The 144,179-nt window shown below is 44.9% G+C and overlaps 3 protein-coding genes across 5 annotated transcripts in view; 2 read left to right on the plus strand and 1 right to left on the minus strand.

The window, feature by feature from the left end:
- The first annotated feature begins 348 nt into the window (after window positions 1-348).
- Window positions 349-6,085, plus strand: CUNH3orf18 (chromosome unknown C3orf18 homolog). The gene is made up of 4 exons (XM_027700625.1): window positions 349-952; window positions 2,296-2,321; window positions 3,887-4,016; window positions 5,863-6,085. Exons 1-4 carry the CDS (start codon window positions 719-721, stop codon window positions 5,941-5,943), a joined length of 471 nt encoding a protein of 156 aa, XP_027556426.1. The 5' UTR covers window positions 349-718; the 3' UTR covers window positions 5,944-6,085.
- Window positions 6,086-9,422: 3,337 nt separating this feature from the next.
- LOC113976122 (high mobility group protein HMGI-C-like) lies at window positions 9,423-73,484 on the minus strand. Of its 3 annotated transcripts, none has more exons than XM_027700966.1 (6): window positions 73,358-73,484; window positions 17,854-17,961; window positions 17,195-17,281; window positions 16,699-16,746; window positions 15,224-15,314; window positions 9,423-12,202 (listed from the first exon to the last, which is right to left on the minus strand). In XM_027700966.1, exons 1-6 carry the CDS (start codon window positions 73,433-73,435, stop codon window positions 12,117-12,119), a joined length of 498 nt encoding a protein of 165 aa, XP_027556767.1. In that variant the 5' UTR covers window positions 73,436-73,484; the 3' UTR covers window positions 9,423-12,116. The 3 variants fall into 3 exon arrangements, with proteins under 3 accessions (XP_027556767.1, XP_027556766.1, XP_027556768.1); XM_027700965.1 differs by lacking the exon at window positions 73,358-73,484 and adding an exon at window positions 62,604-62,834; XM_027700967.1 differs by lacking the exon at window positions 73,358-73,484 and adding an exon at window positions 26,379-26,413.
- Window positions 73,485-142,368: 68,884 nt separating this feature from the next.
- CACNA2D2 (calcium voltage-gated channel auxiliary subunit alpha2delta 2) overlaps window positions 142,369-144,179 on the plus strand; it is a 238,634-nt gene continuing 236,823 nt past the window's right edge. The window contains exons 1-2 of the mRNA XM_027701077.1: window positions 142,369-142,389; window positions 144,164-144,179. The exon at window positions 144,164-144,179 is cut by the window's right edge and continues 139 nt beyond it. The gene's annotated coding sequence lies outside the window, so the exon portion shown is untranslated. The remainder of the gene's footprint in view (window positions 142,390-144,163) is intronic.

Below are 144,179 nucleotides of genomic sequence, written 5' to 3' on the forward strand. Positions count from 1 at the left end.
CTTGAGTGGGTTCTTTCCTGGGGGATTTGAGAAATACTCAGTGTCTTTAGTAGCATGGGGGGACCAGTGCAACCCACAGTTTCCAGAGCTCATGGGATGTCACCAGTGACTAGCACAACAAGGAGCTCCTACTTTGGAGTCAATAAAAAGCATCCTGAGATATGGATGCCTCACAGCTGAGTGTCATTTTATTGGATATGTTCCCAGTGATATGTGTAACTTTACAGAGATTTCCAAGAGAAGAAGCAGGAAAATGCTGTATCTCCTGGGGCGGATAGAGACCACCTGGTTCAGCCTGGGGCAGACCAAAGACAGGGGTTCTGAAGTTGTCCCCACATGGATCTGCCAAGTGCCTGCAGGGAGGCAGAGCTGAGCAGTGAGGGGAGAGTTATTGCTGACTTCAAGTGAATCAGGCATGGCTTTGGGGCCCTCAGTACCCCCAAAAAATCTTTTGCTTATTTTGAGTCGACATTCAGAAACTGTCCTGGTGAATCGGGGAACTGTGGAAAAGGCTGTGCCCATCTCCAAGAGCTCTGCACTGTTCATCTGTTCTCATTCTGTCCTAGGCAGAATCCAGCGTGGTTCCCATGAAGGAAACCCATCAGTGGTGATGCTCCAGGACAGCTCTCACGTGAGGGTCCTCCATAGGAAGGGCAGCTCTGCACTCTGATGGGTGAGGACACCAGCTCGGTGACAGGAGCTCCCAACAGCGGGCAGGATGAGTTACAGCTCACCCTCTGTGCACGACTTGTATCACAGCACCCCCACCACAGCCAGGCCAGACCCAGGGACAGCTCTGGATGTGACTGTACCAGAAACAGCCACCATAAGCCCTGAGACTACCAGCTTCAACAGCACCAAAATCCCAGATGTGGCCAGCACTGGAGCCGGCATGAGCACGATGCTGCTGTCCTTTGGGATCATTACTGTGATTGGGTTGGCTGTAGCTATGGTAAGAGAGCCCAGCTAAATAATCCTCTGTCTCTTGAGGGTGGAGGGTGGCAAGGGGTTCTAGGACTGATTTGGGTTGAATAATTTATTTGTATTCTACTAAAGACTCACCCAGAACTGCTAAGAATTGATAGTTCCTGAGATCCCTTTCTTTTTAAAGCCTTTATCCAGTGCTCCAGTATTTCTGCAGGTCCTGAAGTCTCCAAACAGGATGCCCAGCAGGCCTAGAAGAAGCCTTATGTAGTATTTGTTTTTCATAGCAATAGGAAGTTCAATTAAAAGAACACAAAGCAGATATTCTGTTCTGACTTGTTACCTGAAACAGTTGCATTGATTTGAACCTTGTCAACACTGGGGACCTGCAAGAAAGTTCATACAAATTAACTTTTACAGCAGACTGTTGAAACCACATTGATCTCCCCTGTGGACATGGGGTAATTGTTTTTGAATTAAAGTGGCCTGAATCCATCCTAGCGAGACTCACTCTGGACTGCACGTCCCAGGCTGTGCTTGCTGGGTATCCGTCCTTGAGGGTTTGCTGTGTCACTAACCTTGCCATTAATGCTGTGGGCAGCAGCTTTCAGAAACCACAGTTTCGGGCCCAAAACAGGCAGTGCAAATGCTGTAGTAGTTGTTCTGATACATAACCAGATCGTTTCCCTGCCAACAGAGAAGAGGAGGGAGCAGCAAGCTCCCGTTCCTCGTACGAGGAAGGGCTTCACTAACACAACCAGCAGAGGAGCCTACTGCAAAATTTCATTGCAGGCCCCGGGAGGAGTTTTTCCAAAAGCCCCTAAGAAAACCTGGAAACGGTCATAAGTTCCCAAGAGCAACCTGCAGCATCCGTAGTTCTCAGCACAAGGCTGTGGAGGCCCAAAGCCTCCCTTTCTTCCCAGCGCAGCCGCTCGTTCCGGCTGACCGAGGCAAGTCCCTGAGCATGCCCTCTTTGCTTCTTCCCTTTCTGCTGGGGAGGGGGTAGCAGCACTTCTACAGATGAAAACCACAAAGGGAAGCTTTTCCATCCACTCTTGAACTGCAACATACGTCCTGCAGCCACAGCAATGTGCTGAGCTACACCTAATAATACACCTAATACTCTTACTCCTACTAACACACCTAATAACAGGCCACTCGAGCACTTAGTGCCAGACATGATGTGCTGCCAAGTTCACACTGATCCACATGGAATTTCATTTCCAGTTGTCACTTCTCCCTTCCCCCTGCTTTGGTGCACAGTGACACCAACCTTCTACACCTCCCTTCTGTGTGCCCTGTGCCCAAAATTTCTGGGCTGCTCCTCATCCTGCCAGGACTGTTGTAATGGTGGTTCTCTTTCTCCTTCAGGTTCTGTATATCAGGAAGAGGAAGAGGTAAGTAATGTCTGTTGTTGGCTGAAGGGAACTCAGTGCTTCAAAATCCAGAGTGGGCTGGGAAGGACACAGGGAGATGGGGAGGGCATAAACGAGGGCTGTCTGAGAACAAGGCTGCAGGAATCAGCTGTGTGGGACAGGCAGGGACACTGCACTCCTGGCACTGGCCCATCCTCTGACACCAGAGCTTCAAAGACTCCTCCGCAGCTTTGGAAGGAAAATCAGGTTGAGCAGGAGGAGGTTGGGGATCCTGCAGACTTCACTCTTCATCTGTGAGATGCACCAAAACACAGCAAAGAGTTATGGGTGTATAAAGGAGCTGGGAACTCTGTCATGAAAGGTGTGAATCTCAGGTTTCTGCCATTCCCAGATCCCTGTTTTCCAACAGCCCAGACAGTGACAGCAGCTGGCAGCAGCACAGTGCAGAGATGCAGCTCTCTAGCCCAAGACTTGCTAAGCTCCTAGCTGAAAATAGAGAGGAGAGCAGCATGCAGGGAGACAAATTACTTGTTTCTCCTGTCTCTGACAGCAGGACCAGTGAAGATCCATTGGCTGTGGTACCTCCTCCCTACCTGATTCCTTGGGGCAGGCCTGGCCTGGCCACAGACTTCCAAGAAGAGCTGCTGCCCACTGTAAAATTTCCAAGCCTGACCCTGCAGCCCAGGCCTGGATACTGCCACAGGAGCAGCTAATGCTTGGCCTGTGAAAGTAGCACTGCTGGAGATAATGGTTGTGCTGGCAAACCCATCTAGAAGCAAGGAAAGAATGTGTCATCCTCACACTTGCCAAAATAGATATTTGTGGTGATACTGCCAGTAACTGCTTGTGTGTTTCCCTCTGCCACCCCCCAAAACTCGGCTACAGCCCGAGGCAGGGCTCAGTGCTTTCCCAGGACCATGCCCATCCATCGTCCATCTCTGAGCTGCCCAGTACTTAGGGAGACTCCTTGGGGTAACACTTCATAGCTCTGTCTCTTGGAGCAATGATACAAGAGCAGGAACAGTCTGCAGGCATCAGCCTCCTGTGAGAATCTCCTCTTTCCTGTTCTCTATTCATTGTTTATTATTTTCTATTTATTTTTATGTACTTCAGCCCTGGAGTTAAAGTACTGTTAGGTCACTGGAGCAAGAAGTGTCCTGCTGCTGGCAGACAGTGGGACATGGCAGGACAGGCTCTTGTGGGCACAGGGACGGGGGGAGAAGTCACAAGATGCCCAGCCAGTATGTTCCACTGGCTCTTTTGTGCTTGATCTTTTAAGGTCTGTGGGAACTTAAATCTCTGTCTGATTCCTCCGTGTGTAATGCCTGCCAACACTGATTAGTGATGGCAATTAATCCCTGTAACTGCACTCTGGGTGTCTTCCACTCCTGCCCGCTGAGTGTAGTAGGTTCTTCTCCTCATCCCTGCAGGACAGGACACAGCCCTTACGCAGCAGGAGCCACAGGAGCAGAATCCCTGGGCAGCAGGAGCAGCAGCCTGGAGAAAGCCTCAGCAGTGGGGTGGGGAAGGCAGCCTGAGCATCTGTTCTTCTCAACCAACCCTTTTCCCTCCCCTCCCATGGGCAGGTTGGAGAAGCTACGGCACCAGCTGATGCCCATGTACAACTTTGATCCCACTGAGGAACAGGATGAACTGGAGCAGGAGCTGTTGGAACATGGGCGAGATGCAGCATCTTCCCAGGCATCACAGAGCAAGGTAGGAAAGACCAGTGAATCTCTTAGTACAGCCACAGGTACCTGCACTGCTTTTCTTACAGACACAGAGGGGGCTTGTGAACTAAGACCTCAGGAGGACTTCCTCACCTCTGCCAGCCCCGGAGACTTGAGCATTTTGGAGTGCTTAGGATGGACTGAGGAGTCAGGCAACTAGGACAAAGTGTCTGGGGAGACAAAGTGCTGGTTCTACTCGAGTAGGAGAGAGAAAAGGGCAACTTGAGTAATTAAGGATGAGTTTACTACAGTTTACCACCCAGAGCACCACAAGGGAGCAGTAGGATGAATGTAGTTTTCTGGGAGACAGGACTTCAGTGCCCACAAAGCACTAAGGCTCCTTTGCCCTTGCCCTGAAAAGCAAGTAATTTCCACCCAATTCCAAGCTATCCCCACTTTGCCTAAGGATTCAAGTGTGGAACGAGGCCTTGCTGAGGGAAAGCCTGTAATCATAAGAGCTAACTGTGCTGGAAGCCCTAAGAACACAGACAGAGCCTGCACTGCTGGGGCACAGCACAGCTGGGCTTGTCTGCACCTCCAGGCCAGCCCTGCTGGGCACAGAGCACACCTGGCTCAGACACACAGAAGAGAGCAGGGTTTTCTATTTGAGTTTGGGGTTAGAGAAGAAGCAGCTCTGACCCCTTCTGAGTGCTCCAAGGTGTGCAGTGTGCTGAGAAATTACCAGGCCCTCAGAGACCACTGACTTATTACATCTGTGAGTTAGAAAGAGCTTGATACTTTGGCCTGTAATTTTTGACTAATGGTCCAGGTGGGTCTTTGACGAGAGGATATCTCCTTCCCAGTGTAGCAGGAGGTAGGAGAAATAGGGAAGAAGGGCTACTCACCATCATTTGAAGCCAGCTTCAGAGTGTTTTCTGTTTCCTCTGTCACCTCCACCACACAAAAAGCCTTTCTGAAAGAGCCAGCAGGGATGGTTGGAACAGGTACATCTCAGCCAGTGATACAACCTCTCCTTTCTTGAATGCCTCACCAGTTGCTCTGTGCTGCCCATGTCTTCCCCTGGTTTTCCTGTCCAGGAGCAGGAATTCTCCCAAACAATTCTCAGTCTTTACACCTTCAGATAATCTGTAGCAAGCTTGGTGTGGGCAGAAAGGGAAAGAGGAGATACTAAATAGAAACGTAATTATAAAATATTTACCTTGACCTTACCCAGCCTGCTGAAGAGCACAAAGGAGATGTGTGTGTTTGAATATAAAAGACAGTCAATCTATGGAATATGCTGGTTTGGGAAAGCAAGAAACGTGTTGTATAAAAGCAAAAGATCTTGTCCTTAGAGTAGCACATACTGGGAAAACATCAGATCCCTCTATTAGTCCACACAGGGGACTTCCCTGCAGGTAGTAGAGAGGAGGAATTATAAGGGCAGAAGTAACCTTAGTACAGTAAAAGCAGATCCTTCCTATACAGGGACTGGCCAGCAGGATACCTCAGATCCCTCCAGAGCTTGCTAAGGCAGATACCTGTGCTTGGAAAGTAAAAGAGTTTAAAGGCTTAACATAATAAGAGAGGGAGAGTCTAAAACAACAGCCCGAGTTCAGGCAGTGGCATGGTTCCAGGCCTCCTTGATGTCTCAAGTCCTTTCATGCTGCCTTGTATATATAAATAGGGAGACCCAGTAATCCAATGATGTGGGGATTTTCACCTGGCACGATGTGCTGCCTTACTCCCCAGCCTGTTGTATTTTCATGTCACAGCCTCGCTAACGCCGTTAGCCAGGCAGCCCCCCCGGGAGGGATGAGCCCGGGTCCAGCAGTGCAGCCCGTGCCGAGGCAGGGCAGCCGTGCTGGCTCTCACTGTGCCTGTCCCTGCAGGTGCTGCTGGCCGGGCAGGGAGCCGTGCAGAGACCCAGCCGCCTCGTGTTCACCGACGTGGCCAACGCCATCCACGCGTGACAGCAGCTGCCCCGCCGGGCCCACCGAGGACGAGGCAGCAGAGCAGCGACTTCCCGCCCGCACGGCCGATCCACTGAGCCCCGCTGGGCACCCCGGGGGTTTGTGTTACCACCCCTCTGGGAAGCAAACCCTTTGTGAGGGCAGTGGTGATTTTTTGGTGCGTCTGTTCCCACTGAAAGGTCCCGAGCTCCCGTTTCTGGGCTGGCGCTGGCTGATTCCACCTGCCAGGCTTTGTGCTTCGGAACAGCGCCTGCTTTGTGTAGATTACCCTGTCAGAGCACACGTGTGGGCTCTCTGGGCCAGGGAAGGAGGACAGGTGCACGTTTCAGGCACCTTCCCCCTTGGCTTTGTGTCACCAGGCCCCAAGGAAAGCGATGAATGAGCCTCTCTGTGCAGTGACCACAGCTCTGGCAGGTCCTGGGAGTGGTGGGGGGGTGACTGGTGGCAAAGCCCCTTTGAGCAAGGAGAGCTGAGTGGTAACTGGGGCACACCAGGGAAAACACACACCAGGGGTTTATCCCCACTGTGGTGATAAATGAGCACCCAGAGTGACGTTGAAGCGTGGGGAATTCAGTAGCTTTAAAAAGTGAAACAGAGAACATTTGGCCAATTACATCTTAACTGAGGAAGTGGCTGAATATCCCAAATCAGGGCTATTCCACAGAGAGAGTGGAACTCACACAGCCAGAGGCAGGGGCTGTCAGGGTCTGGCTGTGTGACTCTATGCTGCTGAACTAACAGTGCTTGGGCCACAAAGAGGAGTTGAGTTGGGGTTCCAATATCTCGTATCCCCTCCTGCTTTGGCTCAGGGAAGTTTCTACAGGGCAGAGTGTTATCCAGAAAAAAAGATTAAGCTTTGCAATATTTTCTTTTAAATAAAGAAAAACGTGTTGGCTCAAACATTACAACAGCTCCATGGCTGCCCCCAGAGGTGACTAACATCTGGTTTGTACTTCCTTACCTGCCAGGACCTGCAGTCAGAGCTTTCTCTTCTTCCCACTGAAGGGAACACAGAGCTTTGTGTTAGCCTCTGCTCATGTCACCTGCTAGGAACAGGTAGGTGGGACTAGACAGGTAAGCCAGGAGTTTCCCTTAGCCCTGAAGCATCTCTCTGCCTGTGCATCCTTCAGAGCTGCAGGAGGAAGAGAGTGCAAAGGAATCTCTGGCCACCTTGGCATGTGGCAGTGCAGTGTGGGGTCTGTTCTCTGCCAGTGGGCACCAGCCCCAAGGGCTGCAGACCAGCACAGCAGTGCCCAGCACCAGTGCCCAGCCCTGCCCTGAGCCCTCCTGATCTTTTTCTGGTACGTGCATTTGTCAGTCAGATCATATTCCATCCACAGTCAAAGCAGAATCAGGGCAAGCCAAAATTTGAACGCAGATCCAAAGCTTTATACAAGGGGATGTTTCAGAATGGCAATTCAGGTATCATGTGCTTTGCTGCAAGTCTGGACCTGCCAGTTAGTTTTAGTTCTCCCAAATATTTTTTTTCCTTCCCCACTGTTTTTTCCATATTCATCAAATGCAGGCTCTTTCCTGGGCATGTGCCACTGACCCCTGCAGGGCACAGCTCCTTACCAGCCCTCCCTCCTTCACTGACACAGCTGCCCTCGTGGCAGCTTTGCAGGGCTAAGTTGCTTCAACTTTTCACTATCCTGCTGTCTTTGTAAAAACTAGGGAGTACATTAGGACTGGGAGTGTGGAAAACAGCCCATCCTTCAAAGCCAGGAGACCTGGCAGGACGCATTCCTGGGCTGCTGCTGTTTGCCTCCAGGGATGCTGTTGGAAGGAAGGTGCCTGGGTACAAATACTCAGTTTAATCCAGATTAGCCCTTAGAATTTGGGCTCTGTCTGTGGGTCTTCCCAGAGGTCATGACCAGCTGAGAAACAAGCACCCCTACACACACACACACGCACTTACCATCTCCAGGTGCTCCCTGGGAGTGGACAGCCCCAGTTCTGCAGCAGGACAGGGATGCAAGGGGCAGGGGGGGTGCACGGCCATCCTAAATCGCAGAGCTTACCCCAGAAATCTGAGGATCAGAACTTAATTGGTTGTTTTAAACTCAATAAAAGGCAAGTGTAAGCTGAGCTGTTTCCTCAGTCCCACAGCCCACCTAGTGCTCCTCCCCCAGCTCCGTGTGCTGCCCTGGGAGCTGCCCAGCAGTGCATGTGCCAGCTCAGGTGCAAAGACTGCACCCTGTTCCAGCTAATACCGAGATAAATCTTGTACAACAAACACACCTGCAGAGGAATTCTCTCCAGCCATTCTTCCTGTGATGGTAGGCTTTGTGTCCTGTGATGACTGCCCTTAGATTAAAGTACAGATAATAAGGCTAAAAGAATATTAGAGGTATTTGCTGGGCTCGTACTGGAGTATTCTTTTAGTTCCATAGCACCTCCTCACAGTTCTTGGGAGTGTATGTATAATTTAGCAGAAGCATTATGATGTAATTTAATTCAAGTGTTTCTGTGTTTTAAGCATTGAAATATAATTAAACTATTTACATGAAAATCTAGTGTGATTGTCTTTTTTCCCCCACATCATTTGCATTTTCTGCAGAAAACTGCTGAAGTGGATCCTCGGTATCTGTTGGTAATTTGTGTGCAGTGAATTCCCCTGCTCTTTCAAAAACTGAACTGAGTGTGAAAAACATGGAAGGGGAAGCTGTGCAGGGGTCAGGGTTTAGTGTCCTACAGAATGGAAACTCAGACATCTTCAGGAAGGCTTGGTGGAGAAGTCGGGAGAGCAGAAGCTTCCAGCTGAGCCAGTCCTGGGCATCCAGAGCACAAAAAGACAAATTCAAACTTGTCTGTTTGCCATATTATCCTTTACCCAGCTGAGCTCTGCACAAACTAGGGGGTCATCAGCACTGGGGTGAGCAGAGCCGGCAGCAGTGGGAGCTCCATGATGGCACTGGGATGATGACAAGGAGCTCCATGATGGCACTGGGATGATGACAGGGAGCTCCATGATGGCACCAAACACAACTGTCCATGTGTTTTGGATTTGCTGCTGCCTCACCTTCTGGCCAACAGCCCCCAGGCTGGGCACTAGTTAGGAGAGCTGTCAGATTAACTGAAGAGGTGATGCATAGCAACAGAATTAACTGTATGAAAAGCTAAATACCTGTATAGCCCACAGAACAATGGGGGGGGAAACGGACTTGACTGTTGAGCCTTCTGGATGTGCACATGAAGCAGAAGTGGCTTGTGTTCCAATCAAACCTCCAAGATAGACAAGAGGATGGAATTAGGTACCCACATTTGGGCACAGGGGCCTTTCTGTTCTCCTCCATGTCTGATTCCTCATGCTCATTTCTTGTTTTCACATTGATCTGTGGGTGCTCCTGAATGACCAAATCTTGTTTTATAACCCCCTAAACTCCAGTTCTGATCAAGAGCCACTCACCTTGTCTGGTGATGTGCATGTGTGCTGAGGGTGTTGCACAAGGAGGAGGCAAAGCAGAAGTCCAAGGGGCTTGTGTTTCATACCTTTATTTCAAACAAACTTCAAGGCTAATTTTCAAGTTGCCAACGCTCTTTATGCCTTCACCAAAACCATTTATGAGAAACTTCCCAACTTTGCTAGATAACAAACCTCATTTATCTTCTGTGTTCTGACCAACTGTAATGACCTCTTAGTTTTGGCCAAGTGAGACTAAAACTGCCTGAGTTTAAAAACCACTTGAAATGCATTTGCTTAGAGGTAGGATTTGGCTACACAGAGAAGGTAACTAACAATATGAAAAATAAGAAGTGATTAACATTTCAAAAAAGACAATCCAAGTAATCCAGTGTGAGATCCTAGCTCTCTGAAGATGGCTGGAATTCTGCCCACCTTTCATAGGCATTTGCTTCTGTTCTAAGACTGCATAAACATGGCAGCTGAAGCTATGGATTGGGATTTCAACTACACACAGTAGCTCCTAACAGTGTGGAATTCTGCTTCTTCTCCTCAAGCACCTGCATTTTTATGGAGATGTGTTTTCTACTGTGGTTTTCCAACAAAATGTTAAGAGGTAGCAAAGACTAGATTTTTATCAAACATTTTAAGAAAAGTACTTTGTATGCATTCCCAGAGGAATACTGCTGACCTAAAGAAAATGGATTTACTATCTAGCCAAGGCAGTTTCCACCCCTATTCCATGCCACCAGCTGAGAATGGTCTGACTGATGGCACAGGAAAAGCTCGAGTCTCTCACAGATGTAATCCCCAATCCATTTAGGAGAAGCTCAAGTTCCAGTCTCACACTGTGACAGGTGTTGCTCTCAGGTAACAGTGATTAATTAAACAGGCAGTACAGCCTTGCAAGCAGAGTACTGAACCTGCCAATTCACCTGAAAATCACGTACAGAAGTTGGTACAATATTTTGGTCTGCCATTGGAGTGGCTTTTGAATGCAGACAGAAACAGCAGCTGAACTCGTGTGTCCACTGAAGAGCAGCAGCTCCCTCACCCGATTTCAGGGAAACACCAGTTGCATCTTTCTCGTGTAAACATCAACAGTTACAGATTTACATGTGTCATGTCCCACCTGGATTTATCCACACAGCAGGAGTCAAACTCTTCCCACGTCTGGCAGCAGAGCTTATCCCACAGCATAGGATTTAGGTCAGTCCCTGTGATCTAATCCAGTCAGTCCTTGATTTCTTTGCTATTTGGTAGCACAGGCACAAAAGTTATCCCTGATGCAGTTTTCTGCTGTGACCATCAAGCTCGCAGAATTAGGACCAGGACTCTGATCACTACTAAGCAGAATTAATGGGATCAGGACTCTCATCACTGCTGAACTGGATGGACTGGACAAAATGACTTAGAAAAAAAAAAAGGCACTTTTCCTCCCTCTTATCTCTTAATCAGCCCTTCCTCTTAATTCTGCATACATTTTCTTGTGTTAAATAAATACTTGCCAAGGGAACAGAACTCTGATGAAAGGATAATAAATGAGCTCAATATATACTGCCATTTCATGGGTGTCTGCTATGCACCACCATAAATTTAAAGCCAATTATGTTCTGTTTAAATATTTAACACTGTAAAGCTAGCCAATTTTACATCCTGTCAGATATAATTGAAATACCCACTTTGTCCCTTTAATAGGCAGGCAGAGAGACGGAAAATACCACCGGGATTTCACTGTTTGCAACTGGATACTGGAAATACCCTCAACTCCTAAGAATTTAACAAGTTCAGCTCTGACACCAAAAAGCACAAATCTGCAAACAGCGTGAGACTGAGAGCAGCCAGCACCAATCTCGAACTGCCTGGCTACTGCTGCCTCCCAAACCCAAACTATCACAAGGTTTTATTTGCATGGCTGACACTAGAGGACCCCCCACACGCACGCTATGGACTGAAGACACAGCTAATTTAAATTGAATCCTGAGGCTCTGCAAGGAAGTAACTTTTGTGTAACTGGTTCTTTACAGACACTCCTTTGAAGGGATGAAATCCAGTGGCTGTGACTAAGCTTGTGAGCACTGTGCACTCGGAGTTGCTATCAAATTTGAGGGGGGCACCGCCAGGCTGAAAGCAAGTTATAAGAGATGGCCCTGAGCTGATCATGTTGAGATACAAATTTCAGAATCAATCCCACAAGACATCGGGGTGTGAGTTTTGCCCTAAAGCATCCAAGTTACTGACCACTGGAGCAACAGCACTGGGAATGGCGTGAAGGTTTTTCTTTCTGATATAGCCAAGAAAGGACTCAAAGGCTGTCTTGGAGATGCAACCCCTATGGGTAACTGAGCAAAATGTAACTCTTGGCACTGCTCCATCAGTCTGCCAGAGGTGGGATGATATACAAGTTGAGCAATTAGCTGTGTAAATAGATTTCCCTTCCTGTATCTGCACTGCTGAGTCAACATCACCTTTCTGTTGAACTATTGCAGTCTGTGGCAGGGTAAGGCACCAGGTTATCCAAGTATTTTTTAAGAAACATCAATATCCTCACAAAAGGTACACTAAAAAAACGTGAAAGGCATCTCTCCAACAAGGCATTTGCTGTTTCTCCCCCTAAATCCCTGTTTGGGTGTTTGGGGTAAGCAAGCCAGCAGACAACAGGAGAGAGAGCTTGGCCAAAATTATCACAAAGGAAAAATCTGAAATACAACATTAAAAATCCTGTTTGCTTTCCAGTTCTCTGGCTTCAGTAAGACATGAACAGGTGGCACTACTGAGCTGTGGCAGGGATGGTACTCTGAGATCTCTTAAGACCAGCAGTTTTGCCGGGCCTGGAACCACGTTTTCGAGTGATGCCTAAAGGGAAAGATCATGGGAGAGAGAGGGTTAGAGCTCTGGGTCCAGGAGCCTTGCTGCCCAAGTGCCCCTTACAGAGCCAGTGCAAGGTTAAAAGGTGACAAGAATCCACTCCCAAACAACCAAAAGTCTTCAAAATGACATTCCCATTGCTCTTGTATCAGCTCCAGGCTAAATGGAGCTCCTGACACAAATGGCTTCCCTGGCAGCAGGGCTCAGCATGAGGCTGCTGAGAACCCAGAAGTGACAGTCTGCTTTCTGCTGTGCAAACTCATGATCAACCTCTGCTGAGAGCAGCTATGTATTTCCCTGGATCCTCATTGGACACAAAGTACCAGAAGTGCCCCACCCAACATCAAACACCAGGAAAGCAGAGGCACAGAAGGGCTGAAAACTGTCTGAGAACGGGGAATGTTTCTGGCTACACAGGCTTGCTGTGACTTGTGGGTAACCCTGGCTTTCAGGAGAGCTGAGGGGACCACTGGGGCAGCAGAGGGAACAGAGAGACTTAGAAGTTTGCAGCTGTTCCATCTCAAGTGCACGGAAAAGAACACAGGGAAGCAAAGACAGACAAAAAGGAGCAAGATCCCGAGGCTGCTTCTGGCTTTGTACTGGGTCTTGGAAATTCTGCCATAAAGCAAACTCTTTCCCTCTCACACTTATACTCAAGCACAGTTATTGGGAAAAACCACAGCTGCTTTTTTTTGGCTTATGAGGCTGTGAAATGAGGTTCATCAATCCTTTGGCAGTGGTACTCATGGAAAAGACAAATGCTTCTTGACTCAGACAAACAGAAAACATGACCACCACAGTTGTGATTGGCAGCATCTGCAGGCAGCAACACAACAGATCCTGATCCATTAACAAACTCCTGCCTGCTCCTGGATAACTTGGAGTCACCCATAACCAATGCCTTGGGAAAAACAGAGCTAGAACCCCAGCCAACAGCCATGGCAAAAAATACAGCTAGCTTTAAAACAGCTCTCTGCCCCATGGCAGGCCTGCAAATCTTGCATATTTCTAATTCAGCTCTTCTTATTTCTTGATTTTCCCCATACCAGTCTGACTGAAAGGCAGGCAGGCAGTGTTTATTTCAGTAATTCATCTCAATGCTGCAGACACAAAGCCCAGGGCAGATCTCCTTCCCACTCAGAGCTGTTCAGTGCACAGCCTGCAGGATGGGCAAGCCTGTGGATGCTCCCCCGCCCTCCCTAGTGCAGCACCTCAAAAACCCTCCCCTAGAAGGAAAAAGCAAACCAACAAACCCCTCAATGACCAAAGCTCTGGCTGTGGCAGAAGATCATTAAGTGAACACAGACTCCCACTAACAAGTCTCAGAGCTGCAGCCTCCTGCCCAAGTAGCACAAAAACTTGCAGGCATGTAACATCTTCGTTAAACCCAGACCCACAGAATGGGTTAATCCAGAAACTACCTCTCTGGAAGTTGCTACAGCTGCATTGTGCTTGCAAACAAGGATCTATAGCTTCCAGTATGTCAGAACAGCAAGCTTCCCCTTTCAGTCAGAAGTTTTAAGCCAGGATTACCACTCCATCTCAAGCTCCCGAGCAAGTAACAACCATTAAGAAGTTTTCCAGAGGATTGCCAGGTTTCATACTCCACATGCTCATTCCCACTGATTTTCTAGCTGTTTTTTTGTTTTCCTACAGAAGTGCACACCTTCCCCAACTGCAAGAGTCCCTTCTCCACCCCCAGCACTGAGCTCACCCAGGGCTCTGGGCTGCGCTATCATGTGCTGCACGGCTGTCTCCCACCGACCGCAGCATCCGCCCATCCTGGCACATCTGGTGCTACCTCAGTGCAGCAGGAGGGAAACAGATTCCTCCTGTCACTGCTCCTGGTCCCACTCGAACTGAAAGGAAGAAGAAAGTCCCCCCAGTGGCTGTGGTTTGGGGCGATGCTCAGAGGGGCCGGAGGTGAGCTCATCACCCGCCAGCCTGTGGCTCCACTGATGTCACCGCCCGGCTCCGTGGCAGGAAGTGATATGGGAGCAGGAGCCCCAGAGGAAACTGAATTGAGCAACTGAGGTTAACTCCCCTGGCATTCAATCATGTGGCATTTCCAGGGACTTTCTAAGAACCCGAGGTTGGGTTTGGCTGCCCGGTGTCCGTTCGCTCGCTTCGCACGCTCAGCGCTAACGGCAGTGGGACCACGTGGCACACCAAGGCAGCATCTGCCTCTCCTGGGCTGCTGCTCCCTTCCCCCTCCCACTCAACGGAGAACACTCAATGAATGGCTTCCTACAAGGCTCACTGAAGGTAGGACTCAGCCACACACAAGTTTTCTGGGAATCTACCTCAGAAACAGCCCTGAATGGTACAGGATGGATTTGGAGCTGTACTTCCCCAGGGCTGAGGTGAGGCTGGGGCCCTGGGTGGTGCATCTGTACATTCCTACAACAGGGATAACAGTTATCTGGGATCTCAGAGAAGCTTAGATAACTTAAACTGGCCAGTGCCATCGTTCTCTGTGCTGCTGATGCACCTCTGCTAGTGCCAGCACTGCCAGAGAGCACTGCCAGAGAGCACTGCCAGAGAGCACAAGCCAGGAAGGAGAGAGCAGGACCATCATGGAGAAATGCTGGAGTTAATCTAGAATGCTATCATGTCCCAAACACCAAGGGATCATCTACTCTCTTTTTCCCAAGTAAGGCAAGACATTCATGACAGACTATTTTCACTTTGCACATAACACAACCAGACAACCTCACTGAGCCACACCTTTAACAGTGGCCAGAACCTCAGATATGTGACTTCTTGGAAAGAAACATATAGATTCTCCTCCCATTTCTCTTTTCTGCCTCCACTTCTGCTGAAGTAGTCAGAACTGAATTAGACGGAAGGAATGTGCTACCCCTCCTGTTGTAATGTGCCTGGAAGCCTTCCAAATCCTCCTGTTTGCAGGATTTACCAGAATGACTGCAGCCAGTGCCAGAGCTCTGGGGGTACGTGCATGGTTTGCACAGTGTAGTCTCATGTAATTATGATTATCTAATTTCAAACCTTGGGTGGCTGGTGCAGAGTTCAAATTCGAGTCACCGCCTCCCTGAAGATCTCCTTCCTGAGACTCTCCTTCTTTGACCACTGCTTGAGGCTACAAAGAAAAAACACCCAAAATAAACAAACTCCCCACATAAAGTTAGGTAGAGAGAGAGAAAATTGCAAATACACAATACAATGAGCAAAAGCCTTTGATCAGTGTTATTTAAATAAGACTGTGCAGCCCTGACAGCACATCCATTTGCCAATTTCTACATTCAAACATAGGCAAGAGCACATGTAGTGTCCACACACATTCACAAGTGTCTCTGAATCCCTGTCAGAATCCATAATAAACCACCATATTACCAGCCTTGGCCCAACACTTGGAAAAAATCTGCCCATTATGCAACTGTGGAGAAATTTTTTCATCCTCGAGAATACTTTCATTGTTTCGGGATATTTCCCTGTCCTGACCAACATTTTTTCTACCAATGATTAAAAACCAAATGGTCGTTCTTTTTCTTCTGCTTTGGTTTTGTCTCGCCCCAAAAAACTCTTCAGCTGTTTAATTTTGAACTGAAACATCAGAATGCTTCACTAACCAAAGTTAGAATGATTTGCTTTGAAACTAAAAATTTTAGATCGTCCTGCTTGTCGTTGAGATTTGCCAGTCCACGAATGACACCAGCAGAACTCCCTGGGTAAGGTTCTGGTCTCTGTCACAGCCATTTCTGCCTCTGATGTTTTTCCACAGAGCTTGAGGATTCTGACTTGGAAAGCTTGTTGATTTAAGTGCTGGTAACACACCAGATTTCCTTACTCAGTGTATTTAAATAAGATAACAAAATTGGGCTTAGGTTTGGGTTTGAGTCTAGCCATTTCTGTGATACACACAAATAATGGTTTGTGGCTGTTGTGGGGTTTTTAATCACTCCTAATGACAGATAACAGATAACAGGACTCAATGTCCTTATTGATGAGAAGCTTTCATCTTGTTTTCACACCTGAAATGTTTTATTTTCAGCTACTGATTCTTACTAATCCTTTGTTTGCTGCATAAAAGAGCCTCCTGCTGGCAGGACTCAAAGTTTCCATATTCATCAAATTTCTCTTTTAGTTTAATTTTAAGTTTCTTCTTTTGAGACAAACTGACTTGCTAAGCAAACACTTCAGTCTTCCACGACTCCTGGGAAGACAATCCCTCAATCTGAGAAAGGATGGAATCTCTGGTCTAACATTCCAAGCCTGGGAAAGTACTATGGAAGTCTAGTATGTCTTGAATTAAGCAGAGCAGCTCTCCTGGGCTTTTAGAATTCTTCGGGAGCTGAATCTTAAAGGAGGTCACGAAGGCAGTCAGGGCTTCCCTAAAGATTTCCAGGCCACCAAGGCTGACAGAATGTCGTGGCAGAGAGAGAGCCTGAGAAGAGCAAACACAACTGGAAGTTCCCCAGAATCTGTGACTGGAGAAGGGGAAAAGGACTGAACACCAAACTCACCCATTTGCGGGGCCTCCCTCTTCGCCTTTTTCCAGCAGGAGGTTCTGCCTTTATTGAAAACAAAGGGGGAAAAATATTTTCAGTTCTTATATTTGCTGGGCACTGTGACTAATGTGCTGAGCTTGGCCAAGGTGACCTTTATTATGAAGGTCTTGTCTCACAAGTAGCAGAAAAAGCAAAAGCTGAGGACAGTTGAGGAGGAAACGCCTGCCAGACTACGCTGGTTGTGATTATTTGGCAGTGGTGGAGGAGAAATGCTGGAAGGAAGCTGCTGAACAGGCAGTGGCAACACAGGAGGGCTGGGAGGTGAGTTAGGACTAAAACCACAATAACTGGTCTGTCCAACGGTGGCAAGTAAAGCTCAGCTGAATTAGGGGCAACTTTCACTATATATTTAAGCAAAGAGAAACCTCCCTGCTTGTCCCTCTAGCAATGCTTCCAGAGGGACAGCCAGCTTCTCTCTCCCCACAAAAGAACATAAGCCATTTACTCTTACAGTTTCCTCAGTTACAGTAGTCTTTTTCTTGCTTCCTTTTGGCCTTCCTCGTGGTTTTGTCTCTGATGGCCGTTCCACAGTGTCCTCCTGGGATAAAAGGAGAAAACCATTTAAGCAGGATGATCCCTGGAACAACTTACAGCTTCTCATTCTGATGTGTCTTGGACCCCAATAATAGCACACAGATCACTAAACAGCTGGTTATCTCTGCTTTTCCAGCTGTGAGGTGCATTAGAAGATGGCCAGCAATACTCCTACCCCTTTGTCTTTTGGGCTGGGGAAATGAGCAAGTTCCAAGAACCCTGGCCAAGGTTCCTGGAATGAGGCCTCCTCTGTTCTGTCTTATTAGTGGTGTGGAAACAGAGGGTGACCTAAAAGTGTCCAGAACAGCACAGAGCCTAGTCTCAGAACAGAGAGCTGGTCAGCTCCCCTCACAAGGTCCCTGGCCTGAACTGTCCCAGCCTGCCACGCCTGGGCAGTGACTGAGAGTCTCCAGGGTGCACATCCTGCCGCTGTCCTGGGCAGCAATAACATTTACCACAGAACACTTTGCTTCCCTTGTTCTTTGTCAGCGAGCTGCTTCCCAGGGCTGCCTGCAAATCCCACCAGGCTAATGCCAGAGCATCCTCAGGCAGCCTCTTCCGATGATGTGCCCTCACCTGTGGCTGCTTCCTTGGTCTTCCTCTCTTTTTCTTCTGGCCCTCGGTCGGTGCAGATAAGACAGGGTTTTCTGGCCTCTCGTTGCTCATGTTAGCACTTCTCACAGTCTGCAGATTAAAATCCAACAGGTTTCTTTCCCAGTCCATAGAAAAATAAAATAGTGTCCTTTTTTCCCTACCTTGTTACAGATTCTCCTCTACCTGCAAGGCTGAAGCGGTGAGAGAGAACCAGGCATGACAGCTTGCTACTGTTTTTATCAGCTGGAAGAGTCTGGGACCCAGCAGACTGTTAGAAGCATAACTGTGCTTTATAAACATTCTAGAACCATTCTCTCACCTGGCATATTCCTCAGTTTTCTGAGGCTTTTGGCCACAGAAGCTGATTGCTCCAGGCACAGAACATGCTGCTACCTGCATCTACCTTTCCCCTCCTTGGCCAGCTTCATCTGAACCAACAAAATCAGTGTCTATAGCTCTCTGAACTCCACTCTTTGGGAGGCTTCTTCTGCCTGAAGAGGAAGGAGGTGGGAGATGAAGTGGTGGTGGCGAGTTCTAAACGCACCATTAAAGGGCAAAGCTTCATTCGGAGCTCCCATATCATCAGATAGCAAAGCTAAGCCTGAGACCAAAGTCCACAGCAAAGAGAGCCTTACATGAGGATGCTTGAGAGAACACATATCAGGGTACAAACTCTAAGAAGTCAGGCTCTGGAGCTGCCACTCAACAGTTTGTTCCTAATCACTGACTGAACAGGTGCTGTCTGGAGAGATGCCTGGCCCCATTCAGAGCACTCAGCCTCTGGTCCTACATGAGGCTCAGTGTTTCCTACATAACACAAGTCCCCGAGATTTGGATTTTGCCTGGGTCCTGAGCACTAGCTTATCTGCTGAATGTTTGTATCAGCAGGATTGTCAGTCAGCCTCTTCCCTGTCCCCAAGCTCCAATGTCTGCTGTGGTTGGAATGAGCCCTGATCCAACCTGCATACTCTCAGAAATAACCAAGATCATGAGCTGTTGAGGGTACACAGGAAACCAGTGACTTTCCTTGCTTCTGCTTGAGATTTCTCCTCTGGCATGTCTGCCAGAGAAGGTACCAGTCTATGAGCCTTGACACTCTCACATCCTGAGTCAGGAAAAAGGATGTGACCTTGACCAGAACCTCAGCAGACACCTGAATTCCAGGCACACTAAGAGAGGTGGGGGTTATTGATCCTGCTTGGGTGTGAATCAAAGCCTACACAAGGCTCTGAGTTCAACTCCCAGTTTGCTGATCTGCTTGGAAAAGGCATTTGCAGCACCCCCAGATCTTGGCTCTCCTTTCTTTCTTGCACAGGAGGGAGGACTCAAGAAGATGAGAGGGGATGAGGAGGTTTGACAAAGGTAGCTGAGTCCTCATTCATCACTATTTCTTACCACAAAATAAATAGCTAAGAATAATACAGTGGAGAAAGCAGCTCCATTTAATGCTTAGGAAAGCAGGAGCATATAAATGAACCCTGCACTTCCACCTTCCCTGCAAAGCCATCGCCTTCCCCTTCTCACCTAGACACTGCAGGCATAACCTGCCTTGCCTATAGAAGCTCTTCTACTTCCACCTGAAGAATGTTTTTTTTGCAGCACTTTGCTTTACCTGTTTTATTTCTCCTTTTCCACCTGCTAAGTGAAAGGTACCAACAGCAAAGCTCAAAGAGTTCTTTGTCCCATGGGCCTTGAGTGCTGCTGTGCCCCCAGGTCCCTCTGGAAGCTCCACCTGGGGCAGTAAAGGCAGTCCTGCAAGCAAGGGCACAGCTGCACCACGTACAAGTGTGACTTTTTTCTTCAAAATACTGCTGGAGGGCAGCAGCCGGGTTCAGTTCCAGTTCATGCATGAGCAGCCCTGCCTAGTGAACTCCCTGGATGCCCCTTTGTGCCCACTGCTGGGCCCCAGCTCACAGGTGCTGTGCACACTTGGCTTTTCTATCAAACCCTCTGATCAGAGGGCGATGGAAAGACTACAGCGCAGGTCTCCGAGTTCAGGCTGCATCTGGAGGGGAGACAGTTAGGGAAAAAAAGTTTCTTTGTACTTGCAAGCCACTCACAGTTGCCACCACATCCCTGAGAGATAAGCATGAAACACTTGCAGTCTCTTTTAGAGAAGAGCTGTGCTTTTACAGACTGTAACCAGAGCTTTGTAGTTTGATCAGATGTTCAAGTTCCAAAGATGAGAGAGCCTTAACTGAAGATGACAACAAATGCACTGCCCTCTGGCCAGCCACTGTTCCCTGTGCCTGCCTTTACTGGTCAGAACTGGGGCTCAGACAGGCTGGTGCTGGCATTTGGGGCCAGCTGAGGCAGGAGAGAGTCACTGAGGTGCACAGCCTCTGGACTGCCCCAGAGAAGCCTTAGTCCCTCTTCCCAGAGGCAGTTCTAAGCCAGCCCCAGCTCATGCTTCACACATCTGGTGCTGGATCAGCCCAGAGTGCTGCAAAGGTGGCTTGAAGCCTCTGGAGCCTGAGCCTTCCCTCAGCCACCCATGGAAAAGGAACAGACATGGCCATAAGAACAGACAAGAGTGCAAGTGCTGTCCAAGCCAGGTCCCTGGGAAGAGATGACAGCTGCTTATCTGGGGCAGGCTGTGCTCACAGGAGGGTGGAGTTAAGTATTTGCATTCTGGTTTTCAGTCTCAGATTGCACTTTTTGCTTGGTCACTACAGGCTGGACATGCAGAATCCGACAATGTCACTGACAGAGGCTGCAAGAAAACTCCCAACTTTCACTCCCTATTCCAACACAATGTTCACAGTCACAACAGACACTGAAGCCACTGCTCTTATTGACACAACCTCTCTCACAAGTTCACTGTAACTGAAACCTGCATTGAATCCAAATTTTGCATGTCAGTATTGGAGTGGGAGCAACCACGATGTACAGAATTCATTTTTCCCCTGATGCAAAGAAAGTCAGTTCTTGCCCAATGACTGTTTGCTAAGCCTTGCTGGGCTGATACACTCTACAATGTCTGTCATGTATCTGGCAAGCTTTCTGCAGGCAGGGCTGCAGACAAATGCAGAGATTGCCAGAAGATAGCAGTGTCTTTGTACATCTCTTCCACCTTCTCATCACCCACTTCTTGAAGCCTCATGTGAAAAGAAAAACACACAAGCAAAGTTACACCAGCACCAGCCCTTAGGGCCTTTGTAAGCTTCACATGACTCAATGCAAGATGCAGGCAAAGCAAAAGCACCCACTGCAATTCGACTTCAAATTTCTCAACAACAGCTTTCCATATACATATAAAACCCCAAACCCATGATGACTCCCACTGTGTACCAAAACCCACATATACCTTCCAGGGTCACTGCACTCCCCGATGGGATTGGAGCCAACAGGGCTGAATCTCAGGCCTACAGACTGTCCACAAGGGCACAAGATCTAAAAAGCCTATCTATTTGCAGGCCTTAAATCACCATTATGTCAGCCATAGACACAGCTTTGCAAATGGGGCAGGTGTGGGATTGCATGTTTCCAGCAGTATTGAGGCCTCTGTGTTGCAAAGACATCACCTAAGATAAAGCACCTCATGTCCCAGATGCATTCCCAGGTACCTGGCAGAGGACAGGGGATCCTCGCAGTCACAAGGCTTCACATCTGGATTGAGGTGCTCAGTTGTACAGAGCCAGTTTTTCTACCATAACAAATTCTCAGGAAAGCAAGGCTTCTCCTGGGGGCTATGGAATTGCAGCCTAATACAGAGTATTGAACAATGTTCTCTAGGGACTTTTCCCTTCCCGCGGGTTACAGAGGAAGCCTTGGGGATGAGCCTGCTGACTCGGGCAGGTATATTAAATGGCAGAACCCCTCCCCGTTTGTTTCCTCAGGGAGGCTAAATTTTAGGCTATGTCCTCAGGAGAAACACAGTGTGGATGCTTGAGACATCCTACTAAAACCCCCAAATCATGTGCACAATTCACAGCAACACTGCCAGAAAACAACTCTCTGGCTGCAGTGCTCACGTACAAAATAAAGGCTCACAAAGCCTTTTTCAAAGGATAATAGGAGTGTGATTATAGGAGACCCTTCATTACAGCCTTAACGCTGTCGCTGTCTCTATAATAACAGGCAAAGCTATCTACCAAGCACAACTCCCACTTACAGCACAGCACCACTGTGCTGCTGTCACGTGAGACAAAGCAAACCCAGGGTAACTTTACTGACATGAACATGGTCACTCTTCACTCCCTCTGGTAAAAGAGGGAGGGAAAAACCTGGCTCAAGCCCTGCATCAAGCAGAGGAGGATAAAAGACTCTGTTTGTCAAGACATCTAAAGAGGAGGACTAAGGAAGCCAGGCAGAGAGAAACTCCTCATTCCAATAACTGCAGCAATAACGAGCTGCACTCGCATTATGAGAAATTACTTTCACCTTCCGAGAAATCAAATGCTCAGATCTTGCCACAGATCAAGAAATAACACAGCTTGTAGCAGTTCCCCATGGACTGTTCCACCAGAAAAGCAGGATAGCCAGGACCTGGAACAGCTCCCTTGGGAAAGAGCAGAGGCAGTAACACTCTGGCAGATGTGCCTCTTCTGCCAGATTTTTCTGCAAAATGAGGAACTTATGGGCTACTAAATCAAGCTTGTGGCAACAGCAGGTTAACTGCCATAGTCTCATAAATCACTTCTCAAAACCAGAACTAACATCTCTAGGTGATTTCCCTGACTACTCTGAGTGGCTAAATCTAAGGCTTCTTTGATCTCATGCTTAAAAGTCTTAGTTCATTGCCTGTTGGTTTTTTTTTCTTAATGAGAAATTTATTGTCACTTGTTTTGCATCACACCAGAGCCCTTCAGCAGCAATGTTCCTCTCTCCTCCATTTTTCAACCCACTCTACCAGATAAACACATCAAGCTGATCACCCTCACTCTGCCCGGGTGAACAAGCCAGTCTGTTTCTTGGATGTGATCATATCTCCTGATCATTTTGATTGTTATTTACACTCTTTTCAGTGTGAACTCAACACTTCCAAGGATCCTGACTCTCAAAACTCTTCAGTGAGGACAGTTTGACTACCTTAACCTCTTGCATACCTGAGAAACATGGGCTAAGCAACAGTTCAGCGGGCAAAATTCAGTTCTTGTGGAACATTAATAGCATCAGCCTCCGAAGTGATTCAACCAGTAAGCTATTCCAGCACCTCCAACGTATCCTGACTGATAAAATACCCAGGCCAGAAGACAGAAACTAAGCTTATAGAGCACAAAAATACAGGGATCCTATGGGTTTCAACTCAGTGCGAGGGACCCGCTCAAAGTCTGAACAGGAACTTCTGTAGCTCTACCAACAGTTACATTTCCAACTTGGTTTTAGGCCTCTCTGTGCAGCCCCAATGAAGGTGCCCTCAAGTGTTTCAGTTCTCCATGCACAAAATGGTGGGTAGCTCCCTGACTGCTGAGCTGTGCTGGGGATGGGGCTGAAGGGACAGAACCTGAGGGAGGCAGGCAGAGGCCATCCCGTCTGGGCCTTTTCTGAGAGACTGCAAGGCAGGCAAGTGCTGATGGCTGGGACAGGAGCTTATGGACTAAAGACCTCTCGACTAAGAAACAGTGCCAGAAGATTTTCTTAACATTAGAGATATTCACAGCTACATGGGAGAAGGGTTGTTGATCTCTGAGTTTCAAGCAACGCTGTGGCCATGAACAGTCTCTGTTTCCTATTTCCCACCTCCTGACTGCCCAGTGTCAGCACAACATCAAGGCACTGCAAGAGCTCTCTTGAACAAACCTTGCTTGATGCAGTGCCTGCCAACTTATTCCCCTCTGTCCAGATACCTCAGCCAGTTACTGCTCTGAGAGGCAACCCTGCCCATCCTAATCCATACAACAAACTAGTTATAGGAATACCACCATGGCTCTGCTGTAGCTAGCCTAAAATCCCATTTTTTCCTCAGAAAGGTGGGGCTTTGCACTTGCCTGTAGAATGAGTCAGGCCACATATGCAGTGCCAGCTGCACTGAGGTCCTGTTCACGTCTGCATATGCAGGACTTTCCCTGAAGGTTGCCACAGATTTCAAGGGCTCAACCTCAATTCTACCTCAGTGTCATCAGCTTCCAAGCCCTGCCAAAGCCCCAGGCTTCTTACAGTCAGAGTCAGCAAAGCAAGGAGGCAGTTAACCATCCCAGGAAGTCATGGAAAAGCACTGCTGGATACCAAGACCAGCGAGGAAGAGAGATCTGGAATCTGTTCCTAACTCTGGACTTGGCCAAGTCATACAATCTTCCTAACTTCATGTTTTCTGTCTAGGAGGTTATGGAATAAAACTGAAGTATGAACACTTTCCTCAGCCTGGGGTGGAGGGACTGAGTAAGTCATCCCTGTTTGTAGAGTGACCCTAAGAACCCCCAGCAGCAGAGAACAGAGCAAGGCATTATCAGAGGAAGGCACCAGCAGCCTCTCCCGTGTCTCGTGCTCGGGAGCACAAAGGAGAGGCCATCACAACTGAAGAAATACAGCTCAGGATCAGCCACATCCTGCTGAGCAGCAAAACACACCCTCAACCTCTTTCCCCAGGAAGCTGAAGGCTTGTGGGACTAGTCTGGCCCAAAGCTGAAAGCTGGAGTTCCCTGCCCTGGGAATCTGGCACAGAGCAGCACTGGAGTGGGAGCTGGGGCTCCCCAGAGCTTCTCGGAACCTCTCCCACTCCCAAACCACAATGGGCAGGGGACGGGGGCCCAGCTCACTGTCTCTATCCAAGGAAACTCATGTACCAAACTCAGGACCTCAAGCCTTGAGGCCACTGCCTGAGGTCTGAGACACTTCTCATTCATTCTCAGGACACTTCCAGCACTTATCACAAAAGTATCAAGCCGTGTCAGTGCGACTTAATGCCTCTGTGCAGATTGTAGACTCCCTAGCATTATGAGCCTGTTAAAATTCTCCCTTAGGGAATCTGCCCTAACATTCAAATGTTTATTCTAAAGGACTCTTTCCTATCTTAAAAGTCTGTCTAGACACTTCCACCAAAAAGCAAGCACCCCAAGCACTGCAGAGATACATCGATGGGAAAAAACCCAACAGGATTTACAGGGAAATCAAGGGAAAAAGGAGAAATCTGTGCTTACTAAAGATTAAAAATCACAGTTCTCATTTCAGATAGCATCAAGCCTTGTTCCTCTGCAGAATGACTATTTTGTTCAGCCCAACTACTGACATCTGCAAAGCACTGTCCACTTGTGCAAGCCCAGGAAATGGCCCTCTGCACTTCCTGGTGAGGACTGGCGTCGTGGCACCTGGCACGGGGACATATGAGGCAGCGAGTCCTGCACCTTAACCTACTTCCAAACAGCCTTTCTCAATTGCCAAGCTGCAATGTATTAATCCCCGTGCCTTAACCTCCAGCACCCTGCGGATGGGCTCTGCACACGCATTTCAAATGCTACGGTAAGAAAGGAACACGATTTACCTGTGGAGCAGTTGGGCAGCGCTGCTTGACCTGAGCTCCGCAGAAGTAGCAGTGAAGGCAGGAGAGACAGACAGAGGTGTCCAGCAGCTGACAGCCCTCCTGCCCTGGCAGAGGCAGCTAACCCAGGCCTCTGCACACATTCATTTCAGGAGCCCTCCAGCGCCGTTTGCTGTGCTCCCGGTTCGCGATATGGAAACAGCGAGCGCTGCCAGCGCTCTCCTTCTGACGGCAGCCCCGAGCACTGACAGCAACTGAAACCAGCTCACCCCAACCCGCCTGGATCCCACACCAAATGCAACGGCCAGAAACCAGAAAAATCCCCAACCACACCACTTGCACCAGCCAGCTCGTACCACTGCCCCGCTTACAGAAAACAAGGCCCGTTTCCAAATGCGAAATGAATTATCTGAATAAAGGGGGCAGACCATTAAGTAAAGACTTCCCTCTTTACAAGTGCTAGAAAGAATCACGCTGACCTTGTTTTATGAAAGAAACCAAACCAAAACAAGAATCCCAAATGGGTAGCCCCAGGAAGGCTTGTGATGACAAAGGGGTTATTAATCTGAGAGCAAAATGCACTCAGGGCACTTACTATAAGCCACAAATAAAAATGGGAAGCTGACTTCAGTTGAGCACAAACGCATTTAGAAAGGAGATGTCGCGTAGCTCTATGTTAGGGATTCTGTATTAATTACGTGAACAACCATTAGAGCCCACAAAAGTCCCTAGAAGTATTTTTACGAAGGAGAATGAAGACTTTTCATATGACTGCCTTGGTGTATTTAAGACATGTATATTGGGATTTTTTGGCACATCACCATTAGCAAAACCAGAGACTTCAAATATCTCAATCTGTACCTATATAAAAGCCATTACATTATCTTAAAGACAATGTCTGAGACTCTTCTTTATTTCAAGTAGTAAATTGCTTACAGTGACAGCACCACTGCATAAACTGAAGACTAATTTTTTTTTCTCAGTCATCCATATAAAAGATTTATATCACTTGAGTTCCTCAGTAACTTCTCTAAATGTCAGTGCAACACCTAAATCATTTACTGCAGTCTGAAAAAATATCAATCCTGACCTTATTCATAGTGGGATGATGATCTCCTGGGGAAACATGGATGTGGGGGCTCTGGAAGTGTGTCCAGTTCTCGGGGCTGCCTCTGTGACCTCAGGAACCTCACCTTCTCTTTTCACCCTGTTTCCCACATGTGAAGTGGGGATAACACACAAAACAAGTAACATCTTGCTTATTTAGACAATATTTTCTTTGGGAAGATATACATTTCCCACCATGTAATTACACAGGTCTTAGGCAAAGTGGCTCAAGATTTTATTTGGAGTTCCTAACAACTAATAAAACAAAATCAACATGAAATATTAAGAGAAGCCTTTGATCACCCCTGCAACAATGTCTAATCCAAAAATTATTAAATAGCATATGAAATTAGGTACCTGAAAATTATTATCTGTTAATCTAAGTGCTTAAATATATCTAGGTTATTTATCAAAAATCCTCCAGCAGCATATCATATGGAAATACATTTTTTTCATTTTTTAACGAAAATACTTTATTTTCCTTTTAAATATCACTAGAGACAAAGCTGTCCACATGCTGTACAAACACAGTGTAATCATAATGACTGAGTCAGAACTTGAATTGTTATACTTTGTATGAAATGAAGAAATCTGCATTTCATGAAAACGCTTCCTAGCAGGGAAGTACTAAACTTGATTCTGCAACACTAAACCAGAGATGGTTGACAGTTCATAAGTGCTAAAGAACATTACTGTTATTCTAGAAATTAAAGTTCTAGTTAGGGAATGTCAAATATAAAATTGGAACATGGAGTCCTATTTAATCTTTATTGGACACATATTTGAGAATAGTGTCTTTAATTTAATATCCACACTTCATAATTTCATTAGTATTTAAGGCCAAGAGGAATGATTTGATCATTCTGTATATAAATGACTGCCACTTCATCATTATCCTTGGACTGAGTCCAAAACTCTCATACTTGACAGAACCATCAGTCCCAGAAAATCTGTTCTTGATTAGAAGACAGAACCATAGAGTCATTAAGGTTGGAAAATACTCCAAGATCAAGTCCAACCTTTGACCAAACATCATGTCAACTAAAGCAGAGCACTGAGTGCCATGTCCAGTTGTTTTCTGAACACCTCCAGGGATGGTGACTCCATCACCTCCCTGGGCAGCCCCTGCCAATGCTTGATCACCCTTTCAGTGATGAAATTTTTTCTGATGTCCAACCTAAATCTCCCCTGGCACAGCTTGAGGCTGTTTCCTCTTGTCTTGTCACTTGTCCCCTGAGAGAAGCGGCCAACCCCTACCTGGCTGCACCCTCTATTCAGATAGTTGGAAGGAATGAGAAGGTCTCATGAGATGGAGAATGTGCCATACCCCTGGACATGTTTTCCAGTGAATAATCCCTTTAAAAAGGGTGCCTCATTTACAGTTTGATTCATGTGCTATCAGACTGCAGGTGCTGGTTCTTGTCATCCTTTTCTCAGAAAAGCACCTCTTCCCACCTCCCCTCCTCAGCGGTACTTCTACACTGTTATCACAAGTCCACTCACACTATTCTTCTAAAAGCTTAAACAGACTGAACTCCTTTAGCCTCACACTGTAAAGCCTTAAAAGAAAAAATTAAAAAATTGTTTTTGTTCTACTCTCCTCATCTCCAAATATTAGCATCTTTTAAGAAGAAGGTGACCAAAGCAATTTGCCCACTTCAGGAGGGGCCTTTACTCTCATTAAACCACTCCCAGGATCACAGGAGCCCTCTGAGAACACAAAATGATTTTTTCATTTCACAAGCTGTCCCTTCCATCCAGTGAGCACTGCTGGTTCTTTTCACCCTTGGCCCAGCTCTCCCTTGCTCTGTGCAGCCCTGTTTCTGCCCCAGAGCACCTCGGAGAAGCTGCTGTGGGGATGAGCAGCTCCTGGCCCAGGGCTGAAGCCTGGTCACAATTGCACACTGGTTAAATGTCTCTCTTGGAGGTCCCACGAAGGAGGAACAAGCCTGACCCAGATCAATCAGCAAAAAAACCAGCAGCAGCCAAATCTAGAGGACAGGAGTGCTCCAAATTCCCTCTCCTTAGATGGAAGGGGGGGTCAAATTAGCAAGGCTTCCCCTCCTGAGTGACCTTGCCAAGACATTTATGTCACAAGAGGGTTTTGTCTGTTTGCAGCAAGACATGACCTACACAAGGGCTGGCTTGTGCCTCTGAGATAGTTACTACTTTCCTTTAGGAAACATCCAGATTTTACCACAATGCAGTGCAATTCTCTGCCTGTATTCCTATTCCTTATCTTCACTCTCCCAGAATCCAGACTGGTCACTGTGGCACAGTGTGATATACGTAGGCTAACACCAAGTATAGATTCATTTGTGTATAATCCCTTTCTGTTAGACAGGTGTGTATAAAAAGCTTCATTCACTGCTATCCTGATCTTGTCAGAACCTCTCAGGTGCACAATCCTGTATCTCCTAAGTGTAATGAAAGCTACAGTCATAGTAATTGTTTCATACGTGCTTATTATTCTGGCTGTATTAATGAATATTTTAACTGGAGATTAGGCTGAGGTGTGATTTCCACAAGATAAGAAATAGATTTGCCATGCTCTATTTTATGATTGTAATGGAAGTGTGCCCCATAATCCTACATTTCTTAATTCTTTCATATTATGTTCATCAGCAATTTCAAACTCTCTGGGTGACATGGGGTTACAAAATCTCACTTTGAGAAAGTTGTGGACTTGCTGGAAGGCCTCCAAAAAATCAGAGGCTTAGAAAACATGGCCTGTGAGGAAAGATTGAGAAACTGGGTTGTTAAACCTAGAGATAGGCGAGCAGAAAGGATATGATAATGGAATAGTGCAGCATCTAGGAAAGTAATAACGTGTGGATAGGATAAAAAGTTAGTTTAAATGCAGAAGGGAAAGTTGAGTTGAACACCAAGGAAAGTCTAATGACTTAATGGTCCAGACAGCAAACCACTGGAATAAGTTATGAGTTTGTGGAGCCTCTTCCCATGGAGAAACTACAAATGGGTCACACGCATGCAGTAGGAGTGGCATGGATGGTAATAAGGTTTCACAAGAGATGAAGTGTTTGGCAGCTCCCTGGGCTGCCTCCCAACTCTCTTTTCTGTGACATGAAGTTTCTATCTAGGTCTAGGTTAAGTATGTTTATGCAGAACTGTATATAGGGTCAGAACAGGTGATTCTTAGGGAACCAGAATTAATTTCTACTTGTACTCCATGGCTGCAAAACCTCCTGAACTGGCTGTGTGTTATTTTAGAGACTTCAGAATCCAGCTGGTTCTACAGCTACAAAGCTTGTGATTCACATTGGGAAAGCTAAAGAATATTTCACTATTACAGGCCCCAAATTCTGTCAATTAATTACCAGATGTGGTAGAATTTGACTCTTGCAACAAGAAGGATAAATCTTGGTAAAGCAATGCCATAAACACTGTCAGCTGGTAAGAAGGGTGACCTTTTTCTACCTTTATAGAAAGAGACAGTAACTGTTCTGACAACATGCAGACAAGGAAGGTGGGACAACTGAGAATGCAAAGTGAAGAGGGAACAGCTTTGCTGCAGGCAAGAAAGGTGCAGCTAGAATTAGAAAGAGCTCACACTTTGCTCAATAAAGCCATGTGGAGACATTGTGAGATGGCCTGGGGATAGCCTTGAAGGACCTTTGTAACACAAAATGAACTTTCCACTAGCAGGTAGCTGAATATGAATGAGGACTAGATCCCAATGGGAAAGTAAAGACTGGGTAATTCTCTGCGACCAGAGGCAACCGAGAGCATCAGCCTAAGGATCCATGGCAAGCAGTCCACATCAGAGGACTATCCCCTGAAACACAGAGCAGCAACCTTATGGCTGGGGAGCACAGACTGGCAGGTGTAGCAGGCAGCCCCCCAAAGGCTGGGGGTAGCTGCACATATGGAGGAAGATGTACATGCCTGAGGGAGACAGCTCAGGCCACGGTTATCCCTCAGGCTGCCATCCAAAGAGCAGCACAGCAGCACCATGTAAAGGTGGGGTGTTTAAAGGACATGCAGTAGCTCCTCGTGAAGACACACAGATACCCAAAGATGCTCTGCTGGCAAGAGGGTATTGCACATCCCAGCTGGGAAGCGTGAATTTCTGGGAGAGAGATGCAGTGTAAGACAAATCTGCCTCTCCTCCACATCTGAACAGGGCCATTCTGAAGATTGCAACACACAAGCTGTGATTGTGTCCTTCTTCCAGTGCTCCTGTAGAGAGTTCTCAGGCAGACCAAAGGCCAGTGTGGCCCAGCAAGAGAATCACTGGCATGTCTTAGGAAATTCATGCTAATGGAGCGACAGTGCAGTGCCTACCGTGTTCCCTTCCCTGATTTAACAACTGGAATCCCACGTGCAACTTCAAGAATCCCTAGTTGAATCCCCCAGACTGAAAGGGGAAGCTCACATGTACTTCTGAATACTACCAAATTGCTTCTGGTTGGGCCAAAGAGCTCATGCATTCAGGTTGTTTTGGGAGGATGTGTGCAGACAGCCCTGAGCACACCGATGGCTCAGCAGCAGAGCCAGCACCGGGCTCACAGCACAGGTAGAGCCCACAGGCTATGCCCCTGGCAAGGTGGCTGCTGTTACTGTTGTTCTCTTTTCTATTCAATCTTACAAACAACTTCAGAAGGAAGCATTCCCTTCCCTGGAGCAGAACCAAAGCAAATTACCCACAGAGTTAACATTTAAGGACCTCAAGCTAAAAGGTACTGAAAAGCAAGAACTAAGGTGCAAGACCTGCTTAGTAAAGGCAAATGACCAAGTTACGAGGATGTCAGGACAAGGGACTAAGATGACTTTAGCCTCAGTATTAGCACTGTGGGTGCAGAATGCACAATATAATTGAGGTATGATCACAGTGCAGCTCCAGCATCACTGGCACAGGTACAAGAAAGCACAGCCCTAATTCCCTGAACTTGTGTTGTCCATACCTGACACCATTTGCAGTGTATGGTCCAGACAAAATTTCACAACTCAATATATTATCTATACATGTCCTGTTCTCATCCCTTTATTTCACTATCCTTTGAGGAAAGACATGATGTTCACATACATGACTGGGAAAAGAACACATTTATCGGGAGAGAGAAGGGAAGGAAAAACAACATATAACCAAAATACAAGGTCCTGAAGTGTTGCTCCCGCTCCTTTACCAAGCACAACCCAAATCCTGTGAAGAAATCAGTCATGCCTCCATTAGCTTCCAGGAGATGCTCTTTCAAACCTCCGGTGCCAAGGACGCCGTGCTCCGTGTCACCACACAGCGGCACTCTGCCCACACATTTCCCAGAGGGAAACCTGCAGGCTTTTTCCCCCCATTACCAAGACACCCACGAGCATTTATGCTCATGGCTGAGCAGGCAGGGTTTTCAGAAACCACACATGCAACTTGGAACCCGCAGAGATGGTCAAACACCTGCTTTGACAGCACAAGCATTAGCTGATTACAAGCTGTTAGAAACCAAACACTAGGAAAACCTGATTTAAAAATTGCTGGTAGGTCTATTCTTTGGATCCTTTTGTTTCCTTCCACCCTCTTCTCTGCTCACTTCACTTGCGCTTCAACATTCTGTCTCTATCATTCTGACATCCCAGGTACTTCACACCACTTTTTTTCTTCCCTAACTCCAGCAGCACCGCCCTGAACTCTGGCAAACCACTCACTCTCCATTGCTTCCTTAGAGGAAAAGCCCCAAGGACTCCCAAGCAATTACACACCCATCAAAACACCCCTCTGCCAGGGGCACGTGGATTTATTAAAGGTGACAATATTGGTGTGTTGAGAGGACTGTGGCAGAGAAACAGGACTCGGTAAGGGGAAGTGATGGAAGTAGGGATTAGCTGGGAAAGAGCCATTCACACAGGCTCTCCTGGTAAGTGTTGATTTTTCTCCTTAAGTGCTAAATGTACAGGGACAAATACAAGCCTTAATCTTTACGACCTAAACATTACACACACCTTGCACAGAGACAAGGGATCAGAGCTCAGCTCTGTAATGATGCACATAAAAGAGAGGGAGCCTACACAATGTGAGAAGTCCTGCTCAACCCTCCCAAGTTCCTTGAGCCACAGATTGACTGGGATTTGCAGACAGCAAATCAGGTGTGTTTAGCCTCCTGTAGGACGGGCTATGTGAGAATATGCAGGTGCTCTGAAGTCCACCTGGAGCCCTGCCCCTTCCAACCTCCACCTTCTCACTTCCCCCCTTCCCCAGCTCTTATGGAAGGGCCCCGTGCTGTGGGGACAGAGGTGACACAGGTGGCTCTATAAGCAATGGTGCCAACACGGCAATGGAGAGTGCAGTACCTTCAAAGCCAAAGGAAGAGGGGGCTCCAGAAAGGGTCCTACCAATTTCCAGCTATTTCTGATCAGTCTCCACCTTTGCAGCTGCCAGCTCCAATGAGCCAGGCTTGCTGCCAGTCAGCCAAGCAGAAGAATTCCAGATGCCTACAGAGATCAAAAGGATTCTCATGCATGTGTGGCATAAATACCAGTGACAGAGATTCATCTGGGCGAGGAAACTCCCTCTGCAGCCAAACCTCTACTTGGAGACTGGGCCAGAACTGTGAATCCATAAATTATTAGACAGGATTTTAACTAGAGGGGCTTTGTCTTCCCTTTTCTGAGGAAAGACACTCAGACAGGAAAGCAGTGTTCCTTAGGAGGGGCAATTCCATTGTACACGAGAAAAATCATCCTAGGATATAACAGGTAAGGAAATTCATGATGGTTCAAGCCAAGGTTTTCTTTGGAATCCCCTTGTTCTTGCATAGAGGAAGACAATGAACAGTCCCTATTTCATGCTCCTCCACCTTTGCTATACTTCCCAGCCATGTCTCCTCCAAGCTCGGGACAATTTCTCATTCAATTCTGTACAGAAGCTATTCTTGGAGTTTTCCCATGTCTAGTAAACTCCTTGAGTATGAAGAAAACAAAACAAGATGTTGTATTCAAGGTGGAAGCACATCAGGCTTTTTTAAATTAAAACAAACAAATGAACCCAGACAACACTAAACCCAAGCACACACACACAGAGAACAGAGCAAGTGTTTTCTGGTTTGTTGTTTCTTTCTTAGCTTCCAGCATTTGATTTATCTTTCTCTTAAGCCTGAGGGTTTCATGGGGCCATGTGACATAACCTCAAGATCCTGGTCAACTCCAAGCCCATGATTTTATATGCACAACAATCACTGTTTTTCTCTGCACTCCTCATTTCACTTTTATTCACGTGAAATTTCATTCACCATTTTACTGGTCAGCCATTCAGTCTCAGGGTTTTTCAACAATTCTTCACTGTTGACCGCTGTCTTTTCTGTCTTGAAAAACTTAATTTTAAACAGCAAAGTTTGAAGTCTCACTGTTGTCCCTATTTTCAGTGGTCATTCCTGAATATGTTCAACATTACAAATCCCAGCATCAACCCATGAAACTCCTCTGGTAGCATTCTTCCACTGGGATCATTTTTCTCCCACTTTCTCCTACCTTGTTTCCTATCTCTTTGCCAATTTTTTATACATCTCAGGACCTTCTCTCCTAGAAAAGGCCTGCACAGGTTCCCAATAAGATATTGTGTAAATGAACTTTTTCAAAAGTCTCCTAGAAATCTAGTACCAGCTGTTTCACTCTTATCTACTTTCTTTTCCAACAACTCCAAGAGGTTTTCAAGACAAACCTCTTGCCTTTACAGAAACCACACTGACTTTTCCAAAACTGATTGTGCTTGTGTCATTGTCAAATATATTTTTTTTCTATTACAGCCCTTACTAGTTTATGTACTACAGATGCCAGGCTTACAAGTCCTTAGTTTCCTGGATCCTCCCAAAACCTTTTTTTACAGACTGATGTTATGTTTACCCACCCTCTGTGCTTCAGGTGCCAAGAAATTTTTAAGGGCAATGTTCCACACTGCCTTTGGCAATACAGCTATTTGATCCTTGAGTTCCTCAGACCTCAGGTGAAGCCTTCCGATCCTGGCAATTTGTTAGGGTTCAAAGCTGCTCAAGGATCCAAATCAGAAACCTGTTTTGCCAACATTTTACGTTCTGTGACAAAGAGGGGGAGCAAGAAGGTGCTGTCAACACCCTCACCAAGCAGCCAGGGAGAGCTGAGAATGAAAGAAGGCCTAGTGAGAGCTGGGTATAAAGCCCCACACACATCCTGAGACACAAACCCGTCTCACACACCCTGTGTGGGAGGGTGAACCTCATTACAAATGGATCAATGTTCACTGTACTCAAGACCTAACAGTGAAACTACAGGCCATCTCCCCAGTACTGACCCACAACAAGCCTCATGCTCACACCCTCACAAAAGGGATATGTTTGCAAGCAATTTGATCCTCCAGCCACTTGACCAAATTAAGTATCTTAGTAAGTGGGTGGTTATCTTGGAACAGATGCAGATCACTCACCTTAGCCCTTTCAGACTGATCAAAACCGCATCAGACAGCAGGGCCCTGGGGTGGTCTTTGCCAGCAACCACACTGAGGTGCTGAGACAAATGGACAAAGGAAACACACTGAATGAAAGAAAAGACAACATAGGTTGTGTTTGTTAAGATTTCACATTATGAAGGGCTGAAAAAGGAGGTGTCACTTCATTGCAGAAATGTGCATGGAAGATGACTTCAACTTGTGTGCCAAGACAGTTGGGGTAAAGTGATGACAGGCAGAACTTCAGTTGCCTTCCCCATCCCTCCCTCACTCCCAGAAATGGCCACAATCAGCACAGACAGCACCACAGTCAAATGGTACAAAGACAGCCAGTCACCTTTAAGCAGACATTTCATAAATTGCATGTGAAAGAGGGTGACAAAATAAATCATCTCCCTGTACTGCAACCCACTGCTGTGAGTGGGATTTCCTGTGGCAGACCAACAAGAGAACCGTTGGCACCCCCAGCCTCACGGATCCCCCGGGAGCACACAGCTGACAGGGGTCCAAGTCCTCTTCCCCTGGGGTCCTTCACACCCTGGGAGTTCCAGGACGAGTCTCCTGGGTTGCATGGAGCAAGAAGCAGGAGAAGGACACAGACCAACTGCAGCACATCTACAGGAGGTGCACAACAGGTTTGAACTCTCATCTCAGAAGAGATGTTGCTTTTGGGTTGTACTCATGAGTGTTGCTTCAGCAACTAACCTGGGGGCTTGAAACAGAACAGAGTTGAGAAGCTGCAGTGTCAGATGAGATTGGGCCCAGGTCTCTGCACTGTGGTTTACTCTGCCATCTGCCCAGGACATCTCCACAGGTTGCTGGCTCTGCCTGGGCACAGGGCTCCAAGGTTTGGTGCCATGTCACCCCTGAAAGAAGGGAACACCTCGTGCTGCAGGAGGTCTCCTCATCCAGCTACTCTGCTTCCACGCCATGTAAGATTTCTCCATCTCCCATCCCTGTCCTCATTCATGGCATATTTTAGAAATTCTCCACAAACCTTCCCCTTTTCACACGAGAGGCTCTGGGAATTCAGCATTCCTCCAAATTTGGCCCATTTCTCTTCTGCACATGCACTTCACGTGTATCCCCCTTGTTCCTTTGTCATTTTGTTTTCTCACAGTTTCTTTACCAGGGCTTTCATTTTCTCTCTTTCCAAGGATTTCACATGCTGTACATTTCATTGTTTTTCATCTCACTGACATGATCACCACTGCTGGGAAAGTCAGGCCTCTTTCCCTCTTCTGATCTTAAACAAAATCAGTGGCTTTCTATCCAGAAATCAGTCCTGAATATTACAGCTGATCAGATCAGCAGTCACTGGCAGCTTGTCACAGGCAGATAATGCAGAGACCGGCAAGTTCTTACTCTTTCACCTTGCTTCTTTAATGGGCAGATCAAAAACACTAACTGTGTGACAGAAATGAAAATAAAGTATCTGGGCTCCTCAAGATGTATTCATTAACCAGGTGCTAGGTTTGCCAGGGATTTCAGTGGCTTGGGGTTTCAGATACAGGCTTTGAATTTTGATAGCAGCGGTGCCATTTCAATCGAGGTAGAATTCAGATTCCACAGATATCAGAAGTGTTCATTAAGAAGAAAAGGAAAGGGAACTAAAAGAACAATCCTGCAGAAAAATCAATCTATTTTGAAACACCAGCTCAGCCAAAGCAGGAAATGAAGCCTTCAGTTTGTTATCCAGCTTTGGACCCTGCTATTCAAGGAAGAAAGGAGAGGCCGAGGCATGAAGCACAAGGACACATGTCAGCTTGAAGTGCCCATGGATTAGCTGCAAGACAGTGCTGAAATTCTGTAGTTCTGGATTTGGAAAGTCTCGTGCTAGCAACAAGATTGAATAAAAGAAACTAGTTTTGCAGACAGCTTAAAAGTTGAAGAAAGCAGGCAAACATGTCTGACAAAGCAATCTGTTCTTCTTGTAATTATCTCCAGTTCCCAGAGAGTTTCCTTGGGTTTATTAGAAAGCTATAGCATCTGGCTCTTTGGAATCAAGTTCATCCCTTCTGCAGTATTTACTTGGCTAATTACAGCAGCTTTGAAAGCCTGAGATCTCGTATTCTGCAGGCCACCAGGAGACAGGAATGGCCTGTTTAAAGGAGAGGTGATCAAACAGGGAGGGGCAGAGCAGAGCTGACAGGCAGCAGGCACACACACAGGAGCCCATCTAGAATTCCAAACTCTCTTCTAAAGGAAATCAAATGGAGAGCAGGCTTGGGATTCATTTGCAGGGGAACAATTTGCTTTTCTTATCTGGCCCTCCAAGCCTATAGCACACCTGTGACGTGATCTCCTCCTCCTCATCTGTCTCTCATTCCAGATCCAAGTCCTCCTCCCTCCTGCACAGTGCTACACCATCCCACCTTCTCCCCCAGCTCCTACCTGTGCCCAGAGAGCCCAGGCACAGGCACTTGCTGTGACTCCTCATTATGGCTCAGAATTTTCCATTGCCCTCTGCAGCCCTCATGGTTATTACACTCCCATCGCCCGGGCAAGTGAGCTCAATCTTCGCTTTTCTGATTTTCTATTGTCTGTTTATTAGATGGGCCCTTTGTGAACTCAGCAGTTCACACTCTCCTGTGGTGCCAAGTGTAAAATTAATATTGACTAAAAAATCTGGGCACTTCTTTCTGGCCAGAGAGGAGACATTTTGGATTAATGGGAATGTTACAGTGTTTCACACCCACTGTCATCCTTCTGAAACCTCCAGCTCTTGCTGCTCATCTCTAATTACCGGCATTAACTCTTAATGGGCCCTGTCTGTTCTGGGTGCCCACATGTCCTGGGCTGGCTGGGCACATCCAGGACTTACTGGTGTCCTCACAGGCAGCCAGCAGAGGTGGTGGTGTATCAAACATTTAACTCCCTCCCTCAGCTGACAGGCAGGCAAAGCCACAGCCTCTGCCTTTAACAAGTGTCCCCACAGCCTATTGCAGGTGAAGGAGGTTTGGCTGAGAGCTCTGCTGGCACCCGAAAGGACACAGCCCAAGCACCACTTTCTACCAAGCTGCCCATGAAGTTGACCTGTTCCTGCAGGCTGAGCTGGCAGAAATGTCTTTTAGCAAGGAGACAGCTCTGTCTCCATCGCCCCAGCTCAGCTCTCTGGCTGAGGGGTCAATTATTGCCAAACCTGGTAGGCCATTTACCCCTCACAGCAGTAGCTACCTGGTTTACAGCTGAAACCACAAGCTTTTTTGCTAAATATCACCAAATAGCCCCTAAAGAGACAGTGTTACCTCTAGCCAGCTCAGCAATTTCTGAGAGGTAAAGTCCTCTATCAGCTGAGCATAGGCTGCAATTCATGGTGAGGAAATCCATGCCAAAAAGCCCAGTTCCTGTCTCTCTCTCCAGACATTGCTCTGTTTTCACAGAGAGGTGACAGGATTTTCCTAACTGGCATCACTGACTCAGGGCCACTGCAGAGCCACTGCTTGAATCAGGCACCTCAGCACTCTTGCACATTTTCAATGCTTGTAACACTGCTGTAAAACCTCTGGAATGGTGTCACATCCACATGCAGAGCAGGACACTGAAGAGTTGAGTCATCCAGTGGTCTTCCCTACTGTGTGCACGTGCTAACATTTGATTTCTTTCAGAGCAAGCCCCAGTCCACGTGGCCTTACACAGGAGCAGAACCACTGCTGGGACAGTGTGTGCTCCTGAGAAAGCAGCTCTGTGCCCTGTGCCTGCAGACAGCTGAGCACTGCAGCCCACGGAGATCACAGCCAGGGCAGAGGGGGAGTGGGAAACAGGCAACATATTAACCCGCTGGAGATGGAGACCTTTCTCTCACCTGGACGGATTTCCAAGGTGTTGGCAATCAAGGTTTACTTCAGTGTTTTCCCACAGGCAGTTATGGCCAAGTGACAGATTTGGGGTTTCTACTGGTGGATCAGAATCCCACAAGGAGGTGAAGAAACACAGTCCAGGAAGGGAAAGAAGATTAGAGAGATGCTGAACATGCTGCTATGATCTCAGGCAAAAGAAATCTCGCTCCTGCATTCCTTGCACACCCTGACCCTTTGCAGCCAAGAGCTCTATGCCAGCCTCTCAAAGCAAACACACAACGTAATTATACCAGTGTAACACCATTACCACTGATACCTCTGTGCACTTGCACGGCAAGTGTAAGAGGGGAGATTTAGACTTTAATATTATTATCAGTCCTTAAAGTAGTGTTGCCAACATGAATCATTTGATAAACACTGAGCTAACAACCATGATTTATTTCCCCCCATTTTCCTCACTTTCATTAACCAGCCCAGCCCTGCTACAGGAGTATCCAGTATCACTGCTTTTACTTTCAAAATGAAGAAAATACTGAAGAAACTTTTGTTCTCCAATGAAACTGAACTAATGGAAGAGGCCAGATGTAAAAGTCTCTCCTGGCCACATGAAGCACACCAGAGATTTCCAGCCCTGTTATAAATGAAGGAGTAGTGCAGCATTACTGCACATGAGAGAACCAAGGCACACAGAAGTGCTGTCACATCACATAACAGTGGATGACCAGGAACTGAGCTCCCACTTCCAGCCATGACAGATAAAAAATTTCCTTTTTTTAAAAGCAAAAGACACATACATGGTCTCTAATGCTTCACCTGTGGATACTTAAAATAATTGGATCTGGACAGATTAAAGGCAAATGGCAGTTGCTCAGATGAATACAGAGGACTACACGGAGCTATGAAAACTGCCAGAAGTACTTGATTTTCAGATTATACCAGCCGTAAAAAAATATGGATCACAGACTGCTGTCAGGGGAGACAGCAAACGCTTTCCAAACGCAGTGTCAGCTCATGGCAGCTCCGGCACTAATAAAACAGTGCACCTGCTCAGCAGGGCCATGTGCAGTGAACCCCCCGGCCCAGCACAGCTGAGCTGCAGGTGCACAACCACACCCCCAGCACGGCCGGCAGGAGGGTCTGCAGCAGCACAGACCCACAGCCGAGTCTGTCCTTCCCTCCCTACAAAGGCGGAACATTCCCAAGCCTGTGACTGACTCAACTTTCCTCACCCCACAAATAACAGTCAAGACCAACAGTGACAGGTTTTGAAATCCTCATCTTCTGGCTCACAGGAAGATCTATAAAAGCAAAGGCACGGAGAGATAAAAGCCTTCCTGCAGTATGCAGAATTTCACTTTGCTAAAGCAGAAATTAAAAACCTTGTCCTTTGAGAAAGATAGCAGGTTTTGCTTTGTCTTGAAAGATCTTAACAAAAAAGGAAAATACACACACTCCAAGCTCTCCATCTCATTAAGATAAATCAACAAAGGGCATATTCTTGTGTAGTCCTGTACAACCTACAAATCATATTAGCAAACGGGTTGCAGATCAAGTGAGGACAGGCTGGCAGCAGTTACCCAGGGTGCAGCCCCAGGCATGACAAGCAAATCAGCCCTGCTGTACACCTGACCAAACCCCTCCTCTGGCCCTTCAGCTCTGTGCTTTACAGTGTAAGGAAAGTGAAGCTTTGAAAAACATTTATGCCAGTCTTCACATTAAATGTGTGAGCAGCCCTCAGGAACATCAACCTAATCAGGAGTGGGTGATTGCAGGGCCAGGCTGAAACATGCCATTTGTACTGAAATGCACCTTAGGATACCCCGATTTTCCCTCTTCAGATGAAGCCAAAAAAGGTAGGGAGCTTCACACCTGTGCTTGGTATGACTGTTTAATAGCACCAGCTGAGACTTCCCATTGTTTCATTTGCTAACTGCTACTTGCCTCAGTCTCTTACAAAATGGCCACAATGACCATCATTACTGTGCTATTTGTCTAATGAAAATGTAACAGGCACATTTTACTTGGCAGTTGTTTATGACTGTGATGAAGGTAAACTTCTTCAATAACCACTCAGTAATGATTAAGGCATGTTAGAGTTTAAAGCTCTAGATTACAATAACCTTTAAAAACAAACTGTTTTCCTTTGCATTGCTGCAGGGCAGAGTAAAGGAGGTTAAGGTACCTTAATTGCATTTCCACTCCTAGCATGTTTTTAAATCACTCTTGGACTACTATTCTCAAGTTTCTAAGGCTTCAGTTGAAAGGATGTCATCTGAACTGCAAAAAAAGGGGAAAAAATAACCCAACCAGGGAAACATAGGTATTTCCTGAAATTAAACCCCAGGCAAGTGGGGTATGTGTGACACTCAGCAATGATGCAGTGCAGAGACAAAGGGGTTAACATCCACACAGCAAAGGACAGAATAGCTCAGCTGATCCAGAAAGCTGTGCCAGAGCATCTTACATCTGAGTGGTCCAGGCCCCAAAATATTTCACCGTGGCAATCCTGCTTCCAGTTGTGACTGGTTCTTCAGTAGCTCAGACACTCCTGCACTGCAACATGCAATGTTGACACTCCTTGCTGTGCACCCGCTCACACTTTTTCCCTACAGATTCACCTACCAGCCAAAATTACAGCCCAAATGTTACAGGCAATGCAGGCAGGGACAAGAAAAGGCAGAGGAAAGTGCTCCTCCAACACTGCAAGCTTGTGCCAGGTATGTTGAGTGCAGCCCCAAGTGAGTCCTTACAAAGTCTGGTGTGTTAATTCAGAGGACAGGAGTTAATCTGGGCACTACTGGCTGGGGGTAGATGACAACATTTTCAGTTTTTGAAATGGGAGTGGTTGCTTCAAGCACAGGGGCACTGTATTGGCAAGTCTGTTTCTCACCACAGCGTTAATAAAACATATGAGAGTGCAGCACTCACTCTCAATTTGTGGGAAGTGGTTTGAAAGCTATTCTCTACCTCCCAGGCTCACGTGTGATATGGCTGGGATTTACAACCTCGGTTAACTTAATGTAGGTTTTCCAATTTGCATCTATTTCCTGAAAGATTCAAGCCTAAGGAAAGTGGATGCTAATGTAGAAGCCTGTATTTGGATTGGTGAAGCAGATAATCCAAGATTAATTTCATCTGACAAAAGAAATCTATTATTACAGTGTCAAACTCCAGTGTGCAGCTCGTAGCTCTCAGCAGGACTGGAAATGCAGCTCAGCACCTGCGTTCTCACACACAGGTGCTACAAAAATGCCCAGGGAGACTGGAGTGATTCTGACAGGGGCAAAAGCCTCTTTGAGAGCAAGGCTGAGAGCATTCCCTCTTATCACCTGGCTTCTGGATGGATGGAGCATTGAGCCTGCGTGGGACACTGTAGCAGTAAGATTATGCTGGGCACTGATGGGCACAACATTCCTTTAGAAAACCACGGAGCAGATCCAGCTCCTCACCAAACACAGAGCTCCATTCAATCCACCACAGATGCTGCAGGTCCATCACTTCTCTGCTGCCCAACATTCACCTCCCCATTACATCTTCAGCTTGACAAAAGATGTTACTGTGACTTTAGCAATTATTACAATAACAGCTGCTCCTCTCACATTCAGAAGTGGTTGCTAGTGCAATCACTATTGCAGTGAAGATGTTTTCTTTCTTGCAAAGCCTAGAGCAATACTGTCCTGGCCCTCAGACCCCCACTCCTGTCTAAGACTCCAATATTAACCCCAAAGCTTCTGCACAGGTGAGAAACCTGTCTGTCTGCACTACCTCAGCTGGAGAAGGAGAGAAGTAGATAAAAGAGCATCTGCACTTCCTGTACACTCACACATGGTTCTGGTAAGATTTCTACAGAAAACCATCACTGCAGAGTCCATGGCACAAAATGCTAAATAATAATCCAACTCCAACGGAGAGAAGCACACACAGAAGCTGCTCTGAGCAGGAGGCTGGCTCTTCCAGCCACAGACTCACCATTCTGAGGGTTGTGTGACACTCTTCCCTACTTCAGGCCTTCAGTTGAGACAGTGGTGCTTCCAAGGCTCCTGAGAGGAGCACTGGGTAGTGCTCACACCATGCTCTCACTGCAGCACACTCAGCTGCTGCAAATTGCAGCCCTTGGGTTCTGACCCATGGGCCTCGTTCATCTGCACAACCTGAGTCTCTGGCTGTGTTTCTTTCCACTATTTGCTAATTGTCACAGCCCTTTAGTTCCCTGTCATCCAGCACTCCCCCCAAGGCTTCAACTTTTTTCTCCCCAACTCCTACCCAGGTGAGAGTTTCCCCTCAAGGAGTCTGCAATGACCCCTTGGCTATGGCAGGAGTCTCTGCTACTCATTTCTGCCTCTTGCTCAGCACAAGCACGTGGGCACACAAAGGCAAAACCCAAACAGCTGGTTGCTACAATAACATATCATAAAACTTATTAATCACTTCTCCTGCATATTAGGGGACTCCTCCTTCCTTTGTCTGCCTGCCAGAACCAGGTTCCCAGTTGCTGACAGCTGTTGACTCTGCTTTGGACAAGGCAATGAGACAAGTGTTGCAGTTCCTGGCTCTGTCCTGCCCAGCAGGGTCAGTGGGATTTCTGCAGCCCTTTCAGTGTAAGTGAGCAGTTTCCAAGTAACCTTTACCTACTAGGCAACACTGGAGCAGCTCTTTACCCTTGAGATCAGCTCCCATGTACCACTGCTGTTTCTCTGCTGCACAGCAGCAGCAACCTTGTTATCCAGAGGAGAGACCTCGGCAGAAAATATCCACAGACCAAAAAAAAAATATCATTAAATATCCAGTGACAGGATGAAATCCTGGCCCAAATGAACTCAGTAATGCTAAATTATGGAACAGGCAAGTCTTACAATTGGCTCTGCAACGCTGGTTACTGGGTTCAGACCACATCTGCCTCCTGGCATCGTGCTGGGAAGGTACCTGGCCATATGCACCCCTCCTTGGGCAAGAGAACTTGGGCAGGCCCAGAGGAACCCCAGGATACACCAATAGGATCCCCTAGTACAGGTGATCAATGGAAAAGCATTAATGTTTTTGTCACAGGGTAGTAGAGTCCATTAACCTTCAGTACCCTGATTCCTACAAGCTCAAATATTTCACCTTTCAGAGTAATGCAAAGCCTCTGTGCAACATTGCAGGGGGTGGACACCACCACCTTTCCAACCTCTGCCATGCAAACAGCTTATACTCTGGAGGCACAGCATTTATTCATACCCATCTCAGCATGAATAAATGCCAGACCTCAAGCAATCCATCTTTCAGATGTGGCAGAACGAGCTGGTTCAATGACCTGCTGGGGTAGCATTTGCCCCTTGATGTTTACAGAAACAGAAAGTCCTGTCTGACCGATGCCCTGAAGATGATTTAAAATCCCCATGCTTGCCTGAGAGAAGACATAGAAGGATTACAGGCCTAAGACATGTGTGTTGGGTCCTCAATCCTCAAATATGCCCCATGGTGCAGAAGAAACACATCATGAGACATGACACTGCCTTCCTCCTGTCGAGCTGAATCTGTCTCCTTGGAATCAACAACTCATGGTGACATGTCCCAATCACATGGAGATGCAACACTACAATACTGTAATGATCCATAAGTCTCAAAATAAATCTTCACCCTTTGTGCTGGAAGCAACAAAGACCAATGGGAAAAAACCAAACAAAACAACAAGAACACCCCAGAACAAAATACAAGGAGTCTCTTTCAGACTGTGGAGAAGGTGGCAGCTCAGAAAATAAGCCCTGTGAAGCTAGGAGTGTGCTGGGGAAAGGATTTTAAAATGACCCACAACAGAAAAAAAAAAAAATCACCAGGGTCTCACAGGGCTCCTCATCTTCCTTGCATTCAGCTTGTGTGTCATGTTAACTCAGCTCCTTGTCAAAACAAGCTCTGTTTTGCTGCTGTCAGCACAGTGGGCTTAATGTAGCTTCAGAAAAGCATCTCACACTATTCTTCATACTTCATATATCATCTCCAACAAGCCAGAGAGCAGAAAACAAGCTGCTACTGTGCAGTTGATTATTGGTGATCATGTAGGCAGGCAGGCCCAACGAGGGAAGAACACCACAGAACTTGGCTAAGATCTGTTTTTAGCTCTGCACAGAGGCAACAAGTAACAACACAGGGGGAGCCTGTGACTCAGGGAAACTTCCAGATGCCTGTGAACTACAGAAACAAAATTCAATGTTTTCAACACTAACAACCTCAAAGAGACCTGTCAGACTGGTGCTCTCTGGTTACATGGTACCCATTGTCAAAAAGCAGCAAAGCTGGTGACCATAAAAGGCATTTTTGCACATAAAGACTGCCAGCAACAGTTGGAAAGAAGAGTCAGAAGAGTTGAGATGGAACAGACATTGAGAAAAAGTACTGCTATTAAAAACATTAAAGCAAAACCTGCCATTTGGTCCTTTCCTTTCTCAAACAGTTTGGCTGCTAGTCTAGTGAAGGCAGTAAGTTATTCCATTCCTTGTAATTATCCTACTTTGGCCAAATCCATTATTCTGGATGGTCTCTGTCTCTGCACATACAGTAATTTAATACAGCTACTGGCTTCAGTCACAGAATGTTAAATAGTTACCTATTTTTGTTTAATTGCAGATATAAGGACATTCTCCTAACAGCATGTTAATAAAAACAGGGATACATCCCTGAAATAACTCAGGTCAACATTCTAAAACATCAGCTATTTAATTTAGGAGAATCCCAGAAGACACGAAGAGGATTCCTGTTACCAAGGTATTCCTGCCAGTGTTTCACTGTGCACCACGTATCTATTTTGCTTTGCATATCCACCCTGTGAAAATATCTCATCATCATTTTCCACTGGTATTCAGGAGGGATCTCGTACTGCTCTCAGCAGCCAGCATTATAGTCTTCATACTCTGCTGAGATTTGATGGTTCATTTCCTCTGCCCAAACTAACTTCAGCTTGTCAATATTGCCCTGCAGTTCTGTAAAAAAAGTACATGCAAAACATACTTATTTGTACTTCGAGCAGATAGTTCCTCATCTTGTAATTTCCTTACACAGCAAGCCAGTGGTGATAAAACAGGTTTAAACTACAGATTATTATTGAACACTTCTTGCTCTTCCAAGCTTCCATGCTGAATTCCTTGACATCCCTGACACTGTGCTCAAAGGGGTCTCACTCCACTCCTTGGTGAGGGACCTGAGTGTAGAAGTGAAGCTTATTTCTCACCGCTTTTCACAGCCTGGGAGCTTAGCATGAAAAATTAAAAAAGCAGGATCCGAGGTCTGGCTCAGAAGGGATGCTCTGTGTTTCCAAGTCCAGTCTCTGCTACTACTGGTACTCATGCCCTGTAATTCATCAGCACTATCTTAGACAATGAGTTTTTTCTCTCCACTTTTCCTATGGGAAGGATGCTTCACAACCTTACTCTGATGGTTGGAAACATTCTTCTCATTTGCAGCCTCAGTTTGAGGAGGACTAACTTACACAGTCTTTTTATGCTCACATTTCCCTTCAGCTTAAATAATGTATCTCCTTCCCCTGAACCTTTTCCTAGGATGCATGAGCAGACAGCTTTCACAGACCTGTCAGACTTTTTTATTGCTAGTTACACTGAGTTAGATTTTTAGCATTCTCTTACCAGACAGGGTCTCTCTTACCCAATCACCTCAGCTGTCTTCATCTCCCAGGCCAAATTCAGAATGTGATGGGGAAGCAGTAGTGGAACAGGGCTCAAACATGAACCTTAAACCTGCTAGATTCACACTCTGGCTCCTCATTTCCATCTCTGTGCAGACATTCAGAACCAGCTGAGGTGTCCCAAGACAAACCTCCTGTTTCCAGATGTTACAGATACCACCAGAACAACTCTTCCCTTTCCCCTCTCAAGAAGAAAAAGTTCACTCTAAGCCAGACCATACCAGAGTTGCAGTTACTGTGTGGTGACAAATAGCCAAGAAGGCAGACATAAGCACTGGTTTCTCCACTGCAAACAACAGGGTGGGCCCCATTCAGATGTACCAACTCTGAGCAGCCAGCTCAGGACAGCACTGATCTACCTGTACAGACAGCACACCACAGCCTGTTGTCAGGGTGTCCTCATTAAACCTTCCCTAGAGAGGTGAAATGAGCCACCTGTCCTTCACACACACTTGCTGCTTCTTTCATCCAGGCCACAGAGTGGAGAAACCACTTCTTGTATCATTCAGCACGTGCACCTCGCTTCCTGTTGCTGATTTTTCACCTTATGTCAGGTCACTGAGAAAAGCTGGCTATGGAATTGTTAAATGCATCACTGTTAACCTGTAAAACCCCACGGGGCAGCTGCTGGACATACCTATCTCTTTGCAGCCAGCTTCTGCCACCTTGCTGGCTTAAAAGAAATGTTAGTTTTCCCAGAGAGAACATGGAGCTGCATCCAATTCCTATTTCTGCCCCTTCCCTTTCACTCTGTCAAAGCTTTCCCCCCCCCTTCCTTAACAGTCACATGCCCTACAGCAGCATCCTGGCAGACCCTTGTGGAAAGCACAAGGCAGTCAACACCTCCAGAGCAATTGCTCCCATTAGGCAGTGGTGATACCTGCACAGACCTTGTAGCAGAGCACTCAAAGAACAGCTTGTTTCCTTCTCCCCTACTTCTCTTTCCAAAAATCCCCATCTCCTCAATGAAATATCCCTGCTTGCTGCTCTTCCTTGTCAACCTCTTCCATCAGAGAGGCATTGAGACAGCAAGATAGGCTGTACTGCAAACCTCAACCCACATTTCAATCCTTCTCTTCATCTGGCGGAAGGGAAGAAGAGGGAATGTGATCTCCTACCTCCTTTAGAAAAAAAAAAAGCTCCCAACACTGTGTGGGTGTCAGGAGAATAGAGCAATAACCAGCCACGCCTAAAGTCACTCATTTTGCATGCAGAATCAGGTCACAGCACACCTCTAGCTACACCAAGTTCTCAAGTGCTTGCAGTCAAGCCTGGACACTTCGAACTTAGCAGTTCCCAATGGGATGGACCCATCCTGAAAAAAGAATTTGGTAGCAGACAGCAGCAGAGCAATGTTTGTATCATCTTGTTGCAGCATGACATCACTGCAATTGACACTGAATGTGACACCAAACAGCAAAGAAACTGCAATTAAGAGCTGCACAACAGGAAGCAAAAAGTTCACACCTGCCCCTGAGCCTTTCAGACCAAACTGAAATAACCCACTTGGATTTAATCTCTTCTTCCTCAAGACAAAGCCACGACTCATATGTTTCCAGTCTGTTGATGACAGACGGGCGATCTTGTCAGGAAGCCAACGACTTAAGCACAAAATTCCCGATTCCTGTTCCTAATTCTGTCTCACATTGTCTTAGTCCAGTCATCTCATCGTTGTTGCTCAGCTTTCCCCCTGTGAAGAGGGGGAGGTTGTACTTCCCCGGGCCCTACTGAGCTTCAGTCATGCGCTCAGGAACTCATCACTGCTACCAGAGAGTAACTTCTCATCTTGTTTCTTAAACACTGGAAGGAAGATACCATATTTATACACATGCACTCAGAGAGACACCATCCAAGTGAGCTCATCCTACTGAAGGAGGCAGGAAAGAGCACATGTACAGCAGGAAAAAAAACCCCAGTCATGTTCTGGATGTCTTCATGCAGATCAGAAATAGAGCATCACCTCTCCCAGGCTTCTCTTTCTCTGTCAGAAGTGGAGTCTACACCCACAACTGGACCAGTCTGCATTTAGGGTCTTTCATTTCCACCCCAGTCTCTTTTTCCATTGCTGGATGTCCCTGCAGAGCTGTTCTGAGCACACACGTTACACACTTTTTGCCAGGTTATACTGAACATAAATACCAATCTGGTCAGTACAGAAAACCAACAACATGGCCACTTCTTCTAAATGCAGCCCTAAAATGACAGTCTTAGCAAAGCTGTGCTGCTAAACAGGGAGACTTGAGTTTTCTTGCTAACTAGAGGATGGTACAGGTGCACTGATTAACAACCACTGTGAGATAAAGGAGGAAAGTGAGTGATGATAATAAGCCATCAGATGGAATAAACTGCCTTGAAGTGAGTATCACCTCCTTTTCTGGGAAGTGGGGCCGAAATCTTGAATTTCAGCTTTGTAAGGTGAAAGACAGATTGTGCACTTTGCAAAGAGAATTGTGTGTATGTACGTATTCTACAAGGAATAAAGGGATGCTGTTTCTGCAAGGAGTGGGAAGAGGAGGAAAGTGGTGGTATTTTTAAAAGCATTAGTGCATAGAAAAGCAGGATGTATAATGGGGAGTTCCTTGTTTCTCAAAGCTGTAAGAGTACCCGTGTTCTTGCTCATTGCAGGGACTATAAAATACCCACACGCAGGGGAGTAATTTTGTCCCTGCTTTTATTATTTTTTTTAATTGCACTGGTACCATCTCCCACCCACCTGCAAATAGCTCCTTCCTCTCCCCTGTTCCTGACAGGGAACAGAGCAGCCTGTCCCCTGCCACACTGTGCTACCAACAAAATCAAGGAGCTTTCAGAGCTGACAATTTCAGTGACACTCTCCATGGCCTAAGAACCAGAAACCCTGTGCCTGCCCAGGCCAACCCCTCGCTACACCATTTTTTTGACAGATGCATGTGGAATCCCTCACTGCAGGGGGTAGGGAAGGGATTTTATTTCTTTTATTTTCCTGCAAGCAAAACTGAGAACTGCTAAACAGCAAAAATAAGAACAGCTGCTATTACAGACAACACTGCTGTCCAGCAGCTGGACTGTATCAGTCACCTCTGTCCAGTGTTTCCTGATCGGTTCCTGCCTGACCCAATAGGACAAAAGTAGCAAACTCTTTGTCTTCTGATGTCAAACACATTTTTAAAGTATGGGTTTGTGTTCTCAGTGCCAGCCCAAATCTGTGCTTCTCCCAATGCTGGCAGTAGTACTAGTTGCTCAGTATCACTGCTCTTGAGAGCTTTTTAGATCCTGACTACTTTCAAATTACACTAAATATAAAATAATGCCCACCTGCAATCAAACATTCATTGCCAAAACTGTACTTTCCAGTGGGCAGGGCTCTAACAGGCAGTGGCCCAGCAAGGCCAGTGTCCTCTAAGCTCTGCCACTGTCCCTATGCCATCCTTTTCCCTCTCAGCTTTCACCCAACACATCCATTTGATGGGAGTCTATATTTTGGTTGGAGACAGTATACGCTTCCATCCTGTAAGGGCAAATGGTTTTACTTCTGTCAACTGCTCTACAACGGCTTCCTGCCACGCTACAGAAATTCCAACAGTCCTGAAGTCACTTTACTGCCTCTTGCAGACTGCAGTTCATTGCCTCAATGGGAAGACAACACTGTTTGGGGTATCCACAACAGACAGATGAGAGTGGGATGCATCTGAGTTCTGCAACACCCTCACTAGACCTTGTTTTCTCTTTCCAGGAGCAGAATAACGCAATGATTTGTATTTCTCCAGATCTGGGGTGTAACTGCATCTTACAGAAACAGGCCATGCCATGAGATGTGGCACCTCTACCGCCAGCTGACCCTTTGCCCACCACGGAACACTTGGGGAACGAAGTCCCAGCAGAGTTTATTGTTGCCATTTCTGATGTAAAAACAAACAGGCAGAAAGGACTCACTCCTGGTAGCTCCACCCAAACACAGGTGGAACTTCAGACCTTCCATTGCAGTCAGGGCTCTAAAGGTGCCTCAGCTCTCCACGAGCTTTTGGATGGTGAATACAAGGATGTCTGTGCCAGCTGTGGAGGGAGAAGTATAACAAAGGGAAAGCTCAATCACAGCTGTAACACAGGAGGCTCTGCCCCTCATAAGCCCTGCAAAACTGTAATACCACAAGGTGCCCTCTGGGTTTTGAGTGGTCTCTGCACTGGATCCAAAAGGCATTGGGTAACAGGATAAAACAGGTATGTACAGAACATTTCTTACAGGAAAAAAGATCCCCACTGTCACCACCAGAACTCTGCCAACCAGAAATATCCAACAGGAATGAATGCCAGGAATTCCTGGCCAACGATCCTACTCCTGCTGCAGAAATCCACTGATCAAGAGCACAAATCCAAGGCACCCTCCTGGTACATCCATGGCATTGGAATGGGCACAGGGTGTTTCGTGGCTGGGAAGCCAATGTGTCTGCACATCCACTTCCTGCAGTCGGGTGTTGAGGTCTGATATGTGCAGACAAATACCAGCACATGCATTTTAAAATCCTTTTTAAAACTCAAGTGTTTATGCAGCTGTGATCAAGTTGCTTTAATTCAACCAGAGGAGAAGCATGGCATGGCCATGTGATTGCAAACAGAGAAGTTTCCTTGGCTTGGCAAATTACTGTGTGTCCACTGGGCTGTGACAACACACCCTTTTAATTCAATCTAATGCCGAACAGAGCATTTTTGGTCTAAATCACTGGGAAGGCAGTAGCTTTTCACTCTGGTGGTTTAAACAAAGGCACTTCACTGCTCAGTGAGGATAACAGGGCACACGGCCATTTACTGCCAGAGCTGAGCTTTGGTTTCTTGACCACTTGCAACTATACAGTCTTGGAATGTAAAATAATCTGTCTAGACTATAGAAAAGTACTTCCTACATATGAAGTTGGGGTTTTTCCTGAGTGCAGCACTGTTAAAAACACCTGTTCCTGAATTTTCAAACCATAGAACTGCCAGGGTTTATCAAAACATTACCACAATGCCTCCTTGCCCAAAACCTGGGTGCAGAGAAGGGGCCTGTAACCCACTCAGGAGCAGGCAATGCTTCAGACACATCCAGCTGATCCTGCTGGATGTCCAAGTGTCAGCATCAGAGCCAAGCCATGGAGCCCTACAGCGCATTAGGACTTTGGCTTGCTCTAGGCTGTTGCAAAAACCACCAGCGGGAACAGCTTTGTCCACTTGAAAGCAAGAAAATCCTGCATTTAACTCAGTGGTCAATGCAACTGCTTGGGAGCAATGCCAAATAACATTCATCAGCCCAGCTGAACATTTTAAAACCCGGATGTTTAAGTTCCCATCATGGAGAACACGCCAATACAACAAGCAGCCAGTCTGGGAGCACTCAACGTGCTCTTACACTATTTCATTTGTCTTAGTTATTGGACACAAGTGAGGCAGTTCTGAGATGTGCTAACTTGTGAACTGATCTGCTCACATGCACATGGCAGACCAAGCCAGCCAGGACAGGATGAGGCAGTACACGTGTCACCAAACTCAGGCAGTTTGCCAGGGCCTGGCTATCGCTGTGCCAGGAGGGATGGTTCGCAAAGGGGGAGAGTGTCACCACATTTACAGCTCTACAGAGGGAGACACTGAAAAGTGAAGAGTTGAGTCTCCACCTTGCCTTCCTCTGTAAGCAGAGCCACACTTAAACTCATGGCCAGCCTACTGTGCTAGTTTTAAATTCAAAGAGTGGTACAGAAGAAAGAGGTGAGGAGTGGTTTTACCCTTCCTCAGAGCAGCAGCTGACCAGGAGAGCTGGGGGGCAGGATGGCTGTGGACTCTTTGTTCTGCACTACAGAACCCAAGTGGCTGCTGCCAAAGCAGGGAGAGGATATATGAGCCAGCTCCTGTTAGGAACGAGCATGTGGAAGGAAGGCCTTTCCCAGAAGCTGTTATAGTTACTATCCCATTTTTTATTTTCGTGCATCTTGCAGCTGATCTCTTTCACTTGGCTCAGTGTCACCAGCTCCTCGCTTCCCTTAGCTCAGCGCTTTTCTTACACCACCCATTGCAAAGAACTACCCTGCACTCCCCTTCTCCTTGGGGCTGCACAACGCAGCTCCAGCTGCACTGCCAACTCATCTTGAACCAAACTGCCAGAAAAGCTGTGTGTGCTGCCCAGACTGCTCTGTTCCAGGCAAGGAAGGCAATTTGGTTTAACTCTATTTCCTCTCACCTCAAGCTAGTGCCCAATTAGAGTAACAGAACTCCAATTACACAGGATGGCTGGACAAGGTAAATGATACCAGCGTGGTTGTAGCCGTGGCAGTCCCTGCTTCCTGATCTCCCATCTGGGCTGTTAGAAGGTGCTAACATGACTGCAGCCCTTCCAGTGGCTCCAGATAGCTGAATCACTGCAGTTAGGACATGACTGAGCCAGAAGGGATGGGGTGGGAATGTTCTTATTCCCACATCCTACTGGTGTTATGTAGCTGGGAGTGAGCTACCTACACCCAGCTGTGCAGATATGGATCTACAGCCTCTTCAGCACCCTGGTAAACTCATTCAAAAGTCACAAAAATTACAATTACAGTTAAAAATTAGCAAGTAATATACTAAGCACAGCAGTTGGTATTTTTACTTCCACTAGAACTGTTTTCAGAACAGGCTGAAATGAACAACACACATGTGGGTCAGTGCTTGCCTAACAAGGCCAAGATCTCACTGGGAACTTTAAGAGCTAAAGCAAAAGCACCAAACCATTACCTTGGCTCTAGCCTATGCTATTGACCCTGCATGTTCCCTGACATCACTTCACAACCTTAAGAAAAAAAAAGAAGGGGATTAAAAATATATATCTTTGAACCTGTAAATCCCAGAGGCCCAGTTCTTCCTTCTAGTCCTCCCAGAAAACCAAGCCACTTGCTCAGGAACATATCACCAACAATGGTCACAGTGAGAAAGCAAAAGGCCCTGACCACAATATCAGTCTCACTTTATAACCCAGCACTGTCCCTGCAGGAACCAATTGCTGCAGCAGGGAAGCTGGAGGCAGCAGATAAGCCTTAGCTGGGTGATAGGATCAGCTGCCCAGTTATCAAGGGAGTACAAAAATCAAATAGATTTTGATTTAGTAGTTACAGCTTTTCATATATCCTGGGAAAAGAGAGGGACCAGGGAGGGAGAAGGGGGAGAGAGGAGTCTTTTCCAGGGTGTTGTGATGTCAGATCTTTTTAGCAATGAATTTCTAGGTTAAGCAGTTACTGAGACATGTGGCTGCAGAGAACTGCAGTCAGTGCAGGCGTTTGTAGGAGGGAACTGAAAGCAGTGGAAGAGGCAAAGGATTGCACATCTGAGGGCTGCAAACCCTGCCTGGACTAAGCAAGACACAGTAGAGCAAAGAGTCTCTCCCAGTGGGCACAGAAACAAAGAATGGCAGCTCTGTACCCTCAGAGAGCCGCTGCTCACAGTGTTACAACTCAGCCAGCTGATTCAGGGTGATGAGTTAACCTACTCCTTCTCTCAGATGTGACCCAAGCTTTGGGCTGCAATGCCAACTACAACATCCAGGGGCCTCCATGCCATGTGTCCAGCTCCACAACTCTTTGACAGGAGCAGATCATCACCAGTGGATTAGATCAAAAACATCAGCTGTGTTGCTGCGTTAAGTCCAGAGGCAGATGAATATAACACACTGGATTTCAGTGCCAGCAAGAGAACAGGCAATGGGTGCCAACAGCCAGGCAGAGATCAGTAGACAGAGCAGCAGGAAGAAGTGAATACATACCTTTGATTACATGAAATCTGACCCAATAAAGCTTGGCATTCAGGTACAATTCTGCTATCAGCTATGACAAGGGCTACATTTGTAAATCTCCATGTATTCATCCAAATATTAGCACTTCTGGCACAAGCTTCTAGACAGAAGTTTTGGAAGCTGCAGCCATTTCAGTCATAAGGAATCTTTCACACAGCATATAAAAAGTACTCTTTAACACATAATGGCTTGGAACAACCAAAACCTAAAGGAATTTAATTCAGATTTTGCCCTGCCATTACAGGATCAAGTGCATAGAGAAGGCCAGGCCACTGATTCCCTTCTCATGGTGTCTTGGCAATGCCAGCAGACCATTCTCACCTCCACACTCAGCCCACAGAGCCTGCACAGCCCCAGGATCAGCATCCAGTCCCAGTGGACAGCTCCAAGCACCAGTGGCACACAGACCTTATGTGACCAAACAGGGAGATGGTGTTTCCACCAGACTGCAAGGGAGACTCATGGAGTGACCTGAAGCACTCTGCATCCTCAGTGAGCTACATGCTGTATTTGTGCTCCTGTAATCTACTTCCCAGCTCCATCTCCATCCCTGTTAATTACTGTCACAGCAGGAGAGTTTCTGGCATTTCAAAGAATGGCCCTTCTTAATTAAGCAGGAAAATAGGAGGAGATAGCAGGCAGCACTACCCACATGGAAACTGCCAGAGATGCTCTATCCTTCCTCCACAGCACTGTTCATTCGTTTCCCTGGGCTGAACCAGGAAGAAAGGCGGAAAAGCTGCTGGAATGGGTAGGAACTCCAAGCCCTTAGGTCTCCACCCAGTCCTCCAGGAGAGGCTGAGGGCCATGGGACTGGTATGCTGGCAGTACTAGCAGTGTCAGGCATCTTGTCTGATCCTTCCTGGCTGGGAACAGGGCAGGGACACCACCTGCAAGGATTTTGGATTGAGCCTGGCCCACCTTCTCCCAGGCAGACCTGCCATGGGGCAGCAGGGCTGGGTCTGGCAGGAGCTCCAAATTATTCTAGGCTCTCCTGCATCTAGTTGTTTCTGTGGGCACCTCCAGTCCAATTTCATGTATATTTGCTATTGAAGCAAACCTTAATTCTGGTGTTGGCTGGGATCTTACATAAATCTGGCTTTTGAAACAACTGGTCCTCCCTAAATCAGCTGAACAAGACCATGACATCCTTATGCAGATGAATCTGCTCTTTTCATTTAGAACCTGCTTCCTGGCAGCCTTACTGGACTCAGATTTTAAGCACTTCCTATTGAACAAAACAGGTTATTTAAATGGGAGAAAAAATGTAAAAGCACAGCTCACTCTCTCCATTTGATTGTCTTTGGAAACAGGACTGGAGGCTGCTGTCCCAGAAGACTGAGCTGCCCTTATCTCAGGCACTCTGTTAAAAGACTTGGAATCACTTATTAATTTAGTGAAAGCTCCTTAATTTTGATCCTTTGTCTGCATTAATTGATTTGCTATCAATAACCTGCATTGATTAGGCCTCCAGACCTGGCAGCAGCTGAAGATGAAGAGACAGATTCTCTTTCAGAGCAGGAGTTCAAAGCCTGAAATGATTAAAAAAAGACAGCACCAAAACGGCTGATAACAAAAAGGTGTCGTTCCTTTTCCATTCCAGGATGAAACTGTGTGCAGTTAACCCTTTGGTGCCTGAAAATGCCCTCAGGTCTAAGGTATTTGTGTAACCTAGAGCTGCTAGACTTACTCCATTATGCCATTTTAATTAAAATATTATGGGTGCACTGAAACACCTGACAGGATGAGAGCAGAGGGAAGATTTTATCTGCTTCAGCCACAAAGAGAGCTCAGGAAAAGCAACCTGATCTGGCTCAGGTAGTGCTCTCAGACCCCTTCCAGCAGACAGTGTTGTAAAGAGCGGTTCAGAAGTCAGATTTAATTTGCAGCAGATCCAAACCAAATGCAACAGTGAAATTTAACAGGCACCAGTTAAAATTTTGACAATAAAATTCTGACAATAAAGTTCTGAGAGCTGAGAATGGCTTGTTTGTCCAAGATGCCAGGAAACCATCAGCAAAACCAGCTCCCTGTCAGAGAGGGCGCTGGCACACAACTCTGGGCTGCTCCCAACTCCAGATCTACATGAGGGGCAAAAGGTATGGATGTCCACATACAATGTTCCTCCACCAAGAAAATCAAAGGTACTGACTAGGGAGAGCTGTGAGGCCACTCGAGAAAGAGTGTTTTGGGTCAGACTCTGGGCACAACAGTTGCAGTAGGAGCACCTCAGCTACCCTGCATGCATCTAGGAAAAAAAAAAAATAAATAAACAAAATCACTGCCAGTGCACACAGACATGGTCTTGGGTGGTTTTGTCTGCTTCAGATTTCACATATCCAATAATGGTTTGCTAAACAATACAAGATCAAGTATTCACTCTAGCCCAGCATCTGAATAAGCCAAGTGGCCGCTGTCCCCCAAAGACACTTAAGTGATCTTAGAGAAGACCTCCAACTATCGTAAGAGCAAGGTGGGTGCTTGTTTCACACAAGCTGTGTCAGCTGCTCCGGCCACCCCTCAGCTGTGACTGTGACAACACAACCCTCAACAGCACACCTTGCTACACCTGCAGATTTTCCTGGCAGCACCCATTTCACTAGAAAAAAAAAAACAATTCCTCTTACAGTTTGTTTGGTGGCAGCAGAGAGCGTGGGTCAGGTATGGCACAAAGAGACAGCTCCTGCCCTGCAGAACAAGCTTATGAGCTGTTGGTCCTGAAGAACCGTGGTGGACACTTCTCAAGCATCCCACCCAAATGTAACATGGATGGAACATAAACTCATGGCTGAATCATGCCCTGTGTGACAGTTCACCACATTGGCACTGCCAGCTCACACAGCAGCACTTCCACCGAAGGAAACACGAACACAAACTGTACTGAGCTTCTGCACTTGTACCTGGACAACAGCACACAGCTACCAGGACTCCAAATCCCTTCCCCTGCATCTTTGCCTCTCCTCCTTATGCGAATGTCTTCAATATCCTTCAGTCCTTTTAGTATATTTTTCTATTTCTTCCTCTCTTTCTCTCTCCTCTCCCTGCATACATTACAGGGAGGTGCTAAATATCCCTGCAGCTGCAGTCACTCCTCACAAGCTGCTGTCCTGCCCTGCTGTGGGTCTCTCATATTTATTTACTGTGTATGTCCTCCACATGTCCAAAAATCCCAGAAAAATGGACCAAACTCCCAAGTCCTGGCTATACAAAATTTCTAGGAGAACAAGGAATGTGTTGGCACTCATGCTCTGGTCTCACACCACAAGGAGGGGTGAGTTCCTGAGCCCTCGGGCTCACAAGCAGCTCTGGACATGGTGATTTAGCAGCTGATTTCTTTCAGGTGCCCAACCCATGCCACACCTCTGTCTGCTGGGAAGGGACCATCTTACACGTGACAGGAGAAACAGCCCACTGAAATTAAAGGTCCTGTACTTTCTAAAAGTCCTTTCCTTTTGTATGGAAGCTATGTCAGCCTTGGCGTCCTCCAAAAATTAAATGTGAATAACGATTAGGACAGCTGAGCACTGGAACAGATTGCCTTGAGGAGTTGTGGAGTCTCCATCAATTGAGTTTTTCTGAGCAGGCTAAACAGTCATCTGTCAAAAAGGGTTTAGGTATCACAAACTCTGCCTTGGGGAGCAGAGAGAAAGGGAGAAGTGACCTCATAAGCTCTAATTTCTGTTTCTGTAATTTGAGTATCACTTCTGAGGACTATAGAAATTCCACTTGCCCCCTCAGCTGGCCACAGCACACCTTTCCTAAGCCCTTGTGCTTCACGTCCACGTGTTACAAAAACTCCCTTCTACAGCAAGGGTGGCCTCCATGCAATGGTTCGAGTGATCCCTTCACGTTATCTTCCCACATTTATAAAACGCTGAGGGCTGGAAAGCACAATGCTGCAAGAGTCTCAAAATCTCCGCATCTAAAAAAGCAACTTTTATTCCTACTTTTAACACATGACTAGTAGATCAAAGTAACTGAAGGCTTTATCTGGTATCTCCCAGATACTAACACTGGGTGTACATACATCACACTGATGTGCACAGGATGAGAAACGAGGGAGCCAAGCTTTCTTTCCACCCACAAGGAACAAAAATAGGCTTTTATTCCGAATGACTTATTTTAGACTAAAAACGAGAAAGAACAAAAGCGAAGGCTCCAGGAAGTGGAGTCTGCACCCGCATCTTATTTTAAGATGCTGCCTTGACTTTTTAGAAATTTAAAGCTGCATTGCACAGAAAGCAAAATCATATCAGTGATGAGCTCGCTATTTCCAAATATCAATCTAGGATCTCAGAAGCAATAAAGATTCAATAACACTCCACAGTCTCCAGCTCTGAAAATCCACAGAGAAAAACTGTAACAATTAAGGACAGATACAGATATGCAATATACATTGCACAGATGTTTTATTTCCCTGCAATTATATATATGTCCTCCAAAATAAAACCCAACCTTCATTAACTCAACATTACAGTGTTGTTGTATATTCCTCATGAAAAAGAATCAGTTAAAGTGAAGGAAAGTATTCATCAAGATATCATCAGCATCCAGACTAATCACATACACATTCCACCACATTAATTTCCAACATGTTCAGGTACTGGCCTTCCATGAATAATTATTACACAAATATTTCCAGTGTTGCCTCTTCAGTCTCAGAAGTTGTATCTAAAGCAAATATTTTTGTGTGGAATGGAAAGCACAGTTTTACACACCTACAGGAACACAACACACACACCCCCTTTGGGGGATACACAAATATAATCATTCATGGAGAACCCACACAAACATGGGCACACCTACTAGAAAACACAAGTTCATCGTCAGTTAACAAGAAAAATCTCTGCTGAGGACACAGCCTTGCGTGCAGCCTGGTGATTTCAACCTCAGCACCTTAAGATTGCTGGCTGAGACCCACAGGCAAAATGGGGACAAACCAGCCAGCTGTACATAAACAGCATTCATGGAATGTGGCTGGAGAAGATGGATATGCATATTCTCCTCTCAACTAATTAATAACATCCAGCACTACCCACTTGCTGGCACACAGCAGTAACTGTGTCTGCAGCAGGTAAAAGGAGATACACAACATTCCCATGTTTTGATGGCAAAGAGCATTCAAGTTCATCTTCAATCATTTTATTTATTGAGTGGTTCTCTCAGCCAATATCCCAGAAATTCACTCAGTTCAGAAGCAAAAGAATGCCAAATTCCCTTTGTTCCTGGAAGTTTTTTCCTAACCCAAGGGAGAAATTGGAGGGAAATAATTTCATTTGATAACAGCTGGTTTCCCTTTCTTGGTATCCCACACTGTGTTTGCAGAATCTCTCACTCCAGACCCAGCCTAACCCTTCACAGCATTCAGCCTTGGTAGTGATTTAGCTGCAGCCTCCCAGGCAGAGCAGTAACACACACTGTGTTTATTCTCCCTCTCCAGTGGGTGTTTAAGACAGCTCACAAAGATATTTAGGTACTTCAGTTTACCTCGAGCTCCATAAAGAAGGCAGTCAGCTAAGTACCATACAGCTCTGAGCCTGAACTTAAAAAAAAAATAAATAAATAGTATGTTTTTTCCAGTTTTGGGAAGTGACAGGAAAACAAGTCTTCCAGTTCTGATGAATAATCTGCTTTGAGTTAAAACCCACTGCTGAACTGCAGCTTTCCTCAGCTTTAATACCAAGGGATAGACCAGCAGAGACTACATTTCAACACACAAATCAGGAGGGGCAAGCACTAGGTAGCAGGTGATGTATTGCTGCTGCATCACCTTTTGTTTGATTAGTTTAGAAATTAATTGCCTCTCTGCACAAGAAAGGAAATCTGGCAGAGTCCTTCTGAAATAAACACAGCATTTACATTCATTCCTCCAAAAGCTATAAAATACTTCAGTCTCCAAGCAATGTAGCCCTAATAGTCTTTGAATATAGTTTGATACAATTCCTGGGCACAGCTCGTTAGGCACTGAAATCTTTGAAATAAGAAACCCCTTTCTGTCATTCATACACAAATCTAACACAGATGCCCCCACTTAGCAGATGCAAAATGCTACTGCAATAAGAAGTGATAATAAAGGAACTTGGTTGGGTTAATGGAGTCGCATATGGTGATGGTGTGGTCCTTGAGAATATTTCCCCTCAGCTTCACTTTCCCCTCCTATCAATCCTCTCCAGGGATTGGAGGAATAGAAGCATGCAAAGGGGAAAATTCAGGTTTGTTGGCAGAGGTGACATTTTTGGATGAAAATACTATCAATCACTGTCACTGAGACAAGATCAATAAAAAATTTATAAAGAATACCTCTTCTAATGTGTACACATTCCAAGAAACACTGACAGCCATACCAGCACCACGAGACTAAAATAAATCCAGTTCTTTTCCTCCCCTGAGTTTTTACTTTTGTCTGTTCATCCCATGTAACTGAGCTTAGAGTGATGTTGCCGAGTGTCTCCTGTGACTGTGTGCACTGATGCCTTTCACCAGCTGCAGTGGGGTGCTGAGGTTTGGGATATGGAAGGTTTGACAGAATAAGCAAAGGAAAAAAAAAAGAAAAAAAAAAGAAGGAAGTCCTTTGCTGTGATCAGTGCTCAGACTTGAGGGAAGGGGGTGGATGCAGTGAGAACACTACAGACTGCACAGAACTACACATTGCCATATTGGCTTTATTTCTTGACCACTCTGCAATTAACTCATGTTCTTGAGTGCTGTAGGTCTTGCATGTGGGGTGAAAAAACTATCTTTTCACTTGGATGCTTATAGCTTTTCTTGCTGAAGGTCCTTTATATCTAGGCCCATCTGTAATGGGGCAAGAACAGTTTCCTTTGCTTGTCAAAAACAGCATAAAATCCCATCCCTCTGGAGCATGAGAGAGGATACTGCTTATGACAGTGGCCTCCAGCCTCTTACTACAGAGCCTGAGCAAACCCCAACCCCATTAAAATACAAGCTCATCTGCTGTCCCCAAAAATCTGCTCCCTCCTGTAGACCAAAGCGCCTGCCAGTCAGAATAATATGTTTCTGCATGTGTTTATTTTTAGGGTACAGCTAAACAGTGACACCAGTCTAACAGTGCACCCACAGCACTAGTTCTTAATTACAATAAATTCACTGGGGAGGACAGGAGCATGAGAAAATAATCCAATGCCCTAAAATGGCACTGTCAAATCTCACCTATTTTATCAGGAACATAACCATATCTGAGCCTTCCACTTAAAGCTCCAGTGTCTGGATTGCGTAATTAAACAGTAATCTAATTTTAAACTAAATTTCTAGAATACCGCATTGAAAAGAAAAGTGTGGGAAAAAAAACCCTGAAATACCTATACTTTTGCAGTTTCTTTAAGTGTTAATAAATATGACAGATTTTAAGTCAGTACCTGGATTTTAGGAGACCTATCTTAAGGTGCTTTGATGCAGACACCTCTTCAGAGTAATATCGCTATGAAACTCTCTGTAAATTGTTTTCTGTTCTCAGTGCTCATTGCTACCTGAAGAACAGCTTAACCTCTCTTGAGAAAATAGTCCCAAGTGGAGCAAAAGAAACCTGTTTACAGATAAATTAAATTTCCGGGGCACACAGAGACACCCAACAGCTAGTCCTCGAGAGTGAAGGTTCAAGATGGAGCCTGAACAAATGGCTTTCCCTGTGCCTCTAAAAAGCCAACGAAGGACATGCTTATTATTTACATCCAAACTGGCTGGCATGCCTAATATTTCAGGGAACAGATTTTGCAGCTGTAATACAACTTGAGGAAAACCCTATATTTCACTGATATGAGGTACCATAATAGCTGAGCAATATAGGTCTTTCTATACATCACATTCAAAGCTGGGAAATACTTTTTTTGTTTGCTGCAGACATGCTTTTTCTTATCCATAAAAATAGCCATAATAATGATGCTTTACACAGCTCAGGAACCCCACAGCCCTTTCAGGGCACTGAGCACCTGTGTTGTAGAGCTGAAGGAGTACGGGCATCTCCACAAATCAAACAGTGAGGAGAAGATGAAACACTTGAGAGGGAGCCAAGACTAGAACTTGGAGCTTTTTCCTGCTGGGGTGCCTGACACTGTAAAAGAGTTATTTTCTATAACTGCAGAGGTGCCAGTTATCACAAATTTAGAAGCTTGGTGATATAAGACAAATATGATACAACCATGGAGAACATTCTGAATTAATACAGAACATTACAAATGCAGCAAGCACTGGGTCTTATGAAAAGTTTTTCCACTTTAACCAGGGTAAGGGGCAGATATATTACCAAAATAACACTTTTAATGTTAACTAGACCTCTCTAGTCCTAGGAGAGGGATTAGAGATTGGGTTAAAGCACACACACGCTCACACGCGGCCTCAGGAGACCACACATCAGCACAGCGCAGGAAACTACAGCCTGGGGAAACTTTGGGGCTTCACCCTCTGCATCCATTTGTTTGTTCCGTATTACTTCTGACGCAAGTCAAAAAGCACAAAACACCGGAGAAAGAAAGCACCAACTCTTTCAGAGCGAGTAGAGGAGGAGTATCAGAGCAGTTAAAACTTCTTACCAGCACAGGAGGGGACACAAAGCAAACAGGAGCCGGGAGGCAAATGGCGCCAAATGGCTCCTTAAGGCCTCCAGCTGCCTTGCACTTGCCACATTTAAAGGGCCAGCACGGGAGGCAGGTGGGGTGGCCTGGCAGTCTTTCCACGGGACAGCCCTGTGGAGGCGGCATCAGAACGGCTCCAGGATGGCTCTGACCATTAAATGACACTGCAAAGAAGTGTATTAGAGATAGATGCTATTAAGAGCTAAATCACACACATCTCCTTAAGATACTAAATCAGAGTCCTGGGCCTTTTAGGCCCAAAGGGGAATCACCTGTGGGTAATATCAGCTGAAGGAGTCTCTCTGAGACATGAGGTCACACCTCTCAGTTACACCTACATCGATTACATTTCTATGCAGTCACTAGGTCTTGGTCTAAGGGCACCAAGTTGTTTAAAGCAGTTAGCACTGAAACCTGCCAGGAAGACAAAAGTGAAAAACTATTGCTTGTTCAGCAACTTGGCCCAGACTCAGCCAGCATCTGGCAAGCCAAAAGTGTGCTGCTCATCCCATAAGAGTGTTCTGGTCTGTGGATTATGCTGCCTTAACCCATACCGTATGCTCCCTAAAAGGCAAATCCCCACATCAAAGCCGTTCTCAATTTGCTCACATGGAGAGATTGGTGCTTACAGTAACAACAATGGGATGCTGAGTTTGTGCTCAAAGCTGTAAATAGAGTACCTGGCTGCAGCAGTGTTTTATCCCTTCCAGAAAAATTACTTCAGCGCATGAAGTGTTTCACATTCCTAGGCAAGAAAACTGATGAGCAACTTGAAACCAGATGGGCAGTTGGAATTGTTAGCAGATAGAACAGCGAGTGAGAAAGCAGGCAAGCAAGACAAATACCTATGGCTTTGGAAGGGGCAGTCAGAGGGAAATCCAATAGGAGCTTCTCCCGCCACCACACAGGCAGCATCTCCCTGTCACGTTCCACAGCAAGCACGTGCAAACAGGGATTTTCTAGTTAGTGACAAGTTTTGTGACAACTGTTGTCATCTGAGGATGTGGGGTTAGTGCCTTGACAACCGTGGTAGACTTCTGACTCAGGCCTGCATTCCACTTCAGAAGTCTCAGGTCAGCCAGCAGTAACACCAGAGATGATGTAGGTCTTGCAGAAGTTTGTAAAGGCCGTGTAGCACTTGTGAACTCCCTTTAGTTGGGGAGCATTGTGAGGTGACAGAGCTGACCCCACATGAGGCAGCTGTCATTGGGTGGATTCAGCACAGCTGGGACATTTCAGACTCAGAGAGAGAGGGAGAGACATGTCTGCAGCATCCCTGCGGCTACATTTCACTGTTCACCTCCACACCTCCTGTCCCCTCTGACTACACCGTGGTTACACTGTCATGTGTGCCGGGCTTCTCTGTGACTGTGGAAAGGTCAGCTGGCTGATTTTCAGTGTAGTGCCTCTGGCAAACACGAACCTCTGACAGTTCTCAATCTTCATTAGATGGTTCAGGCCCTCACATGTCCTTCCTTTGCCTTAGCAGATGAACCTTCAAGGTCTCTGATGTGTTTCTCCTTATCACACCTCCCTGAGATGGGCAGGTCTAACCCTCTCCTTAGAACTTGGAGGTTAGGGCACAGAGACTAAGGCAAGGTTTTAGAGATCCTTACGAAACCTATGGATGCAGAGTTGGCTGATACACTTTTCAAACTCTGAAATGCATAACTGCAATTCAAATTGCTGATCTGAAAAGCCCTGAGGAGTCTATTTCCTTTTGATTGATTTCAATGGGAATTAGATACTGTTTGTTTCTGAAAATTGTCATCTTTAAGAATCTGAAAGCCTCACTTTTAGCACCTTGCCTACAACATAGCAGGAAGTGGGAGTCAGAGTTTTCCAAGCACAGGTCCCCTTCTTAGTCCTTTCTTCCTTTTTTAAAAAACAAGTCACCAGCCAGCCTGCAAAGGAGGCATGTGGTACCATCAGGTTCAAAAGTTATTAGACAAATTCAAGAACAGATCCACAGATCCCTGAAAACAGGGCAGGGATGAATCCACGAGCACCACTGATCCAACATTTCTGAAGGCAGCGCGGAAACAGCAACAAGTGCCACAGCTCTTAGGCTCCCCCTGAAGAGTGTGTCCTTTTGCTGTGGGGGAGACAGAACTCTTGACCAGATGGCCCAGTGCTCTGCTCCAGGAAGGCATTCCTCATGCTCTCATGTTCTCATGTTTTAAGCAGTCTGTGCTGTAGCAGTATAAATGCACCAATAGCCTGCACTGAGCACCAGCTCCTATCCCTCTGCAGTCACTGTTTCCGCTGTAGAAACTAGAACTCTCCTAGCTGGACAGGAACATGTGGGCCTTGAATGATGTAGTTGACATTTTGTTATGTAGACTGCTTTTTGTCCTGATCCCATACATTTTTAAATTGGAGTCTGAGCTGGTTATCTTTGTTTGAGCTATTTCATTGCCACAGTTCCAAACCTGTGAATACACTCTGCTTTCTCTTTCTTCTTCAAACTCTTTTGCATTCCATGTTTTCCTTCAGAGCAGTGTTATTGTGGCAGTGGCTGGCATGATTATTGCTACTTACTCCCAATCCCCCAATGGCAGAGTAATACCTCTTTAATTGGGTATTTCTCCCTCCCGACACTAATCTCCTAACAAATGCTGATGCTGTGTTAGATGCTGTGTGGGGATCTCTCATCACTATCTCTTTAAGCAGGCAGTTGTGTGTGGAACGAATGCACAGTCACTCGGCATGGATGGATTTGTCTGAGTCCCTGTCAGCTCCCTGTTTTTGTCACTGAAATCTTGCATTGCGGATCCGGATTTCTATTGCTTTAACTTTTTGAGGCAGATTTATCTCAGCCCCTGTCAGATCAATGGGTTTTGTCACAGAAATCTATGTGACTTTGTTCCCTGTGGAGATCTGGCTAGTCAAGTTTGTGGAGGCTGATTCAGAAAGCTGAACCCAAGGCCTTGTTTGGGGGGGAACAATAAGAACTGAAAAGAGCAGAGGCCTAACAACCATAAAAAATTAACTAGAAAACACAGCAGCAACATACATACAAATCTCAAGACAACACATACCCCAAGAGAGCACGTTCCTGCTAAAACACATGCACACGTGTATTTTTGCAGGTTCAGGGCTCTCTATCTGCTGGCATCATAAACAGCTGCTCAGTCTGCCCATCACAGTGGCTGAGATCTTACAGGGTTGTAGGCCTGAGGCAGATCAGCCTTTCAAAACAGTCCTTTGTGGTTGCTCAAAACCCCCTGGAGCTATGGAGGCAGGAAGTCCATAGGAGGCACTCCTCCTTCAATGCCTCCAGTATATTAGGACGCACTGTGCCATCAGAGATGATCCTTCTCAAGTGATACAAGCCCAGTTTTCTTTTTGCCTGTAGCCATCAGACTGCATGATTGTCTGACACTGTGACAACAGTCTTCCAGATAAAGCTCAGCTTTAGTGAACTGCTATGTGTCCACCTTGCCTCTTTGGTTGATTAAAACATTTTCAGGAACAGCTTCAGTAAATGGAAGTTTCCTGATGAAAAGTACATTTTTCAAATAATTTTTTTTTGTTGGACTGAGGGATAACATTATTTCCTTTGCTTATTACTATTTGAAGATTTTTTCAAATAATGATTATCACAGTTGAATTTGACCATGATCAAGGTCTGAATGAGCTTTAGGAACAAAGTAGTAGTTGAAATAATAACAGCAATAACAATAATAGGAAAGCAGGTAACATACATTAAAGGAAGAGCCTGGTGTTGACTGATAAAGACTCAGACTTGTCTGGAACAGCCAACTCAACCTGAAAGCTCAGCACAGCAGGGATGGAGTCCCTGTTGGTGAAACTGCCTCAATTTTGTATTTGAAGTGGAACATTTCAAAAATAAAGGGTACCCCAGGAAAGAGGAGGTTTGGAGAAGGTAGCCATTAGCATCTCAGCATTAATGAGAAACAGTGCAAATTGTTGGCCAGGGGTGACCTCATTGTTCTCTTTGCAATATTCTAGTCCTGGGCTTTCTTTACAGCAGATGCTCATTCCTGTGCCTGCCTTGTGATAATTCCCTTCTTTTTTTTTTAATGAAGCTCTCCTTTTGTTGTGTGCTTTTCTATTTCAAGTTTACCTCTGGAAATTCTCCATTCCCATTTTTCACCTTCTAATCCGTCTTCATCCATCTTTCTCTCCCTGCCTCATTTAAACATTCATGCTTCTGTTTTGCTCCTTCCTCTAGGTGATTATCTATTCTCTTTTAAGTGGTACCCCTCCTTAGTTTTTTCCCTTTCCCGTCCTTTCATCTCTCTCTCTCCCGTTTGCTGCTGCTCTCTCAGTCTCCGTGTGCTGCTGAGGAAGTTGTAGTCCTTAGATATTGAAATGACGTTTAGTTCCTGCTTGTGATTCTATGCTAGATACCTTTGCATGTCTGTGCAGCTTCAGACTTCAGCTTCATGTCTGGGTAAATACAGGAAACTGAGGGAAGCAAAGCTGAGTGAAACGTTGCTTACTTGTGGCTGTGATTTGTGGCTGTTTAATAATGGCCTCCTGATTAACACAGACTGCAATTCCAGAAATGCCACAGTGATAGATATCCAGTATATACCTAAATAGAGATACACAATTCCCTTAACATTTAAAGCCAGTGCTGGCAATACAACTATTACCTTGGAAGTTGTTCACGCCGCTGCCTGGGCGCGTATCGCCTGGTAAAACACAACTTTAATTCTGCACGGGTCTCTGAGGACTAACAAGGTGCTCAGTGATCACTATTGCATGGAGCTGTCACCATGCCTGCAGTTTTATCAAACCAGAAGAACGATGTCGTAGCTTTCATGTTTCACTTCAGAACAATGCAAAAAGTATGTCTTCAATAAACGCTGCTGAAACTGTGCTCTCATAAGTCATCTTGTCTGCTACAGCAACTGCTTTTCACAGAGGTCCTCATACTTTATCTGGTTATAGTTAGTTAACAAAGAAGAATTACAAGGCTTGACTACACAAAGAGCAATGAGATACCTGTAACCATCCTATTGCTTTAGTCCATCTCTTTTGGTACATCTTAGTGTGCAGCAAGGTCACTTCAACGAGGAGCTTTGAAATACTTGCTGTTGCTGCTTTTAGACTCATTCCAGAAGCACAGAAGGTTACTTTAGTCAGATTACCTCTCTGTGGTCTCCTTCTGCAGGTGATGTGTCCCAAGCAGGCAGAGAGAAAGGACCAACATCCAATAGTAGGTCACTCATAAGTAAGACAGTCCAAAAGCAAAGGCTGCCTGTTCTGTCCTCAGCTAATTATCTCTCTTGCCTTCACCATAAGTATAAACCAGGCTGCTTAGTTCAGTCTGCCATCCTGGCTCAATAAACCAAGTTAAGAGTTGCTGTTACACACTCTGTTGGGGTTATAACTATCTTTTAGCAAAAGCCCAGGTGTAGGAATGAGGAGGTGCAGAAGTGAATTCCCAAAGATGACTAGTAACCTGGAATGCTCAAGTATTAACTGAGAGTGCCTGTGAGAGCACATCTCAGGTGCTGTCACATGTCAGAACCAAAAAGAAGATGTTTAAAAAACAGTTTGGAAAAGGGACTTTAGCATAAAATGTGTGGGAGGCCACATTTGGAAAAAAAAATAATTAGACTGAGTTGCAGCAGCACTGCTGTGGGAGGAAAACTTGCACAATGCCTTGACTGCAGCCATGGCTGTTTTTCCTCACATTCGTGGGCTCTAATTCTACATAGAATAAGAGAAGGGGGAGTGAGAGACAACACTGCATCATCTTGACAGTCCTTTCCAAGTATATAAAAGATGAGCTGTAAGTTCCTCAGTGTCTTGCTAACACATAAGCCGGCAGCAGCAAATTGCCATCTCTAGAGCCATGCAGGACAATGACAGATTGGGGAAAGCCAGGCTAATTCTGCCAATAGCAGTGTCCAGCCATGTTTTCCAATAGTTGGCTAATTAGCAGAAATAGAGATTTCCAAGACAGCAAAAGACGATTAGGGAGCTCTGTAAAAGCCTCAAGGCTGGCTGTGAGACAAACCCCAGAGGACTGTGGTACCAAGGCTTTGCATGTGTGCCCCCGATTTTAAGCTGACAGAAATGAGTGTTGGACTGAAGGCTTGATAGACATTGATTACCTGAAACTGGCTGATGATCTCAGTCCACTTTCTACTGGATAGCTGCCTACACCACTAAAGAAACAGCTCATACTTCCAAATTTGTGGACATTCAGGCTACTGCTGTAAATTGACCGTGAGGGCTGAGATATCTGAGCTGCCTCCATAGAGATCCATCTGGTTCAGCACTGAGGCAAACTCAGTCCTGTGAGGGGAGAAGGAATTTATGTAGTTTGCTTATACTGTACCTGTCCAGATTAAAGAGAGGCCTCATTTAATTGTCTGTCAGCCTGGTATACTTACCATGCACTACAGGTCTGTAAAACTTAGACTCTGGAACTCTTTAAATAACCAGAGGGACTGGTTAGCAAAAGGTCACTGGGGAAGCAGAAACATTAGGATACAGCCTAAATAACAACTTCAGCAACCATGGAAAGTCAGGTGGATTTACTGGTTGTAATACCCCAAAATTAGCTTTGCAGGGGTTATAATTTAGGATGATATTGTACAGCTGTAAATTCAACTTTAGCAGTTGTGTAGGGCTCCCATCTCAGAATCATTAAGGTTGGAAAAGACCTCCAAGAACTCCCCCTTGGAATGAGTGATAGAAATGAAAGAGGTCACCAAATGGTTATACTCATTGTAAAGCCAAATAAAATTAATTTAATACTTGAAGAGAACTGTGGAATTTTCCAGTGATATCAAAGAGGTTCAGTCCCTTACTCCACTTTGGAACAAAACTACCAATTGTAATTAGCCTCATTTATGAACTATAACTACTTGTATGAATACCCAACTTGTGGGAATTCTAGATATTTGTCCAGAATAGACAAATCTTAGATCAGGAAATTGGGTCAGAAATCAGAATGCCTGGTCAAATCATCGAAATTCTGGTTACAGTGAAAATGCATGGGTTGCTTTTGAGGTTATAAACCATATATATGACTATATTCAGCTTCTTTCTAGTCTAAACCTCCATTAGGTAATCCCAGTGTACCTTATGTCATTCAGACTCCCCTCTAATACAGAGCCTACAGGTGAGTAAAGGTTGCGTTGTTTAAAAATCAAAATTTTATGGTAAAAGTGAGGAGCAGAACTGTGAGGGCTCCAGAAAGATGCTTTGGTAACAGCCTGCTGTCAGTTCTAAGCAGGAGGGAAATGTGAGGCATGAAAGACAGGCTCTGACATAACCTGTCTCTGGTCAGGTGCTGCTGTAGACACTAAATCTATTACTTTGAACTGCTCTCTCAAGGAAAGCAGCAGCTAACACTGCCTACAGAGAACTGGGGTGTCTGAAACTACTGAGTGGTCTTTGAAGGCAGTCCCATACAGAGCCTCCATTACAACAGGTAATCAGAGTAAGAGATTCTTCAGAGAGAAGAGGGGTGAGTTCCTTGGAAAGTACTTGGAAAAGATAATTTCAAGCTATCTGTGGAGGAAAAAGATCAAAAAGAGATGGTAGATTTTTATCCTTGTTAATAAGCACCTCAGCAATGGAAACAATGCTACATGTTCCAGCTGCTTCTCAAAGAAACTGGAATTATGTGTCTTGTCTCCGAGCTCCAGCCCACGTGCACCCCCAGAGAACAGGGATGTCTGCTCACAGAACAACGTGGTACAGCAGCAGAGAGGATGCAGCTACATCACTTCAGGCCTGTTTGGAAAATTTTCCATAGTACTTTGCCTTTGACACAAAATTAAGTGCAACACAGTCCATGTTCCCAGACAACAGGATATGCCTGTAAAAAGAGGAGGGCTGTTCAGCGCTGTGGCAAAATGTGAGAGACTGTGTCGTGGCAAAGGCTCTGCCACAGCTGATCCTTTCTGTAAAAGCAGCAAAGGGCACTAGAGCACAGCTCCATTCTGCAGCCAGGGTAATTCCCCACCTGCCCCCAGTGTGAAGTCCTCCAAATCAGCCAGGCTAATCCTCAGAGAAAGTGGAAATTACAGAGCAGAATCATTACAGGGCATAGAAAATTATGCAGTCCAACTATGAAGGACTACTATTGCTTTTTAAATTGGAAGACTCATTTAAATTTAATTAATCAGACCACCTTCATGTACAATTAGAACTGTATCTCTCAGTGATACTTCTGCTTTGAGAACCACATGACCTTCAGGAAAACAGAGCTTAGCAAATTATTGCTTCTAAATTTTGTGTATTGAGGATTTGGGGGGTCACCTGCAGACGTGACTTTTGGATGTGTTGAAATGGCAACACAGGCAGGCCAAAGGAAATATCCTTCCTCTTCTCCCTGCAGTGTTAAGCACAGATTTTCAGTTGTTTGGGAGCTGACAGCATGGGACCAGCTCTTGTCTTTGGTAAAACATCCTGCCCTCACTGTAAAAGCAGGCTTTTCAGTCAGCTTCCCTTAAGGTTAAACATAATCGCTCAGGGCCAGCTGCTCTTCCAGCCTCCTTTTAGTCTCCTCAAACAATTGTGAGATCACCTGTAAATTAGCATAAAAAATCAGGGAAAGCAGCAATGCTGGAAGCAGTTCAAGCTGGAAGTCAGACTGAGTGTGCTCCACTGCAGTCACAGTCTCAGGTGGGAACTCTGATAAAATGACAGTGTAGAATGACAGCTTAAGAGGAACCTGTGGGTGGGTAAGCATTAAACCTGTCCCAGACACACAGACTCATCACCCAAGTCACACAAGAAGAGGTTGGTGAAACAGCACAAAATTATCTAATTGTATTAGGAAGAAGAACAAGTTATCTAATTCATGTGTTGTGCTGCCAGAAATCCAAATCATAGCTCACAACACTGTAATTTTGGATATCTTAAGACACAGAGCAAAGTGGCACATAAACTCTTCTCATCTTCATTCAGGATGAAAAGCCACTGGATTTTTTGTGGCCATCACAGACTCAAACCAAATGAAGGGGAATGCAAAATTTCATAGTGCCTGTCTCCTAAAACCTGCCGTACCATAAACACCAGGGTAACAATATTTGGTGCTGAAACAGTCTCCCAGTCAGCCTCAGAGTTAGATGAAGCAAAATCAAACCATAACTAAAGCAAAGTGAAGAGGAACTTGCAGTGGGCCAGTTTTGTATCTCTAGTTTTTATCTTACAACACAATCGAGGAATCACTGATGAAGATTGAATTCTTCATTCCTTCCTGTATCTTAGCAATTCTCAGCAGAGAAAAAATATTAAAAGTACATAGTACCACTGCTAAACTAAATAGTTAATGGTCCTTTCATGAGGCAGCTCTTGTCCTAGACTTAATTTCTTTTAGCATCTAAACAGTGCTAAGAAACCCACTAATTAATTCTTGAGCCCTTGCAAACAGCCACCTTGCTATTGTTAACCTTCTCCCTGTGAGACAACGCATACAAAGCTGTCAGGGCTGTTTCTCCACGGGGGACAGGCATGGGGAGAGCGTGATAAAACACTTGAAACGTCTCTGGCCCTTCCTCTCACACAGTGCCCAGAGCAGCTGTTCCAGTAACAGCTCGTGGGCATCCAGAGGGATGGCTTTTGCCTGAGCCACAGTGGTGACTGGCAGCCCTTGCCATCTGTGATCGACGGCAAGGTTGTATCCGTCGCTGCTCCCGGGATGTCCTGTATCCTCTCTGCTGATTATAATCAGGGACGCACCTGCCTGGGAAGGGGCTCTCTTGGCGTGCACTGCACTGAGGGATTTGCAGTTGGATTAATGGCTGTATGACTGCTTTAAATACCTCACAGGAGAGATTTTCTGGAAAGGGCAGGCATTGCAATGGGACTGGCAGAGTCCCCTGGCTCACAGGCACCGGCTCTGAATGCACTAGGACATGGGAAGGACTGAGGAATACTGTCTTTTCACAGTGATGTACTAAACCAGGCCCCAAGAGAAGCTTTAATATCAAGACATGCTCGCATGGTGAATTTGTTTATGTTGTTCAGTTTTTCTTGTGACCTCTCAGCAAACCAGTTTTAAAGGCTCCCCTGTGTCCCACTACTCTTTGTCCAGCAGAAGAACTCCTCTCCACCAACTGTACAGACATCTTTCTCTCTCAGTTCAGCAAAGGGTTCTTTGGTAGCCAGCAATCCCCTGGATTTGCAGACCTTGGTCTAGTATGAATAACACACTTTTTAGGAGTTCCCTTGACAAATACCCAGAGCACACAGAAGTCCAGCCTCCCAAAGGACAGACAGACTCTGGGAGGTAGGTGGTGAGCTGTATACACATGCACCAAAGGATCACTGCTCTCCAGGGAGCATGAAAAGCATCTGCCAAAGGAAACCCTCCCAACTTCCTGCAGGGCATGAAAAGGAACGACACCATGACCGACATAGTGACAAGTGTGGAGTGACAAGTGTGGAAGTGCCTCACAAGAGGGACTGATTTGTTGGTAATGCTCCAAAAACCCCTCATCCCCACAAGGAGGAGGAAGAACAAACAGCCTCCACCCAAGCTGTCACCTCCATGGTGTCCCATATCCTTTCCACATCTTCATCAATCACAAAGCCATATCCCATACAGGCAGGCCAGTAACACTGGGGTAACATACACATGGACATCATTTGGGCTCCCTAGGGAATATCTGTTCTACAGCTGGGGCTCTCATTCAGTGATAAACTAATTTCCTTAATCCTGAGATTGTACCCTTTCTTCTCCAGAAAGATACAAAGAACAGTCCACTTACCAGCAGAAAGGGCCCTGAACCTTCCTGACAGGTGTCTGTGGAATCTGTCCTTGAAAGTCCAGTGGAAGTGATTCCCATCTTTCACATTTACGTGATGATAATTTCCCACTGGAGATTTCTCATTCTGGGTCTCCGTGTCATTTTGTAGGATGGCCATCACTGCTGTAGCTCAATGCCAACACTGAGTTCATGCCACCTCCTGCAGTCAGTGTCTGCCTGAGGAGACAGAATAAATGGTTATTAAACCTACTCTGGATTTGCTGTCATATTGTAACTAGGCACTGGAAATCAAATAAATATATCATAAGATGAGCAGTTAAAATGTCTACTGAAAAAACAGACTCAGGCAAAATGGCTTAATCTGCAGCATTAATGAGTAACAGATTGTTCCATCAATAGTATATGAGGAACAGCGCACAAGAAGGCTAGTCCCCAAGTTCCCTGGGACTCACAGCCCTGTAAAAGGCCCAGTTCAGAAGAATACTCAAGGATATGATTAAGGTTAAGCATGTGTTTAAATCCCAATGATTCAGTGAGACTGAGGTACAAGCTTAAATGTTTTTTTGACTCAGGGTGCTTTACTAAACTGGAGATTATTCTGTGCAAAAAGCTCCAAGTCAGAAGCAAGAAGAGCTGGGAGGAGGGGGTTGGCCAGCTCTGTGCTGATGGACATATGCAGCCATCCTGCTATCCCAGCTCTTAGGAAGAGGGAGATAGTTCTATGTTTCTTCATCATCAGCCTCAGAACCACCCCTGAGATGCACCTCCTAAGTCAGCCTCAGTCTATGCCACACATTATTTTTTTTCCTAATGTAATCGTCAGTATAAGGAGAAAAATGACAAGGGATCCTCCGACTTTGCCTGGAACCAAGTGTCCATCCTGACACGGGCACAGCTCACAGACACATCCCAGCACAGCCATCCCATGCTCCCTCCTGTGCAGCACATGCACATTTGGAGATGATCAGTAGCAGTTCCAGGATCCAAACAGGACCAGGGCCCCACTTGACATACAGAATGAAAAACTGGGTTCTTTCTCAGAGAGCTTGCTGACTTAATGAATGCTGAGAGAACAAGGGAATAAACCAGAGAAATCTCAAGGCCTTTAAGGACAGAAAGGGAGTCTGAGAAAGGGAGATAGTAAAAACAGATGGATAATATTTCTTCTGTTGAATACATGCACCTAAACCCCAGCAGAAACAATGCAAGGCTATGGATTTGTTTGTGCAGCCCTGGCCACCAGAAAGGCCCATCTCATATGAACTGAGTACCTCTGCCATGCCAGTAACTAGATGGTGCAGAGCAAATAATGAAATTGCTTCACAAAAGCAATGAAGACAACTGGCCAGCTCTTGCTGTGGTTAATTCAGATTGGCTCTGTGTTTCTTATGTATTATTATTCTGGTTTAACTTATTCCTTCATTTCTAGTGTCTGCTCAGGTGAAGCAGACATAATACTCTCCTCCATACACACACACACTATAATCTGCTCCTATTCCCTTAACAAGGGTCAGCATGGACTGCAGTTAGGAAAGCATGAGAAATCAGTGTGATGGGTGCTAGTGAATGGCCTGCCCTTCCATGAACACTTTGCTGCCTAAAGCTTAAGTCACGTGGGGTGTTTGCAGAGAGGAGAAAATGTCCTTAATTGGCAAAGCTTTAGGAGCCCAGGGCTTCCATCCAGCTGTTACACCGAGGTGAACTGAAGCCTCCAGGGTGTTTGTAGATGGATGGTGCTCACAATTTTCCAAGTTAGGTTGATGTGGACAAATATGGGAAAAGAGAAGGACTAGGATCAGTACAAACCCCCTTATTTTTGCCTTCTTGGCAAAACCAACTGTCTTGATGTTTAAACTTTTTATATTCTTTAATCAACTTGGTGGTGTTAAATCCAAACTAGCTCAATTCATAGTTGGGATTTGCGGAAAGACAATGGGTCTGCTTAAATGGGTCTGCTACTATTCATACCATAGTCCCTCTTAAGATCCCTTGGGAAATGAAGACTGAGTCTGCAGTCTAGTAGCAGAAGACAGTGATTTCATTTTAACTGCAACTAGAAGTCATTGCAATGACCTTGGATGAGTCAATGACTTCCTGGCTCCTGTCAGACAGGGAAGAGGGAGCTTTACTTGCCTGCATGGGAGACCATGAGGGCTGGAGCTGAGTATTCTGACCAAGTCCTTTGAAATTCTGTAGGGAAAGGTTTCAGAACAAGGCAAAGTCATGGGCCTCCCTCATCCACACCTCTGTGCAACTCACCCATGCCATGGGGAGGTGCAGTGACAAGACCCATTGGAGCAGAAACTACAGGGCTGCCAGGACTCACACACAGTTTGCTCGTACCCGTAACTACGGAGGTGTGTGACTCTGGGCTTGCACTGCCCCACCTGAACACGGTGCGCTCGCTCTAAGAAGCTCCCCCACGAGCCAGGAAGCTGCCTTGGTTTGATGCCATGGAATAGACACGTTCATTCTCCGAGTGCTGGGGCCTGACCAAGGATGGCAGCAAACATTTACGAGCACAGGTGTTACTGGCAGGTGTTTTGTTTCCGAGGAAGCTCCTTCTGGCTGAGAGGCTGCCAGCCCATCTATCCGCCCCCCCCATTGCCACACAACCTCGCCTCCCCCAGGGACTTCCCGGCAGCCCTATTTGCAAACAGCAGGCACAGGCAATGAACACATCAGGCAATTAAATGGCAGATCAATTCGACTTAGCTTCTCTTGGGAAAGCAGCCCTTGGGAGACAGAAGAATGAAGCAGCAGGAGACAAAGGCAGAGAGAAAAATTGAGAGGTACAGGAGAGAAGGAGGAGAGCAGAAGAGCAAAGATGGAAACACAGCAGGCAGAAAGGGCTACACACAATGTGGTGTGAAACCACAACTGCAGGGGAGGAGGAGGAGGCATTCAGGGAAAAAAGGGCATGGCTGGTATAGGCAGCATGAGAAAGACAAAATTGTGGGGAAGATATAGGAAAGAGAGTATATCTAAGGGAAGGTAAGAGCAAGATAGGGAAAAATGAGACTGGAAAGAGTGGGATAATGAATATTGCAACTGTAGAGAATGGCCCCAACTGGCTCCCAGGATCTCAAGCACAAGGGGTCCCCTATAAATGTTTACATACAGGCAAAAATTGTAAGCTTTACAATTTTGGAACCATCAGCAAAAAATGCATGGGTAATATCCTATTCACTTTCTTTAAACTGATGGAGAATCAATGGCTATGGACAGAGAACTTCCCTCCCTGAAATATGCCGTGAAGCAGGAGCTTTCTGGGACCAATATGAAAAACAGACAGTGGAACTGCCAAACAGAAGGAAAGGAAATTAAACAGGCTGGTATCACTCCAGCCAGCTGAGTGGAACACTAGAGCAGAAAAACCAACATGAACTCCTAATTAGTTTTCAGTTTCTATCTTTAATAATCTGAGATACTGGTAGTGCTAACGCACTTAGTAATGCTAGTGGCAGGCCTTCAAGAGTCAAGAGTGAGGTACCAAAAATCTGAGAGTCTTTTCTTTAAAAAGTCACAATTCCTGGTTTTGCCTTCTTTAAACAAATAAACAAACAAATAAACAAATCCTATGCTTTACAGTTTCATTTTTTTGTCTTCAACAGGTGTACTAGAAATGTAATCAGGTTTTTAAGGCAAAGATGAACTTCACAATTACAGCCTGACTAGGGGAGAGGGAGAACACTATAGTTAGGGGACCCAGAAAACGTTTGACAGTCCACAACACAAAAGGATCTTACCCTGTACGACCTTCGTCCTGCCAGACTACCCTGCAAGAGAAGTGCCCCCTTGCGGTACATCTCTCTTTGCACTTCCCCCCTCAGCTGGGAACGGTGCAAATCTCTCTGTCCCTGCTTCCAAACCCGCTGCTGCTGCTCTGCAGGACTCTGCCCCATCCGAGGGGCGCGCTTCTCACATGTCCTTTCCAGCCCGGCAGGAGCCAGCCACAGGAGGGACATCCAAATGTCAGGCCTTGAAGCTGCTGTGCCAAAGGACAAATGAAAATATCTCACAGGGACTCTAGGGAAGCCATGTCTTGCCAGATTTTATGCTAAGGCTCTGTAGTATCACGCTACGCTCTTATAAATTCCTTTCTTGCATGGCTTCCGTCCAAGCCTGTCGAGGCTATTTACATACACCCACCATATTTACAGGAGTGCTGTGAAGAAGCAAAAGACAAAACCAAACCAAACCGTGCAATGACTCAGTGGCAGAAATGCTGATAAACCCAGACTCCTTGCTGCCTCTTTCTTCTTATTAGGTAGACAATGTCACCTTTCTTCTTCCCCCTTCAACTGTCCCATGACAGATTTTGAAGAATAAGTCTGTGAAGAATTAATATTCCAGTTTCTACTTAGGCAGAGGAGCCAAGAACACTAAATCCAGCATTAGGGATGACCCCACAATAGGTAACCAGTTTGGAAATCCCAGGCCTGATTGCTTCACACCTCAAGTCCAGCACATTAGAACTGCCTTTTTTCTACCACTTTATGTTTCTCTCTTTGCAGGAAAACAATGAAGTTGCTGAGTCTGAGAAGGTCTAGCACCAGTTTGTCAGGTGGAATCTGACCATGCTGCTCGTTTAGTTTTCCCCTTCTATTTCCTAAACCTTGTTCCCTCTCCCTCTTACAGCCCAGCTCCACAACTTGCACTGTCCATTCAGTGGTGACAAATTCTTTTAGTCCAGTACAGTCCTGGCAGATGTTGTTCCTCAGGCCATGAGGTCCACATTCTGAAGCAGAGCACAAACGACTGGCACTTTCAGGACCCACAGGTAGCTGCCACAGAGGAAATGAGGATGAATTTACCAGCCAGCTGCCACTTCACTCTCACTAACCTCGAGCCAGTGATCTCCATTGCCAAAGCACTGAATGGAACAGGATGGCTTGCACTACAGCTAGGAGAGAGGTAATCCCACAAATAGGAGGGTGGAGAGGCAAGAAAGCCAAAAAATTTAAACTAAGTTCACAAGAACTAGGAGAGTGGCAGAAGATGGAACATCTGGTCTGCTGGCTTGCTCTGTCCTGCAAGCACACACACAGACAGATGTGGACATGTGCACACACTCCTCCTGGCTGCTACATCTGGGCATCTGGACCTCTGTCAGCTCATATGGCCAACTCTACATCCCTCCTCAATATAGGTTCTTTGGCTACCAGATCCCACAAAAAAATTAAGTCCTTATGTGGATGTGAATAACTGTCTGAAATCTGCTTCCCCTCAAAGTTTGACTCTGTAAACAACTCAGTCTTTCAGCCTCTGCTTGTCTGTCCTGAATTTTCCACAGTACTTAATCTGTAAATGGAACGGTCACATTGGCAGCAGACACTGCAGCCTCAGTTCCCTCTTTCTCCACAAACAGAAGCTGGGATGGATTAGAGGCTGTGTGCTCCATAGAGAGCAGGTTGCACAGTGGCTGTGCTGCCACAGAGCTCTGTGTCACAGCCCCATCCCCAGCACAGTCCTGAGGGGAGCAGCACCATGGCTCCGGCAGCCGTGGCTGTGAGGGAAGCTCCTCCTGGGGCTGGAGCAGAGAATCCACACAAGCACCCAGAAGAGCCTTAGCAAGGCAAGTACTCCCAGTCTCCCCTGCCCTGCTGCAGCACTGGCATGATTTATATTCCTAGTGCACAGCTGGAGACAAGCTGCAGCACAGCACTGGAGAATCAAAGAGCAAGTTCCTGCAGCAAGGCAGAAATACAGGAGCGGGAGGTAACTAGAAAGGGGAGATGAAGTCCTCCTGACTCTCAGTGAATCCTCACTTCCGTTGTTCTTTGTCATGAGACAACAGGACTGCCTGGTACCTGCCGAGAGGAGAGCTAACAGAGAAATCCTGGCTATGCTCTAGTGGCCTTGTTCAAAGCAGTCAACTCATTCTGACAGAAGTTCTCCTCTTTTTTCAAATTACCTATTTTGCTGTGTCTACACTGTCATCAGGGGTGGCTGCAGCATCTGCAAACAGACCAGAAAGGGTTTTCAACTCTTGCTACTCTTTTTCTTGCAATGCATGAATGATCCAGCTGCCTGTGTTCCCTCTTTCTGACCTGATGAATTACTGCTCCTTCTCTCACATCATGAAATGAATTCCTCAATGGACCCCCAATATTGCTTTTTCAGTCCAGAATCCTCAGCATCATGGTTTTGCTTAGCACCATGGAGCTGTGTCCAGTTTTCACAGTATTTAATGGGTGCTTGCTCCCAGATATTTGACACATTAAATAAAAGGAGCAGATAAATATGATCAATATTAAGTATGAGGAATGTATCTAAAGGTAATAAAAACTGGCTAAGCTTTGTAGACTTTAGTTGTATTCACTCAATTCTGTGAGGCACTTGCTATAAATTAAAGGTTGGTCGAGACTCTACAACTCACATCAAGACCTACAGGTTTATCCAAGAGAGTTCATGGAGATACTAGACCTCAAAACTGGAAAATATGGTAAGAGCTTCACATCTGCCTTGGTGCTGGCTGCAAGAAAGCCATTGTGCCCATTGTTTGTATCTGGAAATTCAAAATCAAGAACCTATCATCAAGACGTTAAAAAAAAAATAAAAATCAATAATTAGTTGTCTTTGAATCTGTACATGTTTGTGCTTCCAAGCCTTTCTCCACAGGTAGACAGGTTAGAAACTGACATTTTAAAAAATGAAAGCAGAGACTCACATAATTGCATGACCCCAGAGCTTAGACTTTAACATCAGATTTTACAAGGCTTACAATAAAAACGTGGTGACTGGTAGCATGGGGGATTCACATTCCTTTCTTTGTGCAACAAAAAGAGAGAAGAACATGAGCATTCCAAATACAGCCTGTCACCTGTGTTCTTCTTGATCTTTTTGAATTTATTGAGCCTGTCAGCTGCAGTGGAAGCCAGTTCCACATGTGATCCCCCAGTGGTAACACTCACAAATAGGTTTGCAGTGTGTGACACCACCCCTATCATAAATGCTGTGGTTTATGAACTATTCCTGGGGCAGCGGAAAAGGAGCACTAAAAATTGATATAAATGACAATGACCACGCTGCCTGGCTTTACGTCCTGTCTTTTTATACCCCTCTTTTTTACTTCAATATTTGTTTCTTTCTAAAATCTTTTTTTCTTCAATATTTGTTTCTTTCTAAAATCTTTACCTTCCAAAAGTTCTCCTATATTTTAACTCTACCTTCAATCTCTTTTCTCTGTGGTGATTCTGATTTATTTTTGTTTCTCTATCCCCTCTTCTGACTCCTTCCCTTTAGCTGTCTTTGAGCATTTAGTAATGTATGATTTTTCTCCTGTGTCAGGTTGGCACCGAGTCGTGATCAAATCCTTTATCCCCAGGGATGCAATGTCTCTGTGAAAAGACTTTGTGCCTTGCCAGAGCAGAAAGATTCTCCCCACCATAATTTCCAGACGTGCCAGCTTCTTGAGCCCAGTTTGGTTTCTGTGTAATCACCTTTCATGTGATTGCTGCCCTTGGTCATGATAACTGCACGTCCCTGTCCGAATTACTGTGACTTGCTGCTCTACAGGTGCTGGGGAGAAGCACATTGTTCCTACTGCTGCCTGTGGACCATCATGCTGGATTCTGTTCTGTCACCTGGCCCAGATCTGTCATCTACAAGTCTGTCACTCTCTTATGTACAGAGCTGAGGAGTGCACAGGACCCAGGAACAGTTCAAACTGACATATACTCATTCCTGCAAAGTGCTTTTCTGGTTCTTTCTCAGTTTTCATGAAAAAAATTATTATTATTGTTATTATTGCTGAAAATTCCTAATTTCATACTGGAAACTTCCCTCCATTTTCATATTTCTGGCCAGTTCTGGAGTGGCAAACCCTTGCACAGGTCTCCCAGGACCTGGTATGTTATGTTACTGAATCTTATCAGCGAGAGTTTCAGAGGAGACCTGGACAGAAAAGAGAAGCCCATGCTCTGAAATTAGGCAACTGGCAATCACACAGACTTTCAGCTGATGAGATGTGGCCTGGCGTAGGGAATTGACCCTAGGAAGCCAAGACTGTGGTGATCTGGAGTCACAAATCCCAAATCAATAACCACCTTTGGCCTCCCCGGTCCTTCCTGATGTGTACGTGGATCCAGCGCTCTGTTCCCTGGCCGGTCCCTCCCTGCTGGGTGGCACCGGCAATACCGAGGGAGGTGTGGAGCATCCTCACCTCCCAGTCGCACCAACGGAGCTGTGGCCCTTCCCAGGGCCAGGCTTTGCCTTCCTGCCTCCTCCTGTGCTTCCAGCAGGGGCGGGTGCCGTGGAGCAGCTTTCCAGCTGATGCGTTGTATTTGCATAGGCCATTGTCATTCCCCGCGCGGCTCCCTGCAGCTGGCATCCTGAACCGGAGAAATGGCTTCTGGAGGGAGAGGCACGAACGACGCAGCTAAAGATAAAAATAACAATAATTTTACTAGATGAAACTTCATGTTAAGCACTTAAAAAGCAATAAAAAGTCAATTTTCTCTCTTTCAATTATTTTGCTTATTCCATTTTTGAAAAAAAAAAGGGGAGGGAAAAGGAGAAAAGTTTCCTAGTTAGGAAGATGTCTGCTTTTCTCATCAGCACACAATGCCTTCATCATTTCTCACCTCTCTCTCGTCCTTGCCCCCCAATTTTACTTTAGGTCCCACTCCCCGTGAACATGAAAATAACCATTATCAGGCGGGGCTGGGGCTTTCTGGGATGTAGAGAGGAAGGGAAAGGAGCACTGATAACTCCTGAGTGCTTGCTGCCTCTTTCAGCACACAAGCACCTTTTCAGAGAAAAAGATAAAGGCAGAAATTACCGCTCTTGCACAATATATGCCAAGTTCGTAAGAGCAGCGTTTAACACTTAATCAAAATGGTTTGACAATGTAAAAATTAGGTTTTCGAATGTCATTAGTGCCTTATAATAGGTTCAATTTATATCATTCCCATCCCTGTTTTTTTCATCTCTGCTAATTGTTTTTATTCATTTCTTTCATTTTTTACACTGTTGTCTTGTTGGTTTTAATTTTTAATTATCATAAGACTTTTTCTTTTACCTTGTTAATTGGTTTATGTTTGAAAAGACTGGTTCTGTCATTCTTTTTCTCCAAGGGCAGCTACAGGGGATTTTTAGGCAGGTTCTTTTCCATTGATAGGCAAGCTCTCTTCTGGGCTAATTTGAGTAAAAAAGTGTTTGCTTTTGGGTCAGTACGAACACCTTTTTGTAGTGTGATTCACAGAAATGCTCCCTTATATTGACCCGTAAATTCCCTTCTACACTGGCGTGCAGGATTCATTTGGTATTGGCATGGAAATTGTACCTCTGTTCTACAGTTGATATGCAGGCTCTTTTCTGTTTGGAAGGACATGAAAGCTCTCCTCTGCTCTGGCTTGCAAGGTCTTTTCTGTATGGGCTCTCCTTCCTGTCACCCATCGAACACAAGCACAGACACCATTTCTTTTCTCTTTCCATGTACAAGAATGTTCCAAGTCTTGGTTATCACAGGGCTGCAAGATGTCATTTGCATGGAGATGCATATTGGCAACTTGTTGGGGATTTTTTTTCTGCCAGTATAAATGGAGCTGGTTCAAGTAATTCCACTGACATTTTGGGGGCAGAAAACCATTTTGGCAATGGACATTTTTTAGGAAAATGCTGATGCTTGGTTGTACTTGGCAGAGGAATGGACTTTGAGTCTTTGGGGGAAAAGCTAAAAAAATAGAAGTAAAAAAATCTAGGCAAAAAAAATACGGGGGAAACAATAATTCTCAAACTCCCTTCACATGCAGACAGATGAAGTAATACTGGTAGGGTGACTTCTTGCTCCTGGAGGAAACCAAAGCTGGCAAACATGGAAACTTTGGAATCTCTCTGCCATTGCCAGTGAAAGAGGGCTGTGGCTTCTCACCAATAAAGTTGCATTACTATGGCACCACAGGGACACGTGGAAGTTTATTGTTACTCTCACTCCCACTCAGTTCAGTCCTACTGGCTGGAAGATCCTGGCTTCACCTTCCTGCTGGCTCTCATGCCCCCTGAGTGCTCAGGAAGGCTTTTCAGTGTGCTAATCAGGCAGGAAACCCTTCACTTAGAGAGAGACCACCTTAGTAATGAAGAGAGTCTTGGTTTTCTTCACAGCAGTAGTACTGGCAGAACTCCTCCATGCTCTCCACCATTTGAGAGGGAGAGCGTCACTATGATCATGAGTTACAAGTGCTGATGTCTGGAAGGATCTTTGCAGACGCATCTCTTGTATGGCAACCAAAGGCCTCCCAGCAAAATTGTCAGGCCTGAGCTGCCTGATAGTTTTATTCACTCAGCCTTTAGCAGTTGAATTTAATTCTTCCTGCTGGGAGGGCTTGTACTCTCATGTCCTGCCTAGAGGTCTACACTGTCTCTGCTCCTCCTTCTCCTCCTCCACCCACTGCAGCTTGGGTGTGTTACCCCTCAGCCTGTGGGTACAAGCACAAGTGCTGCTTCCTTCCTATGCAGCCTGAAGATCCCCTGTAGATGACACAGAGCAGGTCTCCCATTAAGCCTTCAGTGGCAGTGCTCATCCACAGTCCCTACCTGACAAAGTGCCAATAAGCTGCCTGGCCCTGGGAGGCCTCTCAGCCTCTGTAATGTACTGCTGGCCCCAGGCAGCTTTCTGCTCTCTGATGGACAGCCATCAAAGGTTCTCCAGAGCCTTACATCAGGAAGGATACAACCTGTATCTATGAGATGCCAAGAACCTACACGGATGCCTGATAAGAGGAAGGCCTTTTACTCGCCCCTCTCTATATTTAGCAGCATTCCCAGGCAGTGTTTCTAAAATTACCAGCTGCAGTAATGTGATTCATACCCCCATCACCGCCAGCAATGGATGAGAACAGTGTAAATGACATGCAGGAGAAAATCATGAGCAGTGTAGCCCAAATCAGGACTGTAATGGTAGAGTCTTTAGTGCTTGTGTTGACGTCTCTGCCAGGCTTTTGGGGAGAAGCAGTTACCCGATCTCAGAGGCTGTTCTCTCTCACAGCAGTAGGTGGGAATGTCCCAGGCTGCAAGAGAAAAGGCTTGAGACTGTTAGCCATGTGTTTGGGCAAGTCTGGTACAATGGATAATGACAGAAGATGTGCACAAATTGTTTTTGCAAGGACACTGAGCTGCTGGGGATGAGAGTGCTGTCACTAGAGCAGGCTCTCTGCTACCTAAGAAGGGTCTCCATCTGTAGCAAATTAACAGCAGACAGGCAAAGCATCTTTATCAGCTGTGGGAACCCATTCCTGAGATGGAAAGGATGAATGTTGTGATGGTTGTCATAGACTGCCCTGAACCAGTCTGGAAAGAGGCATTACTGTGGAATCAGTCCAAGAGCTGGAGCTGTTACGGTAAATACCATAAACATCTAAATCTTTTAGGAGGCTCAGTCTGCATATCTGTCCCATTATGGCATATTAACTAAAATGCTCATTTGAAAAATTATCCTGTGAACCACTACAATGTAGCAGAGGAGCTGTTTTGCTCAGATAAATAATAATTGAAAACTGAGGCAGAAAACCTGCAGCCATATCTGCCTATGTTGTGATCTTCTCAAATCTCATCACCTAATTACTACCAGGCCTTGCTGGGCTGTGGAAGAGAGACCTGCAGGAGAGGCAGAGCCTCAGAAAACAGTATTTATTATTCTGAGGGAAAACTCTTGTCACAGAGTTGGTGCTGAACCAATCCCTCAACAAAATTAAAGGGACCTGTGCTTCTTGCAATCCTTAAAAATAAATTAAAATGCTGCTATCCTTAATTACTGTTGCCTCTAAAGACCCTTATGCCACTATGGGGTATTTGTTTGGTTTGCTCTGATCAAATTAATATTTGAGAATTCCTTTCCACCACTGTGAAATATCCCTCCTTCACCTCCTCTATACAAAAATTTCAAAGCAAAATTGCGCTGTTCCTTTCTTCATATTTCCACATACATTTCCCTGTACTTTCAAATGTCTGTTCCACAGCCAGGGAGTGATGGTTATTGCCACACATGTTGGCAAAGCACACTTGGACCCTTTAGGGGGAAAGCACATATGTTCATTATATGAAAATATGTCACTGTTGTCATCTCCCATTGTGACAAGTTGTTAAAGACTAGAAATTAGGGCAGTAAAGCCATTAGAGAGAGGAAGGAGATCTTAAAGATTTATAAAACCCGCACACGTGCTGCAGACTATTTTCCCAGCTGAATTGCTCTTTGGCAGTTTGTTTTGGTGGCCAGGATAAGTCCATATTCATCCACTGTTGCAATGGCCTCAGGCAGTACAGAGACATAAGGAAACCCTCTCTGTGCACTTCACAAACACCTTGAAAAAAGTTCAGCCCAAGATATATATCCACACAAATGCTGCATGAACCATGCACAGAGGAAAGTGTAATTCCAAAGGGTGGCAGCAGAGCCAGGCAACATTTTCCATTTCTCTAGCATCTTGACAAAACCTAGGTAATAGAGAAGTCATAAAAAGACAATGGTCTCCATTTCCCAGGTGAAGAATACGAGTAACAGAAAAGGGGCTGAGTTCTTTATATGAGGGGCTGAATACAGGAACCCAGTAATCCACACTCTCACCCTCTCTCAGTAACATTTACATTGTATGCATAGTTTCCTTCATGATACTTCTTCTATTCAGATGATTTTCATTATCATCACAGAAATACCCCATATTATGTTTTGGGATTTTACTTAATTTCCATCCAACCTCCCCAGCTCCAAACTGGGCAGCATCCAGAGAAGGCAATGGGAGCCCCATCAGGACTAGAATAATGAAAGGGTTAACAACTCCTTCCAACAACTCTTGGGGATAGGGGACACAATTTTAAAATCAAAGAGAAATACAGTTATGAGGCAATTTTGTTCTCTATTAACCCAATCAATGGAAGGTTCCCATAAGCCATTACCAGGGATTTCAGATGCAGAAGATGTTGCGAGGGGTTAAATAACGATGTTTCTGTGTTCATTAGTGCTGACAGCTCAGGGAAAGAAAAGGAAGGAGGGAAGAAGGGTGAGAGAGAGAGGAAAGGGAAATTCAGATTTGGGACACAAGGAGAAAAGTAATTACCTATCAACATGTAAATTGTGTAACATTCCTGTGTAGGTATTACAAGATATACTAAGGTGGTGTATTAAGTCAGAAATTAGGGACAGGAAATTGGGCCAATATCCCAGGCCTCGTCCTGCTCCGTGGTGAGTTTGGAGGTGACCTTGGAATATCAAATCCAGATTTACACAGTGCAAACAGTGGTGATGAAGGGATGACTGTGCCCGTGCTTGTGACCCACAAAACAGCTGAACCTCCAGCAAACATCAGTCCACACAGCAGAGTGATCAGTACTGAAACTTCTCTTCCTTGGTAGAAAGCTTCTAGGTGACAAAGGAAAAAGACCTCTTCCAGGGACTCTCAACAGCCTTTCTATCTACCACACCTAGGCCTAACCAATATTATCTCGCAATTTTTAAGTCTTAAGATTCGCACACAATGGCAGCAACAGTCAACAAAAAATAACTCATTCATAAAAGGAAGTTCAATTGCATCATCCATCTTCAGTAAAAGTTCAGTGTTTCCCAATAGAAGTTGTTTTGATTTAATGAATGGGGAAATCATCCCTTTCCTGCTTCTTAGCACGCTTATTTCTCCAAATGGGTCCTGCATGGTTGGAAAGCAGCAGAAAGAATGTTACAGAAATGCTGGGAAGTGCTGCTAACACACCCTGGAAAAGCACCCTCATGGGAGGAGGAAGAAAGTGTGAGCAACCCCCTGTTCTTCCACAGGGTGGGGGGTGCTGTGCTCGTAATCCGAGTCTGCCTTTCAGCTCTAAACTGGAAACTGAGATCGTGTTTGTTTTTATCACAAAGAGAGGACTTGGCACAGTTTGGAAAGAGGCCAGAGGTGTGTAAGGGCTCTGTAGTTGGGAGAGGAGCTGGGAGGAAGCATGGAGTGATGCTGGTGGTGAATAGGATGTGTCTAGCTCTTGGAGAGACCTCTCCCTCCTCATCTTCCAGAGTTTTTGATGACACTGGTGTAGCTCTCTCTGAGGAGACAAGATCTTGGTCATCTGGTTGTGTTTAACTTTTCTGGAAAACTCCATTTTCCCTCCTGAGTCCTTTATTTTCACACTAATGTATTCTCTCTGTGCTGTTTACTAACCACATACAGGCAGCTGTTCCCTCTGCTTGCTCAGGACATTAATAAAATGCCTGCCCACCCATGCAGCCAAACACAAAGGGGGCTGCTAATGGCATCTTCCTTTTGAAGCGAAATCCCAAAGCTTTCGTTTGGTTCATGTTCCTGCCTGATAAAACTCTCCTGTCTCTGTCTCAATATGGGGCACTCTTATCTAGTCTCACTTGGGGGTGGCAGAAGCTCTGAGGCTGATCTGGGGAGTGCTCTACCTCCCGTCTGGTGAGGAGGAAAAGCCAGAGACCACGGCACATCCGAACCAGATGGCTCAAAAGGGACACAGGACCACCATTATTCTCGAGGCAATAAGGAAGGCACATAATATATCAGAAAGGCAGGGAAGCAGCCAACCTACAGATGTAGGGAACCATTTGAATATCCCTAGGATGAGCCTGCAGGATGAATGTGGGGGACAGGGATCCACAGACAAACCCTGGGCACTGCAGTGCAGCTTTGGGACGTGGCATCATTACAGTAAATACGAAGCTACTGTGTTCATTTCTGAGATAATGTGTTTAGACAGACAGACCGACAGATACACTGTAGGAGACAGGCACAGCTCAGAGAATCATATCCATACATTTTCACCTCAGATTCTGATGTGGTAGTCAGTTCTGCAACTATAAGGCATTTGTGTTTCTCAGTGTGGCACCTAAGCCTATAAAACATACTTGTTTTCTGTACAGAAAAGCAGCCACTTTGTGACACTGGGGCACTGCTGCAGAGGACACGCACACTGTGCTGTCTCTGACCTGGAGAATTTGATTTTGTGCTTTTCTTGTTTCTTTCTCTAAAGGTTGTGAAATCCTTCTGGTTCTTCTCTGACAAGTGTAGAGACAGAAGAATGGCATCAAGGCACAGAGTTGGGACCCAGTTTTTATTAAGACAGTACTTTACAACACAAAATGTTGTCTGGTAGCACGTCCTTCTGGGGATCCCCTGGAAGAGAAGTAAAGATGGGGAAAAAATCCCTGCTGGTTGCATTTTCTCAATACTCTTCCACGGTCTCATTTGACTTCACAGCTTAATCCAAGTAGACAGGGATCTTTAAGGGATTCTAATCCATTTTAACAGGAATTTGAACATCCACCCTGGGAAAACTTCCGTTTTCCATCACGAACACAAACTATGTCATTGCTTGATGAACCATGAAAAGCCCATTCTGGAAATAAGGTGAACATTTCAGGGATCTGAGAGGTCTTTTCCAACCTTGCCAATTCCATGATCTGAGACATGCTTAACTGCCAGTGAAAAGCTGTCTCCTTTTAAGAAGTCTTGATCTTGAAAATTATTACTACAGTGCATATATTTAGGTAGTTGCTGGAGCTTACAAACGGGTTATCAGCCCTACTCCCAGTCATTTCCATTCCAAAGATGCCCATGCTGTGCTCTGAGGAACTGAGAGCCAGTGTGGAGCATCCTGGCCTGTGAACTCAGGAGTTTGCAGTGGCCTGTATCCATTCCCATCTCCTCACAGAGGCACTGCTCCTGCACCTCAGAAAGCCTCCTTGGATGCAGGGGATGTGATCTCTAATGGGATGGGAATGGCTTCTCCTTTCCTGCTGCCCTACTGTGGTTTCATTCTTCCCCTGCTGAGGCTGGGTGACATGTTTCCATTGAGTTCACTGATTCAGCAAGATCGAGCCCCTGGTCTTAAATAACTAAAGACTGCAAACTGAATATTGTAGCCATGGCAACAGCCAGCTCAACTTTAAACTCTCTGATATATAAAAAGGCAATTTTCTTTATTTTTTCTCTCTGCATTTTTATATTTCCAGAACTTACAATGGTAATAATGGCCTCAGGCCCTACCCTCCACCAGCCTGCCATTAACTTCATGGAAATGCCTTCTCCATCAGCCCCTATTGTCAACAGCCAGCACCATTCCACAGAAACCATAGGGTCTCACCATACTAACACGACTGGACGTCTCAGCTGTGCCACAGCCCTTTGCAATCCTGCTACAGACTTATTTCCTGATCATGACAAGTGAACCAGGACTCCATTTAGAGAGGCTGCATGACTCTGCGGCGCTCGTACCTTCCTCTTGGAAAATGGGGAACAAAATGTCTCTCATCAGACTGATTGCCATTGTGTCCTGCACGCAAAAGCTCATGGGTAGGTGCACGTGTCTCTGCCTTCCCCCTCTGCCTTCCCAGCTCATCCATCTTTCTCCGAATGGAGCAGGAATACTTCCATGTCTCAGTTTTATTTGGTTTCCTGTTTGGGCCTTGGAAACGTTGTCAATGCCATTGCAAAACCACTGGAAATAGTGGGAATAGTTCTTTGCTAGTGCTGCTAAAGCACAGACAACAAAGGGAGCTTTTGCATTTTACGAATTATTTTTTTATTCTTTCTCCAATTCTTTCTGAAACGTTCCTTCAAGAGCTAAGCCTGGATTAATGACACAAATTAACTGTTTAGCATGTGTAAGACATTTGACTGTTCTTAACAGGAACAGAAGACCTCAATCTTATGTTTAATTTTGTCCTTGATTGTGTATGTGGCTGGTGTTTTAACTTTTGTGCCTCAGTTTCTCCTTGTTCAAGGGAAAATGATACGCTTCTATCTCTTCTAATGGTCATGAAATTAATTTCACTAGTAATGCATGTATAGTATGGAGAGATGGCAGGAAGAATGGCAATGGCTGCAGCTATTATTAGCTATCACTTTCAGCAGATAGCAATTTCTACAGTAGGTTAAATTCTGGCCCAAAAAGTACTTGACTGTGTCTCTTTAAGGTCACAAGCTATTATGATGTTGAAGACTAAAATGCTTTGTATATGATCGTGAATAAATGAATTGAGTATCTCTGCCCAGCTATGTGGGATATGGAAAGGATGCTGAATATCATCAGCCTGAACTATCAACATCCATCAGCTTTCCCCTTGCTCATCTCTCAGCTGTCGCAATATGAAACCCACTTTCCCCCGAGATTTCAAATGACTGGGGCTAAACAGCAAAAACATTCGGTGACTAAATTTGCCAGGGAAGGTCTCAGTCACGAATGACTAAAAACAAAATTATAGAGCAATCTCGGCTGACTGAGAGCAGAATGAAATGTGATTCATTTTCATCCACCCGGCAGGGACTGCAGGGAAAAAAAAAAGACTGGATTAACCCCTTCCCTGCTAGCAATGCCCATGCTCCCTGGGCTGATGCACGTGTGGTTTGCATTCCTCAAATATTAGGTCTTCTGCTTGTTTTGTGAGGCAGCTCATAGCTTTTATGGCTCAGGTGGACCAGACCAGTGGGAGGACTGAGCTAAAAAGATTAACGTGGTCTACTTAAATATCATACATGGCTTACAGCAACAGTAAGTATAGACCCCACTGCCCTCTACCAAGTGAGACACCACTGCCTGCCCCCAAAAACTTGTACTCTAAAGATGAAAGACAAAAGCTGGCTAATGACATGTGGTGGTGTGGTAAAGCATTTATCAGCAAGGCAGGCAAAGGTGTCAGCACTGCATCACCTCGCAGGAAGTAAAAGAGAGTGGTAAGGTGGGGAACAAGGGAGGATAATGACATGGCTTTCTGAATGCCTACAGGAAGGACCTCTCACACGTGAAGGGCAGCAGAGGAGAAAACATGGAGCTGGTAGTCAGGAAGTTTGACTAGTATATGATGGAGCCTGGTCTCATGGGAATGTGGGTGGATGCTGTGGGCAGAAGCCATTGTTGCAGGCTGCCTGGGGCTCAGCTGGAGGCCTCAGGGAGGAAATGGGACTGCCAGCAGTGCTGAGGCAAAGCTCCCCATGTAACTTCTGCCCCTTATGGGAAGGGGTCAGGTGAGACACTCCTGGAGTTGAGTTCCTGCCATACCAAACACCAGCACCTGAGGGCTGTGTTAAGGTCAGCCCTGTGCACCAGGTGGTTCTGTGTTCTGGCTGACCACCTGCTCAAACAAATAGATTAAAAGCATGTCTGCTGTCCCTAGCCCAGAACTAGGCTGTTTAAAGAAATAAATCAAAGTAAGAAAGATTACATTTTTATCAGTAAACATCAGAGATGATCTTTTCCCCAGCATTTTCTCTGACACTTTTTCTAAAAGCACAGTAGATAAAGACTAACAACATATCAAAAAAAACCCCAAAAAGGCAAATAATTAGTACTTTATTAACAAGTCAAAAGCAAAGGTTCTGGAAGGTCATATAGTGATCTCTCTGGAAACAGAAGCCAAGGACCTGTCTGTAAGTTGACCAACCTGAGGCAGCATTGTTCCTGAGGTCAGAGACTGAACTAGGATATGGCAATTTGGGAATGGTCGCTCCTTGGGTGTCTGATACCCTCCATGTCACCACTGCTGTATCTCTCTGTAAACCTCTGTATAACCACAGCAACAGAGTCATGATACAGCAAGTCAAGCTAATGGATGATGGATGTGATGCTCAGAGCAAAGTGGGAGCACAGGTGAAGTGCTGGAGCAGGAGCAATTTACTCAGAGCTGTACAAATCCTGGATAGAAGGCAGACTTCCCCTGCCATCTTTTGAGAACACTAGATAGAAAGCTCCCTAAACAACTCCTAGATTAAATCAAGAGGTCAAGCCATGGGCAGGATGACAAAGCAGTAACTTCATGATTCAACAGCTGGTACATGGTAAAGGAACGGTCCCAGATAGGCTTGGCTGATGCCAAATTCTTTCTGCTTTATGCACACTGTGGGACAACTTATATGCTTGATTTGGTTTCCTTCTATAAATGGAAAAAGTTCTCATGAACCTTAAGAGCAATGTTTTAAAATCATTCAGGTTTACAGCTTATTTAATAAATGTATAGTTGGTCAGTTTACTCATATGACCGTGCTTTTCAAACAACATCAACAAAACTCTTAAGTTTACTGAGCAAGAGGAATAAAAAAAGATGAAAATACCAAGACTGTAGGTTTGCTGGGGTGTTGCAGACGAAAAAAAGGTTATGGCCTGCCTGGGCCAAACAGAGCATCTCAGCAGGGCTGTGAGTCTCAGTGGAACTACCAGAGCTGCACTGCTTCTCCTCTGTAAAAGTGGCTTATGCAGAGCTGGCTCAAGTATCGTGGCTTGGCAGGGTGGGGCTGCATAAAGAACTATCCAAAGATTCCCACACTGCATTTCCAGCTTGAAATTGATTGTCCTCTCACCTCTCTTTGAAACTTGCTTCTTGTGTTGATTAGATCTAATGGAAAAGATTTTCTTTCTTTTGCAGTTAGCAAAACACCAACATGCCTGTAACTAAATAATAGTAATTGGCCAAATCCTTACACGGATAAAATGCCTCCTGAACACCACAATGGTTATCTTGTTCTCTGATACACCCAAACAAATCCATTATCTTCAATGGAGCAGCACTTGTATGAGGGAGGGAAAAAAAGAAATGTGGCCTAACAAGACTCTTTCAAGAGAAGTGACTGAGTAAAAGGGCTGTGAATTTTGCTGATTACTAGTTATTTTCGGAACCATATGCACAGGCACTTTCTGACTCATGTTGCTGTCAGTGAAGGGCAGCTGTGCAACAGCAAACTGGGTCCAGGAGTCTGGTTCTGACTCTGATTCACAGCATGATCTTCTTCAAACCACTTCTCTCTGGGTTCAAGGCACTGAGTGAAATAGGGTTGACATTATCCTGTGCTTACAGATCCTTGGGAAAGATTTCTGTGCTTTCAGTGCAAAACCAGGAGTCCAAACTGCCTGGCTACCCCCAGGGGTAGGATGGGGCAGGCTGGATGGGCTGGGTTTGAAGGTGGGATGCCCAGCCTGGTCTCCTTTACATAGTATGAGACACAGCAATAAGAGAAGATGAACAAAAGCTTCCCAGCATTTGGCTTAAAATGGGAATGTATTTGAAATATCTAAATATATATAGTATTTGCTTTGGTTGTAATTTGCTTTGCTTGCTTAAAGTAAAGGCAAAGGATGCAATTAGGATTTCATGCAGATGAAGTTCCGTTATGTTTGTAAAGTGAAATCCATTTCCTTGACCTGCAACCACACACCACGACCTGTTCACTGGATGAACAGAACTTGTAATAGAAATTATTATCAAAATAACACCCAGAATCACAATCAGCATCAGTTCCCCACACTAATCTGTGCTGGATGGATACACACTGAGTAGCATCACTTGACTGAGAACTTGTCATCCAGAGAAAGAGGAAACAAGCAGAGAAGTGCTGTGACCTTCTAGGACCACACAAAATGCCAGTGGCAGAGAGGAAAATGGGCCAAGGTGTCTGAAGTCCTTACTAACAGTCCTCATTTCTGCCTTTCCAGAAGAAATATGTCAGTATTTTTCTGTCAGACAGTAAGTTTGCACAAAATACTATTTTAGCAGGAGATTATGAGAATAAAGCTGTTGATGAGACTGCACTGAATTTGCTGAGCAGTATTTGCAGAAAATCAGGGGAGAGTTTTCAAAATGTCAAAACAGTTCATTTTTGTATAAGACATTTCCTTATTGCTTTAAAATATTTTTTGCTTAAGAAATTGATTTGAAGTAAAAAATAAAGGGTAAAAAAAACAGCCCAGGAGAAATGGACAAGTAAATTGAAAACTAAAGAACAGTGTTTGGCTCAACCAAATACAGAATTCCGATTTTAGTGGGTTTTGGTTGAGCCACAGAACCAATAAAGTCATCATCTTCCCAACTCTGCTCCTGATATTTTAAGCCATGTGCCCTCCATTGGAGAGACTGGTGTTGTCAGCTCTGCATCATTCCATATCCTGTAACTCTAGTGACAACACTGTGCTTGGAACATTCTGCAGGAGAGCTCCCAACAGCAGAGTTTTGCCACCAGTCCTTTAATGGATCTCCCGTGCTGTGAAGAATTAATATTTTCCACTATTAAGTATATAATTTTTTTTCACCTGGACCCGAATAAATACATGGGAGGATGGAAGGCAGCTCCTTCTGATGTCCAAGAACATTTGTGAAGCCAGGTAAACTCTTCTCACATAATTCCTCTTCTTATGGACCATGTCAAACTTGGTGATAACGGACACCAAAATCACACCTGTGCTGAAAAACAACTTGCAAAATGAATGGAAACTCGCAATCCAAGTGCAAAAAAAAAAAGATAACCAAAGACATAAAAGACAATCTGTCTTTGCATTCAGTCTGCAGTCCCAGGAGACCCGAATCATTTAATTACTACACAAGACTGCAGTGCAAGTGAGACTAAAGGCACCCAGTTCCCCTTGAAGGAACAGGTCTGCGCTCTTGTTTGAGGGCATGTCTTCTCTGTAACATATTGCACAAGCTTTGTCACACAAAATGACATTCACCCCGCAGGCAGGCAAACAAATCCTTTCAATCAAACAGCCCAAATGCAATTGCATTATGTATTTCACCTGTTTGCAGGGCACAACTTGGACAGAGGAGCAGCTTGCTGGTCTGCACTGGTACCAGCCTCCTCTCACTCCACACTGCACAGAAATATGTATTTAATTAAGAGTCATGTGCTGTGCACAACTCTCCTGAGAAATGGGCTGGGGCTCCCACAGAGCCACTAGGCTTTTAAGGAGCAGAGGGCCTTGGGAGAAGGATGGGGTTTGTTTGTTTTTCCTTGTTACCCACAGCATTTCCATCTCACACTGCCTAATTTAAAGTGTTTCCAAGCCTGCGCTCTCTGAAGGCCTGGCCCCATTCAGCTCACGGAAGGTGGAAAACAATTTAGGTCTTGCAGCTACAGCAGGGTGATGCAGCTGATAAGGGAACTTCAAGGTTAAATAAACTGTTCTGTGGGCAGAGGATCGGGAAAGGATCTCCACAGAGCCAAGGAACAAGGTGGGGAAGCACAGGCAGTGGGAATGGACAGGATGGAAACACGTCCCTGAACCCAGAGAGACCTGCCTGAGGCCAGGGCAAACAGGGCTTGGAGAGATGATCCACAAATAACACACTTTTGTCATTGCTGTTGTGCCTTGTACAAGAGAAAATAGAACATGATTTTTGGCTGGGCAGTACTATAATAAGTAAAAGGTAAATTAAAGATTTTTTATATGTTCATAGCACCTTCCAGTCAAAAAATTTGCTGTGCTTTAGTCCTATCACCTCAGTGATGCCAAAAAAAGAATCAGGGAAATTTCTGTATGAGGGCATGTCTTCTCTGTAACATATTGCACAAGCTTTGTCACACAAAATGACATTCACCCTGCAGGAAGGCAAACAAACCCTTTCAATCAAACAGCCCAAATGCAATGGCAGTACATATCTCATCTATTTGCATGGCACATCTATTAGAACTTTGTATTACCCAGTACTTTGTCATCACACTGCTGTCCATGGGAAGGAGGGCTTATCATCCCCACATCCCACATGAGGAAATTCCTGAGGGAATAAGCTCACTGCCCATGGTGTACTACAAAATGTCTAGGAATGAACCTTAGGAGTTGCTGCCCAGTTCTCCCCTCTAGGTGTCAGACATTCTTCCATCATAAACAGTGCACTTATCTCTGTTTAACAGGCCCAGATCCTAGAGGAAGGCAAATCCCAGTTTTAACTGTGTTATCAGTCATGTACCTTCAGTTGGACAGCAAAGAGGAAAGGGGCACTGTGTAGCTGGTGCTTTGACACTGCTGTTTTAAGCCATCAGTAGGGCCTGGGCAAGCTGTATTTTCATACAGCTGTAATCATGCTACTGCTGTTTCCCATTTGGTAATTGCTTGCTGCTAGCAAAGAGTAGAACTTAAAAGGCATGTCCATCCTGCAGGGAGCTGACATGGGGTTTTGCAATTTAGACCTCTCTCTAGCAGAAATATTGGCAGTGATGAGGAGTCTGGGCCTGATGGTAGATCACCATTCAGGTCATTCCTGGATTCCTTGAGACAACTTCCTCTTTCCTTTAGTTTTCTCAACTGTAATTTTTTTCTTGCAGAGACACTGATTTAAGAACGTAGTCCTTGGGACTGTCCATTTGCCAGGTTACTCTGGCACTACACTTCTTAATAAAACTGTCAGTACATTACATAAAGTGACTATACAATAACTCCTGCAACAAATGAGTCAGGATGGTCACTGGCACTGCCCTCACAAGACGATTGGAGAAACGGGAGATTGCAGCCTCCCCACAGGAGATCTTGCAAATTGCCGTAATTGTGTATAAATAGAAAGAAATGCAGAGGCAACTGTCAGCCAAGGTCCTGCTGACTCAGTGCCACCTTGTGTTTTCACCAGGAAGCACAGAAGCACAAGGAAGACTGTCAGTGAGGGGCAGAGAGGGAGTCTGAGTAAGAACTCAGCCTACTTTAATCTGTGGTATTATGGATTCACTCAGAGCAGCCACTGAGCAAACCCATAAGCTGTTCTCCTGCAGGAATGCCATGGCTCTAAGCCATCCAAGCCTTCCTGGAGGACAGCTGGCATTACTGGGGCAGAATGAGGCACAGAAGAGTACAAGTTTTTGCCCTGCATCACAGTCAGTCAGTGGAGAGCTTTGAAGCAGGGCTTTGGTTTTATAACGGTGACCTACAAAGTCTAACCTCTATTCCAGACTCCTTTGAGACAGAACTATGTGGGCAGCATTAGTAAATGTCATTATACAAACTTGCAGGATGCCACAGGGAGGAGAACAAGCTTATCCATGTTCCTCCTTCCTTCCTTTTTCCTTAGCGGTTGCCTTTGCAGAGGAGTAGCCCAGGAGGGCCATAACACTGTCACTCCTGGGGAGCCCTGGTGGGAGTGACTGGATCCCTTGTTTGTCCACTGTGCTTCCACTGAGGTAGGAACACACCAACTCAAACAAGAGAGACAGAACTGTACCCATCTCTGCTCTTGTCTTCCCTGAGGACAGGAGACTTGTGCAGTCTGACAGCAGCAGACAAGCATCCTCTCTGCAGCTTGAGAGGATGCCCGAGGGTGCTGGGGGGCACCCCTGCAACTCACAGCTGGGGGCAAACTCTGCAGGAGGGAGCACCCATGGGAGGCTTTTGGCCTCGGCAGCCTCCCTCCAATCCTGAGGTCTTCCTAAATCACAAAGAAAAAGAATCATAGAATCATAGAATCAGGTTGGAAAAGACCTCTGAGATCATCAAGTCCAACCCTTGATCCACTACTGCCACGGTTACCAGACCATGGCACTGATGCCACATCCAGTCTCATCTTAAAAACCTCCAGGGACGGAGAACCCACCACTTCCCTGGGCAGCCCATTCCAATGCCTGATTACCCTCTCTGGAAAGAATTTCTTCCTAATATCCAACCTAAACCTCCCCTGGCAGGCTTAAGACCATGCCCTCTTGTCTTGCTGATAGCTGCCAGGGAGAAGAGGCCAACCCCTACCTGGCTACAACTGAGTGTCAGCTTTGATTTCAGTTCTCCTGTAATTCTTTTAAAAATCATGAGTGGTTTCCATTTCAGCATTGAAATGTTTCCCTGGATTAACTTTGCCTCTTCTGATGAGAATGATCTGATGACTTTGCCTGGGACTGTTCAGTGCAGGAATCTGTGACTCCTGCCCACCCTCCACAGACCTGGCCTGAACCATCCCATCGCTGGGCCTGCCTTGGTCTCCCTGTGGCTCTGCCAAGGTCCTGCACTCAGTATCCTAATCCAAAAATGCTCCTGCTCTTCCAGTCCTGCAGATCTACACCCAGCTTTGCCCACACTTCTCCCTCAAAAGCAAATGCAAGCTTGCTGTTAATGAGTAAAAAGCCTCCATATTAATTACCTCAGGTTCTAAGACCACTTTCATTATCTAATATTTTAATTTTACAAGTAAGTAGATATAGAGACAGCTGTAGAGATATAGGTACATAAATATGGTTCCTTGTTTCACAGGAAACACAGTGCTATAGCATTTTTTTTCAGCCTAACCATAGCAGAGAGTATGAACAGAAACCCTCACTTTTCCAGTTAGTACACATAAGTACACAGAACCAAATCTCTCCCTGGAGTAAACTTGCTGAAGTCAAACAGGGCTTACATCAGAGATGAATTTGGCACTCTGTTCTTACTGAGCTCTACAGCAGAAATTCAAACATAGGCATATTTCCACTGAACATGCTGAAAGCATGAGGACACGATCAGGAGAGAAGTCAAAACTGCTGCCATTTCATGATTATTTGGATCAGCCCATTTGTCTGACATACCCTTACCCATGTCCTCTCTTTAAGAGAATGGAGAACATTAGCAATTCTCTGCAGGGGTAGATGGGGACACATCTTTTTCACTGTAAGGAAATGCATCTGTTCACATAAGAAATTTGAGAAATAAAGGATAAAACAGAGTCTGCATGAGAAAGACACCCCAGATCACTGTTTTCCACAAGCAGAGGCCATGTTTCCAGAAGTTAAAGCCCAGCTTACAGAAACTGTGCACAACCTTAAGACTCACCCAGGCCCAAGTCACCAGTGGGATGAATTCCTTTACTACATTAAGTTGCTAACACGTGTTGGCTTAAGCCAAACTCCCAGAGAGAAACCTTGTCTCTACTGAACCCAGTGGAAGCTTTGGTATTATTTCCAGTTGTCCCAGAATTTCATGTCTCCCACCTGGTTTCTGTTCTTCACTGTTATTTGCTGTCAAGGCACACAAAATGGGAAGCTTTTCACTGGATAATATATTGCTGCAGGTAAGTTGAACCCATGGGAGCAGACCCTTGTAAGTGCAAAAGGAGCATGAGGACATCCATAAAACGTATCTGATCTTGTTCTTCTAATATTAATCTGAAATCAACAAGTTTGAAACCAGTGAAATGGATCTGAACACTTTGGATTTTCTTACATACTCTCTTTTATAGGGTGTTTTCTTATTACAGATGCTAAAAGTGAACCTTTCTGCTTTGAAACACTGATTTCACAGATAACTTTCTGTCCATGGGATGTGAGAAGCTCGTTATAATCACCTGAAAAGATTTCTCTTCTGAGCTTTGATTGCTCTTGATAATTTCATTTAGTCAGCGCTAGTTCATTAATTTACCAAATACATATATTTTAAAATTGCATTTCATCAAGTTTTTTTATTTTGTCAAGCTGCAAAACAAATTCCTAAGAGAATCAATCTGCCAAATGTCTGGAGATGGGGTGTAAACCCATTTAACCCGGGATCCATGTGACCTCAACTCAACTTTTCCAAATGGCAGAATGGTCTGTCTGCAATATGCCAGCAATCCCCATCTAGATCTTCCTGGAAAAGGGTCCATATCAGAGGAAGCCACTGACCAGACCTTTAAAATACACCCATCATTTCACCCCTACAGCAGATAGCTCTAGTTCAGGAGCAAGTCACGTTGGAAGAAGAGATGGTGATTGGGAAGTGTCTCCTGATCCTGTCCGTGATGCACAAGTTCTGTCACTTAATAAAGAACCTCATTCCCCAGAACCCTTCAAGCCAGGACCTTTCACCCAAAGTGAATCAATTTTTAAAGTTGAAAGCCCAACTTTGAGATGGAAAGGGAGAGTTTAAAACATTATTTCATTCTTTCAAGCTGTGCTACAAATGGCCAACACCTAGGGGGGAAACATTAACTCCTAGGACCAGTGAAAAGACATATAAATCACATGGGGAAGCATCTTGGCCTAGCGGCTACTAACCCATTGGAGATAAATCTAGGAAAAATCTTCCTGGAGTTTTGCAGATTTAATTTTAAGAGAGAAGAAAAAGGGGAAAGTAGTTTATTTACTGGTTTTAGTTCAAATTTGGCAACAAATATCAGTCAGTGTTATACCATCTATACAATGCACCTTTTCCTACACCAATAAGCCATGGGGGAAAAAAAATCATATCTCTTATGTTAAGCTGTAAAGCTGTTACAGAATTTTGACATTTCAGTAGCAACCTTGTATTGTCTGGGTTTGCATTCACACCTCCTAAGAGTATGAGCTGAGCAAAGGTAGAGGAGATAGAGTATGCAGATAAACTGTAGAGCAGAGGGCACCCAGGACCACGCCGGGGAGAAAAGGCAGAAACGTCTGGGCCCAGTAGCTTAAATTCCCTTTCAGAGCCCACAATATAATCCAGGATTCAAGAGTCTCACTATCTCTTGTTGTTAGCAAGCATCTGTAAAACCCAGATGCAAAATGCTTGCCTCGTTCCCCTCTGTGTGCTGACCTACAAGGAAGATAACTATGTACTTCTTCTATCAGTTACTCCCACAGCCGGGGTAGCACAGGCCTGTACAACATGTATAAATGTTCCCACGTTACTGATGAATCACCCAGGAATGAATCTGAACTCACATGATGGAATTTCTGTACTTTCCATTTGCTTATTTTTTCAAACCCATGCACGGACACATACATAAGAGAAGCAAGGCACTGAAAAAAGTGCTGATACTGGTAAGTCATGTATTTAGAAGATAGGAAATAGCAGGTACAAATTTAACATGAAGACCTAGTAAATCCAGTTCCTTTGAACATATTTCTGGTGATCTGGTCCTTTCTTATCCTATCACATGCTATTTGCTGACTGAAGACTGACTTACATATTGCACAAGGCAGACCTATTCTTCAGCAGAACAGGAGGCTGTACTGAAAGAGGATGTTGTCTTTAGGATTTCTGCTCATTTATTGCCAAGATGGTAAAGTGTACAGTAAATGAGGCAAGGAACTGAGAGGAAAGAAGAGGTGGGTCTCAAGATTAATGCAGCTGAATGTCTAGAGGGATGGATTTTCTCCTGCCTGCTAGTATAAATGTCATTTGTACAAATGTCTTGGTTTAAGCAAGACACTTAAGCCAAGTACCATGAAAGGTCACTCACTGAGGATGCCCTGTTTTCTTGATTCCTGATTTGAGGCCTGGGCTGTGATTTATAGGACATCTTCAACATACCTATCTACAACACAGGAAGATGGGAGCTGTTTAAATACATGAAGTCCTTCAAAACTCCCTACTGCCATGTCTCTGCCTCAGTTTCCCAAACAGGAACCCAATACAATAGTACACCCTCATCAGCCAGAGATGTGGCACTAAGTTAGTTAATGTCTGTACACCAGCCAGCCATTATAGGGATGTGTGCCACACAAAAAACCTGGGAGAAAATTAATCATTTTTTCTCCAGAGTAGGGTTTGAATTGTGTCCAGCAAATAAAGCCTGGAGCCATATGCCAGACAATGAGGAGGAAATAAAATATTGACTAGCTGCTTATTTATAAAGCTCCATCTATTCTGTGCACTGTCCTGAGACAGAACTGCTGAGTAAAAAGTAGTATGAGGAGATGCAGTTGAAGATTTTATTGCATGCCCAGGAGAAGATTCAAGCCTGTGTGTGCTAACTTTGCATTTGACATTGCTTAAGACTCGAAGTTTACTTTGCAGTTTTTAAGATGTTCATAGAAGAGTATGTACCTACATGCAGGAGTGTTTCTGTGTTCCCCTGAGCAGGATTATATTCTGAATTGGGTCTCTAATTCCTTTAGGTTTCAGTGGTATTGAAATCTATTAGCAGTAGTAAACTGTTGAAACACTGGTGAGAGGCAAACTGATAACTCTGAAACCACAGGTGGCTCCTGCAGTCAGGGAAAAATACCCTTTCTCCTTCGGAATTCTTGGCCAGATCTGCTGACAAGGCAGATAAATGCCTCTGAGGGTTATCTGTGCCTCTTTGCCTCTGTCCTCTCCTCGACAGGGATACGTGTGTTTTTCATGGGAGCGCTGTCTGTGCCAGAGAGTTAGAAACCCAAGAGCAAAGGTTTCAGCTAACCAACTGTGTAATCTGAAGGACAAGAGGTCAGGGTCTCAAAAGGGAATAGAGAACAACCCTGAGCATCTCTGGGGAAAGCAATGGCAAGACCTGCACTCCACTTCTGTGCTCCTGACTTTAATGAGCTTTGCCAGCCTTTGCGCTTCCACTCTGCTGCCCCTTGGACATAGACAAAGGAGTACAGTTAAAGGAATTTACCTGCGGCCTCTATCAGAGGAGCAGGCAAACAAAAACTACAACCTCGAAACAGAGAGAGAAAGAAACAATTGGTTGTCAGCTTCTAATCAATAAATTCTCCTTGGACTGTTTCTAGTTCACCTGAGGCTGATCAATATCCATTGGGGAACCTTCCAGTGGGACCAACTTTTAATTTATCTCCCAATTTCCTCTCCAGAGCCTGGGCATCAGATCTAATTACTGTGCCTGTTTACCCGGTTTGCTTTTCTCGCCAGGAGGATATTATGCTTCTTGATGGGGAAACAAAGATGTTACAGTGCAAAGGAAGTGCTCAGTGCACCAGCCCTGGGTGCCACATGCAGACAGACATTCCTGGCCTTCCCAAGTAAAGGTGAGGGTGCCAGAGGAGAGCCAGAGAAAATTAGTCACTGGAGAGATGACACCAAGCATGAGGAGACAAATGTGATCAGGTACTAAGAAGGTAGTATGGAAAGACAGAGAGGGAACTAGGAGAGGGAATTCAGCTCTTGGGACTGGTAGACTCCAAGACAAGAATATAAATAAGAATGAATCATATTAAATATTACTCTTATAATGAATCTACCAGTTGCTCCTCAATAGTTTTGTCTTGAGTTGTTAAAAGTGACTAAGCCACTGAAATTCCAGGGTGGTTGAGTACCTAATCCACTTAGTTTCCTTTGAAAATCCTGGCTACAGATTTTTACTCCCCCATGTCCCCATGTAATGTAGAATAGAGACACTTTCCCTGTGAACACTCCAGGGAGGGACTAACCCACAGAAGTGGAATGGAGAAATGAATAGCTGCCCAGATTCCATGTTCCTGGCAGTGATTATTCATGATGTAGTGGGATGCACTCACTGGTGCTTTAGAAATGCCTATGGCTACTGGTAATGGGACTTGGACAAATCTGGAATGCACTGTTTTCTAGCAGAGGTAACTTTGTTGGGGTTGGGGTTTTTTTGGGGAGGGCTTTTTTGGTTTGTTTTTTTTTTTTTTGTACAGCCAAACTGAAGCCCTTATCAGAAGGCTGAAACTGCCCAGACATCAGATTTACAGGAATGCTTCACCTTGTCCTCCTTACTTGGGGATTCCCCCAACCAGGAAATCAGAAAAGATGGATTATAGACTTGGCAGCAGGAGGATGGGAAAACAAAGCAGTGCTACAGAGGGCCTCAGGTACATTAGTGCTTTACCCTAGTAATGCCAAGGGCCTCCTATTCACAACTCTATAACCCTTCACATAAGCTGCTGAATCAGCACTTTTCCAAAGTGTCAGTGGCAGCATTTTCCCTCTATTGTTCCCATGCTGCTATTCTCTCTCTTTTTTTTCCCTTCAATGTTCTTATGCTGTTACTCTTGGAGTTTTGCTCTCATGGCCTTGCACCCACTATGAGAGTCTGGGACCTCACTTCTACCCTTCCTGGCTGGTCCCCAGAGAGAGGAAGTTTTCCCTTTCCCTCTCTCTCTCTGTGTTTTTTATTCACTCCTAAAGTAGATTTGCTGGAGCTGATGTATGTGATCAGCCACAGACTCTGCTCAGAAACCATTGTGTGTAAACCTGTCTTTGTGCAACACTATGTGCAACAACAGCCATGACTGAGGTGCCACTGTGATCAAGGGTATTGGTTCCTGTGTCAACACTCACCAGAAAAGCAAAGAGCAGCTACCAAGGGCAGTGTTCTGTTTTAGAAAGCTGTCAAATAATACCAGTTAGTGAGTAGTGTGGGTTTTGTGTAAGCCTGTGTATGGAGACCATTGCACTAGCAAGAAAAGAAACACAATGAAACAAAAAAATCAAACAAAAAGACTTGTGCCTTCTTTCATGTGAATTTAATTTGGTAAAGAGCTGAAAGGCCTCTGGGGAAAAGCACTCTTTTGCCTGTGTCTACATAATCATGGGTATGTTGGCACAATCGCTCTTGTATGATGTTTTTCAACAGTTCCTGCAGGCCAAGGTGCAAGAAAAAACACACTTTTGGCCTTCTGGGCCTGGAAGTAAAGAAACTCATAGTCTCAGGAGAATATAGAAAATAAGGATGCAGATGGTGAGGATCAGACAGAGCAATAAACAGATTAAACAGCAGGCAGACTGAAGCTTACCTGACAAACAGCAGCCTAAAAGAGCTGAGGATGTGAAAGACAAGAGGTTCATTTTCGGGTGGGAGAGGCAGAAATCTCTTGAGAGGGGGAATATTTGGTGGTGTGGCTAAATGGCAGGTGCTGCAGAACAGAGCACAATTGTCCCATGAGTGATGGAATCCAGATGACAACTCAAAAAGGGCGAGAGTTGCTGAGGGGGATGAAGAGGAGAGACAGAAAGGAAAAAAGAAAGAGGATTATGAGAAACAAGACTTCATCCAGATCCTGCTGAATTTGATAGGAGTGGTGTTCATGTTTTCATTTGAGTGCAAACATGGAGTGAAGACACTGGCACCCTTGATACTGGAGTCTAAAGAACTGGCTTAGTCTCAGTGCCAGCTACTGGCATGAAGAGCCCTGAGCTGGAGAGAACAAGAACCTACAGTACAATTGCAATCAAGAGTCCTGGTCCATCTTCTTCCCCTTGAAGTGATACTGTCCACATTTTAACTCTTTGTGGAAAACAATTTTAAATGTCTGAATGTCAAGCAGAGCAAGACAGAGACTTGGCTAAAGGAGCCCTGGATGAACACTCTTACATTACCCACTCTGGTTTGCAGCATTTTCTATCCTCCTGATCCCATAACTTTTGCCACTCTGTGTCTATGTGCATGAGTTAGAGATGATATCAAAAACAGAAAAAACAGGAAAGGGAGAGAGGTATGATTATCTGGCTGGAAGTGAAAACCAGCATGGAGACTCCTCATGGATCTCTGTGCATTTTCAATAGCAGAAGAAACTATCCTTGTAATTAGTATCACTGTTCACCTTACTGTGAAATGCTGCTTTATATCTGTGCATAAAAATGTGGAGCAAGGAAAAGAAGAGAGTTTAGACCCTGGCAGAGAGGATTAAAGGTACTGTTCAAAACAAATAATTCATACTTGTTTAAAAATAACAGCCAAGTTTGCTCAGCACTTGTAAGTCACCTGAATAACTCATTTCAGTAAATAAGATTTTAGATTTCTACAACACCTTTCAAGAATCTGAGAGAATTCAATAAGCACCAATTAAGACTCACATCCTGTCCCATGAGACAGGCAAGTACTGTTATTCCTAATTTATAAACTGGATTTGATGATTTTCCAAAGTGTTGCTGGGGACACAGAAAAGCATTCTGCCCCATTTTAACAAAAAACTCCACAAGCCACCCAACTTCTTAAGAAGTGAAGCAGTTTGGCCAAATTTATGCAGCTAAGCTGTGATATACAACACAGGATGCAAAACTGCCTGACTCTCCTACCTACTCCTCCGGTTTCAGAACAGTCTCTCCTACTAATGTGAGGGCAGGGGAGGAAATGGAATTTTCCTCCCACGGGGAATTTCAAAATAATTCTTCATTTCAAACTTGAATGGAAAGTCAAAATTCCGTGGAAAAGTATAAATGTTAAGATCTAGACATTTTATATCAAAACAGGATGATCCAACATGTCATTCTGTTACGGCATTTTTAATTTTGGATCAACATATTGAAACAAAAAACAAGTAATTTTATGTTGAAATGTCAACCCCAAACAAAATATTTTGTTATGCTTCTCCCAGCTGGAAAACCTTTTTTTTTTTTTTTTTTGTCAGAAATGACATTTTATCCTTGCAAATTTCAGTTTAGGTGAAATCATGTTGTCTGATGGGAAAACACTTCTGTGACAAAAATGTTAATCAGCTCTGAAGTGACTATGTTTTCTGTCAAGAAAAGGAAGACAAAAAATGCTGACTTTAGAATTCTGAGGAGCTGAAATGTTCTGAACAAAAAGGATCTGGGAGGCCTCTGAACTGGACTGAAGTGCTGATTGGGAAGAACAAGTGAATTGTCTTAAAAAGGATGTTCTGAATGGAGCAGAATCAAATAGCCAGATAAGTGAAGGAAGAAATGAAGTGTCTTTTTCGAAGCTATACAGAAGTTACTTTTCTTACGCCCTGGAAGCCAAGGTGGGTTGTATAACTAGGTAATGTATGCACTGCGAGGGCTACCAAAATTGTTTCTTGGCTCAGAGAAATATGGCCTCTCTTTGCAATAGACGTTTATGACAAAACACGTACAAAGTAAATCTACTAACTCCTCGTGGTGTGGGACCAGCAGCTATGCTTCATGTTTTGCAGCATACAGGTTTATACCTGTTATGTATGGGTTATAGACGACATAGTTCTTACTCAATGCAACTTGAATTTGTAATAATCCAGGTTTACAGGTTATTTGTTACCTATAGGATTGCAAACAGTAATAAGTGGTAGTAGCTTTAATCATTCACTACCCTGGAACATCCCTTCAGGTAACTTTCAGCTGCTGCTGGCTTCTTATTTATTTGGTTGGTTACATAACTTTAACATTCCCCTTTATCACCTGTGGTCTTCTCAACTCGGAATTGCTTGCTGCAAATTTGGACTCTATTGATCACCTGGCCTGCAGCTCACTGAGAAACACGGAATAGGATCGTTTCTGTTCCATGACCTGGCAGATCCCTGCTTCTGGAAACCTTTCCTTGTTGAAAATTATTATGGCATTTTATGTTGACCTTTCCATTTCTACACCTTAATTTTTTTTGAATATACAGGTAAATTATGTTACTTGGTTTTCCCTTGCTTCATCTTTTGCAGGCACGAAAATGCAAATGCGGTTGATGAGCAAAGCACAGCTTTTCTTTGCGCGGTGAAGTTGCTTGGTCTCTGTCAAATTGTGCTCCTCTACAAAATTTATAATGCTGCTTTTATTTGTTGTTTCAGTCAATCTATTTGGTTCTCAGCTAAGGCAAAATGCAGTAATACAGTTACATAAAAAAGTAAGTTCAGATGCTCTTACTGTCAGGTTATTCTCTGACTTCGTGTCCTCTCCCTGGCCATGAGAGTCCAGGACAACAATTCACTGGCCACTGAGGATAAGTCCCACTGTTGCCCAGAACCAGAAAAAAACTCACTTTCATATATTTAACAAGTATCACCTTAAATGTGGTTAGGTTGTTTGTCCCTGCTCCTTATGTAGCTGCTCCCTAACTCTTCTCTCAAAATCTTTGCACTTCCAGCTTAAAAGTATCCATAGCAAGGTCACCCCATTTCTTGTGGTGTTTCCATACCTTGTCTCTCACAGGTATACACCATCATGTATTTAAAACATCTTTTCTATCTTCTTTACTGTTATTATCACAGAAGTATCTAGAGATTCAAATAATACCAGTGATCCTCTGGGGTAGGAATAATCTCTTTTCTGAAAGGTTTACAGTCTAAACAGGCAAGACAATGAGTGACAGTGCAGGGAAGCAGAAGGTCAAGTAAACAATATAACAGATCAATAGCAGTGCCAGGAATCCCTAGTTTTCCAGCAGGTCCCCAGCACCCACTGCATTTACCCTGCTTCCAAATGTAAACAAATTCCTGCCTGCAGTGTCTCAACTTGCCCCCCACAAACCACACAAATATGTGTGGGCATAGGTGTCAATCACATCCACTCTCTTGCCCACACAAACAAAACCTGTGCTTTGGCTTCAACATACAAAAGCTGCCCAACAGTTTTCAGGGGCTACCTGGGCTTAAATCAGAATTGGGGCTGGCTCTGCATCCCATTGCCAACATGTGTAGTTACCAGTATCACCACTAAGATCTCCCATGGTCTCATTAATATGCAGCCAACTCACTCACAGAAATATCCTTGCACCTCTCTTGTTCATGGAGAGACTTTTACTGGGTGAACAAATGTATTTTTGCTGTCATAAAATGAATCACAAACTTCTTTTTTATTAATAAAAGCCACGTTACTTCGATGCCCTGAAAATTTCAGCACTTCCATACTTGCACATTCCTCTTCTGGAGACACGTACAAATATAAAACCCATCAAGTGGAAATGCATTCAGTCAGGTAGAGACAAGCAATTTTGATTTGTCACACAATATTGAGATTTTGTGGAGGCTGTGAAATCCTGGCAAGCAGCTGCAGCTGATTTCTGCCCTCCAGGCCTGGGGCCAGGGGTGCTTTCTGCCTGACATGCATCCACCTCTCCTTTCATCGGCGTGGAAGGAGATTCCCTCTCTCTCTCCTTATCATTCACCCAGATCATTCCAGCAAACCTGGTGAAGCAGGTGTGAGTGAGAGCTTGCTCCCTGAACACTGCACAAACATACCTGAGTGCTGGACACTTACCCACACCATCACAGGCTGAATGCATCCCTTCGCTGGGGTCTGTCTTGCTTGTTAATGTCAAGGAAATGCATGTCTTGAACTTGTCCTTCAGATCTCCTCTGCTGCTTCCCACTCTTTGTTTCCTCCCCTGTTCCTTTTAACTGGAAAAAAAAAAGTGTATAGTTGTAAGGGCCTATCCACTGGCAAAACGGTTGGTTCAATGGAGAGAATATACGTCCCTGTGCAGAGGCACAGATCCTGTTATAGATGACAGCAGATAACCCCACAGAAGGGTTTTCATTCTAAGCCTCTATTTTGTTTGCTTAACAATTTAATATAATTTTTGCTTAGTGAAGGCTTGTCTCCAAGATAAATAATTTTCAAAAGATTAATAAATACATAAGGTTTTTTTTTTAATTTTATCTATGTCTTCTGAGTGATAACAGGATTCGATTGGTTTTGGGAAGAAAAAAAAGTCAAACAAGCAATTTAAAAATTATTATTATTTTTTAAATTTCTGAGCTTTCATTTGACAGTTGTGCTAAAATGGGAATACAGAGCTGAGCCACCCCTGAGGGATCCTGAATTCCTCTCTGGCAGTATTATAAATGACTGCTTTGGACTTAAAAAAATGAGAAATCCTTTAAATGAAGTCACTCTCAGCAGTCACCAAGTTTAATCTCCAATTTTTTGCCATCAGAATGTCAATAGGCCACACCTATCAAGGCTAGTCGTGATCTAGCAAATCCTTTTGGCACATGCATAGTCTGAACAAGGACTGCAATAGCAAACCTGGTTTCTTAGTGAAAAATTTAGCAAGTTATTACCCTGCTCTAATGCCATTTCATATTCCTTATCTACCAGTAAGAGGAAATCAAGAAGTCTCTTCAGAAGTACAAGAAAATAAGAAATTAAATAGGGGATTGTCTCTCCTGGGGAAGAGTTTTCCAGTGGTGTCAGACCAATAGTGCTGTTATGGCATTTTTGCTCTTTTCTTACATCACACCTCTCCCAAACTGCAAACAACACAGTAGGTAGGAAATGTCATTATAATATACACATTAGAAAATTATCAAGAATGCACAGCTGAACACATCACCTAGTCCAGTCCAGTGGAGTAATTGATATGAAAAGTATGAAAAGTATTTGCCATCCTTACTCAGATCACATACTATCCCATTCTGTGAGAAACCCCAAGAGGAATTTATAGGATTATTCAATGAGTAAGGTACTATTCATGGTGAGTAAAGGTGGCAGAATCAACTTGCTACTGATTACAAGCCGCTTTTCCTCACTTACACTGCTGTAAATTTAAATTAACTCCACTCAATCAATGGCGAATAATTGATATAAAATCAGAGTAAGAGGAGAATTAGTCTATAAGTATGTCTAGAATGAATAAACAGTGAAAATTTGCCAGCATATATAACTCCCCCTTGAAGCTTTGCTGCAAGGTTACTTTTATAACTGATTGTTTCATTCTCAGAAGTGCTGTGCTGCTTCTTGAAAAGAAAAATATATTGAGCTTCTGCATGCTAAAATACGCCGTGGCTCCCGAGGCCTCATGTTTTCTTGGGTGGTATGAAAATCCCACAAATCCCACTGAGCTCTGTTCAGGCCGTGGGCACACCCTCACTAGCCAGGGCAAAGGGGTCTTCTGGTAGCCTGTCAGGTATCCTGGTGTGCCCCACAGGCTTGTGGCTGGCTCCTGGATTTCCACTGCAGAAAGCTGGACTAGCAGCGGATTTAAACATCACCTCTCTTCCATTTAATCATCTTCCTCTCTTCTCTCAGCAGGCTGAGAGAGCAATCCCTGTCTGCACCTCACGTGTTCCAGGTAACACTGAGGCCCTGTCAGGGTCACACTGCTCTGCCTTCAGCTGGGAGGCTTCTGCTCCTTCCTCTCTTCCCTCTGCTTCATACATTTTTTTGAGGAAGAACTATCCTTAACTATATTTGTATAGCAATTCCCCCAGCAGGGTTTGGATCTGGTCAGTGCCTTTAATTACCACCACAAATTTATTACTATTTAATCTGCAGAGACCTCACAATCCCTTTTGGGTGGCATATTTTTAACACCCACGACTATTGCCTGGATATAGTTTAATTTTAGCTCCACATCAGATTCAGAGAATGATAAAATTGCCTCCCTCCCTCTGTGATGCTGACCCACCCCCTGTCCCCACCTTAACTCCTGCCACTGCTTTCTCTGTCCCACTTTCCTGTCCCCTCCCATCCCCAAGCAGTGGCTTGAGGAGGGTGCCGTCACCTCTGGAACTTGCAGATTAAAAGGCAAAAAATTGACAATAAACTGCCAATGGCTCATTTACTGTTGACGGTGAGTCAATCAAAATCCTGCTTTCCCACTGCTTCCTGGCTTTCCCATCTGTGTGAATTCATGACCCGATTTCTGATGTGTTCCACACTGTTACTTTTTTCCCCTCAGAGTTTAATTGCTTCTGTTTCACATTTGGGTGCTGAAAAATTGACAGAAGCTGCACAATTCCCTGCAGCAATGGATCCTATTTGTATTGCTGTAAACTACGTTTTGCAGTGATATGATTAGTAATAAAAGGGAGAAAATTAAACAGAAATTAGCATCTCTCTGTATAAAATCTGGCTACCAGCCAAGTTTTACTCTAAGGGTCACAAGAAATGTTAACGTTGTTAAAGTCCCACCACACCATAAGGAGGATCTCAAGTGTGAGGAAGCTCTGGAAAGGACTGTGAAGAGCTGTGACTCCACAGTGCCCGGGGAGAGCTGCCTCTGCACTGCTGGAGTGCTCCAGCACAGGAGGGACCAGGTTCCTCATCTCTGGCCACCCTGAGGACAGGGCACAGAGACTCCAGCCAAGCACACTCAGAACATGCTGCTACAAATTTAGAGAGGAGATGGTGGCAGCAAGTTTTTGTGCTGTGAACATCTAAGAGTGTCGATAAGGCGAATATCTTTTAAAAGACCAAGCAGTATGGCTACAAAAAAAATAAAGCTTTTGGGCACATAAGCCCATCTTGAATGACATTTCAACTCTCTTTCCTTCTCATAGGGTTTGAAATGGAACCATTTCTTCTTTGTCAGGAGAGTGCCTATAACATTTTCATCAATACTTTCCTACCATTTTTTTGTCTTGAAAACACATCTGACCTTTTATTTGCTGAATACTACACATCCAGTAAATAAAAACTGATACATAAAATGATCACGTTTTGTTTACTAAAACATTCAGAGTGCATAGACTACTTAATAACCATTTTGATATTATTTTCATAAGTATTTTAATTTTTACAAAGTTAGCTGGAATTACATGAAAAGATTCATAAGATATATGAAGCCAAATAAACCTTGAGGGACTGATGTTTTGTAGAAGGCTTTTAATTTTTTATAAGCAGTTGTTTTGCCTGGGAAACCTTTGCACAATGTGCTCTTGGCTCACTTTACTCAGATAAACGCATTGCAAGAGCAATTGTCAGAGCTTGACTCAGCCTTACCCACAGCCAGGACGGACTGATGGACACTTTCAACCCTCATGAGGTCACTGCAAAGTGCTGCACTCTCTGCTGAGATACCTTGCAGGACTGGAGGAGAGCAGGGCCTATGAAACTCAGTTCTCCAACCCTTCCAATGTCATTAGGCTTTCCCAGATAGGGGAGGAGGTTTGTGAGCGGAGCAAATGCCCATTTCTGTTTGCAGTCCAAAGTTTATTTTATCAGGTAGTGGACCATCATGTGCAGCTGGATAATAGGCAGCATGGCAAGATCTGAGAGCAAGACCTGCTGCTCAGTCAAGTGGTACCAGAATTGGCACCTTGAGTGAGGGTGCTGTTATATGGCCAAGCCAGACAAAAGCTGCTTCCAGCTGGAATGGCTGTTTTATGGCTCTGATCAGTTTATAAGAAACACCATTGTCCAGAATCCCTCTGCTAATAAACTGCAATGTGATGCTAATGCACTGCCTACTTCTCTCCAGCAGCTGCTCCCAGAGGGGAAGAAGAAATAGATTTATTCTGCCACCCACGGCACATCCCAGCAGGAAGTTTGGATACTCTTATCGTTCTATCAGCCTTTTTTAGCTCTCTTTGCAGAAGGTAATTGCTGTGTCATGATGTTTGTGCATGGCTGTATGACTGTGCACATGTCTGCATGTGTCTGTAGCAGGCAGAGGCACTCGTGTGCAAAGAACTGCTGCATGTCATGACAGTGTCATATTTTTGCTCTGCTGAGAGCAGTTTTGCTCCTCCCTGTTTCAGCCACAAGGCTGTTCATACCTGGAGTTATCCAGCACTTCAGCACCCAGTAGCATAACACATCTCTCCAACATCCTGAATCCAGTTTCACCCACAAATGTAGAGGTGCACATCCTCAGTTACCTTCAACAGATGGGATCTGAGCTGTCTGTGCAGACTTTCTTTTTCCCTTCAGAAAAGAAGCAATGTTTTCTACATTGACCCAGTTAGAGATGGATGAGATGGGAATGGGATGAAGAGACCTGTACTGTTTGGTAGCAAATGAACACAGGCCAGCATGACTCTGCAAGTATTGATACCTGACTTATGATTCCAAGGCATATATGTAAAGAACTGACAGTATCACTCCAGTTATTAATAGACACATCTTTCCATTATACTTACATTAACTGTTCAGAAAAAGACAGTGAAGTCAGGTTCTGTACAGGAAAATTAATCTGTTAGCAAATTATCTGCCCTTTGGTTCCAACTGGTTTTAAATCAGAGGTTCTGGTTTCATTCTCCTCAGATGATGACCTTGCCAGGGAATATCACTATGAATACATCAGAAGCATCTCCCTAATCTTGCAAGCTTCTCCAGAGGCTTAGCTGTGGTGGTGCAGCATTTTCTATTCTATTCTATTCTTCTTCCTATTCTGTTCTGATGCACAGGTAAGTGGACAGTGCAGGTCTGAGCTTTCAAGGGCTGCAGTGGCACTGCACTCAGCCTCCACCCAGCTGGGAGGAGGTAATGTCACCTTTTCAAAAGATCAGTGTCAGACTGGCAGCTCCTGTAAATATTTTGGACACTTGGTTTGTTTAAATTCAAGGGTGAAATCCTGGAAGCTATTTATTCACGTGCCCAGAAACTCCATTTGGGCTTTAATGCCCTACCAGGGGTGCATATTCTTAACTCTGGAAACAGTGCAGTCTACAGAGAAGAAACTTTTCTGAGGAAAATGGGAAGCTGCCAGTAAAATTCACAGGTATTATCCAAGATTCCCTTTGTGAATTTGGGCAAGTAACTTCATCTACTCTGTGCTTATTTCCCTGCTTTCGAAATGGAGGTGATACTTCACCAGGCTCTTTTAAAGGTAACAATCACAAGTGACTGATGTGCTCAATAAAACATGATTGAGCTGCAGAAAACTGACTGAGGACCCAGTATAAATCTGCTAATTAATCTGGTCCAGCTTTTGCCAATGCAAGATTTCCCTATACACTATATATATTTTTTTTTTTCAGTCCTGTACAAAAAGAAATAGTCTGACACCTGATGCATAGTGGAAAAAAACAGTCTAACCCAATGCATAGTGGAAGTGCTTCTTAGAGGCAAAGAGTAGAAACTAGGACTCCTGGGTTCTATTTTCAGTTCTGCCACTTACTCACTATTTGACTATGGACAAAGCACCTACCCTCTCCACACTTCATTTCATTAAAAACAGATCAAGAGGGTATTGCAAGGTTATTATTTTTCTAATTACCCCAGAGTCCTTGCACGAAAGGCCTTTCAGGAAAGAGGAGAATTTCACAAAAAATAGTAATCCATCACTTAGTTGCCAAGAAATTACAGAATTCTGCAGACTGAACCATGAACAAGCTGTGTCACTGACGCTTATTTCTACTTCTGTGTGACAAACACCTGAGCAAATCAACTGTGGGAGTAAACATCATCAAAGGTTATTAGTTAATAAATACTAATCTCCCACAAACACTTGTATACTAAAGCAGGCACCTTCAAAACACGGGCCCCCATTGCAAAAGGAATTTTGCTAATCCAAAGTTGTTTTTTTTCTTGCCTATTACCCATAACTTTGAGTTGGTATGTAAGTATGTGATAGAAAATGCACCCCAGGACTTTCTGTCAAATGAAAATTCCTTTTGTTTGTGTCAGTTGTGCCAGTTGCTCCTCCCCTGTTCAGGAGCAGTGGTGGGGTTTGCTGTGCTCAGATGAATCACTCATGCACTTGGTACTGCTCAGTTGGGTGTCACCCACCCATGACGGGCCGAGGGCAGTGTCCCTGTCACACAGGCCCTGGCAGAGAGTGTGGCTTAGGTGGTTCTTGCACCAGAATTCCCCATGATCCGAGTCCCTTGTGCCTGTCCCGCACCCCACACTTCACTGCGTTTCGTTTGTGGGTACCACACTGGAACTGTGGAAGTTGAAACTTTTCAGTGAGTTGCTTCATCCTGTTAAACAAGTATTGCACTCTGCCTTGTACTGGGATGTGTTCAACCCTGACAGCTGTGCTGAGCCCTTTAGGATGTAAGACACTGCGCAGGAAAATGCTCCAGCCAGGAGCCAGCATATGTTTGCTCACTTCTAAAAAGCCTTGGTATCAAAGACATCTACTCTCAAACCCAGGAAGAGCAAAGGGGTGGTTAAGTGCCAGAGGGCTCCGCAGGCTCAGGGTGGATGTTATGAAATCCGGGTTGAAATTTTCAAAGTAATTCGAGGAACTGCAATGAATACTGAAATCTCGTTGTTGAGCATCTCCTCCCAGTCTTCTACTGAAGCTCTGTGCTTCCAGATATTCAATGCAGAGAGAGAGGGTATTTGCTCACCATTGTTCGCTACTCTGAGAACTATTTGTACAAACAGGATTTTACAAATTACTGCTGGAGTGGCAGGTTCATGAAGCACTGAAACACCTGCCTTTCTTATAGACTCCAGTCTCACTGAAGCTGACAGGACTACTCACATGCTACAAGTCAAACACACGCTTAAGTAGCTATTATGTGAAGCCCCCCCCAAACTGAAGATTGTGTAAGTGAAGAAGTCACCCCTGACCTCTGGTCTCAGGCTGAAACACTCAGTTGCCAAGAAATGCAGGTATTTTGGGAACTAACTCATTTAGCATCAAATGAATTTCATTATCTTTCCACAAAATAAGATGATGTTAGTGGCAGTGATTCTACTGCCATTTACCAGCATTAGGTTCTGCTCATGTGAAAATCTCCTTTCTTGTGGATTACAGTAAAGCAGAATTTGTCAGATTGCAGAGAAACTGGGGATGTCTGCTTCTGATTTCTGATCACAGCTCTACCTTCCTCAACCAAGAAAATAGAAAATGATTAGTCATGTAGTGCCTATTGATTTAGTAGTCTTCATTTTAAAAATTATGTTTCCCAGTATTGTTCTTTTTTTATTATTATTACTGAAGCAAATTGTAACACACTGAATTGGAAATTGGTTAACTCCTTCCTATCTCTGCTTTTATAGCTCATTTTCTCTCTGATTGAACAAAAGCCATAAACTGAGAACTGTTTTCTCTAAACATAGGAAATAAAAGACAGGCTTCATAAGAACATGTCACGCTCAGGTCACTTGTGCCTCTTTTATTCTCACCATCCCCTGTAATTCCTTTCCTTCCTTCCCAACTCTTTTATCATAACCTGTCTATGAGAATATCTATTATCAGAAGCATACAGTGGATAACTGTGATAGTGAGGGGACTTGGCTAAACTGCCACATGAACCATGTTTTCTATTCCTGTGACAAGGGGTGAAATAAGAGCCTGGTTCATTCCCTGGCTCAGAGAGGCACTAACTAATCTCACAGTGTTGCTCCCCCTCTTCTACAGGGATACTCTTGCTTTTCAAGGAGTACTGGGATAAGTGCAAAAGGAAGTCTCACTCTGCCTTCTATGGATATATAATGACTTCCAGTGAGGTAGGCTCTGCAAAAGGAGAGAAAATCACTGAATGAGAAGAGAGAAAGTCTATAAAGATCCCTGGCCTAGTTTTCCTCACCAAAAAAACAAACAAACAAACAAAAAACAAAACAAAACAAAACAAAAAAAAAACCCACACCAAAACAGATTGTCTCCTAGGTCATGAAATCCATTCCCTCCAATCATAATTAATATGTCATATAAATATTTTTAAAATTTGTTGACTACCACCCTAGAAACCACTGCACCTTCCCCCTTGAATGATCTCTCTAGTGTCTCTTCTGAAATATCAACAAAAATCAGGCAGCTAAGGAGATTTGGATGGGAAAAATTCAGGACAATACAATGGCTAAACTGGGCATTGTATTGGGACAGCAGAACTCGAAAAGGTAAAAGAAAATAATCTTCATGGAACTAATATGTGCTTGGGGCATAGTGGAAGCCATACAGATTCACTCATGGATTCCTGAGGCAAGAGGATGCAAGTGCCAATCCATCCTGGACTGAAGCAGTGGCAGATGCTGCCCAGAAGAAATGAGTTGATCTCCTGCTGGAACTCCACATCAATAATCTGAGCAACTGTTGGAATCAAAGAAAGTTGGTATAGTTGGAAAAGGGGTTCTAACCACACTTCAGAAGTGTGAAAATATTCGTATTTTGGTCCGAGGTCTAGGATTGAGGGGATCTTAGAGGGGAACTCTAATAACACCAAAGTGTGGCAGAGGAAAGAGATGAGGGGTTTTGTTGTATTTGTGGGCTGAGTTTTCAATAAAACCAGATTCCCAAAAGATGAAGGAGCAGAAGCCTACAATGAATGAATACTGTCCTCACCCAGTGCACCGTGCAGAAGTTGAAACCATTCACCAACAGGTATTAAATTGTAGTCATTGTCCTAGATATTTGTTCAAAGCTTTGCTAAGATTTTTTTTTTGTTTTCAGGCTTTGCCCAGTGACCTTCATTTAGCCTTTTTAACAGACAAGGCTGGGACAGCCAGGTATATGTGCTCTAACTGGTAAAGATAAATAGATTCATAGAATTGTTAGGTCTGAATTGCATCCACAGCATGTGTGCTCTAAAGATATACACTTGAGCCCAGCCAGAAGTCATGGGACTGAAACAGGAATTTCTGAGTGAAAATCGCTGGCCTGTGCCGTGCAAGAAGCCAGACTCCATGACCTAATAGACATTTCTGGTTTTAAAATCTATGTACCTATGGAAAAAAAACCCATCTGTCCTATGCTTTGCTTTTTCTGCAAGGCCATTATCTCTCCAGGATATCTATACTCAGCAGCCTCAGGCTTGAAGACTTTTAGTGATTATAATTCTACCACCATTTTGCACCTCCAAAGCTTTTGCAGGGAAGCCTCCGGGGGCTGGAGTGAGACAAAGTCCAGTTGCAATTCCAGTTTACCAGTTAAATTGTTGGCTGACTGATTGCAATAGTGTCTGCCATCAGTGCAGAACAACAGAGCTGATTCCTGAGAACAAGCTGACATGGAAACTTGTGTCACTCAGAGCTCAAAAAGGCATTAGAAGTCTGAGAGGTCTTAACAACACTCTCAGGCTGTAGCTGCTTCCATTTTTATTTATACATTGTGCTTTTAATGAAATAGGCTTCCAGTTCACCAGCACCTTAGTAACAACCCTATTATCCACATCCTGTACTCTCTCCTTAATACCTTGAGCCAGATTCTTCCTTAAACCAGTGACATCCCATTGCCTGCAATGGGGCTACTTGGAATTTGCATACTCCTGAGGGGAGAATCACAGCTCTCTTCTCCCAGTCCCTCTTTCACCCTCACAAATGCTCATTTGTTATTATTTTTTAAGGTTCTAATTTAACCAAGCCATACTTTCCGCTGCCTCCGGAATCAATATTTTCTCTGTCTTTTGACTTTTTTTTTTTTTTTTTATTTTTACATGCGGTCTCCAAAAGGGTATAATTTACAGTTAATACCATGCAATCAAAGACAATGGCAGGATTCCCGTGAGCAGAGCAATCCCTGCTTCCTAATCATGGCTCTCATGCTCCACAGAAGAATTACAGTCCTGCTCAAGGAATAGCAAATACCTGTTCCCACAAACACACACAGCTTGGTATGTTAAGGTTGTATGGAATGAGGGAAATCTCTGCCTGTCTTTGCTCAGAAGGACACGACTACCTGAACTTCAACACCCCTTGGGATAAGGAAAAAAGCACCACGAGAAAAGCAGATTCCCCACCAGGGCAGGGCATAGCCCACACTGCATTCTTGAGAGTCATTTATATTCAGAAAGGATTCCTTCGGGAGTGCCAGGTCATTTTCAGCACCATTTTGTGACAAAGGCCAGCTGTGTAGTGACTTCAGTGGGGCCCTACCTTGCTAGTAACTGGTGTAAAATACCTAAATTCGCATCTCATAGTCTGCTGAGTAACCACTACACACAGCAGAGCAGTATTAAGTGTAGTTCCTGCTGTATTTTCCACCCTCAGGAGATAAGTCCCACAGAATACCTCTGACTTAGAGAAAACCAGAGCAGAGAAATGAGGCAAGGGCTGCTTTGGTTTGAGGTGGTTCTGCAGGACTCAAATAAAGGATAAACTCTGGTGGAAGTAGGAGGAATCTGCCCTAAGATCGATATGAACAGAACACACAATGTCAAACGCATGTGTTGGATGTACCCAAACCCCACAGGTTTGTGTGCAAGGCTGTTCGTGCCTCTGCTGCTGCAGAGGACAAGAGGGTTGGGTTTTGGAGAAAGGAATCTGGGTACAGCATGGCACTGATGCATTTTGTTCTGCATTATTCTCCCTTAAGCACTGTCTTTCCCTACTTGCATGGCTTTGTTGGAGGACAATTACCTTCCCTAAATGAGAACGACCAGAATGTGTCAAGGGTCAAGTAAAAAGCAATATACAAAGCAGCCAGAAATAAAGGAGTATCGGGCAGGGAGCAGTCCAATTCTTCACTTTCCATGGGGACAAAGACATTTAATCTGCTGCTGCAGCAACAGCTATTCCACTAGTAGTGGAATGGAGGGTACCAGTGATCTTATTCTTTTACAGGACGAGACCAAGTGGAACAACATGAGGGCACAGCATTAGGGTGGTTTGCTCAACGTTCACTTGGCAAATGACAGGAGGATTGTGAGGCTTCTACTCAGCCTGTTTGCCACTCTCGTCTGCCAAAGGAGGCCAGGTTTGGAGCAGAATTGGTGGGAGCTGCTTAGCCTATTTCAGAGCAAAGCCACTGCCTTGTATGCTTTAGGAAACTCTTAGGCAAACCTGCAGGACTTCACCCTCTAAGCTGCAGTGCAGTAGTTCTTGGAAAAGGAATCATAGACACAAGCTGGAATGACTTTGATGTCTTATTTTCCTCCACTCAACTTGTATCAAAACAAGCTCTTAGCACATTTGGGGGACTTTGTGTTCCCATTTTCCAAACTCTCTTGCTACAACCAGTCTTTTCTCAATGAATCCAAAGTTTTTGAATTTTCATTTGCAATTCTCCAAAAGCACTAGATGCTATGCCTTTTTATCAGCAGCCCAGTAAGAACAGAAAGTCTATTTATTTTGTCTTCCACTTTTACACAAATATATTATGACCTAAAATCAAGTGGCTCCTTGGATTTTCCTTTTTGTGTTCTCTTAGGAATATATAGAGAAAACACAACAGAACAGATTGTTCTCCTACAGCATCTCATCAAATGACTGTCAGGAAAAAAAAAATCTCTGTCTCACCTCAGAAGAGGCTGTCAAGCAATGAGGAGGTGTTATTTCCCCTAGTCTTACTGTTCCTGTCCCAAACTCTCTCAAGAAGTGTTTACATTGAAAATTGTTGAGAATTGGGAGAACAGAGCAAGAGAGACGCTCACTGCATGCCCTGTTTCCTGTATTATTCCCCAGCAATTTGCTGTGGACTACTGTAGGAGAAGAACCAATATCAAACATACACGTGAGCCACGTTAGACGACACATAAGGGAGAGGTAAATAAACGGCAGAGAATCCAGAAAAATGCAGCAGAGTTGTTGCAAAAATTCAGAGCTTCTGGCTTTGATGAGTTTCGGGAAACGGCAGAGTGTATCTCTGAGAAGGGCAACCCAGGGAGAGAGGATAATGCTTAGTATATAGTGCATTCAAGAGGAACGGAAGGGGAACAAAGGCATGGCCGACAGTGAACCCATGTGCTGCAGACAGGCAATTACTCTATAAATCACAGTTAAAGGAGACCTCTACTAGCTGGCACCTACCACAGTCCCTCACCTCTCCGTGAGGCCACTGTGATCACAGGCAAAGCCAGAGATCTGGCAGGGCAAAAATTGCTAAGCACTGAGACAGATAGGTCAGCATCCACACCAATCCCCCAAAACCACAGGTCCTGGAAAAGTAGGAGCATCTCTGCGGACTGAAGGTGCCTTGAGGAGACAAGTTCTTGATGCAGATTAGATGATGGGATATCTGACCTAAAGGGGGGTGGCCACAAGGGCACGATGAGCTGTTCTTGAGAGGCACGGGCTAAACCACTTATCATGATGGTTTCATTGCAGGGAACAGTCATGCACTATTAGTGCTGAAAGATTTCCCAGCCCTAACGGCTAGGATTTTAAGAATCTATTTAACTTTGATAGTCTATAGCCCATCACTGGGAGTCTGCTTAAAGGTGTGATTGCTCTTCTTTGTATTGGAATTGCTGACAGATCCTTAACTATTATGGCGCTTACCAGCAGTAACCCATTTAAATAGAAAGAAAGAGGAGAGCGTAAATGGCTTGTGCTGTTTGGATTTGATTTACCCATCAGCAGAAAAAAGTTCCATGTATAGATCCTTGCTACAGTCTTCAGACCATGAGTTTGCTGTGCTCTTTGTATACCGTTATACTATAAAGTTAGAAAATGCATTATCCTGGAGGAAGGATGCTACGCTGAAGGGAATTTTGGTGCTGGTTGTTTTTGAACTGCAATGTGTGGCATTGTAATTCCGTGTCAGTGATTTAAATGCACTGATAGAGTTGGTGACAGCTTAAATGGCTCCAGCCCCCAGCCTTCCCTCACCCCTCCTCCCTGCCTGCGGTTCCTCTCTCTTATGGATGGAAGGCTGACAAGTTCTGTGCAGGAACAATGGAGAGTGGGAGAGTAGGTGGAGAGACCGGTAATTGTTTAGGGTGGGTTTTTTCTGGTGTTGTTTTAAAATATGAGCAAATATGGAGACATTCCACCTTATTTTTTTCATGCTGAAATGCAACTAGTGAATCCCAAGGGAGGCTGATTGCGTGGCCAGGCATCCCATTGCCCCTGCCCTCCAAGTGGGAGGAATGGAGAGAAAGAGAGAGAGAAGGTGACTGAGTGGCCCTACAGGCTGCTTTCATCATCCTATACCTGCTCTGCAGTGACAGGCTTCTGACAGTAGACAGCCATCTCTCTAAATCAATCATCTGCTTTCTTGTTCCTTATTCCCCTCCCACCTCCTGCTCGTACACAGCAGTGCCCAGCACTCTGTGTGACAGGAGACCTTCAGCGGCTGGCTTTCCCTCCTGTATTCCTGCAGGTGAGCCAGGGGTGCTGCTCTGCCTGCTTGTTCGGAGCCACTCAGAGGGATGTGACGGTCACTACCGGCATCCTTAGGAAGGCTGAACGACAGAGTGAGCAACTGCAAATGCAGGTGATGAAAATGATCATCGTTTCTCTTTAGATGCTCACAACAAAGGCTGCCACTCAAACACCAGAGGGGCAAGAAGACGAGTAAAGACTGGAAAAATACAGATATGCGCTGTGCAGGACTGAACCCCACTGGGAAATAAGGCATCAAAGCATCTTGTTATCACTGCCACCCCTATTAATAACATCCCTGACTTTAGGTACAACCTCAGCAACTCTGGAATGGTCTAAAAATACTGAGTGATGGATGGTGCAGTACCACGCTCCTGATTTACATTTGTTAGAAGCAAACAACCACAACTCACTGAGAGTAAATATGTGATCCTGTCATCCCTAACTGGTGGGAATAAAAAACATATTACTCTGGTCTTTATCATGTGCCCAGACTCTATATACACTTTCTCTCTCTCATGTATGCTGATACAGATATAATGGAAATGGAAAGGGTATCCATCAGAGAAAGGGAAAGTCAGTGACTTGGGTTAATCTTGTATCTTGAAAAAGTCAGTGATGGGTGCATGTGCTTTGGACATCTAGACCTCACATTCATGAGAGCACTCCTAGCACAAGTTACATACTCAACTTCTTTGTATTAGACAGGCAACTACCCAGGTTGATGAAAAAAAAGATTACTTTGATTACTTTCTTTTACTAGATGAAAAAAAGATGCCTTCTGTAAGACAAATGCAGGACACGATCATGAGTCTGGCATTGTATGCAGTAGCAGATTTCCAAAGCCAAGATTTATTGCACTCAACTTCAGCTACTTAAATTCAGCATCTGAGATGGAAATCATATCCTTCTAGACTCTCTCTGCAGTCAGGGGAGAAAGAAATACCTCCAGAGCAGAAAGAAGATCTTCAGTAGCCTCTAGCTTTCCAAAGATTGTACATACAAAAAACCTAGGGCAACCACATTCCTAATTGAAGCATCTCAGTTAAGTGCCTGACTTTAAATGGGATGACTCTAGATCAGTATTGCCTGATTCCACCCTGCAGGCTGCCCTCTCTGGTCCTTCTGACAGGCAGGGTTACCCCACAGTGCCAAAGCTCACTGCTCACTCACTGTGTTTGCAAGTTCCTTCATATTCCTTCAACTTCAGAGCAATTATCCATAAATATCCAAAAAGGCACATAATCAATTTCCATCAAATTCCTTCTTTTTCAATATCCTTGTTGTCAGGCAGTGTAGGCTGTTGCAGTAGGGTGACTGCTGTTGACTATCTCTGAGTGAGGAAGAGGGGTAGGTTAGAGATTTGTGCCCTTAGCAGAGGGACAGCAGTGACTGCCAGCGGAGGGAGAGAGGGCTCAGAAACTCAAGACAGTGAATCATGTGGTCAGGGGCAACTCTCAGCACAGAGTAATGTGGTACTTTACATGTAATGTACAGGGTAATGTGGGGAGGTTGAAGAAAGTGAGCTGGATTAGGGCTACAAACTGCTGCAGATTGAGAGTTTGACACCTGGCATGTGGAGCAGGGTTGGACTTTGGCCAACCCTTGCCCAACCATAGCTCTGGGGCAAGAAGAGCCACAGAAAAAAAAAAGCTCTGCCAGACCTACCTTAATGAAAAGACTGAAATTAGTGACACTCCCAGCTGCTTGTTTAAAATGACAATGTTTTTATTAGTGCTAAAATAGAATGGGAAAGAGAAGGAGTGTTGTGTAAAGTGTGTGCTGGCCTTTGTGCCTGCTGCTGGGGGTGTGATCAACAACACCAGCTGGCAGCTCTTTGGTTAAGAAAAAAAAATAATACAGTCCTGGAGATTGCAATGTGAACAAGAGCAAGCAGAGCACTCAGCATAGGAAAAACAGCTGGCGAGGGACCCAGGCTGTCAGGGCACAAATTGCAGTCAAAGCCAACAGGAAGTTCTCTCCATCACTCCTAACGTGTGGAGAGTTTCCGCACACTCTCCTTCTTGGCTTGCCACCACCCTGCTTTCAGTAGGGCAAATGCAGATGCCTGTGGACTGAAACCTTGGGAGATAAGCTGCCCACACACACTTTGGCCTGGGATACAACCATGGGGTGAGGAGCGGAGAGTGGCCTCTGCCACACACTGCGGGTTTGCATGTTTGGTGGTCCATGCAAGGTTTGGGACTTGGCAACCAGTACCCTGGGAAGACAGCTGGTAGACCAGAAAAATGTGCCTGGCCCTGTCCTGCAGACCCCACTGCCGTGGCAGCCTCAGGCTCCATCCAGCTCTGCAAACGTATTTCACACACTCCCAGCTCCACTTGCCATTTCGGTCCCGCAATCCGATGCAGCTCAGCTGCTTTCACTCAGTTCTGCCCTGCAGCTTCCCGTTTTTCAGTTCTGCACCACAAAGATGATGTAAATCCACTTCTTCCCTGCAACACCCTCAAGTGCTCTAGAAGTCATTTTATTTTGATCAAAGTCAGTCAGCTATGGCCCAACTGTGTCGTGTGTTGTTTGCAGTACACCTATACTGATGCATTCACAGCATATTTATCACCAGAGAAGACGAGCAGTTTTTCCTCCCTTTGATTTGAGATACTAATTAAACCTATTTTTATTGAGATTGAGGGCATTCAAAGCCTAAAGACCGTCTTTGTTTCCTAAAGCCAACAAGGTGAGACAGAAGCAGGCTGTAGAAAGAGTTCATTAGCTTGGGAATGAACCCCTTCTCTGACACTGACCTACTCGATGACTTTGAGCATTTTACTTTACCATGCGTGACAAATAGCAATTAACTTGCTGCATACTCCACTAAGAAGTTGTTAGCATACACTGTGATGAGAAATGAAATGCAAGAACTTCGAAAAAATAAGCTGGGAGGTCAGATCTGAGCTAGAGTGCCTACATGTATCTTTAACTGAGTGATAACTCAGACTTTGAAAGAAAAAAGGTGAGTTTAAAAAAACTAAATCAAAAAATAATTGTGCAGCCTTTAGCTCTAGATAATGGCAGCGTGAGAAGTGGGATAATTAAATGATTGATATGATTTCAGAAAGAAAACGCAGTTTTTCTGGGCATGCACAAGGTTATCTGTGTCATTTAATTAACCTGCATGCAGGAGAGGAATTCTCTGCTGTTATCTCTTGATCCCAGTCCTCTGATGTCTGCTGGGGGTTATTTTTTGGTTTTTGTTTTCTAAGCTAGGTTGTGGTTTGTTGTTTTTTTTCCCCTGGGGATCAGCAAGAGCTGAAGAGATTGCTACAAAACAGAGAAGAAATATCTTTTAAAGATTCTTTAGAATGGTACTAACAGGGGAATGCTTTATATCAGCTGCCTTGTGTGGGATACTGATGAGGTTGCTGCCTCAGTTCCTTTCCTGTTGTGGGGAAACAATGTCATTTTGCTGGCTCAGCACTGCTGGTAAGGGGGAAGAGCCATCAGTGCACTGCTCTCTCATCTCCACGATGTGAGTGAGCACTGGCCCCCTGGGAGGGTCCTCCCATCACCAGCAATCTGCTCCAGCCCTTGCTGTACTCCCTGGTTTCAGCCATCTCCTATCTGACTCTGCATCCTACAGCCCTTCCTGTCCCCTACAGGACCATCCCTGAACAGGGACCTGTGCTCCTCTGGAAACAAGCTCCACTCTTCCCTGCAGGCTGCACCTCTCTTTTACAGCTGCCTCTCTATCAGGCTTTAGTTTTATTTGCTCTTGACTCCCAAAATGCAGGTGGAACTGTGCCTGTTTACCCAGAGAAGTATGGGTGTCTCTGGGGAGGGAAGCAGGCAAGCAGGGAGCTGAGGACAGGACTCTGGTGTGCAGGTCTGGGACACTGGCCAAGGCATCCGTCTTCCATCAAAATCCAGAACAGCCCCAGCCAAACCAGCATGGCTCCTCTGCTGTCATCCCTGGCAGAGATGCCATGGAATACCTCAGCCATGAAGATTCAGCTTCCTTCCACCTCTCCCCAGCCATGGAGGCTCAGCTGTAAGGTGGCACTGGGTGACAGAAACCAACCACTGTAGTATTTGTTCTGTCCAAAATGCTGATCAGTCCAATATCGACATACAAGAAAGACAGGGAGCTCAGGGATTGCTCCAAGAGTGGAAGGCTCTGCTCAAGCTTTGCTTTCAAATTTGGTCTTTCTAAAACACATCCCCATCCCAAGCCATGCATGCTACAAGCCAGCACTTCTATTGAAGATGTCAAGTAACAATATAAATCCTGAGAGCAATGAGTCTATATATAGTAGACAGGCATGTACAGGGGGAAAGGGAGTAAAAGAAAGGGAGAAGATAGACAGATAGATGTGTGCAGTAGAAATGTTTCTTAGAAGCTTCTGACGGTGTTCTTCTAGCCTTGTCAGGAATATGTCTGAAAGCTCATATATAAAAGACTACCCTCTCCAGCTTAAAATTCATCTCTGTGCCTTCCTGTTAGGTGTCTACATACAGACTCAGTGTCATCATTTTTTTTAAACCATCTGACACTGGTGAATCAGCCCTCTAAGCAAGCCACTAAGAACAAAGTTTGCCTCTGCAAAGCCTCACTCACAGTAAAGGGATCCGGAGATCTGTTTTAAAAAAAAGTGATCCCTCCAATCTGGTAGGATTAGCAAGGAGTTCTGCACGGAGAAGTGGCAGGGCACAGGGCTGTTCAGCTCATGTCTGTGGACTTTTGCTTTTATTTTGAGATTTTTGCCATTTCTAAACTTGCTGATACTTGCTTGGTGCCAGTACAGCAACAGTGATGCAATGCTATGGGACGTGGCCATTGGGGTTTTGATCTTTAAAAATTAACATTCAATGCTGTATTGACACATGTACACATTCATTCTGGGAACTCTTCCTTCCTTCATCAAATGACTGCTTGTGGTGGCAAATTATAATCAGATTACTGAAATGGTTATCCCCACCTGACTGCAGAGTTGTTCTACCTTAGCGTGCCAGGCTGAAAACTGGTGGTTCAGGAGATGATTCCAAGTAGATCACACCCCCATGCCTTGGGAGCAGTAGTTCCATCAGAAAAGGGAAGAAAGACAGGGGAGGCAACCACTCAAAGTTGTCTGATCTTAATCTAGCCCAATTCTGTCACACCCTTCAGGAAAACCTGTGCTGACCCTCTTCAAGCTTGAGACAAGCTCAGACACCAGAAGGAAGCTGGGATACCTTCACATATCAGTTTTTGTGGTAAATGGGTCAGCCCCACCACTCTGGATTCTGCATCCAGGAGAAGAATGGACTTCTGTCTAGAAAGGCTGATAAACTTAACAGCTGAATGACAGAAGGGAAACACCCATGCAGTGATTTTTGCAAGTGGGCGCAGCAAACCAGTAGCAGAGACGGAGTTAAAATTCAAACTTCTTGAGTCCCAGTCCCACCCATCAGAACATATTGCCCATAATCTAAGTATGGTACAAACATCCAATTGACAAGCTTTTTACAACAGAGATGACAAAGTGGAAACTATAATCTCTTGGATATGCTACTCTGTGGCCAGGAGAGGATTCTGTCGTAAATGTTATTTATTTATTTATTTTTAACTAGAAGGATTAGGCTGCCTCTCCTTGCATAATAAAATAGTAAAAGAGGACAAACCCACAAACCCCACATAGCATTTGACCTCCCTGCCCCTTTCCTGGGCCTTCGAGAACCAGAGGACTGCGTGGGAAGCACAGGGAGAGGCAGACACAGGAGTGCAGCCAGCAGTGAACAAGGATGTCCTGATGGGGACTCATCACAACTGCCAGCAGTGACTTTGTCCTACTGGGTCAAACTCCTGATGGAGGCTGGAGTGGGCCTGAGCAGGGGTGACTTTGCTGTAGCAGGGCTGGTGTAAAGATCTGAGAAAGTCCTATGTGGCTATGTAAGAAAGGTCCCTATGGAGCCTCCCCAGTCCTGGTAACCCTGCCTGGAAACCAGTGGCTCCCCTCCCTCTTCCCTCTTTGAGAAAGGTGCAGAAGGATTGTCCTAAGGCAGGAAATGACAGACCAAGGTCAAGTGCTCTGCAGAGCCAAATGAAGCAATGGGATTATTCTGAAAATTCATTTAAGAATACAACTTGTGGATATTCTAGGGGTGACATCTACAGATAAAATCATTATCTGCCCTGGAGAACAGTAGTCAGGAAAAGGATTATCAAGGAAGTATATATGAGCTACACAGGCACATTTCACTGCCATGAGATCTGAGTTTCCAGTTCACATGTTCCCAAGGGCTATTTATTCTTTTTAAAAGAATACTTAGTCAAAACTGGGAGCCTGCAGAAGGGAAGAAAAATTACAGATACAATCAGCTATCTCTTCTGCATGTACAAGTTGCTTGCATGTACAAGAATAAACAAAGTCCTGAATGTTAAAGGATGGGAGGATCCAGAAAAACATAGCTGGGAAAAAGTTTTCACCTGAGCCCCAAGTGAGATGGGGGTTTTTCAGCAGAGTTTCTGTAACAGGGATGCCCCATCAGACTGCACACCCCAAAAGTAGCACAATCCCTTATCCTGTCTTCTGCTCTGAGATTTCATTAAAGAATTTCAATTGTTTGGCAAGTCACAAACCTGCCACAGAGCAGGAGATACACCAAGTGTTGTCCTGCAAATGCAGGAGGTGCAGATTCAATGATGGCAGCACAGGAGGAGGTCAAATGAGGGACACACACCATGTGTGTGCCCTGACAGTTGTGCAGTGCAGTGTTTCAGGGAAACAAAAGGCAGACACATTTAGCCTGGAGAACCTCAGCCAAGACTCCTTGAGGAGCCCGGTTCAGGCTAAGGAACACACTGTGGAGTGCTCTGAGAGGAAAGGCCAGAGGCTTGCTGTTTCCCAGCATATTTCTGAGTCACTGAAATGCTAAAAGAAGAAAGGAACAGCAAAATGTTGTGCACAAACTTAGAAATGTTTGTTAGCTGTCCATCTCCCACTTCTATTCCTGCTCCTTCTGTTTCCTTCTATGGTATGACACAGGCTTCAGTGCCATCAGCAACCACCTCCCTCCAGCCCGTAGCACTCACCCTCTCAAGCCTGCAGAGTCAGCAATGTTAACAAAGCAGCTACAGAAGAGCATGTGACAATAAAATAAAGTTAATTTGCTGCAATGTGGTATTTAACCAGAAGAAAATAAGAGAGCGATGCCCTCGCTTTTGGACTGTTACCCACAACCCCCTGCACATGACAGCAGTGACAGTGTCAGCTTCCATATGCTGGTGTTACAGTGACACTTGCAACGCTAAACACTGATTAGAATTAAAATGGAAATGACATCTACATGCATTACTCTGCTATTAATCTTGATGCCCCACGTTTTATGTTGACAGTGGGCTTTTGCGGGGGGAGCCTGGAAAGGCACAGGGTTGTACAGTTGTGGGTTTTTTTGTAGTTGTTATTAAAGAAGCAAATCTGATTCTGAATATGAGCATAACACAGTGAATTACAAGCTCTTGGTAGCTCAGAAAGAAGACAAGATCTTTGTATTGCCACTTGTTAGACAGCGAGCCCAGTTTCAGAAAATACGTGTAAGACTGTGTGCGCAGTAAATTTTTGCCACTAAAATGGAAATTTGATGGAACGTTAACATGAGTTTATTCAAATATCTGATGCAGGTGCCTGTGAATCATGTAACTACCTTATGCTGTTAACTGACTGTACCATAATTGTGTACACAAGTGGTATTCACAAATGGAGCATGGTTGATTAGAAAATGAGACCTATGAGATGAGATTCTTCCTAACTGCAGCGGAGCGGCTGAATGGAGAAGTTCCCCCTCAGGAAAAGGTGTGCATTGAATAGAGCACTGTTCCAAGGCCATGGAAGGGTTAATTCACACCACACATCCTGGGATCTCTGAGGAATGCTCAGCAAGGACACAAGTCCTTTGACTCATTTTGACAGTGCCCAGCCACTGGTTTACAGCTGAGCCTCAAAGACAGGCCGAGGACACAGAGTCACACAATGGTTTGGATTGGAAGGGATCGTAAAGATCATCTGGTTCCAAACCCCTGCCATGGGCAGGGACACCTTCCACTAGACCAGGTTGCTCAATGTCTCATCCAACCTGGCCTTGGACACTTCCAGGATGGGACATCCACAACAGATCTTCTCTCCTCTGGTCTACTTCCTGACTGAGTTCTGTGGGAGGTTCTTTTCTCTGGATAACACCATAAACACCCCTTTCAGGAGGGCTCAGTTATCCTTTAGTGGGGAGGTTATCTATCCTCCTCTACAGAACTGGAGTAGCCAGAGCTTATCCTGGCTTAGATTAGGGCCTGCATCTGACCTGTCCCTGCAAGTCAAGTATCCTTGGTCCTCCCACAGAACCACAGTCCAGAATGGGGACTGGAAAATGTTTAAGCTATTTCTGATTTTCCTGAAATCACCACCTTTTCCAGTTCTTGCACTACAGATGGAAATTTTTCTTCTTTAAAAAAATACAGAATGACTGCAAGGCAGTTTGGGCTAAAACTAAAATAAAATTCATCCATTTTGGGCTGATTTTTTGCTTACATAGCAAGAAGCATCAACAAATCTGATGCACGACAATTGCATGAAAGAGAAATGCAACTGTAAGGGCTGAGTGCTGTGCCCTCCCTGCCGAGATCCTGGCAGAGCTGCCTGATCCCACATGCAGGAGCTTGGTGGGCTGGATCCCTCAGGCTCCACCAGTGCACTTGGACCAGCCCACACCTTGATGGCTCCTGTGCTCCACGGAGAAGCAGAGACATGGTTACAGTATCAGAGCCATTCTCCAAGCTACCTGCTTGTCCTTGCCAGCAGATCAGATTTGGGAAAATATTCAGAGCTGTGCTTCACTTTCCCTGTTCCTGCACCTGCAGTTTGATGACTGAGGTGCTCAGGTATAAGCACACACCTGTGCTGTTTGGCAAACCATGGCTGAATTCCAGGTTCAAATCTATAAAAATCACCACATGATGTTCTATCAAAATTTCCAGCACCCACCTTAACTCTGCCCCAAGCCCCTGGTTTTTCTTCCTTCTGCAGAACTTTCCCACCCAGGCTCCAGGCATGATGGATAGCTTCCCTCTGCCTTATCTCATCCCTACAACACTAAGGCATAACGAGGGGCTTGGAGGGGAGGGAAGAAGATGCCTGTAGTGCCTGTAAAGTTGAAGATAACGTTTAAGCTTTGTTACACCAATGAGGCTGCATTAAGCTCCCACGACCTTGAGCTAGAGCTGCAGCTTGGGTTCCTCTCCTAAAGACTTTAATAAAGTGAAAAATTGTTTCAATACAAAATGTGATATTGGGACATTGTTCGTGCATATACTGAGCTTAAGTCAAATATTCTGTGTCCTCAAATCCGACTGATTAATAATTAGACCAGAAATTCTGTCTTTACTCTAATGTGTTTAGGAAAACTGATGGATTTAATTTTTTTTATCAGCCAAAAGTAAGAAAAATGTAATCTTTCTTAAAGTATCTAATACAACAATGCAGAATAATTAGTTTCTATGAAAACAGGCATAATGGGACTGAATAATAAATCACTTTCTGTTTTGTATCTGCCCGTCTGATGGAGGAGAGATTTACTATACAGTATAGTGCATGATGCTGTAGGAAATGTCAGGCAATAGAAGAAATCTATAAGGGGATAAAGTATTTCCAGCTGTGCCTTATAAAGGAGTGTTTCATCTCGTGACAAAGCCTCAGGGATAGGTCCAAGTAATTAGCAGGCAAAAGGCAGCTCCTCTCAGGATGCCAAACTGTGTTGGCCCCTAAAGCTCTGGTTCTGCATCCTCCATGGCCATTTACTTCAACAGACCTGTGCACTTCTGGAGAGTTTTCCTCTACCCTTTTTTTCCATCCCTTTTGGCGCCTTAAACACACAAATGCACTGAAAGGGTCTGGTCCAGGCTCTTCTCACAGGTCAGTGCAATCCACATTTTGCAGCTGGACAAGCCTAGGCACAGTGAAATATATTGGCATGGCCAAGGCCATGTGACAGGCAAGGAGCTGCCCGAGCCTAGATCAGAATCAAGTTCACTGCCAACAGACTCAATCCAAAGCCCTTTTAATTGAATTGTAAGGGTTAAGTCACATAACAGGGAAGTTGGATTCTCCAGCTGCTACAGCTCTGCTTTACTTCTTTTAAATTGTAGTTTTTCTTAGCTTTCTTCTAGGAAAGGAACCAGAATGAAAGCAAGTAGGTTGATATGTTGACTCTTCTCCAGGTACATTCATGAGGTGTCCAAAACAGGCTTGTTGCTGGGCATTATCATCCTGCTTTCATTGTCTGCCACTAGAACATCATCTCTCTGTTGGTTCCATTTGGACCTGACTCCAAAGGCATGATTTAGTCTCACTCCTTTTCACTTCACAGGTGAGTTCATTCTGATTTGCATTGCCAACCAAAACAGAATCTGTTCCTGTGGGTTTAGTCAGTACTTGCACAAAGAACATTTGCCTTTTATCCTGGCTTCTCGTCCCCTTCTTGGGAATTCTTTTGAGACCAAAAAGGTGGTTGAAAAACCAATATTCCTATAGGGCTTATGACCTGGGATACAGTCACATGTAGGAAGCTGTGCTGTTAGATTCAAATGTGTAACATTCCTCAGCCAATTTGACTCAATTCATATGGAAAGTCCAAAGGTCCATCTAATTCTTGTTGACTTCTCTTGAGCACAATTCATGGTACATTTATCTTTTGCTTGGTGATGGTAAATGGCCTCCAGTTCTTCCTCCAATAACAGGTCACCCTCTACAGATCTGCTTTGGTTTGTACTCCATACAGAATCATGCAAGTCTAATCCTGCATTATTATCCCTAATTCCACCACAATGTACTTTTTTCCCTGCACTCTTGGGATGCCACAGCCCAAACCTTGCCCATTCACAAGGTCATCTGAGATTTACAATTTAAAGGGATACAATCACTAAAACCAGCACAAGTTAAAACATCATCAACAAGTTTCCTTTGCAAATAACAAGCACAGGAATCTGTTTGTGAGACCTCTGTCAAAAAAACCCTTACAAATTGCTCACAGATGCCAAAAAACAAGGAGAATGGGGAGACTGTGCAAGGATCACACCTAGAAACAAATGCCATCTCCAGGTCAGTATCCAACACCTCCCTCTACTGGATAAAGCCCAGACAGATAAACTGTGTGTCGCAAGTGCAGCACAGTCTGACTCGGTGCTTCTGCAGCATCAGACCAGTGACTCATCCCACTGTCCCCCTGCCATTCCTGTGTGCAGGATCTTCAGAGCCTGGAGGCTCCCAAGCTCGTAGACATTCACTTGTAACCTGTTTTATGTGACTGTTGCCCAGTGAGAAATACAGTGGCTGGGACAGACTTCTCAGAATGTTCCCTTCACTTTGAAGAACTCTTTTTTTCTCACACCCAACAGGGGACACTCCTGGCCCAGACTTGGACTTGTTTACCCTTTCAGCTGTTCCCCACCCTAGGTAGCTCTTCTCAAGCTGTCACAATCAGTGTCACAGGAAAATTACCACGTAACATATGTGACAAGTCACACCTACACTGCACAAAAGGCACGATTATGCAGTGACGTGTCAAATGGATCATATTCATGTATCCCCCAACATGTACAGTTCATGAGAACTGACATCTCTTCGTCAGCTGAAGGAAATGACAAATCACAGAGCAGGCAGGCTGAGCAGCTCAGGGACTGTGACAGTGGCCAGCCCATTCTCAGGGCACAAAACCAATGCCTGCCTTCCCCCACCAAGTCTATATATACACCTATATAGGTAAAATCACTAACTTTACGTTGTGCAGGTTATAAACATCTTAGAGAACATATCCAGGCATCCATATCTGCAGGTTTTCCCTCCCTCCATCTCTGGATAACTACCTGCTCTGCTGCCTCTTGAGCGATTCTGCAGTGAAGCAGAACTGCTGGGAGAGGTAGCCAGGCAGGCTGGGGGGGGTCAATGGCTGCTGAATGCACAAGCCTGGGACTTCAGAGTGCCAGATTCAACTCTGCCACTGACTGTGTGTACTTTGGCCCAAGTCATCAAGCCTCTCTGAGCCTCAGTTCTCCCTCTGTTAAATGAAACAGCAAAACTGTCCTGCCAAATGAAATATCATGAGAATAAGTAGGATAAACAATGCAAGCACTCAGATATACTAACCTACATTGATGTGTTCTGGCTTAAGCACCTTAGACAGACTAATAAAGGCTTTATGGAACATCTGATGGAATCAATAAATAGATGTCTGTGGATTTCAGCAGGCAGTGGTTTAACCCCCTGCGAGAGAACAGGTGGTGTCTGCATTGCCTGCACAGCCAAGGAATGTTTGCTGTTAGACTTGTCCCTTGCACTTTGCTCTTCCCAAAATACATCTTAAAATGTAGGAAGGATCTCAAACACTGACAGCTTTGAACCTAGAACTAGTTAGCTGTATCAACAAGGCAAAATAAACTGCAAGCAGCAAATAGAGGAAAGACAATACCAGGCAGGGAACACGGAGGTTTGAGTTCGACTCTCAGCTCATTCACAGATTTCCTGCATAATCTTTGATGAGACATTTAGTTTCAGTATGCACCAGCTACTCATCTGCAAATCGAGGATGAATAATCATTCCCTTGCCCTTGCTTTCTATTTAAAGTGTAAGCTCTTGGGACTGAGGTTTCCACTTATTGTTGACAACTCTACATCAGCCATGAAACGTTTCTCTAAATTGCAGAAAAACTGTGTTACAGATGCAGAATCTCTCTCCTGTTTGTAAACAGTCTAGCCTGGGTCCAGAATAGCCACACACACTGAGCACAGCCAATGAGCTCCACTGGACCCTGTCACAGGCGCAGCAGCTGGAGCATAGCATTGTATTAAGAAAGCAAGATCCCTTCAGCAGCAGATTGTCCCTGTATGTTTGCACAGAGCTGTGCTCTGCTAAATGGGATCCCCTCCATACACGCGTACTTGAGAGGGCAGTGCAGCAGTGCTGGAGCAGCACAGTGAAAGTCAGCTCATATCCAGAAGCAATGGTGTTATTTAGTAATTTCAAATGTCTGGAGCATTCTAGCTCTCTCTTGCTCCTGATGAGGGAGACGTGATAACATGTATGTAGAGTGTGAGCCCTGAGCCCAACCAGGATGTTCAGGAAACATCAAAGTAAAGGTAACAATGACTACAGAGAAACTACCATACGCAGGGTTAATCCCGGTCTGACCCAAATATTCTATTCTCATCCCCTTTGTGTGTCCAAGAGACTCCTCCAGTTCCTTCTCCTCTGATAGGAGGAGCTCAAGTAGGATGTGTTTGCTAAAGACCACATAGAACCAAGGAGCCACATCTGCACAATGGATTCAAGATCAGGCCCATCCCAAAGATGGGCTGCACGAAGAGAAAATAAACAAAGGCTGAAACACATCCTGTGTGAACATTGGGCTGATCATGAACATCATGCCATTTCTATTCCTCTACACAGGAGATGCAAGAACAAAGAAATGGCTCCTGTGGGTGGGTTTAATTTTTTAACAAGTTACTATGTGGCTCTTGTTTCAAATTTTGGGTGTTTATCTTTGCAATGTCTGTTGCAAACACTGTAATTTTCCAGCAGCCAGGTACATTGAAGACAAAAGTACTAATAATGTGACATCATTATTTTTGTTCCATAGCAACATTCTCCCTCCCGCCCCTTACACAACAGGTTATAAGTCTGTAAAACTCTGCATTTTACAGCACTATAAAACTCCTCCAGCTGTTATAAATATATCGTTTTAAGCACTTGCATTTAAAAAAACGAAACAGAAAAACACCACTGAAAAGTTCAATGCTTTTTCTTCTCTGCATTCAATTGTATTAACTTTTTCCCTGCTGGTCTCCCAGACCCACTGCTGGGCTGGCAGATTTCCACGGAAACCAGGGGAACGCTAAAAACGCACAGAGGCTGTTTGTTGGTGCAAAACAACTCTTTTGCCATGAGAGATGTCCAGTGGGGGTAGAACCTTTACCAAAAGGATGCATCTAGCTTGTTTGCCAACATGACAGGTACATGTTATCTAATTTGATCCGTTGGCAATGGATTTGTAGAGATGGAATCCACCATGGTGCTTTAATACAGGACAATAAAGTCCCTGGTAGAGCTGCTTCCTAATTGCAGGAAAAGGGACCTGGTGCTGTGACTATTGGCTGTACCTACACTTTATGCCCCAATAAAGTTGTCAGCAAAGCACTTGATCCTACCAGAAATCTTTAATTTAGTCAATTGTTAGGTGGGACAAGTCTTCATTGAAGCAGGGGAAGAGGCAGAGGCTGTACAGTGGCACAAGTCCAGGTCTTATCTAAGGAGTGCACAGGCACTACAAGGGCAGGGACTGGGGACAGCATCATCACTTGGCAATCCCCTTGTTTTCAGTGATGCTTGTGTTAAAGCACCTCATTCATTTCTGATTTGGGTGTGTTGGTTCAAGCAGTGTCTACAAATGATGAATGAAATATGTGCTGTTTGAAACCAACAGAAATGTTGCCACTAATTTGAATTTGGGAAAGACACTTTAGGTCCAACAGACATCCATGCAATCTCTGTCAGGAATCTAAAGGGAGGCAAACCTGAGCCTGAGCTTGTCCATTCAGTGGAATCAGAAACTACTGTAGTCCTGAAGCATCAGTGCCTCCCATAGTGAAGAGAACACAGTTCCTGGACTAATATTGGCTGCTGCTGCTTCTGCTTTAGTTGAAACACTCCAGAGCAAGGACTGGCTCTCACTCTGGACAGTGATGAGTGTTCTCAGAGCCCTGATCTCTGCTAAAAATGGAAAGCTGTTGCTAGAACACAAGTAAAGCCAGTATTAACTACTTGCAGGTGATTCCTACCTCAGACATGCTCTAAGATGGGAGCCTCATTTTTCTGGGCTGTATATTTGACCATCACCAATGAGGCTTCTGATTTTTTCCTTTTTATGCATGTTACTATTATTTATATTTTCCCTGCCAGTGCTTGAAGCCATCATGACAGTGTATTGGGTAATGACAGGGTAATTGTTTGTTTTATTGATCACTATAAACCATTCTGCATCGCTACATGATTTATAGCATTTAAAATACTCTCTCCTGTCCTGTCCATTCCCCTGCCATTGGGGCAGCTAAGTAGATCAAAAGCCCACTAGCTATGAGCAATCCAATTAACAATGACAAAAGAAAGAAAAAACTTTGGAAATAAATGAGTCCTTACACCATTTCTTTGATGGTTCCCTATTGATCCTTTCATGTCACAAAGAAAGTGAAAAATGTGAAGCAGTTAGGATTGTGAAGAAATTAAAGTGCAAGGAATAGTGAGGAAGAGGAAGGAAGGAAGGAAGGAATGCTGCCAATGGGCTCTTTCATTCAAGTTCAGACTTTGCCACCAAGATGTTGTGCTCACAGACCAGGATGCCACTGTTACATCCCTGGGTCAGGACTATGGGCAGCTGCAGTTTGCTGGTGTTCAGCCCACAGTCCAACAGCAGTGGGCAACATCCTCCAGTAGATTCATCAGGGCAGCTGATGGAGGTGCAGCTCATCATCTCAGCAGCCCACTGTGGCACTGCCACCATGGCCCACGACAGATCACAGCTGCAGTTTGATCCAGCCCTTCGTTTTCTGCCAGATGCACTGAGATATTTTTATTTGTGCATGAAGCACAAATACATATCTCAGATGCTTCAGTACCCAGTGGGCACTTACTCAGCCAACAAATAACCTTTCCAACTTCCTACTTACACAGTTTCACCCCACTCTTCCAAAAAAAGCATCAGGCACCATTATAAAGACAGTACAGTATTGATACCAAGAATTTCCATGCATTTATACCTGAAATTACAGCAATTTTCTCTGTAGAACCAGGGTTTTCAGCTGCAAGATGTAAGTAGATGTCAGCATGTCATAAGCACCCTGCTATTCACACACTGCTAAACAGTATGAGGTGTCCCAGCAGATCAGAAGGGGATCACAGTAGAGAACAGGCATATAATCATTGGAATAGGTGGTGCTTGCCTGACTTCTACTTGGAAATACCTGAAGAGACAGCAATTGGCTCATTTACATACTTGAAAAGTCACAAAAGTGTTCTGGGGCTGTTGAGGAAACCACTAGGAAATGAAGAGGGAGCTGGAAGAGGTCCCTTACCCACTTTAATCTTTATCTGTGAATTTACAAGGAGACACTCACTGGAATTTTTATCTGTTCTTTCAGCAAATTGGTCAGGAGAGAACAGAGGAGGGGAAGGCAGGTAAGTTGCCCCTTGGCCATCTTTGCAGGTTACTGAGCCACTGGACAGAAATCCAATAATGCAAAAAGTGGTGCAGGGGAGAATTCCTTGGAAAAGCCCTTTCCCCACTGATGTTGCAATGCGAATGATGGAGCTGGGGCACTCCTGAGCTTCCTCCTCTCTGCAGGTATGACTACAGTGCAATCAGGATTGCAGCACATACTGGCATCCTTCAGCTAGTTCAAATTTAGACAGCTCACATAGCAAAAGCGATGCAGACAGAAGCACAGTGTGGCTTTATCCTGTGCAACACTCTATTTACTGAAGAGAGGAGCCCCTGTGAATAGCCTGTGCCCCCATTTTAACTTCCATCTGGTTGAAGATGGCTTGGTCACACCTAGAAACCACTGTCAAAGGGCAGGGAAAAGATCCTGGATGGAGTCTATGTATTCAAAGTATACACTGAAATTATAAAAATAAAAGCTTATCATCGTGCTCATTTGGCCTTCCAGGATGGGTTCTCATGGCCTGCCAATATATAGACACTGGCTTGTTTTGAGCACAGCTCCCAGCTCCCAGTCACCCTCATATTCAGGAGGGACTCCTCCTCACAGGGGTTTACCTGACAGTTTTCAGTGAAACCTTTATTCCTCTCTAGTACATATGATCAAGTTCAGTTCTGATTTTTCATGTTCTTTTACATTAAAATCAACTTTTCTCTTCTTCAGCGTTTACTTTTTCTGCCACAAGACACAGGCATGACACAATCAAGAAATCCAAACTGTGAGTGCCAGACAGAAGATTTTCTCAGAAATACAGGACTATTTTATAGCAATCAATAAAGCACTAGAGTAAACCCCTGCCTGCAGTGGAAATTCCCCCAGCTAAAATTGAGCTTACCATCAGCTAAGATGCCATCACTGGAAGACATAAAAGTATACATCAGAGAAGAAAGTATTCTCTTTTCACTGCACCAATTGCTTCAGTCTTTGGTTGCCTTTGAAAACTCCAATCTGCTAAATATTCCCTGTCCACTGTCTGTTTCCCTCTCCTTGTCCAGGAAGAGAAAGGACAACAAATGTTTCTGAAATACTACAGAACTGACATATCTACAAAATCTGCCCGTTAAGTACATGTAACACTCCCCAATAAAGTGAGCTGGTGCCACCAAATGGGAAGAAGCTTTGGAGGGAAGGGTCCCAGGCATAGAAGACTCCTCCAATTCATTCTGCTGGGTTACTTGGAACCGTACCAGTCTCGTAAGGAAGTCTCCGGAAGCAAATCATGAATCAAACACTGTTGGTTCGATCTCAGTGGAAGGGAAATTTCAGTCCCTTGAATGGTTTCATAATGCAGCAGGGCACATCAGAAACGAAGGAAACAGTCTGGCAGAATTGCATTAATTTTCATGAACCCAGCAGCCCTGGAAAATCATGAAAACTGCAACATAATGAAAGCCTGGAAGGGAAAAACCTGCCCTCTTCTTCACTGCTGGAGAATCTGAATGCGGATTCCATCAAAGGAGAGAGTCTGAGAAACCACAGCAGGAATAAAAATTAACCCTTTGGCTCACGGGACTGCAGGGTTGAGGAGTCACCATTCTCCCAGTTACTAGTCTGCCAAAAGAGATAAACTTCTGTATGAGGGCTGGCCATCTCTATGCAATTAGACCTTAGCACTCTGCATGACACAATGAACTGCTGCCAGCAGGAATTAAGGAAGACATTTTCTTCTATCTTCACAGTATTTATCTTCTGCCCTCGTTTCTCAGGGTCTGTCTCACTGATTTTAGTAGAAATAGGATGCATGTATTAGATTTATAATGTCCTAGATGGATGAATAATGCTCCCAACAAAACAAACAGACAAAAATACAGTTTCTTGCTCTTATGTGAACTGACAAAAAATCAACCTCACATGCAAAATCCTGCCAGACTGTGTAAATGGGCTTATCCTTTCAGATATTCCCATCTCCTGTATTTTACTTAGAAGTTTCACCTCTGAACATAAAAAGCAGGAATTGTCTACCTCTTACTACTATTATTATTATTATTGTTACTGAGCAGAAGAATAACTTAATTCTGAAAACTATCTTGATACATCCTCGTTATATATTAACTACTTCATGCCTACCTTGTGTTACTGCACTGTGATGAAGTTATACCCTGGAATATAAGCACAGGGGGCACAAAGGTACCTTGGTTTCATTCCTGTCTTTGCTGGTTGTGAAGCAGACAGCAATTAGCTAACAGCAGTTGCTCTTCCAGGAGCTTTGCTGACATCATCTCCAATGCCAGGGAACAAACAAAGCTCTTTTTGCAGGATAAAAAGCACAACATGCATTGAGGTTGTTGTTGTTAAACAAAAATAACCAAGCTAATTTCAGCTCCATTTAAAAGCATGGGAAATAATCATTGCTCAGTGAATGGGAAAAGGAAAAAATCAGTACAGAGAGAAATCATTTGCAGGGTCGTGAGAGACTTCTACAAGACATGAGTAGTGAAACTATTTTTAATCTTACTCAACAGTGTCATTTAAATATCAACTGCTCCCTACTACAAGGGTTTGGGAATCTTTCAATTTAAGAATTTCTATATATGTATATTTTTTCTCACCTTCATATCTTATCTAATAAACATTTACAGTTAAATAAAATCATCATTTTTAAAACCTTGTTTGACCAAGTGACTTATTCTCCTCAGTTAATTTAGCCCCACTGAGAATGGCAGATCATCACCACACTAGGTGCTGTACATTCAGAGAGGAAGAGATGTTGCTGATTTAACTGGCATAGTAAAAATTTTGCAGATGTGCAAGTGAGGCACAGATAAATTAACAGACTTGCTCCAGTTTGTCCAGAGTGCCAATCAGGGAGAAGGGAATGAGGCCACAGTCATTGAGCCACTGTCCAATGCCTTAACCACAAAACCATTGTTTTTAAAAGACTTTGATCTTAATCACACTGGAACAAGCCCAGAACTACTATAACGTCTCAGTTCAGCATCCCTAGAGATACCATAGTAACCCTAAAGATCATTTTGTTCAGAACATTCAGCATCCTGCTGACCACAGCCTACCTCATTCATTTTCCTCCTGGTCATGACATTTCCCATCTGCCGGCCTCCAGAACAGCTTTCTCAGGAGCAGAGTGCTGGGATTTCTCAGGGCCCCTGCATTTCAAACAGCAGCACTGCTCACAAGCAGGTACCGGCCCTGAGCTCCAGGTGCATGACAGGGCCTCTCTGGACCTCCCACCTGCACCACAAAGCAAGAGTTAGACCCAAACCCTCCAGCAGTACAGAACAGAGCATGGCTTTGGCCACCGGAGCTACAGGAACACCCTCAGACAGGGCAGGGGGCACAGAGCCACTGACTTGTCTACAGAGAACCTCAGCAGACACTGTGGTATGATCACTGTCCCGTTTCCAAGGCAGAAGCAGCTGCCCCTCAGGAGGGGCGGGCTGGGCTCGGTTCTTCCCTCGGGCAGAACCTTCCCTTTCAAAGGCCCTGACCCGAAACTTGCCAGGCAGGGCTCTACTCCCTCTCACACACCGAACCCACCTGAGGACACGGGGCTGCTGTTCCAACGCCCGCCCCTGGCTGTGCTCCCTGCCCTTCCAAAGCCCATCCCTGACTGTTTCCAGCCCTTCCCTGGCCCTTCGTCCTCCCAGCACTGCCACAAAACTCGGACGAGCCTGACCGGCTCCCCTTCTATCACCCCAGGTACCTCCGCAGCCTCCACTTTCTCTTCAGGTGGTTCCTGGGCAGCTGCTCTTCACAGGACGGAGACCTGCTCACCTCAGAGCTCCGGCTCCGAGAAACTACCGCACCTGCAGCCTCGGGGCTCTCCCGTTTCCAGGGCTTTTCCCTCATGGCCTCGGGACTGAGACGCTTTTAGGGGGCTGTTCACCTCAGGACTCTGGTCCCCTGACGGTGCTGAGACTTTCTCGCCATCTCTGAGGGGGCTGCTCCCCTCACGGCGCTGCTCTCCCCCGCTCCAAGGGCCATTCCCTCATGGCAGGCTGCCGGGGAGGGAGAAGCAGCCCTGAGGAGGGATGAGGTGTGTGGCCTGAGCAGGGAATGCGTAGGGAAAATGACCAAGTATTTGTGTAATCTGATGCAAATTGATTCACATATATGCAAATGTGTGTTAAGTAGATTCTACTGATGCTCCGGTTTCAAATATTGGTAGGTATGTGGTAATACCTATAACACACACTTAAAACTCCCCTGCAAGCCTCAGTGACCCTGTTGGTGTTTTACTGCACACCAATACAGACAAGGCGCTTTTACCTAAGTTTGAAAAGTACCCGCAACTGTTTAAGGCTTTAATGGGGATGTTGGGTGTATTTGATCAAGTGTTCTGGCCAAATTCCAGTGAGTATAATTATACCTCGTCTACCTACTCCAACTCTCCCACCTGGTAAAATGTTTTTCTGTTTTCTTCTAGTGTGAGTTGTTAAATATCTGCTATTACCCCAGACACTAATACATGGGTTAGCTGTTCCCCATGTCAGGAATGTGCCAGTACTCCCAGCCAGAGCTGGGAATGTTTCAGGGAGCCTGTGTTTCCCATCTCTGTGACTTAAAGGGAAGTGGAAGGGTCAATTAGATGCTGGCAATTTTAATTCTGGTGATGAGCATTCTCCAGCTTCAGTCTTGCCTTGTCAAGTTGCCCAAAGTCTTTTTTAATTTGCAGGAGAGTTTATGTTGTAAGCCTAGAAATGTTGGTGAAATTGATTTGTAGCTCAATATATATATAATAACACCTGCATATATGAATGTATGGAAAGTGACTCTGTAACCAGATAATCAATGGATGTTGTTAAGTTCCTGAATTAAGGTTGAGACAGAATTAAAGTGGTAAGGAAAAGCTCTGAAATGATTGTTGTGCTAAATATATGTCTTGAAACACGCAGTGGAATTGATTCAACTATCCCTTCAGACCTGGGATGGATAGGTACTGATATTTAGAAAGTATCAGGAGGTGGATGTGGCAGAGAACCACAAAAGTCCTGACCAGCTGTTGTTGAAGGTGGCATCAGCAGAGCGCAGCCACTTGTAAACTGAAGAGAACCTCTGTGTTGTCTCATCAACTGAAGTTTGAATAAATTGTAAACAATATTGAGTTGAGGGATTTGATTTGATTCAGAGTTTCAGAGCAAATATTAAATAGCCTAGAATGTGGAGTGTGTGCCACATTTTATATTCATAAGAGTGTTTTTCTATGTGCATTAATTTAGTCATATAATGAGTGACTAAAATCTTCCTTTTCCCCAAAAGCACTTTTAAAAATTGCTCCTAAATTTCCAGATATTCCTATGTGCTCTCTAAAAGGAAATAAAAATGCAATTAGAGGGAATGCTAATTTCCTCAGGACTAGAACACACAGGAGGATGGATCATAGCTCTGTATCTGCTCTCAGTCTGCTTGGTGGGTCTGGGCAAATCAGCTCTCCATGCTTGTTTTCCTTTTCATAAAATAGAGATAATGTCTCTAACCTTTTGTAAGGCATTTTAAGACTTAATGGTGAAAAGTGTTGTAGAACTGTTAGATACTATTAAGGGTGTTGAGAATTTTCATTTAGAATTAAAAGAGATAAGCATTTAGACATTAGAAATTAGGGCTGTACTGATAGCTTCAAATCCTGTGTCAAGCACTGTTTTATTTTTCAGAATGGCTTTCATAGTAAACCATTCTGATGGTGTGTCTGCAGCGTGTGAATTGCAGTTATGTTTTCCAAGAAAAAAACAGTAAATTAGTCTTTGTTTCTGTAAGTTTCTTTGCTGCTTTGAGGAGATCCACTTTGGGTTATTTTCCTTGGGGAACAATTTAAATTACTTTTTTTGTTCATTATAGATTTCATCTGCATCTTTTCATTATATAAGACATTCTTCTAATTCAGAGATTTTTGCAATCAGCAACTTACTTAGTATTTTTTAAAATAACTTTTTTTTTCCAGCTTTTGAACTTTTATA

The sequence above is a fragment of the Neopelma chrysocephalum genome, unplaced genomic scaffold, assembly GCF_003984885.1.
Source record: "Neopelma chrysocephalum unplaced genomic scaffold, ASM398488v2 Primary Assembly neopelma1_147, whole genome shotgun sequence".
NCBI classification, from domain to species: Eukaryota; Metazoa; Chordata; class Aves; order Passeriformes; family Pipridae; genus Neopelma; species Neopelma chrysocephalum.

Excerpts from the sequence above, each read along its gene's own strand:
- LOC113976122 (XM_027700965.1), bottom strand. The coding sequence starts at position 62,771 with ATGCCGCCTCCACAGGGCTGTCCCGTGGAAAGACTGCCAGGCCACCCC. Across the intron at positions 17,962-62,603 it reads TTGTGTCCCCTCCTGTGCTG|ACTGTGAGAAGTGCTAACAT; the intron begins GTAAGAAGTTTT and ends TTTAATCTGCAG. Across the intron at positions 12,203-15,223 it reads CTCTGCACCAGCCACCCAAG|GCATCACTCGAAAACGTGGT; the intron begins GTTTGAAATTAG and ends CTTTCCCTTTAG.
- CUNH3orf18 (XM_027700625.1), top strand. The coding sequence starts at position 719 with ATGAGTTACAGCTCACCCTCTGTGCACGACTTGTATCACAGCACCCCC. Across the intron at positions 2,322-3,886 it reads TATATCAGGAAGAGGAAGAG|GTTGGAGAAGCTACGGCACC; the intron begins GTAAGTAATGTC and ends TCCCATGGGCAG. Across the intron at positions 4,017-5,862 it reads CCCAGGCATCACAGAGCAAG|GTGCTGCTGGCCGGGCAGGG; the intron begins GTAGGAAAGACC and ends CTGTCCCTGCAG.